This window comes from Gossypium hirsutum, chromosome D09, assembly GCF_007990345.1.
Source record: "Gossypium hirsutum isolate 1008001.06 chromosome D09, Gossypium_hirsutum_v2.1, whole genome shotgun sequence".
Lineage (NCBI taxonomy): Eukaryota > Viridiplantae > Streptophyta > Magnoliopsida > Malvales > Malvaceae > Gossypium > Gossypium hirsutum.
In genome coordinates, this window is record NC_053445.1 from 50,969,158 (window position 1) to 51,109,609 (window position 140,452).

General features: G+C 33.3%; 19 protein-coding genes, 1 long non-coding RNA gene and 1 pseudogene across 31 annotated transcripts; 10 read left to right on the forward strand and 11 right to left on the reverse strand.

The window, feature by feature from the left end:
• The first annotated feature begins 201 nt into the window (after positions 1-201).
• On the forward strand, positions 202-1,534 carry LOC107892440 (galactolipase DONGLE, chloroplastic). The gene has a single exon (XM_016817523.2). The coding sequence runs from the start codon at positions 202-204 to the stop codon at positions 1,498-1,500; it is 1,299 nt and encodes a 432-aa protein (XP_016673012.2). The 3' UTR covers positions 1,501-1,534.
• Positions 1,535-9,422: 7,888 nt separating this feature from the next.
• Positions 9,423-18,959, forward strand: LOC107892441 (importin beta-like SAD2). Of its 2 annotated transcripts, none has more exons than XM_041101281.1 (22): positions 9,423-9,763; positions 9,860-9,995; positions 10,117-10,204; positions 10,335-10,484; positions 10,810-10,972; positions 11,676-11,860; positions 11,948-12,121; positions 12,666-12,811; positions 12,892-13,015; positions 13,123-13,303; positions 13,446-13,605; positions 13,791-13,832; positions 14,003-14,121; positions 14,204-14,402; positions 15,176-15,307; positions 16,015-16,118; positions 16,285-16,464; positions 16,840-16,979; positions 17,110-17,249; positions 17,421-17,575; positions 17,825-17,951; positions 18,051-18,959. In XM_041101281.1, exons 1-22 carry the CDS (start codon positions 9,674-9,676, stop codon positions 18,209-18,211), a joined length of 3,096 nt encoding a protein of 1,031 aa, XP_040957215.1. In that variant the 5' UTR covers positions 9,423-9,673; the 3' UTR covers positions 18,212-18,959. The 2 variants fall into 2 exon arrangements, with proteins under 2 accessions (XP_040957215.1, XP_040957216.1); XM_041101282.1 differs by having other exon boundaries at positions 9,457-9,763; positions 17,424-17,575.
• Positions 18,960-19,302: 343 nt separating this feature from the next.
• Positions 19,303-31,743, reverse strand: LOC107890536 (protein SEMI-ROLLED LEAF 2). Of its 8 annotated transcripts, none has more exons than XM_016815016.2 (23): positions 31,627-31,743; positions 31,400-31,468; positions 30,965-31,025; positions 30,126-30,200; positions 29,538-29,640; positions 28,564-28,678; positions 27,889-28,017; positions 27,571-27,657; positions 26,888-26,935; positions 26,349-26,476; positions 26,054-26,250; positions 25,670-25,959; positions 25,390-25,539; positions 24,941-25,306; positions 24,708-24,857; positions 23,735-23,810; positions 22,813-22,940; positions 22,519-22,710; positions 21,739-21,867; positions 21,551-21,661; positions 20,838-21,038; positions 19,895-20,030; positions 19,303-19,799 (listed from the first exon to the last, which is right to left on the reverse strand). In XM_016815016.2, coding segments are annotated over exons 5-23 (2,655 nt in total). In that variant the 5' UTR covers positions 29,540-29,640; positions 30,126-30,200; positions 30,965-31,025; positions 31,400-31,468; positions 31,627-31,743; the 3' UTR covers positions 19,303-19,779. The 8 variants fall into 8 exon arrangements, with proteins under 8 accessions (XP_016670505.2, XP_016670504.2, XP_016670501.2 ...); XM_016815015.2 differs by having other exon boundaries at positions 29,525-29,640; XM_016815012.2 differs by having other exon boundaries at positions 29,525-29,640; positions 30,965-31,130.
• Positions 31,744-44,963: 13,220 nt separating this feature from the next.
• On the reverse strand, positions 44,964-46,063 carry LOC107890537 (tetrapyrrole-binding protein, chloroplastic). The gene has a single exon (XM_016815019.2). The coding sequence runs from the start codon at positions 45,903-45,905 to the stop codon at positions 45,144-45,146; it is 762 nt and encodes a 253-aa protein (XP_016670508.1). The 5' UTR covers positions 45,906-46,063; the 3' UTR covers positions 44,964-45,143.
• Positions 46,064-46,610: 547 nt separating this feature from the next.
• Positions 46,611-47,477, forward strand: LOC107892824 (calmodulin-like protein 7; annotated as a pseudogene).
• A 714-nt stretch (positions 47,478-48,191) lies between these two features.
• Positions 48,192-49,811, reverse strand: LOC107890539 (flavonol 7-O-rhamnosyltransferase). Its single transcript, XM_016815020.2, has 2 exons — positions 49,445-49,811; positions 48,192-49,342 (listed from the first exon to the last, which is right to left on the reverse strand). The coding sequence occupies exons 1-2, from the start codon at positions 49,734-49,736 to the stop codon at positions 48,417-48,419; spliced, it is 1,218 nt and encodes a 405-aa protein (XP_016670509.1). The 5' UTR covers positions 49,737-49,811; the 3' UTR covers positions 48,192-48,416.
• A 2,711-nt stretch (positions 49,812-52,522) lies between these two features.
• On the reverse strand, positions 52,523-59,243 carry LOC107892442 (flavonol 7-O-rhamnosyltransferase). Its single transcript, XM_016817526.2, has 2 exons — positions 57,894-59,243; positions 52,523-52,791 (listed from the first exon to the last, which is right to left on the reverse strand). Exons 1-2 carry the CDS (start codon positions 59,171-59,173, stop codon positions 52,698-52,700), a joined length of 1,374 nt encoding a protein of 457 aa, XP_016673015.2. The 5' UTR covers positions 59,174-59,243; the 3' UTR covers positions 52,523-52,697.
• Positions 59,244-63,907: 4,664 nt separating this feature from the next.
• LOC107890540 (flavonol 7-O-rhamnosyltransferase) lies at positions 63,908-69,270 on the forward strand. The gene is made up of 2 exons (XM_016815021.2): positions 63,908-64,938; positions 65,626-69,270. Exon 2 carries the CDS (start codon positions 67,750-67,752, stop codon positions 69,127-69,129), a length of 1,380 nt encoding a protein of 459 aa, XP_016670510.1. The 5' UTR covers positions 63,908-64,938; positions 65,626-67,749; the 3' UTR covers positions 69,130-69,270.
• On the forward strand, positions 65,930-66,957 carry LOC121220787 (uncharacterized). Its single transcript, XM_041100258.1, has 3 exons — positions 65,930-66,133; positions 66,330-66,450; positions 66,521-66,957. Exons 1-3 carry the CDS (start codon positions 65,930-65,932, stop codon positions 66,955-66,957), a joined length of 762 nt encoding a protein of 253 aa, XP_040956192.1.
• A 2,778-nt stretch (positions 69,271-72,048) lies between the features above and the next one.
• LOC107890541 (defensin-like protein 1) lies at positions 72,049-72,869 on the reverse strand. The gene is made up of 2 exons (XM_016815022.2): positions 72,549-72,869; positions 72,049-72,456 (listed from the first exon to the last, which is right to left on the reverse strand). The coding sequence occupies exons 1-2, from the start codon at positions 72,601-72,603 to the stop codon at positions 72,287-72,289; spliced, it is 225 nt and encodes a 74-aa protein (XP_016670511.1). The 5' UTR covers positions 72,604-72,869; the 3' UTR covers positions 72,049-72,286.
• A 5,369-nt stretch (positions 72,870-78,238) lies between these two features.
• LOC107890542 (uncharacterized CRM domain-containing protein At3g25440, chloroplastic) lies at positions 78,239-81,634 on the forward strand. The gene is made up of 3 exons (XM_016815024.2): positions 78,239-78,788; positions 79,560-79,961; positions 80,925-81,634. Exons 1-3 carry the CDS (start codon positions 78,387-78,389, stop codon positions 81,432-81,434), a joined length of 1,314 nt encoding a protein of 437 aa, XP_016670513.1. The 5' UTR covers positions 78,239-78,386; the 3' UTR covers positions 81,435-81,634.
• Positions 81,635-84,218: 2,584 nt separating this feature from the next.
• LOC107890543 (probable fructokinase-4) lies at positions 84,219-87,137 on the forward strand. Its single transcript, XM_016815025.2, has 4 exons — positions 84,219-84,863; positions 85,494-85,826; positions 86,578-86,694; positions 86,782-87,137. The coding sequence occupies exons 1-4, from the start codon at positions 84,456-84,458 to the stop codon at positions 86,908-86,910; spliced, it is 987 nt and encodes a 328-aa protein (XP_016670514.2). The 5' UTR covers positions 84,219-84,455; the 3' UTR covers positions 86,911-87,137.
• An 817-nt stretch (positions 87,138-87,954) lies between these two features.
• On the reverse strand, positions 87,955-95,217 carry LOC107890545 (B-box zinc finger protein 24). Its single transcript, XM_016815027.2, has 3 exons — positions 90,983-95,217; positions 90,156-90,458; positions 87,955-90,062 (listed from the first exon to the last, which is right to left on the reverse strand). Exons 1-3 carry the CDS (start codon positions 91,163-91,165, stop codon positions 89,832-89,834), a joined length of 717 nt encoding a protein of 238 aa, XP_016670516.1. The 5' UTR covers positions 91,166-95,217; the 3' UTR covers positions 87,955-89,831.
• LOC107890544 (receptor-like protein kinase HSL1) lies at positions 88,126-89,367 on the reverse strand. The gene has a single exon (XM_016815026.2). It carries the CDS (start codon positions 89,365-89,367, stop codon positions 88,126-88,128), a length of 1,242 nt encoding a protein of 413 aa, XP_016670515.1.
• A 2,015-nt stretch (positions 95,218-97,232) lies between the features above and the next one.
• On the forward strand, positions 97,233-99,229 carry LOC107890548 (protein STRICTOSIDINE SYNTHASE-LIKE 13). Its single transcript, XM_016815030.2, has 4 exons — positions 97,233-97,833; positions 98,004-98,288; positions 98,385-98,552; positions 98,730-99,229. Exons 1-4 carry the CDS (start codon positions 97,466-97,468, stop codon positions 99,127-99,129), a joined length of 1,221 nt encoding a protein of 406 aa, XP_016670519.2. The 5' UTR covers positions 97,233-97,465; the 3' UTR covers positions 99,130-99,229.
• Positions 99,230-99,354: 125 nt separating this feature from the next.
• Positions 99,355-103,490, reverse strand: LOC107890547 (probable transcription factor PosF21). 3 transcript variants are annotated; one of them, XM_016815028.2, is made up of 5 exons: positions 102,379-103,490; positions 101,117-101,249; positions 100,845-100,929; positions 99,835-100,223; positions 99,355-99,637 (listed from the first exon to the last, which is right to left on the reverse strand). In XM_016815028.2, exons 1-4 carry the CDS (start codon positions 103,035-103,037, stop codon positions 99,859-99,861), a joined length of 1,242 nt encoding a protein of 413 aa, XP_016670517.2. In that variant the 5' UTR covers positions 103,038-103,490; the 3' UTR covers positions 99,355-99,637; positions 99,835-99,858. The 3 variants fall into 3 exon arrangements, with proteins under 3 accessions (XP_016670517.2, XP_016670518.2, XP_040957219.1); XM_016815029.2 differs by having other exon boundaries at positions 99,849-100,223; positions 102,379-103,441; XM_041101285.1 differs by having other exon boundaries at positions 99,355-100,223; positions 102,379-103,441.
• A 3,404-nt stretch (positions 103,491-106,894) lies between these two features.
• On the forward strand, positions 106,895-108,473 carry LOC107892825 (uncharacterized). The gene is made up of 3 exons (XR_001682633.2): positions 106,895-106,980; positions 107,924-108,003; positions 108,190-108,473. It is a non-coding gene; the product is annotated as an uncharacterized lncRNA (long non-coding RNA).
• Positions 108,474-111,212: 2,739 nt separating this feature from the next.
• On the reverse strand, positions 111,213-115,915 carry LOC107890549 (probable hydroxyacylglutathione hydrolase 2, chloroplastic). Its single transcript, XM_016815032.2, has 8 exons — positions 115,723-115,915; positions 114,630-114,812; positions 113,572-113,775; positions 113,086-113,209; positions 112,770-112,870; positions 112,374-112,448; positions 112,182-112,280; positions 111,213-111,662 (listed from the first exon to the last, which is right to left on the reverse strand). The coding sequence occupies exons 1-8, from the start codon at positions 115,774-115,776 to the stop codon at positions 111,516-111,518; spliced, it is 987 nt and encodes a 328-aa protein (XP_016670521.2). The 5' UTR covers positions 115,777-115,915; the 3' UTR covers positions 111,213-111,515.
• A 6,656-nt stretch (positions 115,916-122,571) lies between these two features.
• LOC107890550 (probable dolichyl pyrophosphate Man9GlcNAc2 alpha-1,3-glucosyltransferase) lies at positions 122,572-126,378 on the forward strand. The gene is made up of 6 exons (XM_016815033.2): positions 122,572-123,227; positions 123,313-123,499; positions 123,588-123,695; positions 124,512-124,673; positions 125,414-125,666; positions 125,758-126,378. The coding sequence occupies exons 1-6, from the start codon at positions 122,812-122,814 to the stop codon at positions 126,252-126,254; spliced, it is 1,623 nt and encodes a 540-aa protein (XP_016670522.2). The 5' UTR covers positions 122,572-122,811; the 3' UTR covers positions 126,255-126,378.
• A 621-nt stretch (positions 126,379-126,999) lies between these two features.
• Positions 127,000-128,531, reverse strand: LOC107890551 (60S ribosomal protein L38). The gene is made up of 3 exons (XM_016815034.2): positions 128,343-128,531; positions 127,598-127,781; positions 127,000-127,233 (listed from the first exon to the last, which is right to left on the reverse strand). The coding sequence occupies exons 1-3, from the start codon at positions 128,343-128,345 to the stop codon at positions 127,211-127,213; spliced, it is 210 nt and encodes a 69-aa protein (XP_016670523.1). The 5' UTR covers positions 128,346-128,531; the 3' UTR covers positions 127,000-127,210.
• Positions 128,532-129,433: 902 nt separating this feature from the next.
• On the reverse strand, positions 129,434-135,783 carry LOC107890552 (uncharacterized). Of its 2 annotated transcripts, none has more exons than XM_016815036.2 (8): positions 135,390-135,783; positions 135,101-135,315; positions 132,952-133,051; positions 132,547-132,612; positions 131,737-131,848; positions 130,902-130,984; positions 130,336-130,397; positions 129,434-129,804 (listed from the first exon to the last, which is right to left on the reverse strand). In XM_016815036.2, the coding sequence occupies exons 2-8, from the start codon at positions 135,283-135,285 to the stop codon at positions 129,693-129,695; spliced, it is 720 nt and encodes a 239-aa protein (XP_016670525.1). In that variant the 5' UTR covers positions 135,286-135,315; positions 135,390-135,783; the 3' UTR covers positions 129,434-129,692. The 2 variants fall into 2 exon arrangements, with proteins under 2 accessions (XP_016670525.1, XP_016670524.1); XM_016815035.2 differs by having other exon boundaries at positions 135,101-135,294; positions 135,390-135,747.
• Between the last annotated feature and the right edge of the window lie 4,669 nt (positions 135,784-140,452).

Below are 140,452 nucleotides of genomic sequence, written 5' to 3' on the forward strand. Positions count from 1 at the left end.
ATACTCGTTACTTTCATTTCTTTTTATTTGCTGTTTCAAGTTTTCACCATGAGAGAAACACCATTTCCTGTTCTTTGTCTCTTTAAATATCCCACACCAAGCTTCCTTGTCTCCTTCCTTTATACATATATATACACACACACACAGGTGTGTGTGTTTATCCAATTCCAAACCTCTATCTCTCTCTTTCATGCTCTGAAAATGGCGTCAAAAGTTTTCAGACCAAGATTAAACCTGAACCATGTTACATTTCAAGGGAACAACAACCACGCTCAATCACATTCATTTGGGCAAGTCTTTTTGCATAAAAAAACTGGGGTTTCTTCATCAAGACGATCAGTTGTTGCTGCAGAAGCAGCAGCAATGGCAGAGGAGACTATTGCTAAAACTGGTAATTCAGCCTTATCTCATTTCTGGAGAGAGGTTCAAGGTTCAAACAACTGGGAAAATCTAGTAGAACCATTGCACCCTCTCCTCAGAAAAGAGATTATTCGATATGGAGAGTTCGTTGCAGCATGTTACAAGGCCTTCGACCTCGATCCCACTTCCAAAAGATACTTGCATTGCAAGTATGGCAAAAGTAGGATGTTAAATGAAGTTGGCATGGAGGATTGTGGTTATACAGTAACTAAATATATCTACGCTACACCCGATATCAACATCCCAATGCAAAACGAGGCCTCTCGTGGTCATTGGATCGGATATGTAGCCGTGTCATCGGATGAATCCGCCGTTAAAAGGCTCGGGAGACGAGATTTGCTGATAGCATTTCGTGGAACGGTTACGAATCATGAATGGGTTACTAATTTAATGAGCTCACTAACGCCTGCACGCCTCGACCCCAACAATCCAAATCCCGATGTGAAAGTGGAGTCTGGGTTTTTGAGCTTGTATACATCTGATGAAACTAAGAGCAAATTCGGGCTCGAAAGTTGTCGAGAGCAGCTTTTATCTGAGGTTTCCAGGCTGTTAAACAAGCACAAAGTTGAGGATTTGAGCATTACATTGGCTGGTCATAGTATGGGGAGTGCTTTGGCTCTTCTTCTTGCTTATGATATAGCTGAGCTTGGTTTAAATAAAACTGATCATGAAACAGTACCAATCACTGCGTTTTCCTTTGGGGGACCAAGAGTGGGGAACCCAAGTTTCAAGCAAAGGTGTGAGGAACTAGGGGTTAAAGTGATGAGAATAGTGAATGTAAATGACCCCATTACAAAGCTTCCAGGGATGTTTTTGAATGAGAATTTTAGGGTTTTGGGGGGGAGATATGAGTTGCCATGGATAAGTTGCTCTTGTTATGCTCATGTTGGGGTTGAGTTAGTGATGGATTTCTTCAATGTTCAAAACCCTTCATGTGTACACGATCTTGAAACCTATATCAGCTTACTCAAATGCCCCACCAAAACATTGTACACTCGAAAGGAGGGTTTTGATAATTTGTTGAATAGGGCAAGGGAGCTAATCTTCAGTGCACGAAGTTTGAAATCAATTTGCCTTTGAAAGACGGTGCATTCAACATGCAGGGTAACCATGGTTCAACTCCCAAGAACCTAATCCTTTTTTTTCCACATCTTTTTTTCACCATCATTTTGGTGATTTTTTTTTGGAAGGAAAAGGGAGTTCATTGTGAGTCGCATAAAGTTTTCTAAATTTTATGTTTAGGAAAATTTGTAATCTCTAAGGAAAAAAACTTTTTCGGAAATTTTCTTTTATGTTTGAAATATAAATTTAAAATTTTTAATCTGAATTTGAATTTGGTTGTGAGAATGCAAATAACATGTACAAATTAATTAGTGAGAAAATATGTATAAACTAATTAATACAATCAAGACTTAACGGTTTGCTATTAGTGTTTAGGTTTCGCATTAGAAATTAGTATTTACGTTTTAGCTTTTCATTGTTTAGTGTTTTTAATTAAATTTTAAGGTTTAAGTTTAATGGTTTATAATTTAAGATTTAAGATTTAGACTTTTAAAATAAAAGTTAAGGATTTAGGGTTATAATTAAAATATTAATATTTAGAGTTTAGGATTTAGGGTTTTATATTTTTTAGAGCATAAGATTTAAGATTATTTATAGCATTTTCAATTTAAAGTTTAAGGCTTTCTAGTTAATTGAGTTGTTTGCTTTTAAAAAATATTTGGTTAAGACCGGTGGAACTTCAACATGAAAACATAATTAAGTGAATTTTGATTCGTGTCTTGATGGATTTATTGTGTTGTGAGAATATTTTAAAAATTAAAATGTGCTTTAAGTTACAATCACAGACGATATATATCTAAACTAATTATGGCTAAATCAAGTATTATAGAGTATAATTGAACTATTATTCAAAAAAATTATCCAGAGTTAAATCAAAATAATTTTGGTGAAAATTCACATATAATATGATTTAAGTTGAAATAAATTTAAAAATAAGTTACACGTATTTTACTTAATGTGGGAGTTAACCATTAAAATCCCATAGCTCAACCTTTGTGGACCGTGCGAATTCCTTAGTGGTAAAGACGAAAACATTGAAATGTAAATGAGGGGATTGGGATTATAAATTAAAAGGAACGTGTTCAAAAAAACCTTGGGGCACATTTAAATGTGGAGTTGTTGTAACCTAAAAAAAAAAAGGAAAGAAAAGAGGAAAAAGATGTAATTTTAGTGGACCCTTAAAATGGAAAATTTTCTATTTAAGTCCTTTATAATTTGTAAAATTTTAAATTAGTAATGATACAGTTGCACTTTGGCCTCCTAAAATATAGACTATTAAAATGATGAAATTGTATTTTTACTATCGTAAAAATATACAATTTAATTCTACTCAAAAAAAATTGTTGAGTTTACCATTGGTGTAGTCATTATTAATCCGTTCAAGTTATTTAAGAGCCAGTAGCAGGATAAAAAAACCATTTAAAATAACGTTTTATACTAATGCTCCCTTTGAAATTGAAAAGTTATTGTTTAGGTGATTGCTAGATATATATATTGGTGTTGTTTTCATGATAATCCTCACACTAGATGAGGATAAGTATACCATATATGAAACAAGTTTGAATAAAATTAAATTTTAATTGGCGACGCGTCTATCTGTAATTAGTGTAAAAATAATGATGGTGGTGAGATTAGATGTTATAACGTGAGATAAAAAGAAAACACATCGTATTAAAAATAAACATCCATTTAAAGAGACCTTTATTAAAAGTAAACAATTTAATTTTAATTATTTTCAAATCGAGTTCAAAATGTTCAACTCTTTGTTTTGGAAAATGGGACATTAAAAAGAATTTGATGATTGAGAAGAAGAAAACCATTTGTCTAAACGTTGAATTACTGTTTCAATGAAAGCCGATTAAGAAATTTTTTAACAGTACAAGATATATACCTTTTGAAAAAAAAAATGATTAGGTTTTTTCTTTTCTTTCAAATTAAACAGCACATTTTGTTGACTGTTCGTAAGGGTAAGAATTTTTAATTGGATTGTTTTCACGATGGTCATGCGTGCATGTGTATAACATGCTTCTTGCAATGATGGTAATGGTTAATTATGATGTTTCGTTCTCTCGCGACGTGTGTATTGGATTTAGTAATAATACGATATTTATGACATAAAAATTAGACTAGGCACACAAAATTCAAGTGAAAGTAAGATTGAAAAATCGAAATAAAAATTTTTATTTATAAAATTATGAGTTACAAATTTTACATAAATCTTTTCATTTTTTTCTCTTCAATGGAGTTTTGCTTCAAAGATGGTTGAATTTATTTTAGGTCAATGTTGTTTGCTTCAAGACTTGTTGAAATTTAATTTTGAAAATGAATTTGGAGAGTGCATAGATTTAAGGTAGTATTTGGTGCTTTCCCATGTTATGATTTTAATGGGATGTGATTACTGAAAAAGTTACTTTACAATATTTGGTATGCATGAGAATGTATTAATTAAAAATTCGGAAAAGTTACATTATCACGTTTAATTCACTAAGTACTTTTCTAAAAAAGTAATGATAAATTATGAATACCCTTATTAAATAAAATATAATATTTGTATATTTTATTTTTATAATAAACTTTATTCTTAATAAACATTTGGATTAAATATTTAATGATAAAATTTTAATTGATATTTTAAAAAAATTAATTTATAATGTTAATTGAAAGCAAATTTGTTTCAAATTTATCCTACATATATTTTGTAAATATAATAATGCATATATAAAGCTTGTTTTTGAATAAATTTAAAAAAAATCATGTATATATAGCACTTGCAAATAATTCTTAAAGTAATAGAGAAAATCAAGTAGTAGGAAAAAAGAAGTTATAATAGTTTTTTTTTTGATAGACTAATACTCTAAACCAATAGAAAATAGGGTTAATTTTGTCTTAATATTTTTTTAACATTTCAATTTACATAGGAATCACATTGTCATGTTCATGAGACCAAAGGAAAGTTTGATTCCAAGGAAAGTAAATAAAATTGGATATATTTATTTAGACATTAGAATCACTTTCTAACTGATTAATTTCTCAGGAAAGTGACTACTTTTCATCATACCAAATGCTACCTAAAGGTCTTCGAAACTTGATATTGGACAAATGATTTTGCTTCAAGGTCTTCTAAACTTAATTTTGAAGAAAATTTTTATGTTCTTCGTGTTGATGCAACCAGATTGAAGAGAACTTTAATCCAAAAATCATTTAGACTTGATCTTGGAAGCATAATTCTACTTCAATGGTCTTCTAAGCTTGATATTGAATACCAGGTTTAGTCACATTTATATTGGTTGAATAAGATTGGAGAGTAGCTTTCTTTAGAAGCACTTCGAATTTTATTTAGAGATCTCTTGAAAGTTTGAAAAAAACTTTAGTCCCTAAAGTCTTCTCTTTAGGTTCTGATTTTTAAACTTTTAATTTGTGAAGTTATGAAGAATGATTTGGAAGTGATCCCCTTTTTTATAGTGTCAGTCGGTAGTAAAAGAGAAATCCTATAGAATATAACATCTTAGTCTACAATGATTAAACTTTATAATTTATTATTTATCTCATATTACTTTAAGTTAATTGCAATATATAAATACATCAAATTTTGGGTGCCTAGTAAAATTTTTAAAAACTTTAATAATTTAATGAGATTTTCTTTAAAAAAAATTTGAGGTCTAATTAAAATTTCTAAAATATTTGTGAGATTAATGAGAATTTTCAAATATTTTAAAAGAATATAATTAACTTTTTTTAATTAAAAAGTGCAATGAATTTTTTTTTAATTTAAGAAAGAAATCAAAATTTTCCAAGGGTCAAAACCCCTTTAAGCCACCATAACAATCCACCTCTAGATTAAATAGAAATTTCATAAATTGTAAAATAAATTTGAAAAAAAAAATTAATGATCTGTCTTTGTGGCATAACAAAAAGCTTATTGGCAGCAAACAATATCTCATATATTTTGACAATATCCTCGTTGCTAAGGCTAAGAAGAGATTAAAAAAAAAAAAGAACAAACAAAGTGCCGGTTTCATGCCAAGATTACTGACACAGAAAACGAAAAAATTGTGAACCAAAGAAAAACTAAAAAGAGAAGGTAGGGGAAGAAAGGAAATTTGAATAACATGATACTATATTTGGGCCTTTAAGTTTGAAATAAAATTTTGCTTCCTATTTGGATATTTGGGCTTTTCTTTCTCTTCTATGTTACACATTGTTGAACAATTTCATTATGTATCTTGGTTATGTATGCTTTTTTTTGACATCGTGCTTAAAATTATTTATAGTTCATTCTCAAATCATAAATACGAAGATAATACGTTTCATCGCGCTCAAACCTACTTCTTATTGCATTGGCAACAATACTCATACCAATCGAGTTAAGACTCAATCGGAGAGTTTTTTTTGTTGTTAGTTTAATTATTTAGTAATTAAATCTTAATACGAATGATGAGAATAATATTTAAATATGTTAGCCAATTTTTAAAGGATTAAGTTTTAGGTTAAAATATGTTTTAATTTTTTTGTATTTTTTAAATATGAAATTTAGTTTCTGTATTTTTTTTTATGATTTTAATCTCACTACTTTTTAAATTTTAAAATTCAGGTCAAACACTTTAATAGGTTAATTTTGAGATAATTACAATGTCATTTTTTAATTATGTGATTATCAAATGAGTTCTTTTTTTTTTATTTCAAAAGGTCACACCGACAAATTTAACAATGTTAATAGTTGAACTTGAATTTTGAAATCTAAAAAAGTAAAGGGGTTAATTTCTTAGAAATAGAAGTAGAGGGATTAAATTTCAATAAAGTACAGGGACTTGTGGCATATTTTAATCTAAATATTAAAACTAATGAGCTTTGATCCAATGTGTAATTTTATATATGAACTTTGAATTGGCGTAATTATGCACATGAAACTTTTATTGTAGTTTAAGGGTCTGTTTGATTGCCAGTAAAATATTTTCTGTAAAATGATTTCTGGAAAATGTTTTACTTTTCTGTAAAATGATTTACTGGAAAATATTTTCTGGTGTTTGATTGAATCTATGTAAAATATTTTTTGCTGCTTGGCAGATTTTTTGAAAATATTTTTCGGAAAAGTTATTTTTACATATATTAATATATATTAATAAATTTTTATATTTTAAATTATTTTTACATATATTGCAATGATTTATTTATAATAATACTCAATTATTAAGCTATAATATTAATCGTTATAAATTGAAAAAAACTAATATCAAATAAATTATTTGTAATTGTGTTAAAAAAACAAGTATTGAATAATTAAAAAAACAAGTTACTGGAAAATCGATAAACAGAAGCAGTTTTCTACCGGAAATGAAGGAAGGAATGAAGGAGGCGATAGACAGGAGAGCACGGAAAATGTCTTACGGAAATTGAAAGGGTAAGACATTTTCCCTAAAATGTAACCCATTTTCCCTTGTTTTGGAGTTCATTTTCCAAATGGAAAATGTTTTCCGCCAATCAAACGCTGGAAAAGTTGGAAATGATTTTCCGGAAAATCAATTCCGTCAATCAAACAGACCCTAAATGTATTAACGAAACTTTGATTTTAATTCAATTATACACATTTGAAAAGTAGATACGTCAATTTATTTTTATATTAGATAAATATAATTATTTGTATATGCAATATTTAAATGTAAAAATGTTTCATATTGATAATTGTGTTAGTACGTAGTTTGTGGAATTGAATCAAATCAAATTTGCCTGTATACAATTGCACAAAATCAAAGTTCAAGTATAACATTATACATTTACATTTGACTAAAGTCTATGTGTAGTTTTGAGATTTATCCTAATTTTAAACATTTTCATGCTTATTTATTCAAAAAAAAAACATTTTCATGCTTATTGAATGGACAACTTGGGTCAGGTGTATTGAAAAGAATGGTACTATTCAATTCTAATTAAACTATCTATTTTTTTAATACATCAATTTCAAATGATTTCCACGATAGATATATATAAGTTTAAATTTTGTATTATGTGTTTTAAGTATGCCGTGGTCAGATTTGAGTTGTCATATAATGCCCCAATTAACTTTATGCTGAAGAAGGATGTGATTGATGAGGCTAATATTTTAAAGCTTCAATTAGAATATTTAAAGGCTTAGGGATTAATTTAAAATATAAGCCATTGTTTTGAGGATTTATTGCAAATAACGTATAACATAATGTTTCAATACAATGAAAAAATCGAGTGATGTCAAGGTCCAACCTTTTGAACCGAAAACTAATGGTTCAACTGATTCAATTGGTGGTATAGACCATGATACAAACTACATCAATGTGAACTGATTAAAAAATCCAATATTAAGACATGAAATGAGGAGTCAATTGATTGAGTGATTTATAAATTTTATATATTTATTTAATTATTATTGAACTGACAATTCAACCGAAAATCAACGATCCGACCTACAATATTGAAAAAAAATCTATATTGTATTTAAATGAAATATAAGTAAACAATTCTTTGCTCCAGTGTTTTCCTTTATGATTAATAAAGTTATTTAAAAGCATTAAGGAGTAAATTGAAAGAATTTGCAACTTAAGGATTGAGATCAAATGTACGTTAATAATTTATAATCTATATTATATATAAAAGTACGAGGTTGGAAAAACTTTTGAATGAAAGAAACTACTCAATTTCCATGATATTACATTAACTTTAAAAATAATTATATTTTAATTTAAACTAATTAATTAAAAAAATCATGCTAATTTTAAAATAAACTTATTTATCAAATAAAATTCCATGCATAAAATATAGGAACAAATATGATAATTATAATTATTAATTATTGAGGTAAAAAAATTGTATTATTTTTAATTTTCAAAAAAATTGTGCTAAATTTATTGATGTGAAATAGTATTATTATTTGAATAGAACTCTAAATATTTTATTTATCACTTAATTATTATTAGAGTTATATCAAATAAAATTTAAGTGTACCTTTATAAATAGCATCTAAAAAATTACTGATAAAAGAACGAAAATTATTAGGAATAATAAAAAAGAATGAAGCATCAAAGAGGTAATATAGGATGGTAAGACAATATACTATTATGATATTTAAAAAAAGTGTTTACATTATGAAGCATGCATTCTTAAAATTGTTTCGATTTTAAGCGAAAAAAGTTTTGAGTTTATTTTGAAAGGAAAGTCATATTTTAACAATTATTTTTTAATCACCCTGATCAAATGTGTTTCTTAAATTAATATAATATATTTTGTATTTATCTTATGATAATTAAATGCTGTTTAACTTAATTTTTTTTATTTTTCAAATTAATTATATTATTTAAAAATTAAGAGGAAATTATTATTATGAACAATAGATAAAAAGTAATTAAAAATACACCATCTAAAAATTATACGTAAATTGCGGGATTAATTATTATTTTTGAATATCAAACAATTATTTTTCATAATAAAAAAAGGGAAAAAATTGATACTATCGAGTATCTAGGCACGAATAAAAAGGAGTTATGCTTTGAAAGCGATCGCTTACTATTTATTTATTTTATTTATTTTCTTTAAACAGAAAAAAAGAGCATATATCAGAAAAAAGCTTTTAAAACGAATAAAGTGAAGGCTAGGATAAAGTAAAAAAAAAAAAGAAAAAGAAAGAAAGAAGAAGAAGCAATTTTCGTTTACTTCCTTTAAACTAAGCTAATCCAACAACCCAATGGATCAAAAATCATATTTTATTTAGCTTTTAATTTTATTAATATTAATTTAATTAAAAAAATTAATCTTCATTTTTAATTATTGGGCATTAGTCTTTACATTTATATTGATACGTGAAAAACACGCTCGGAGGCATGCACGTGCGGTTGCTCTCCTCGATTAAAGAAAAGAGCCAACGGCATCGTTTATTACCAATTTTTTAGTGGACGGCGCGTGAGAGTAGAAGTGGTGGTTTAGTTTAGTTTAGTTAAACTACCGTAAACCCTAATCATTTTAAATATATTTTCTCTAGCTGTTTAGCTCCAGCTCTCACTCGCAATCTTCACGGTTTTTTTTTTTTAAATTTTAATTTTAAATTCCGATCTTTCTCCTTTTCGAAACCCTAAATTCTCATCTCATTGAGCTGAATTCAAGCTGCTTGGGCCAACAAATTTTTTTTTGGTTTTAAATTCCCACTTTTAATCATCGGATTTAAGAAAATATGGATCTTCCAAGTCTTGTTGTTGTTCTTCAAGCTGCACTTAATCCTAATCCTGCTGAACGCAAAGCTGCTGAGCAAAGCCTGAATCAGGTTTTTATTTTATTATTGGTTTTGATTATTATTTTTAGATAAATGGATTGATTATTATTACTGATTTTTAAAATTTTGTATTTTATTTGGTTTCAGTTTCAGTATACGCCTCAGCATTTGGTGAGACTGTTACAGATCATCGTTGACAATAATTGTGATATGGCAGTTCGTCAAGTTGCTTCTATTCATTTCAAGAACTTCATTGCTAAGAATTGGGCTCCTCTTGATCCAAGTATCAAAATTTCAGTCAAATCCTATTATTTCTTTTTTCTAAAAAATATTTCTCAATATTTATGTTTATGTTCGTGTTTATGAATATGAATATATATTTATTTTGTTCTTAATAAATGTAGATGAGCAACAAAAATTTTTGCAAAGTGATAAAGATATGGTTCGCGATCATATTCTTGTATTTGTTACTCAAGTTCCCCCTTTGTTGAGGTACAATTGTCTGTTGTCTCGATTGTTTGCTTAGAACTATTTACTGTTTCATTGGCAGTGCAGGCAGTTGTAGTCCGTGTGATTAAGTTGCTCTATGCATCAATAAATAATCAAATGGGTATTATTGCAGGGTGCAATTGGGTGAGTGCCTCAAAACCATTATACATGCTGATTACCCGGAGCAGTGGCCTCGGCTTCTGGACTGGGTGAAACATAACCTACAAGATCAGCAGGTTTATGGGGCTCTGTTTGTGTTACGCATTCTTGCTAGAAAATATGAGTAAGTATATACTATATTTTATCTATATTTAGCTGCATGATTTACTTTAATTTTTGTTGTCAGTTATTATCTTTGTATCAGTGCAATATTTATTTTGAATATAATTTGCTTGCTGAAGTGATGGGAAGTATTTGATTAATTCAATTCCATGGCTTTAATGCTTTATTGCAGTACATGTAGATGGAAGTGTCTACTAAGAAGTGTCTGATGTTTTAATTAAATAACAACTGTTCATTGTTTCTCTTAAGTTGGTGCATGCTATAATGTTGTTTCTCTTCAAATTTTCATTTCAATACTAATGTCATCAATTTCTTTACCATTCTAGGTTCAAGTCCGAGGAGGAGAGAACTCCAGTTCACCGCATTGTTGAGGAGACATTTCCTCATCTTCTCAATATATTCAACAGACTTGTCCAGATAGACAAACCAGCTCTGGAAGTAGCAGATCTCATCAAACTTATTTGTAAAATTTTCTGGTCATCTATCTATGTAAGTTTTTAAGCTGCTAGTTTCTGACATATATCTGACCTTTTTATACTCTTTATTTTTTATTTTCTGTTCTCTCTTTTCTTTTCTCTTTCTTTTTAGACGATCTTTTTGGCATATTCATGAAAGGAATTTTTTATTTGAAATTATGCATACTATTGTTTGTAATTGAAATGATCTTGACACAGATTTGTGATCTTATATAATGCTATTGTTACAATCTTTATGGTCAATAAAATAGTTGGAAGTCTTACTTTTCTTTTTAGGCTGTTGCAAAATGCTACTCAGTCTAATGATAAGCAACCTAACCAATCTATACTAGTGCGTTTCTTTTGGAGTTTTGAGGAAAAATCATTTACCAAATATATCAACAAAACTACTCATACTACAGTGTTTTTATGTCAACTACAACTAGTTTCATGTGACCTGTTTTTATAAGATTTGTCCTACTCATATGCCATCTTTGGCTTACTGTCTATATATTGCAGTTGGAGATTCCAAAACAGTTACTTGATCCAAATTTGTTCAATGCTTGGATGATGCTTTTCTTTTGGAGTTTCAAGGAAAAATCATTTACCAAATATATCGACAAAATTACTCATACTACAGTGTTTTTATGTCAACTGCAACTAGTTTCATGTGACCTGTTTTTATAAGATTTGTCCTACTCATATGCCATCTTTGGCTTACTGTCTATACTTTGCAGTTGGAGATTCCAAAACAATTACTTGATCCAAATTTGTTCAATGCTTGGATGATGCCTTTCTTAAATGTTTTGGAGAGGCCTGTGCCTCTGGAAGGCCAACCTGTAGATCCTGAGCTCAGGAAATCATGGGGGTGGTGGAAGGTGAAAAAATGGACAGTTCATATTTTAAATAGGCTATACACTCGGTAAGTTTTAGAATTGCAACATGTTTTCAGTAGTCTGATATGCCTCAAATTACTAATATTATTTGTGATTTTGGTGGCTTTTTATAGGTTTGGAGATTTAAAGCTTAGGAATCCAGAAAACAGGGCTTTTGCCCAAATGTTTCAAAAGAACTATGCTGGAAAAATTTTGGAATGCCACTTAAATTTATTGGGTGTGATTCGTGTTGGTGGCTATCTCCCTGACAGAGTTACCAACCTTATTCTTCAATATCTAGGCAGCAGGTTTGCTACTTTATCCTGCATAACTGGTGTTTTTAATTTTCATTGCTTGGTGTAAGATGGTCAGTTATGCTTTTGTCAAAGCTTGCCAGTCTTTTAAGTAACTGGATCATCCAAATTTTCAAGGCTAGAGGTTGCCCTTCATTTAACCGGAAAGATAGCATTATTTTAAATATACTCTTTAGAGTATTACCTGTTTTTATCTCTCTATTGTGGAGCTTCTTATCTGATTTATAATGATCACCCAAGAAATTCTGACCATATCGTGTTACCTTGATAACTATGAAAGTTGTGTAGCAGTATGAATTAGATAATTTATTTTTATATACTGTGTAATTTTATCCTGTTTGTTACCAAATAAAGCCCAACAAGCCTAATTATACATTTCTGCCTCGTGCTTTATTGATGTAGTATTGTTCATCTGTGGCCATTGTATTTGTGTCAAGACTATTGACGACGTTGCATCTTTTCTGATATTGCAAAGTATATTTATATTTGGAATCGTTAATAATGGATGTTGACTGGAAAAACATTTAATTATATGCAGCATCTCGAAAAATAGCATGTATACTTTGTTGCAGCCACAGATTGATGTTCTTCTTTTTGAGATAGTCTTTCCTCTCATGTGTTTCAATGACAATGATCAAAAGCTTTGGGAGGAAGATCCACATGAGTATGTAAGGAAGGGATATGGTAAGCTATCAAACCTGGTGTGCCTGTTGGAAACCTTGAATAAGCCACACTAATTCATGCATTTTATTGTTGTACTGCAGATATAATTGAAGATTTATATAGTCCAAGGACTGCTTCCATGGACTTTGTCTGTGAGTTAGTCAGGAAACGTGGAAAAGAGAATCTTCAGAAGTTTATTCAATTCATTGTGGAAATTTTTAAGAGGTATTCTGTTACTTTGAAGCCAAACGCAGACAGGCAATATTGGGATTATTTAATTTTGGTTTGCATTTATTGTGTTGTATTCATGGTACAATTCTTTATTGTTCCAGGTATGATGAAGCACCGGTAGAATATAAGCCTTACCGACAGAAGGACGGTGCTCTCCTTGCTGTTGGAGCACTTTGTGATAAGCTGAAACAAACTGAGCCCTATAAATCTGAGTTGGAACATATGTTAATGCAACATGTTTTCCCAGAGTTCCGCAGTCCTGTTGGTCATCTTAGAGCCAAGGTTTTATTTTTCTTTTCATTCTTTTTTTCTGGAGACATCTTAATGCTCCTACTTCATTGCTCTTTTTCTAGGTATCTAGCATACGTAGTCATTTCGATGTGAGAAATTTCTCATTTTTATGCTTTTGTGATTGTGGTATTAGGCTGCTTGGGTAGCAGGGCAGTATGCCCGTATAAACTTCTCCGACCAGAATAATTTCCGCCTAGCGTTGCATAGCGTTGTTTCTGGATTGTGTGATCCAGAACTTCCTGTTCGCGTTGATTCAGTTTTTGCATTGAGGTCGTTTGTTGAAGCTTGCAGAGGTATATAGCTCATGCGCTTGAATTTTGTTTTATAATTTGTACAAGTTGGATTTGGATTGAGCAAGCTTAGGACCAAAATTGCATATGTAGTTAGATTGCTATCACTGGTTTGACTATTCTCTCCTCATTTCTTCATTTATTGGAATATTGGCTGCTTAACAGAGAAGAAATTGTTTTATATGCAGATTTAAATGAGATTCGTCCAATTCTTCCTCAACTACTTGATGGTAAGTGGTATTCTAAAATGATGGTTGTCTCAAAATTAACTTCGCTGTGAAGACTGTTTCTGGCTTTCTCTTTTCTTCTTTTTCTGAAAATTGGGATCATGTTCACGATACATAGTTGCTCTTTATCATTCAGGCAACTTGGTCAATACATTCCAATTTCTTTCCTGCAGAGATTTTTAAACTTATGAATGAGGTTGAGAATGAGGACCTTGTCTTTACTCTGGAGACTATAGTTGACAAGTTTGGGGAGGAGATGGCACCATTTGCTCTTGGATTGTGTCAGAATTTGGTAATGCACGTTTATATAACTTTTTAAATACCAAGTTTGAAATTGTCTGTACCTGAAAGTATTTTCATGTATCTACTATCAGGCTGCTGCATTTTGGAGGTGTATGAACACATCAGAAGCTGATGATGAAGCTGATGATCCTGGTGCTCTGGCTGCAGTCGGCTGTTTGCGTGCCATAAGCACAATACTTGAGTCAGTTAGCAGGCTTCCGCAACTTTTTGTTCAGATTGAGCCAACTTTGCTTCCAATCATGCGAAGAATGTTGACAACTGATGGACAAGGTACATATGTTTTCTTCTTTTCCCCCCTCCTGTTTCAATGATTCTTTTTAATCATTTCATATGCTTAAATATAATACATAAGAGCCTGCTACAAATGAGAGTTGACAAGTAAAATGAGGCTGGACTGAGTATTAAGTTTAAGTTGAGTTTAGAATCTAAAGTTTAGATGTGAACATTGAAATGAGAAGCTGCCATGGTTAAGGTGCTTCTGCTTTTTCTTAAATTGTGCAAGTTATTAGGTCATTGATTTCACAGTATGCAACTTGAGGAGAAAGGGAAGCTTATCATTATCCCTAGATATTAATTACTCTTAATATACATTCATTTTAAAAATAAAATATGACTGTAGATCGAAGAGAATCCTTATAGGATTAGTCACTTCATACTGGTTTGGACTTTAGACTGTATCAAACTATCATGACAGTTAAGAATGTGTTTAGATCCAGTAGGGGTTTGTATAGAATTCAATATACTGATAAACACATTTGCTAAAATAACCAAAAAACAAAAAATGATAATGGCTAATTGAAGGCTTGCTCCAGGGAAGCCTATGCTCTGCTCAAATCATTCCCAGTATGGGGACTACTTGTGAAAAAGATTTTGAGTTTTAAATTTTTGCAGACTGAAATGTAAAAGTGAGTTGACAAATTTAGTAATCAAATAGTATATTTGCTTTTGGATTTCAATCATGCCAAATTTGTCTTGTATAAGACGATGCTCAGCCTATATCATTGTATGTCATTTATTTTATTATTCTCTCTGTTCTCCTGCAGAGGTTTTTGAAGAAGTCTTGGAGATTGTCTCGTATATGACCTTTTTTTCTCCGACTATATCCCTGGAAATGTGGAGCCTTTGGCCTTTGATGATTGAAGCATTAGCTGATTGGGCTATAGACTTCTTTCCAAGTATGAATCAATTTACATTTTCTGCTTTTCTTAGTTGCTGTTTTGTTTCAACACCCGAATGTTCTAGAATTGTTGACTTGACTTTTCCTTTCATGCTTTTTTTTTTGGCCAAATTTCCTTTCATGCTTTTAATCAGTTTAAATGTTTTCTTTGTTGTTTAGTTATTAACTGAAATTGTACTGGAGTGACTAATGGATTTTCTTCAAAGTCAACTGCATGATAATCTTCTGAGTGATACTATTGCCCTTTGAAAAAACAATATGCCATATGTTACCTGAACTTGTTGGTTTATGTATGTGTCTAAGATACACATGGCTAAATAAATTGACAATATTTTTGCATGTGTCTGAAAAAACAATAAATTGAACTTATGGTTTATGCATATGTTACTGTTACTGATCTGAACTTGTGGTTTATGCGTGTGTCTGAAAAAACAATAAATTGAACTGTTCTTAAGACGACAACTATCCCTAGTTTTGGGATCAGTTTGCCACTGCAATCTAGATGTCCGGATTACATTAGCATAGAATGCAGATATTTCATTTCTATTTCTGTTTTATCTATGAGTTCCATATAAATATTTTACATCACAGCAGAAAGTGTGGAGTTTCAATCTTCCTTTATCCAATTGCAATTTATTGTTATCTATTTTGAATTTGTCCGTACTTTTTTTGTGTTGTTTCTAAGTGGTATCTGTTTTCATGCAGATATTTTGGTTCCTTTGGACAACTATATATCCAGGGGAACTGCACATTTTCTTACTTGCAAGGAACCAGACTACCAGCAAAGTCTTTGGAATATGATTTCATCTGTGAGTTCTTTTCTACTAATAAAGTTGCATGTAGATGGTAAACTGTCAGGAAAATGAACATGAACAATATACTTTTCAGTTTGTGTTTTTTTTTTCAATATTTCTACCTTTATGTTGGTATCCATTTGGTTATAAGGACTATTCTCATTTTCTTTTTCTTTGGCAGGTTATGGCTGATAAAAATTTAGAAGACAATGATATTGAACCAGCCCCCAAGTTGATTGAAGTAGTGTTTCAAAACTGTAGAGGGCAGGTGGATCATTGGGTTGAGCCATATCTGAGAATCACACTTGACCGATTGCGTCGAACGGAGAAATCCAGGTTAAAATGTCTTCTTGTACAAGTGGTAAGGTGTCAGGACTGCCTTAGTTTTCTGCAAGATTATGTCGTACTTCATATGCATATTGTCTTGGCAAATATTACACATATGATGTTCCTCAATTATGCACCCACTCAAGCTAGTTATGCAATCTTTACAATGTATCAGAAAGCACTAGTTGAAGATTTTAATTTATTGCCAATTTAAGTTTAACATCTTTTTTATCTGTCTCAAATTTTCTTTGTTGGGTTCCTGTTACAATGTTGAGTTAATGGTCAATGTTACTTGGTGTGAAGTAGCTAGTAATAGCAACAACTTTTGCTTTTTTAAATGTTAATGTACTCTTCTGGGCATACACCTACCTGTGGTTTTCTAACAGAACACTGGTCATTTTTGTCCCAGATTGCCAATTCAGTTTATTACAACGCAGTATTGACACTCAGCATATTAAATAAGCTTTGTGTTACGACGGAAGTGTTCAACCTGTGGTTCCATTTGTTGCAACAAGTTAAAAAGAGTGGTCTACTGGCTAATTTTAAGCGGTAGGTAGTTTTTGTATTTGCTTTGATGCCTTCACTCTGCACAAATCTTAAGCATTATATCATTACTTCTATGATGAAATTTTTACCTTTAATATTGTCTGAGACTATACAAGTGATATGGATGCTACAGGGAACATGATAAGAAAGTGTGCTGCTTGGGCCTTACATCACTACTTGCACTTCCCGGTGAACAGTTTCCCGGGGAGGCTCTTGAGCGTGTCTTCAAGGCCACCCTCGATCTACTAGTTGCATACAAAGGTCAAATTACAGGTCTCTCTCTCTCTCTCTCTATATATATATATGTATATGTGTGTGTGTGAGTGTGTGGAGGTGTGCGCATGCATTTCATGCCTCGTGTGTGGATTTGCAACCACTTCCTACACTTTTGGCTTTGCCTTGCTGTCTTTTGGAGGTTTTATTCCCATATCTGGGTGTGAACAGTAGCTGCAAATGAGGAAGAGGTTGAAGATGATGATATGGATGGTTTCCAGACTGATGATGAAGATGATGCTGATGCTTCCGACAAGGAAATGGGAGTTGATGCAGAGGATGAGGATGAAGCTGATAACATCAGGCTTCAAAAATTAGCTGCCCAGGTATGCTTTGTTTTGATCCTTTTGGTTTCTTGTTACTTGGCTTTCTATCCTGAATATCACAATTTAGCAGGAAAGAAAAACCCTTCCTTTGGCTGGCTAGAAATCTTAAGTGCTGAGAATGAAAATCCTTTTTGCCCTTGGGAGAATGTCTGCACCCTTTAATGGGTCTTAATTTTATGACATGTACATGTAAATAACCCTGGACTTTCATATCTTCTCTTTGATTCCACCCAACATTGCTTTCTATAGGCTAAGGCTTTCCATCCAACTGATGATGACGACTCTGACTCTGACGATGACTTTAGTGACGATGAAGAGTCACTGTCACCAATTGATGAAGTAGACCCTTTTGTTTTCTTTGTTGATACCGTCAAAGGTAAAATGTTTTATTTGGCCTTTTCAGTTTGTTTCATGTTCATTTTCTACTTTTTGTTTTGCATGGCATTGTCTGAAAGAGCAACTTTTTCTTTACTAGCTTTGCAAGCATCGGATCCTATCAGGTTCCAGAACCTTACACAGACACTGGATTTCCATTTTCAAGCTCTTGCAAACAGTGTTGCTCAGCATGCTGAACAGAGGAGAGCAGAAATTGAAAAGGAGAAAATGGAGAAGGCATCCGCCACGGCTCCTTCTTGAGTTCAGATTGAATTTTTGGCTTGCCCTATGAGGTATTGATGATTTCCATTCAATTATGGTTTTTAATGAAAATCAAGAGTTGTTTCTGGTCCAGTCAAAGCATTCATAGGTCCATATGGTCCTTGAAGGGTATTGAACCTCAAAAAGGTTTTTGAGGTTCAACTGTTTGGAGCTTAGCGTGTGTACAGGTTCTCGATCATAAGCAAAACACTGGATTAGGGAACTCAAGAGTTCGCCACGTAGTCGGGGTTGTGAATTTTGGTCAAGTCTGGTGAGTCTGGCTATTCTTTTGGCAGAAAATGCCAAACTCTACCACTGTGTTGTAGTCAGTCGTGTCATTCAGTCTCACTCTTTTTCTTCCACCGTTTCTTTTTGCTTATTCACATGTTTGGTCACTCTATCAATTGTTTCCGGCTGGAGGAGTCTGATCTTTCCTCACTGCCGGTCGGGTTGAATCATAGTCTCTTATGCTGTCTTCCTATGTTAATCAGATAGGCAATATATATATATATAGGTTATATAGAGATTTAGTATTGATGATGATTTTGATGAAATGGTAGTCTTAAAAAAAAATTTCCAGGTACAGTAGTGAACCAATATCATGGAATACTATTTTTTTTTCTTTCTTTTTTGCTTTGGGTTATGGAGATTTTGTTTTTGGGTTTCAGAGGGTTCTTATTAGGTAACTTGGTTGCCTATTTGTAATAATGTAATAACTAAAAAAAATTATGACAGTATTCTTTTTATATAATGTTGGATTAATGAAAAATAAACTGCGGCTATTATTTTTATTATTTGTTGGGTATTAAGCTAAGAGTCTACCGGGTTTCGTGGTAGAATGTCATCAATTTTTTTACTACACTTGTTCAATTGAAAATTTTAACATAAATTTTTTTCTATTTATTATGAATTTGGCAATTTTGATTAAATTATAGATTAAAACCTGAGGAAAATTGCAAGACAAATCTATTTGTTTATTAATAAATATCTTCTGCAGCTAAAATTTTAGGTGTTCAAAATTACTCGCAAAAAAGAAGTTCCAATTCCACACTATATCGATCACACAATCGATATCATAAATTTCCCTTGCCTTCCTCATAAATGTTGTACGTTGTATAGAATCTAAAATTACACGATGATCCTTTCTGAAGAATATGTTGGAAAAAGGAAGAGAAAAACAAACATTGCTAAAACTACGAGTACTATTTCAATGCCCATCCTACAAGCCACGAAATCAGGTCTTCCATCTTGTCATGATGTGTAGAAATGCATAGAATGAGCTACCATAGTAACCAAAAACAAAAATTATATATACACATATACATACGTATGAAAATAATTGACAGTTGCCCAGGAATCGATAAAGAAAGCAAACTATAGATTCACTGATACGTAAATATACATATACATGTATACACATATTATTAGTGTATTTATTAGTATAAAACATATCGAACCTCTGTGGGATCCAGCTGCTTTCAAGCACTTGTTGTAAGGGCTCGACGGCGATCATCTGTATGCTTTTGAGCAGAAGGCAAACTGCTTCCTTAAATGAATTTGTTTCTTTGCTAATTGAAAACCCCACTATCTGAAATACAAGATGAGAACAATTCACCACAACTATTATTATTGGTTTCATAATATCATATAATAAAAAAAGCATACTATATATATATAATCAACCTGAGGATCCGGCTGCTTTCAGGAACTTGTCATAAGGGCTAGATGGCGGTAATCTGAAAGAATGTTGCATGTGTTCTTGTGAACAGAGGGCAATCTGTCCACTTATATGACCTTGAACGTTGTTAGACTCCGCTTTCTGAAATAGAGCAATTCCAAAGAAAACAACTATTACTGGTTTCATAATACCATTAAATTGATTAAAATCATGTTGTAATGCATGCCATTTTGTAACATATAATAACATTCACAAATATTCTCGTATCTGGAACTAGACTAGACAAGCACAACTGGAAAATGTCTATTTCAGGCACGTGGATCCTAATAAACAAACCCAATTCTAAATCAAGGATGTAAAAAATGTAATTAAAACATTTAAGTATTCTCTTTCTCGGGTTTAGGGTAAATATCAAATTACCACCAAAGTTTAATCAAGATACATATCACGTTAGTTGGTTCACATATAACTTTTTGGTGAAGGAACCACATTTAATGCAAGCATCATAGCAACAAAAAGAATATTGCTATTTTAAACTACAAAGGCACAGTTTGGCAGGTGCTTTTGCAATTTACATTTTTCCCCCAGAGGTAAGTGAAAAGCAAAAAACAGAAAATGAACTGAAAAACAAAGGACAAATAGCAAAAACCAAAAACACCATCCAAACAAAACCTAAGATATAAATGCTATATAGAAATTGGAAGACATTTTTGGAATTCAACTTTTAAAAGAAAATTGAACTTATAAAACAGTAGAAGAAGTTTACGGTTGTTATTGTTCTCTATTTTCTAATAATTAGTGCTGTTCTATTATGAAAGGCAATGATTACAGGTTATGGTTTTGCTTAGGAAAGAAAGTGAAAAGGATTAAATGATAATTAAAGGTTCCATTAAAAAAACTAGAGAGATTCTTACAGATGTTTATCATGCATATGCAGGCCAAACATACCTCACTTGGTAAATAGAGAATTTCATTTTCAATTTCCTCTGAGGTTGCACTGGCTTCCTGTTGATGCTTGAAGTGATGAAGTATTGACATCTTCTGCTGTTTACCCATTACACTAGCTTCACACTGACTCTTCATCTGGTCATAAGGAATCGGTGCTGGGGAAACCGAAAAGCTTACAACTTGCCGGGCTGTTTCCAGAGCCTATTGGTGCAACAAACAGTTATAGTGAGAAAAATTGAAAGCTAGATAAATCTCTGGAGACATAGGAAGGGGGAAGGGGGGTGGAGTAATGATGCATAAAGAATGTGAAAATAGAAAACTAGTTCTCCGAGTTGAACAGCCAGAAAGGCTTGAATAGTTCCTCGAACTTAATATCAATAATCTAATTCAGGTCATCTCCATTTACATTCCTAAACATCCACTGAAAACAGTTGGGGGGGGAGTCAATAGTGCATTCATACATTTATAGAATTTCAAGTTCCCAAGCAAATAGCATTAGGAAGGTTGGATAGAGTTTCAACAAAGCTAGACATATTGTCTGACAAACAGGTGCTTTTCCAAATATATTGCATGATAAGAGTTTCAAGCAGCACCAAGATCCAAATGGTCAATGGAAAAGAATAAACACATACCATCCTACTGTTTCCAACTTTGTTGAGAAATTCTAAATAAATAGAATAAATAAATATATTAAATAGAACCGCTCATCTTACTGAATCCAATAGCTCATTGGCACTTAAGACATCTAGTTTACTTATGGATAATGATGCTTTGCGACCTGACTGACTTCCATTGGCTTCATCTGTTACTGCAGCTAGAGGCATCTGAAAGTAAAACAATTAAGTTAACCACACAATATCGTAGTGTTGTAGAGAGTGAATGTGATCAGAACAAGATCTACCTCATCAAATGACTGAAACTCCATCTGCGCAAGAGGAGAACATGGTCTTGACAACGGAACACCTAATGAATATGCATCATCGGGTGAAAAGCCCTCAAGAAGCTGTTTCTTTATACTTGATAATTCATCCTGGAAGAACACAAGAGATAACAATAATCATTTTGCAAAAAAGCTCCCATAGATGCTAGTAATTCCTTTTGCATGAAAATGGAACAACTTAGTAACATGCAACAAATTATCATTTTATCATAGCTATTCAAGGGTGTTGATAATGTCATTATTACTCTTACAAGCAACATATCTAAAAATGGGGAGGGGAAGGAGCCGGGGCAATGATTCACTTATGACAAGCAAATTACTAGTTAAGAGTAGATTGACTCAATTTATCTGGTTCTTGTCTTTAGACCTTTTTTACTTATATTTCAACCAATGCAGTAGTTGCCACCACTCGAGTAACATTACTCCTGACTACGTTCTATACCATGATAATTGTTTCTAGTAGTTAACAGTAGCTCCTCAAGCAAAGATCTTTCACATGATATATTTTAAAGAAGAATCCCAATTTAATTAGTCTAAAGCACCTTTGGTTCAAAACTTCATTCCTTCAAGTAAAAAAAAGGCTCAACATTATTGCAACTGATAATGTTCTGAAAGCCAAAAGAACCACTCCTGCATTCAACCTCCAATTGTAAATACTAATCATTGTCAATAGAGCTAGGGAAGCTAGCACATCATAAACCTCAGAATAAAAGACTAATAATCAAGATACTGATGTATCACCTCTGATAATTTCTTAAATTTGGTCATGAAATGGGATATGACAGTCTCCTTCAAATGAAGGTCATCAAGCTTTATTGCCAATAGGGATTTTAATGCAGCATCTTCATCTTCTTTTGATCCATATTTTATATCAGATTCCACACATACAGCCAGAAGTCCAGCATCTTCAACTAATTTGAGATAAGGATCAATCTGTGAAAAGGGTGATAAACTCAAGTATAAGCTGAAGGCTCAGAAAACAATTGTGCCGTTACAATAAAAATGACCTCTATAGATCAAGGATAAGAAACTGACCGTTTTATCTGTCAGAGATGCTTTAACAACAGGAATTAGCTCTGGAAAATTGCCTGCCCTGGCTGAGAAAATAAGCATGTAGGATGCCAAGGTAAAGAGAGACCGTCTGCGAGATGGTTGCAAGCGTCCTTCAACATGCATGTAAGACACAAATGTTGGTAGAAGTTTTCACCAAATTTAACAACCCACAGAACTTGACCAATTCCTAACGTTAATTTGCATTTCAATTATTATTGTTTTTCCCTTGCTCCTAATATTGGAAAAAAAGGATATTCAGTGTAAATCACTGATGGTAGCGTTATTATGTGCATGATTTAATTATTCAGAAAAGGAGAGAAATTTTTTCAGAGGAACAGAAGGTAGCAAAGTTATGTAAATGTTATACCGCATGGCATGTTTGATGAAATAAGGCATAAAATTGGGGAAATGAAGTTTGACTTCAGTAAATTCTAAAAGATCGACTCAAATTAAATTCCTTATGAGGAGACCAGGTTGGTTTAGTGATACCATTTGAGCCAGTTGCATTAAATACCATTAAAGATATCAATTTCCCTTTATGTTGATTGTGAGAAACATTAAGAGAGCATTTGAGACCAAATCAGCTAGGATCTATAAGGTTAGGGACCTATAAGGAATATTCTTTGGCATGCGTTGCATGTGCATGCATGCTTGTATGAAAAGAAAAGGCATAAACTTTGCTTAGCCACAGTATCCTCTCCATTTGCAGCTTGAGATGGCTGAGCAAAATTAACATAGCATCTCTAAGAAAAAACAAGATCATGGAAATGTATGGTATAATCCAGTGCATGGAACTTCCAACTAACAAAATGGAGAGAAAGCATAGTCCTATTGCATGCATATGTGTCACACTATATTCACCCTGTAAGAAAAAAAAAATGACAAAATGATAGATGTAACATACCTTCTTGATCCAGAGAGATGCTCCGTAGGGAGAATGCCAACTGAAAACTCCGAGCTAGGGCCATGTGACCAGAGGTCTGTCATCAATTTATCAACACAGCAAGTTCAGAAAATAGCTACCAAAATTGGAAAAAGAGAAACTCTACTAGAGATCAAGATATGTCAAAAATTTTCCATAGACAAAAAGCAAATGATAAAGGAATCTTCTTTATTAGAAGATCTAGGACATCCTCTTAAAAACACAAGGTAAGACCCAAATTCCATCAAAGCTAGCCCAATGACAAATCAAAATTAGTGCTTGGAACAGAAAGGCAGACCCTAGCCACTTTGAGTTCCTAGATAATGGTACATGGTGCAGGTAAATAAAAAGAGGTGATGAAGGGGCAGTCAGCAATTTTCCACGTTCATGTAAAGCGTCATGGTGACAATTAAGAACTTCTAATAATAATTGTAAAGGATGTTTGGAATGTCAAATTAAGCAGAGACTCTCACTAAAATAAATAAGTTGTCCATTCTTCTATTTTGGGTTCTACCATAATTTTTTTTAGTACCAAAAGTACCAATCATTTGTCAATTTCACCATTCTACCCGTCATTAATACAGCATCACCAAAAACAAAATAAAATCAATCATTAGGTAACATCCTAAATGAATTTTCCCTTAGGCCACTTGTTAAAATTAGTTACACTTACAGTAATATTTTACAGGGTTTTGATAACAAGTGCCCTAAGGGCACTAATTAAGGTTACATATTAGGCAAGTTACAATCTTCAATCCAATGTAATTCATCACGTTAATTTAATGAAATCCTGTCATTGGAAATAGTAACTTACCCAATATGGTAACCTTAAAGAGTGCTCTTAGGTACTCAAGAGCAAAACCCTATCATAATAACCAACTATATTTCTTGAATCCTGTCCATTCACAAAGGAGACTAATATCTTGAAACAAAGGCATATAAAATCATGATTAACCTTGACTCGGGTAAACAATACTGCAATGCTATATGAACGAGCCATAGCCTCAAAATTTGCAGGGGTATTTTCAACAGAATTTGCCTGGACCCATATTGTTGAAAGCAGAAGACTCACTTGATGGCTACTTAATCGAAGGGAATTAAGCTCCTGAAAATTTAAAATATATAAGAATACTGAATAGCATCTCAATTGATAATAACACTAGAAATATATTGAAGGCTGTTTCACACCATTTTTCCATCACGCAGAAAATGCTCGAAGCTATATGAATGTCTATGAGACTGACGCATTATTGGATTTCTCACAGCCATATCTGATGCTTGGTTTCCATTTTCTTTTAATCTTTCATCAATGAATTCTACTTGGTCTTTACCTTTATCCTGGAAGGCAAAGCTCTGACTCCTTAGCTTCTTGGATGCACTAAGTGATAAGTCAGAACGAACAGCTTCAGGCGTTCTTTTATTTTGATCTGATGAAGATGAAAGCAAGGATGGCAAAAGCACAGCAGAAAAAATATCATGTGCCCCAACCCGTGTTTCATGGTCTGGATGGACCATTGTGAGGAGCAACTGGTGAAATAGAGCATCAGGGAAGGCCTGGAACATATTCTAATTTCAGAACTTAGATGCTCATACAAGATAAGAACAAATATAGCAGTATACTACACAAGAAAACTTGCCTTCTTGTGATATGATATGTTTGGGATAGAAGAGATAATATCTGCTGTTCGATGAACAGTAGAAATAGCCGATCTGGCAACAATACTGTTGCTCGAAATATTCTCTAGTACCACAGCCATTGCATCAAGAATTGGTCCCACCTCCCCAACCTGTTACATACATGCAGAAGAAGTTTCAACTAAATGGGTAAAATTTGAATAACAAGAAAAAGTAGCCTATGTAAGTATCTATAATCAGATTCGAGTAAAACTTGGATGTGAAAAAGAACATATTCCCAACCTTATTTGAGAGCTGTGAGATACACTTTTCTAGTCCCAACTGAAGATCAGTGTTATATTTATTATCACCCCCAGAACTTGATAATTCAGCTGAATTTTGTAGGCATCTTCTTAGATGCTTCATCAAGTCAGTTATTGTACCAATAGTTGCTACTGAGGGCAGAGATTTGGCATTTTGTGCAAGTTGAGTAATGACATCGACAATGTTAACTTGTATATGAGGTTGCTTGGCTACATTCTTATGCTCCAAGTGCTTCACCAAGATAGCCAATAATACGTGGGACTTCTCTCCTGGAATTAAGACATAATAACATTATATCTATAAAAGCGTCATTAGAAAAAGTATATATTTATGAAGGGTACCCATTGAAACTCCAAAAATAACCTGTTTCTTCCATTAGCAATTGCAAATACATTAGAACAGAAAAAACAATTCCATTCTCTTGAGACCAGTGATTTTCAGCATCAAAATTCTTAAGAACTGGTTCAAGAACACGTCGGATAGTTGTTGCTTCTTTTGCTAATCCGGCAATATTATGTAAGATAACCTTTGACCAGTAAGAAGGATTCTTGGAAGTATCCCTGTTAAATAGCCAATTGAAGTTAAGGATGATATTCGAACAAGAAATATATCCTAATGAATTGAATGCAGCGTGAAATATACTTGAAAAAAGCCTCACATGGTAGGATCAAAGTCAGAGGAATTCTCAATGATATCTGGGAAAGGCGAACCATTTTCATCCACTTTACTGCCATTGACAGGTGTCATTTTGGTATCCATGTAATTCTCCAAGGTAACTGATATGATCTATACAAGATGGAAAAAAAACAATTACAATGAAGAAAAGAGCCGGCTCCTACCGCACATCTGTTCTAATGTGTGCTTTAGTTTCAAATATGTTAAAGGAGATTCAAGAGGCTAAAAGCTGAAAGTACAAAATGGAGCTTTTATGAGGAGCTGACCCAGAGAAACCAATAGAGGTTAATCCAAAATTTGGATGGACAATGTATACTTAGTTATTTGTAACCATTCCAAAACTCTATTTCAATATTTTTAATGAAGCTCCAGCTAGGATAAAGAGACTTAAGAATTTCAGATTTTTAATGAAGTTATCTAGGACTACAGTATACTGCACAGTTAAACTGCATCAGATCAGAAATGAATCGAAATTTGAAAATAGAAATGTAGGAAAAGGCACAATAAGAAGTGAAAACTTACACTATCAAACTCCAATGATATATGAGACTGCTCGCCCATGAACCAGACCTAGGCACAAGAAGTGTATGAGTAGAAATTGAAGTGAAGGAAAACAAATACGGGTAGAAAAATAATAAGTGAGGAAAGAAGCATAGAAAACGAAACAATACTAATGAATAAAATATCTGAATAAAATGATCTTAAAAAGAAAAAAATCAACAAGAAAATTTCAGGAATTGGTCTCCTACTTTTCGGATTTGTAAAGACTTGTATGCAAATTGAACATATTAGAACATTAGGCTATTCATAGATTACTTAAAGCAGTAAGTTCAACCTAAAACACCTGATAACACTTTTGTAATGAATTTCAGATTTTCCCATCAGTTTATTCCTAAAACCCCAATATTCCCCTTCGCTCCACAAAAGCAAAGTGGCTTCTTTCAAATCTAGAAAGATCAGGGAAAAATAAGTTTAATTGTTAGAACTTTTGACTCATCGGAGTTTAATCTCAACCTAGTGTTACAAAACACAAACCCGCAAAAATCAAACCCATCAAAATATATTGTAGAAAGTTAGCCTCTCGGTTTGAAGGATGTCTTCTAACAAAGGGTTTTAACTTTTAATTGTTGCACAAAGTTAGAAGCAGAAGCTACTTGAAAATATTTAAACCAACCAGCTATATCATAATATTACTAGGCGCATACTGTTATAAATTGGTAGGCGGTAGTCACTGCCAATAACAAAACCAATAAATTCACTGGAAACAAGTCAAAATCAGCGGCGGAGGAAATCTGCAAAGAAGGAAAAGATTGGAAAGATATGCACACAACTCCAACAAGTATTACATACAAGAAATGGCGAGGAAAAAAGAAAACGAGTGACTGCTTGCACAAGCATCTCTTCCACAGAAGAAAAGCTATGGCTATTTATAAATGTTAGTTTGAGCTAATGTACCACAAGAATTTTTCTGGGAAGAAGAGTTTTTTTATCCAAAAATGATTCAAGATAAAAGAGAATAATACCATGGAAGCCAGCACTTTCAATCCAGCTGAACGTAAACGTAAAGCGCGGTCATCATCTCCATCCTCTTCAGCCAATTGACAAAGTTTAGGAATAAGGCCCTCTAATTGGAACATGTGTGTACTGTCCATCTAGTTTCAAATCCCATACAATTAGAATAACTCCACTTCTTACAAGCTAATACGTAAAAAGATTCTAGTTAGGTGGTGTTACTATTATCTCACATCTGTTAAGTATTGGGTTTCCTCTGGTCTTATATTAAAAGTTGAGCCTCTTCGCTTATTGCTAGTTGATTTTAGATTAGATCTCAACAATGCTGTCTATTGTCTGTCTGCAATTAAAGCCTACAACTGAATGGGTAGAGATCATGTCCATTACCTTTTTATTCATTATTTTCCAATAAACTAATCATCAAAACTTTCAAAAGTGTAGGACCCATCCATGAATTGTGGAATTATATATGTTAATGGTGATTAAACTTTTGTTGGATAGTAATGGATACAAAAGTAATGGAGGGGAGCCAGACTTCAACTAAATTGCTATGTAATAATTCTTCAAGAGGAGTTGTCTACTTCAACAACATAAAAGCAGAGACAGAAAGCATAAAGTTCAGAGGGCTACTTAATTACTATTACCCAGTGACACACATAATTGTACTACACCATACTACTACACACCTGACTATTTACAAACTCTGCAAGAGCATCACAACCTATAATTAGCATTTCATCCAGTCGGGTTTGCTCCAAAAGAGTCTGAATGATCCCTAATAAACTACTAGCAAAAAGTGCCCTGCAATAATAAAATACTCCTGAGTGTCATGTATGAAAATTATTGACACTAAAATACATTTACACTAAATGGAAAACTAGTAAACTAAAATAAATACGAAACAATGACTATAACCCTAAATACTAAAAACTTAAAAATTGAACATATGAAAATTGATCAAATTATTAGAATACTTCTCTAAATAATTTAATCCGTCAATAAGCATGATCTTTTCCTGCATCATGAACTTTTTCATTTCTTTTCTTTTTTCAAAACTTTAGTTAACTTTAAATAAATAACCCACAAAAGGTTTATTTAATATAACAAAGAAAAACCTTTTATGGAGGCATCTGCACAATAGTGCCATAACCTCACAACAAAAATATAAAAAGCATTAAATTATCAATTGTCGAGCAAATCTTACCTTTAAACATTAAAACCTGAAAACTAAAGGAGTAATTGTATACATCTTTACACTACCAAGGCTTACATAGATTTTATGGTACTTAAGAGATAATTGATCATTGTTAACTAATTCAATTTTCTTTCAATGCAACCAAACACAAAGGAAAACCTCAAATGATAACAGAGGAAGTTAATCAATTAGATTATAAATTGATAAGCAGCTATCTTATAATGTTTAATGCCTGCTAGAATTTGGTCCACCAACACAAGCCCCCCTTCATTAATGGTGAGACAATAACAAACAAAATATTATGCTCTAACATTATGTTATCTAAATTCAGTGGTGCATTCTTTGAAACTCCTCTACTAGATGCTCACACGAAAATGGAACTTGGCTAAAAAAATTGATTCTGCAAAATTTTTAAATCAATTCAATATATAAATTTCAACATACAAACTTACATCTGCTCCTTACATGTCGATAGCAGTTTTGTGTAAACGCACAATATGACTTTCACACAACCAAACTTCTCATTACGTAACCCCTTGAAACATCTTTGCTCTAGGTTACTTGTAATCTGTGCATACGGAAAGATATGAAAAACAAATCAAGGCGGTTCACTGAAGTTATATGTATTACAGGATAAGGTAAATTTACTCCAGGAAGCTTCTAAAAATTTGATTGCCTGAAGATTAATGCCAATCAATATCTTTAATCAGTTTTCAACATTTCTTGACAAAATTTACCAGCATTTCAGAAAATAATCATCTTAAAAACAAGATTTAAATCCTAAACTACAAGAAGACATCAAACCTAGTTAACTTTATTAAAAGTAGAAACTCCAATTATAGAAGAGAGTTAGACACCCACACTCTCATTAACAAGTTTCACATTTTCATTTAAATTAACAGAGTAAGCAGTTCCCAGAAGAACTGTGGAAATCAACACTGCAAACAGAAAATATGAAATATTTGAACACAGAGCCAACAAACTGGTGGAACCAAAAAGAAAATCCATATCAAATTCCACCAAAGGAAAAATGGAACAAAAGAAAAGCTATACCTTTGGTATTCGTAATGGATTCTTTCCAGCATATTCACAAAGCTTCCCAATTTTCCTATCATTCGGTACGGGTTCCTGTCAAAGGTAATTGAAAAAATGCTAAGCATTCCAAGCACAATTTTTTCTTCCTTTACTATTTCTCCCCCTTTTTTACCCAGGATCAGGGATAAGGTGGTACAGTAACCTTCAAAGAGGCCTAAAGACCTTGCAAGCATCATATGAATTCCCTAATTCCTAAATATCGGAAGAAACTAATAGCTATAAAGCCACTTCTTCGTCAACATTGGTTTCTTTAAATAAAATAAAATACCACAAACATTAGAAATTTATGCAGGCCAAACCAAAATAGCAGAAGCAGTAGCTCTGATAGACCTTACAGACAAGTTTATAGGTATCTAAACTTTCAAGATATGTTATCGATTACATGTATTGAAGTCGTCACTTGATACAAATAGGCATTATCATAACTGTATAACACTTGAATGAATTTAACACCATTTGTCATTAATCATTCAGTATAAGACAATGAACAGCTAAACTAAGACCCAAATTCGAAAACCAATTTTTACTCGAATAACCAAGCATTAACAAAAAACTAGTTGGAATTCCCAGAATTCAAGTAAAACCTTTCACCATCGGATATCGATTACATGTATTTAAGTCATTACTAGATACAAATAGACAATACCATAACCACAATGTACTTAACTGAATCTATCACCACTAATCACCAATCATTGAGTACAAATTTTCTCAAATAACCAAAGCATTACCAAACAACTAGTCAAAATTTCCAGAATTCAAGTAAAATATGACAGAATATGAGCTAAAAAGAATACCTGATTACGGGGGAAAATGTCAGATAGTAACTTCTTGTATCTTTTAACAGGCTGTCTTGACCTGGCACGCAACGAAGGGCAGAAGAAACAGAGGTTACCGCAGACAGGCAAAACCCGTCTTGACATTACCCCCATTTTCTCAACGGGGATTCAAATAAACACTTATCTGAAAAATCCAAATTGACAATAAAAATTAAACTAAAAATTCATACCAATAATTGAAAAACCTAAACAAAATTTGCCAATTTACTCATTTGATCATTAAGAGTCAAATTCAGAACAACACCAAAAGAAAATTAACTGAATTTCTACCACAATGTCCTTATATCCAAGGTAGAATTTATGGTTCATCAAACTTTTTAAAAAAATAAAATAAAAATAGAGATTAGAAGCAAGGAATGAAAGCAAAATTACAGAAAATTGAGAAAAACACACCAATTCAATTGGTCGAAACGCCTAATTACCAAGAGGAACTAGCCCGTGGGATCCGCATTAGCTTGAAAGCTGATGAGCAATTAAGAAACAGTTCAACTAAATAATTCCAGAAATTAAAAAAAAAAATCGAATTCATTCTACTTTTTAAAGAATAATAAAAACAATTAAATAAATTTGTCATCAAATTAAATTAAAATAATTTAAATTCGAATTGAAATTCATTTTACCTCAAGAAATTGCCAGTTGAGGGAAGAGAAGAGGCTTCTCAGGTTTCCCCACTAGGCCCAAACTATGATTTTTATTATTATAAAAATAATTTCATTTTAGATAATTTTAAAATTTTTGATTATCACTGTGTTAAATTAAAAGAACTATGAGGATAAAGTTACGGACCCCGTTGGTATTCGATAAGTAAGGACGTCCACGTGTAATTTTCTCATTCACTAGATCGTGTCTAGTATCTCTATAAGAACAATATAAACTGAATAATTAAACAAAATTGCACTACGGTTCCGAAAATTAAGAAATTGTTTTTTTCTTTGTTTTGAATTACCCCTAAAATCTTATTTAATATAATATGTTACTACAAAATAACAATAATTATAATATGGGATAAATCCCAAATTTATTCATAAACTTTGATTCAATATACAATTTGATACATAAACTTTAATTTGATGTAATTATACATATGAAATTTTGATTGTGGTTCAAATGTATACTTGAAACTTTAATTTTGATTTAATCATACACATTTAAATAAATAAACACATTAATTTATTTTTATATTAGATAAATATAATTATATGTGTATGCAATATATAAACATAAAATTATATTATATCAATAATTGTGTTAATAATTTATAAGAATGAAATCAAATCAAAATTTTAAGTATAAATTTGCACAAAATTAAAGTACTTATATAGAATTGCACATTAAAATAAATTTCATGTGTAATTTTAAAATTTATCCCTAAAATATAATTAACATAGTTTTATGGAAACAATAACAATAAACTTAATAAAAATAAATCTACCTCTCTTTTTTTAAATCAACCCAACTTATGAAAACGTTTAAATAATTCCCATTCTTGAATTAAAATGAATCGAATGTCCAAACTTGAGAAAATTTCAAGGATACAGTTAAAATAACTAAAATAATTAAAGTGACTAAAATTTTCAACACAAAATTTGTTTCATATATTTTATAGAATATGTCTCAATTATTAAGTAAAAAAATCAACAAATTTCGTTTTTTTATTTATTTAGTGTACGGTGGAGGTGTTCAAACTTCGATTAAAATCAAATTAACTAACCGAACCGATCTAATTTGGTTAATCAATCGATAGTCAAACTTAGTTTGATCGGAGGTCGATTAATGGTTTTTTAGAATTTCGATTTTCGGTTAATTGGGTTCGAAATTGAGTAATTAATCGAATTAACCGAACTTAATAATTAATATTGTGTGTTAATTTCAAGACTTATGTAGTATTTTTAATTAAGTAGTGTTTCAAGACATAAAATTCTGGTTATTTCAATTAACTTTCATGACAAAAACATATATTTCGGTTAATTTCAATGTATTTTTTTATATGTTTTATACTTATTTTAACCAAAAGACAAACACATATAAATTTCAGTTAATTCAGTTAACCGACCGAATTAATCAAAATATTTCGGTTCAATTAAATTTTTTTTTTAAATTCAATTCGATTGACTGTTAAATGATTATATAGTTCGATTCAGTTAATAATTGAACCGACTAGAGAAAATATTTTGTTTGATGATTTATCTTAATGAAGGTTAAACCAACAATTTTTTATCGTAAAATGTTTTGTTTTATTGCATTGGTTAGCTAATCTTGAGTCAATTTATTAAATCCTTTTATTTGTTAAAAATGGTAAAATTAAAAAACATTTTTATATTAATATTAATATATTTTATAACTAAATTAAATAAATAAGATATTTTATCATTAAAAGTAATGTAGAATGGATCAAACAGTACTAGAAGTATTCATGAATGGAAAAGTTTTTCATATTTTCTTTGCCTAAGTTTGTATTCTATCCATTGGCCGGAATTTACTATTTATCTAATATTAAAAATTTTAAGAATGTGTTTTACAATATTTAATTTTTAAATTTTTTTTATAAATAAATAATAATTCGAGCGGGATTGAAAATACCGAAATTCTCACCAACCCGGAATAAATAATAAAACCGGACCTCACCAGCCTGTATTGCCATCCCTAATTGTGGCCGGAACACGTTTGAGATATACAAAGAAAAGGGCCTTCAATTTTTGATACGATGTGGACCACTCTTTTTATTTTTTATTTTTGTAATTTTTACAATTTTAAGCAATTCACGAAATATATTAAGTTTAATGAATATGAAAACAATATAATAAATATGTTATTATGTGTTAACTAAAACTAATATGAAATATTTAATAAATTGACAAATATAATAATTTGTTTTCAATTTTTAGTATGAAATAAGTTACTTAATTGTTACAATTAGATCTGTTCATAGGTTGAATTATCCGTTTAAGTTTAAGATTAGTTTAAAAAATGGAAGGATTTAACATAATACAATGCTTGAAAAATGAGCTTGAGTATTAATTTAAGACTCATTTTTTTATATGGGTCGGGTATTGGATAAGATTTTTTGCTCGTGCCCACCTGACTCAGCCCGAATACTATGTTATAAAACAACAATATATTAGTTATATATATATTAAATAATTATTATATATTTATATTTATATTTATATTTATGTTAAATCACTAACAATAACAATTAAACCACCCAAAAATTAAAAAAAAAACTTATCCAAATAAATAACCCAACCTAAAATATAAAATTTTAAAATTTATATTTAATACAATAAATATTTATTTGTACTTTTTAATATAATAAAACATTTATTATATTTATGGTAATGTTTTTTAATATAAATATTTTTAATATATTTTTAATGTGTCAGAAAACTTTTATTTTAATTTTTTTTAGTACATTTAGTGTATTATATTTTTAAAAAATTAATTTTAAATAAAAATTATGTAATGGCCCAAATTTAAGATTATCGGAACAGTGGTTTCGGGACCACAAATCTGATGAGGAAATTTTATTTTTCTTATATTTTTATGGTCTATGATTTCACAAAATGATTTCGTGAAAATTTCGTTTGAAAATTTCGACGTTTGGGCACTCAATTTAGTGCAAAAGTTGAGTTTTACATGTTAGAAGTGCCCAATTATTATGAAATTTTTAAGTGGAGGTCCTTATCTGGTAATTAGACCATTGGTAACTTAGTAGACAAAAATGGACATGAGATAAGTAAAATAGAAAATTTTTAAGTTAGGGGGAATTTGGTAATCTAGTAATAAAAATAATTAAAAGGAAAAAAGATGGCAAAAATCATCATCATCTTCATTAGGACGAAATCAGCAAAGGGGGAAGCCATAGTTAGGGTTTTCAAGCTTCCAAGCTCCATAATTAAGAAGAACGAAACTCGAGGTTAGACAAAGGAAAGAATAAAGTTGAAGACTAAGTTGGTGAATTGGGCTATATTGGTACTGAGGTAAGTTTACGGTAAATAAATACAATATTTTAATAATTATTATTAATTTTGTTAATTTTCAGCAATTATATATTTATTTCATGAATTTATTTGATGATTATCCAAGCATGAAATGATAGAGAATTAAAATTAAAAAGTCCCGTTGATACATAAGGATAGTATTGGATACAAATGTCATGACATTTGGGTAAAGAGATCCCATGTAAGACCATGTCTGGGACATGGCATTGGCATCCTTGAGGTCATGAGAGGTCCCATGTAAGACCATGTCTGGGACATGGCGTTGGCACCTAGATGAGAGGTCCCATGTAAGACCATGTCTGGGACATGGCGTTGGCACCGAGATGAGAGGTCCCCTATAAGACCATGTCTGGGACATGGCATGGGCACCGAGATGAGAACATCCCATGTAGGACCATGTCTGGGACATGGCTTTGGCATGTTATGATCAGAAGATACCCGAGTATCCTTATTATTCCAATGTGGTTCAACGGGGCTAGTAAACGAATCAGGTACATGAAAGTTCAGTTAAAGATAAGAAATGGCAAGCTCAGGTGAGTTATAGGAGTTAAAAATTTATTATATTAACATTTGATATTCAATGATGCAGCAAGAGAAGAGTAAGTTATGAACACAAGTATATTAAGTAATCAAGCAAGAGAACTAGTATGAAATTAACTAAAGAGTAAACTAAAGATATAGACACTTGAGTTTAATTATTTGTGTTAAATATTGTTATTTATTTGCTAGTAAACTTACTAAGCTTTATGCTTACGTCTTTTATTTCTCTTTCTCTTATAGTATTGCAAGGCTACTTCAAGGATCCTAAAGAAGTCGGAGATCGTCCACACTATCAAGAAAAACTACTCGGTATTTTATGATGAAACATGTTTAAGTTATGGCATGTATAGGGATTTAGTTATTTTGTATGTTTGTAATTATGATTTTTCTATAGAAAGATGTGTAAGTATTTGATGATGAATGGTTGTTTAAATGGTCAAGGATGGAGATATTTGTGGTTATAAGAGTTTAAGTGATATATTATGCATGGAAACCATGAAAGAGGTAAAATTTTGCAAAGAAACAGAATTCAGGCTGCACAGTGACGTGACTTTGAAAAATCACCTAAGATAGTATAAAATGAATTAGAGGGTGAATGATATATGGAATTAAATATTGTTGAGTATATTTTCATGGAAAAATAACGGTTTAGCAAAAGGAATTTTATATTTTGAGATATATGAATTTTAGTGAGACAGTGTCAGAACTGTTTTTGGAGTCCCATGTTCTGAGTTTAGAAAATCACTAAAAATGGTAAAAAAATAGTTATGAGTTTTATTTTATATGTATGGAATCCATATTGAGTCTATTTTCTTGTCACTAAAAATAAAATTTCTCACTCTGGAATTTTTATATAATGCTATTTTTTTAACTAATAAACTGTACTAATTGGCTAAGAAAAAAATTATAAAAATTTTATGGTAGGAAGATATATGAGTCTAGTTTCAGGGAAAATTTACAGAGTTAAATTTTGAGTTCCATATCTCGAGTTATAATTAATTTAGTAACTGCTGCGCGATTGGACAGATTGCTGTAAATAGTGAAATTAATTTTCAAAACAAGTTTTTTATGCTTCAAATTAGTAAGATAAGATAAGTAATGCCTCGTGCTCGACTCCGGCAACGGCCTCGGGTAAGGGGTGTTACAATTTTGGTATCAGAGCAAGTTTAGTCGGTTCTCGGAAATATGCATTATGAATAAAAGTCTACCTAGACATGCCATACTTATATATTTTGATAGTGTGACGACTCCTGACGATTTTAAAATGTTTTCTTTTATAGTTATGAATCCTGAACGAGCTAGTGCTGATGAAGTAGAGAGTAATGTGCATGCTTCCGCAGAAGGGACGACGCCACTAGATGTTAATGTTAGTGAAAGACCTACATCAGTTAGACAGTGAGGAGGAGCTAGAGAAGCCTTCTTCCAAGCCATGAATGATTGGTTTGCCGAGTTCGTTCGTACGAATCCGGCTGTAAGACCTCCACCCCCTCAAGATTCACAGGTTCCCCATGTAGCTTCCCGAGCTGCAGGTATAGTCATCAGGGAGAGACCACCTGTTGATAAGATTAGGAAGCAAGGGGCTGAAGAATTTCGGGCTACGAAAGATGATGATGCAGAAAAAGCAGAATTCTGGCTTGAGAATACTATCAGGGTTTTTGAAAAATTATCTTGTACACCGGAAGAATGTATGAAGTGTGTGGTCTCACTTCTCGGAGATTCAACTTACCATTGGTGGAAGACCCTCGTGTCAGTAGTACAGAGTGAGAGGGTGACCTGGGATTTCTTTCAAGAGAAGTTTCGAAAGAAGTACATCAGCCAGAGATTTATAGATCAGAAAAGGAAGGAGTTCCTTGAGCTAAAACAAGGTAAGATGTCCGTGGCTGAGTATGAACGTGAATTTGTCAGACTTAGTAAGTATGTCCGGGAATTTGTATCCACCGAAGCCAACATGTGCAAGAGATTTGAAGATGGGCTTAATGATGATATCCGAGTATCAGTGGGTGTATTGGAAATCAGAGAGTTTGTTGTTCTGGTAGAAAGAGCTTGTAAAGTAGAAGACTTGTTAAAAGAAAAAGAGAATAGCAAAGCTGAAGCCGGAACGCAGGATACAAAGAAGAGGCAAATGAGTAAATCATTTCAGTCTACGTCTAAGAGATCTAGGGAGCTCTCTAGCGGATCACATTTTCCAGATAGATATTTTGGCCGAAGCAGAAGTAGAAGATTCGAGGGTTTTAGAGCTCAAACCACTACAGTTGCAAGTACAGGCAGTACTCGACCTCTTAGGCCGAAATGTCCTCAATGTGGGAGACGCCACCCCGGAGAGTGTAGAGCAGGTGAAAATGTTTGTTTTAGATGTGGAGCACCAGATCACTTTATTCGGGATTGTCCTGAAACAACAAAAAGGGAAGAAATAATGAGTGCAAGATCAGGAAATGCTCCTACTAGAGGTAGACCGCAGAGAAACCCAGGACTGGGAATGAGTAGCAGGGGTGCATCCAGACTAGACCCGATGTTAGAGCACCCACGAGAACATATGCTATTCGATCTTGTGAAGAGGCGTCCTCTCCTGATGTAATTGCGGGTACATTTTCTCTCTATAATACTACTATTATTGCATTAATTGATCTTGGCTCTACACATTCATACATATGCATAAAATTAGCATTTGTTAAAAATTTATCCGTTGAACCTACTGAATTTGTTGTTAACGTCTCGAACCCCCTGGGCCAGTTTGTGATGGTGGATAAAGTTTGTAAAAATTGTCCACTGATGGTAAAAGATATTTGCTTCCCGGTTGACTTGATGTTATTACCTTTTGATAAGTTTGATGTAATATTGGGCATGGATTGGTTAACTCAGCATGATGCAGTAGTAAATTGTAAACAGAAATATGTTGTGTTGAAGTGCCAGAATGGAGAATTACTTCGGGTTAAATCTAATCAGACAGAGGGATTATCCGATATGATTTCAGTTATGACTGCCCAGAGGTGTGTCAGAAAAGGGTATGGTGTTTATTTGGCGTATGTGTTGAATACTAAGGTATCTGAGTCAAAGATACAGGCAGTGTCAGTTGTATGTGAATTTTCTGATGTGTTTCCAGAGGAGTTACCAGGATTGCCACCGGAAAGAGAAGTGGAATTTTCCATAGATCTAATTTCGAGAACTGCCCCAATTTCCATAGCTCCGTATAGTATGGCTCCTACAGAATTAAAAGAGTTAAAGGCACAGTTACAGGAACTTGTTGACAGAGGTTTTGTTCGTCCGAGTCATTCACCTTGGGGTGCTCCGGTTCTGTTTGTGAAAAAGAAAGACGGGTCTTTGAGATTGTGTATTGACTATCGGCAGCTCAATAAGGTAACTATAAAGAATAAGTATCCGTTGCCTCGAATTGATGACTTATTTGATCAGCTGAAAGGTGCCACAGTATTTTCGAAGATTGATCTCCGATCGGGTTATTATCAGTTACGGGTAAAAGAGTCAGATGCCAAAAATAGCTTTCAGAACCAGGTATGGGCATTATGAGTTTCTGGTTATGCCGTTTGGGTTGACTAATGCACCTGCAGTATTCATGGATTTGATGAACCAGATATTCAGACCGTATCTGGATAGGTTTGTAGTAGTTTTCATTGATGATATTTTAGTCTATTCTCGAGATGAAAATGAGCATGCAGAACATTTGAGAATAGTGTTGCAAATTCTGCGTGAAAAGAAGCTTTATGCTAAATTCAGTAAATGTGAATTTTGGCTTCGAGAGGTAGGTTTTCTTGGACATATTGTATCTGCAGAAGGCATCAGGGTAGATCCGAGTAAAATTTCAGCCATTGTCAATTGGAGTACACCGAATAATGTATCTGAAGTTAGAAGTTTCTTGGGATTAGCTGGATATTATCGGAGATTTGTACAGGGGTTTCTATAGCTTCTCCGATTACCCGTTTATTACAAAAAGATGTTAAATTTGAATGGACAGAAAAATGCCAGCAAAGTTTTAACTGATTGAAGAAATTGTTGACGGAAGCACCTGTGTTGGTACAGCCTGAATCGAGTAAGGAATTTATTATTTATAGTGATGCATCATTAAATGGTTTGGGTTGTGTCTTGATGTAAGAAGATAAAGTAATAGCCTATGCTTCAAGACAACTTAAGCCACATGAAAGAAATTACCCGATACATGATCTCGAATTAGCTGCTATTGTATTCGCATTGAAAATATGGCGGCATTATTTATATGGTGAGAAATTTCATATTTATACTGATCATAAAAGTTTGAAGTATTTGATGACTCAGAAGGATTTGAATCTAAGACAACGCAGATGACTTGAATTTATAAAGGATTATGATTTGATTATTGATTACCATCCGGGTAAGGCTAATGTTGTTGCTGATGCTTTGAGCCGAAAATCTCTATTTGCTTTATGAGCTATGAATACCCGGTTGTCACTGGCTGATGATGGTTCAATCATAGTTGAAATGAGAGCGAAATCGATATTTCGTCAACAAATTTATGAAGCTCAGAGAAATTATGAGAAGTTACAGGCTAAACGGGGACATTGTGAATCCGGTAATGATTCAGAATTTCAGACTGGGACTGATGGTTGTTTATTATTCAAAGGCAGAGTATGTGTACCGAAGAATTCCGAGCTTATACAGAAGATTCTACACGAGGCCCACAGCGGTACTATGTCTGTACATCCGGGGAGTAATAAAATGTATAATGACTTGAAAAAGATGTATTGGTGGCCAGGTATGAAACGTGATATCTCTGAATTTGTATCAAAGTGTTTGGTATGTCAACAGGTTAAAGCTGAACATCAAGTGCCTTCGGGGTTACTTCAACCAATCACTATACCGGAATGGAAATGGGAAAGAGTCACTATGGATTTTGTATCTGGGTTACCGATGTCTCCAAAGAAGAAAGATGCCATTTGGGTAATTGTCGATCGATTGACAAAGTCCGCGCACTTTATTCCGGTATGTATGGATTATTCTTTAGATAAATTGGCTGAATTGTATATATCTGAGATTGTCAGACTACATGGAGTGCCAGTCTCCATTATATCAGATAGAGATCCCCGATTTACGTCTCGTTTCTGGGACAAATTGCAAGAAGCTTTGGGTACTCAGTTGCATTTCAGTACTGCATTTCATCCTCAGACAGATGGTCAATCTGAGCGTGTAATTCAGGTATTGGAAGATATGCTCCGATGTTGTGTATTAGAGTTTCAAGGTAATTGGGAAAGGTATCTACCTTTGATTGAATTTGCTTACAATAACAGTTATCAGTCCAATATTAAAATGGCTTCATATGAAGCTTTGTATGGTAGAAAATGTAGAACACCATTATATTGGACAGAGCTAAGTGAAAAGAAGATATACGGGGTTGATTTGATTCGAGAAGCAGAAGAAAAAGTAAGGTTGATTCAGGATAGTCTAAAAGCAGCTTCCGATCGTCAGAAGTCATATGTCGATCTTAAACGAAAAGAGATTGAATTTCAGGTGAGTGATAAAGTATTCTTAAAAGTGTCTCATTGGTAGAAAGTTCTTCGGTTCGGTCGAAAGGGTAAATTGAATCCAAGATTTATCGGACCATATGAAATCATAGAAAGAATTGGACCGGTTGCTTATCGATTGGCTTTACCACCGGAACTCGATAGAATTCATAATGTTTTTCATGTATCTATGCTTCGGCGGTATCGATCAGATCCTTCACATGTTATTACTCCAACAAAAATAGAAATTCAGCCGGATATGACTTATAGTGAAGAGCCGGTTAAAATCTTAGCACGAGAAACAAAGGAGCTTAGAAACAAAAAGGTAAATCTAGTGAAAGTGTTATGGCAAAAGCATGAGATTGAGGAAGCAACATGGAAACCGGAAGAGACAATAAGGAAAAAATACCCGAATCTCTTTACTGGTAAGATTTTTGAGGACGAAAATCCAAAAAGGGGGGAGAGTTGTAATGGCCCAAATTTAAGATTATCGGAACAATGGTTTCGGGACCACAAATCCGATGAGGAAATTTTATTTTTCTTATATTTTTATGGTCTATGATTTCACAAAATGATTTCGTGAAAATTTCGTTTGAAAATTTCGACGTTTGGGCACTCAATTTAGTCCAAAGGACTAAATTGTAAAAAATGCAAAAGTTGAGTTCTACATGTTAGAAGTGCCCAATTATTATGAAATTTTTAAGTGGAGGTCCTTATATGGTAATTAGACCATTGGTAACTTAGTAGACAAAAATGAACATGAGATAAGTAAAATAGAAAATTTTTAAGTTAGGGGCAATTTGGTAATCTAGTAATAAAAATAATTAAAAGGGAAAAAGATGGCAAAAATCATCATCTTCTTCATTAGGACGAAATCAGCAAAGGGGGAAGCCATAGTTAGGGTTTTCAAGCTTCCAAGCTCCATAATCAAGAAGAACGAAACTCGAGGTTAGACAAAGGAAAGAATAAAGTTGAAGACTAAGTTGGTGAATTGGGCTATATTGGTACCGAGGTAAGTTTACGGTAAATAAATACAATATTTTAATAATTATTATTAATTTTGTTAATTTTCAGCAATTATATATTTATTTCATGAATTTATTTGATGATTATCCAAGCATGAAATGATAGAGAATTAAAATTAAAAAGTCCCGTTGGTACATAAGGATAGTATTGGATACAAATGTCATGACATTTGGGTAAAGAGATCCCATGTAAGACCATGTCTGGGACATGGCATTGGCATCCTTGAGGTCATGAGAGGTCCCATGTAAGACCATGTCTGGGACATGGCATTGGCATTCTTGAGATCATGAGAGGTCCATGTAAGACCATGTCTGGGACATGGCGTTGGCACCTTGATGAGAGGTCCCCTATAAGACCATGTCTGGGACATGGCATGGGCACCGATATGAGAACATCCCATGTAAGACCATGTCTGGGACATGGCTTTGGCATGTTATGATCAGAAGATACCCGAGTATCCTTATTATTCCAATGTGGTTCAACGGGGCTATTAAACGAATCAGGTACATGAAAGTTCAGTTAAAGATAAGAAATGGCAAGCTCAGGTGAGTTATAGGAGTTAAGAATTTATTATATTAACATTTGATATTCAATGATGCAGCAAGAGAAGAGTAAGTTATGAACACAAGTATATTAAGTAATCAAGCAAGAGAACTAGTATGAAATTAACTAAAGAGTAAACTAGAGATATAGACACTTGAGTTTAATTATTTGTGTTAAATATTGTTATTTATTTGCTAGTAAACTTACTAAGCTTTATGCTTACGTCTTTTATTTCTCTTTCTCTTATAGCATTGCAAGACTACTTCAAGGATCCTAAAGAAGTCGGAGATCGTCCACACTATCAAGAAAAACTACTCGGTATTTTATGATGAAACATGTTTAAGTTATGGCATGTATAGGGATTTAGTTATTTTGTATGTTTGTAATTATGATTTTGCTATAGAAAGATGTGTAAGTATTTGATGATGAATGGTTGTTTAAATGGTCAAGGATGGAGACATTTGTGGTTATAAGAGTTTAAGTGATATATTATGCATGGAAACCATGAAAGAGGTAAAATTTTGCAAAGAAATAGAATTCAGGCTGCACAGTGACGCGACTTTGAAAAATCACCTAAGATAGTATAAAATGAATTAGAGGGTGAATGATATATGGAATTAAATCTTGTTGAGTACATTTTCATGGAAAAATAACGGTTTAGCAAAAAGAATTTTATATTTTGAGATATATGAATTTTAGTGAGACAGTGTCAGAACTGTTTTTGGAGTCCCCTGTTCTGAGTTTAGAAAATCACTAAAAATGGTAAAAAAATAGTTATGAGTTGTATTTTATATGTATGGAATCCTTATTGAGTCTATTTTCTGTAGAAATAAGTGGTAGCATTATATAAAAATCCCAGAATGAGAAATTTTATTTTTAGTGACAAGAGGTCAGAGTAGTCAATTGGGGAAACAGAGGAGACTTTAACTAATAAACTGTACTAATTGGCTAAGCCAAAAATTCTAAAGATTTTATGGTAGGAAGATATATGAGTCTAGTTTCAGGGAAAATTTACAGAGTTAAATTTCGAGTTCCGTATCTCGAGTTATAATTAATTTAGTAACTACTGCGCGATTGGATAGATTGCTGTAAATAGTGAAATTAATTTTCAAAACAAGTTTTTTATGCTTCAAATTAGTAAGATAAGATAAGTAATGCCTCGTGCTCGACTCCGGCAACGGTCTCGGGTAAGGGGTGTTACAAATTAATGTAAAAAGTTAAATATGAAGCGGTTAGATTCAGGTTTAGTTTTCTTAAATTGAGACAGACTTGGGAAAAAAATAAACTTATTGTTCAGGCCGGGTTGGGTCCAAACTTAAAATTTTTTGTCTAAGTGCAATAGTGTGTACTTAATTTGTTGCTTTATTTATTGTTATAAATTAATTTTATCATTAATTTTTCTAGACATGTGTAACTTTTTTACACTTTTTTTTTTGTTAAAATGTTTACATATATTATCAATTAATACATTTAATCCAATATTATTATTAAAAATAATATATCTATTAATCTTAATTTGAAAACTCTACATGTCTTTTGTTGGAAGCTTTTTTTGTTACTTATCCTTTATCTTATTTATCCAAGTTTATTTTATAAGCAGTTGAAAAAAAATTTAGTTGATTTATTTTTTATGTAAATTTTATAATTCATGATAAAATTTATTTGATAAAAAATTATAAAAATGTGAAAAATAATAAGTAAATAAGTTAGAATGTACTTCAAATCTTTGTACTAATTCTACATTTGAAATTTAGTTTTCGGATATTAATTTTCTTTAAAGCTCTACTTTTCATATTTAAAAATTTGTATTCAATTTGTTAACACTATTAAAATTATTATATTAAATTTAATTTTATTGTAACATTATTTTTTTGTCATGTAGGGGTGTAGTTAGGGTGCTGGCAGGGGACTCGACTTCCTCTAAAATGATTTTTTTTATTTAAGTCTTTTAAAATTTTAAATTAATAAAGATAAAATTACAATTTGACCTATCCTATCAATAGTAAAAATTTATTTTAATCTTTTAAAAATAATAAAGACATAAACTATTAAAAGTATAAAATTACATTTTTATTATTACAAAAATTATAATTTAATTTCAGTCTTCTAAAAAATTTTCCAACTTCACTCTTGTTGATAAGCAATTATCACATTAACATTTTTATTTTAAAATATCACATTAACAAATTTAACTTACATAATTTAAAAAAAAAAACACTTTCATTCGATATCCCGCTATTTTGTTCGGGAATAGCATTAAAGAACTTCAACGCCCACATTTAATATTTGAAGAGTACCAATATGTCACTCTACCATTTGGAAAATCATGCGAGAAAACCAATAGTTTACAATGAAAGAAACTGAAGAAATCACAGTAAAAAGTAGCATTAATTTCAACCACTTAGTGATGAATATTACAGACATTGATTAAATAACCAAAAGGTTTATGACCCAATTCAGATTTTACAGTGTATTTTGCTAAATAACCATTGAAAATCCCGATTTAAAAAAAAAACTTATAATCGGCCATTGGAAACCTGATCAAAAGCTATAATCTGGTTTTGGAAATAAGCTGGTAAGAGGCTTCGGACCATTATCTCTTAAACTCCCTTTAACTTCAGCTTCTTTTTCGTCTTCTTCACCCTCAAAAGCTGGGTGGCTAAGAATACTGTTAAGCAACTGCGTTCCTCTCAAAGCATTGGTTAATGGCAGATGACCCTCGGGTGTTTCATCGTTGAGTTCCCATGTAAACTCATTAGGGAAAGCTCTGTAATTGTATTGTTCAATTTCAGTGTCGAGCTTCTTCATCCACCCCACTTTGATGAAGAATTTGGTGAAGTCCTTGTTGGCTTTTTGCCACAACCTTTTCTGCACACTGTAACCGAACTTGTTGTTGCTGTACTGTTTCCAGAGCTCGTCAATAGCTTTGAGGTCAGCTTCGGAGATGAACTGGACCTCGGAGAAGAAGACATATCGGCGCTTCTGAGCTGCTTCACCGGCTAGAACTATGAGCAAGCGGCGTGTCTCTTCGTCGGCTTGGAAGAAGTTCTGAGTGGAAAGGTGGTGTTTGAGGGTGTCAAAAGAGATAGGGTTGGTAGTGGTGGGGGTGGAGGAGGAAGTTGTAGGAGAAAGAGAGAAAGTGGTGGTCGTGGAAGAGGTTGTGGTGGTGGTGGAGGATGAGGAGGAGGAGGGGGAGGGGTGGAGGAAAAGGGAGGAAGGTGGAAGGTGGAAGGATTCTGAGTTGGAGAGGCGTTTGAGGAAAGAATATTGGTGGTGAAGGGATGCTAGAGAGTGGGTGGTCATGGTTTGGGTTTGTGGTGGGAATAGTGTGACAATGGCGAAAGGTAAAGAGAGAAAAGGCAGGTGTGATTGGGCTTAGATAAGATACGAGTGAGGGAGGGAAAGACAAGACAAGACCAATATCGGGAGGATTTGGGAGTATTTCAATGCTGGATTCTGATTGGCCACCTTTGGCTCAGATTATATCTTTTTATCTCTCTCCTTCCAAATGAATCTACTTTCTGCCTTTTTTTTACGTGTCAAAAGAGATACCTTTCTATTTTTATTCTGTATCCGTAGGTGAAAGATAAATAATATAAAAATTTTGTATTAAAGAATAAGATTGTGTTTTATTTTTATTTTTTAAAATAAATTAATTTTTTTTAAAAACTACATATCCAGTCCCAACTTCTTAAATTTCATTCCCTAATATCTGTTTTGAACGGTCCAATTATTCAATATAAAAAACATTGTGTTATATTAGTATGGTTAATTGTTATATATGCTTAATTTTGAGTCCTAAAAAAAAGGGGGCCGGTTTCATTTTTATATTTTGCAGCTAATTTTTCTCCAAATTTTGCTCCCAAATGATGTCATCACCTTAGAAATAGTTTTAGTTGTTGGCGTGTTTTTCTGTTGTCCTTTCAATGCCAACTGATTTTCTTAATAATTTTGTTGCTATACAATATTTGTTATTTGGTCCCTAAGGAACTTAAATAATTCTTTGCTCACTCATGGATTGATCCGACTTTCCCGGCCACCCTCGTTTTCAGTCGGTTGTGAAACTCAAACGTATATTTTAGTTTTACCGGCATAGCTATTATCGTAATGGACAGAGTAGAGATAAACACGGTTTTCGAAATGTTTGACAAGAATGGAGATGGACAAATTTCAAGGAAAGAGATGAGCGAGTGCAGAACTTTGGTATCTATATCCCCGAAGAAGATTTATCTCAAATGATTGAAAAGGTTGATCTCAACGGTGATAATTGTGTTGATATTGATGAGTTTAGTGAATTATATCGATCCCTTATGGGTGATAAGGATGAAGAGGAAGATATGAAGGAAGCATTCAATGTTTTTGACCAGAATGGAGATGGGTATATTTCTGTTGATGAATTGAGATTTGTTTTGGTTTCACTTGGACAACAAAAGCGAACTGTTGATGATTGCAAGAGGATGATAACGAAAGTGGATGTGGATGTTGACGGTAGGGTCAATTTTATGGAATTCATGCAAATGATGAAAGGAGGTGGCGGTTTCAGTGCTTTGGTTTATAGACATTCTTCCACAAATCAATATTGATGTGGGCAATCAAAATAATCTTTTAATTTTGCCTCTTAGTTGCATTGCATTGATTCAACCTAAAGTGTGCAAATATACATCCAATGAGTTACTCTCAGTTGTCAAATGGTAGCATCACAAACATGGAGAAAGTATGGGGAAAAAGTGTCCCATGGAGAGGTGGAAAATCTTTTCACCAAGTATATGAAATGGTAGTATGAATTTCTCTTCTTTTTTTTTTTGGTTTTTTTTCTTTTCTTTTAAGGTATTTGGTATGGAAAATAGTGGTATCATTGTTTGTTTGTCTAATACTTTCATGGTTGATATCACTTTGGTTCGGTTTTAAAAAGAAACGGTTATAAATATTTTATTATTTTAACTTATAATTTTTATAGAAATTAATTGTTATTAATTAGAGGTGATAAGACGATATTAAAGGTGACAATACAAATATCAAGTTGTGGTATATTTACCAAGTGTTAACCTTTCTCAAAATTATTCTAGATTTAAATAATCATTGTAATAAAAAAAAAGGTGATAATACAAATTAAAATAGACAAAGCCTTATCATATTAACTAATATATAATTTATAGTTAAGCTATTTTTTAACTAGTTGGTGCCATTTGGTTCACTTACGTCAAATTCATTCAAATAACGTAAATTTTTATTTATGCTACACTTAAAATTTTAGTTGAGTTGGTGTCTCGAATCAATTAGATATCAACTCAGTTAAAAAACAAATAAAAAGTCCTTCTTTTACAAAGCAAATTATATTATTATGAATTTTTTTTATCTTTTTGTCTTTTTATATAAAATCAATAAAAATTTTGTAAAATGTAATTAAGACCTTATGGTTTTTTCTTATATCAATTTTTATTAAGTATATTTTTTACTTAAATTTTTGGACTCGCTTAGTAGATGTGTCATAGTCTAGTTTTTAATATGCAATGTATGGTAATTTAGACAATTTATTTTAACATTAATTTTGTTTTTATTATATCTGTTTTTTTTATACAATGCCTAAAATTATCCATAGCCCCTCCCAACCCTTGAATAGAAGCATAATGCGCTTCAGCACACTCGACCCTACGATCTCCTGCATTGACAAAAATGCTGACATCAATCGAATTAATACTCAATCAACAATTTAGATTTTTTTTTCAATATAAAAACTAGTTTTCACACATAAAACAATATATATGGTGGAAATTTTTTATTTAATTAAAGTTCACAGTTCCTGGGTTCATCTTATTACTTTTCCTCCCTATTACTGAGAGAAGATAGTTGTTCCACAAAGCCATCTAAAGCCTTATAAGAACTTCCACCTTCTGTAATGGAGTCCAGTGCAGTCTTCCTTAACTTCTTGGTCCGAATCCTCTCAGGCATGTTCATGGTCAAGGAACCAGACAAGGTTCGAGCCAGTTTGGATGCATTAGGGACAGACTCTAAACCCTCACAAACTCGAACCGCAACTCCTAATTCATCAACCAACAGCGCGGTATTATGGAAATGATCAGCTTGCATGGGCCATGCAAGCAATAGAACCCCGGCAAAGATGCCTTCGAGTGCAGAATTCCACCCACAATGAGTCAAATACGAACCAACCGCAGGGTGGCCAAGGATAGCCAATTGGGGTGCCCAGCCTTTGATCACAACACCCCTCTCTGCAACACGATCTTCGAACCCTGGTGGAACCACGTTTCGATCATCATCATCAACAATTCCCAGTCCTTTCATTGGTTCCTTTACAACCCAAATGAAACGAACCATACTTTCTTCTAACGCTGAAGCGACTGCCTCCATTTGTTGCTTCGTCAATGTTATCTGTGTTCCAAATGCGACATATACCACTGATTTGTCAACTTTCTTACAAGAATCAAGCCACGACATAACTTGATATTGTTCTTCCCCAATGGAACTTAGTCTACCTTTAATGGGGAGCAAAGGACCAACAGCCCATAAACGGTCGTGTTCGGTTAATTCTTCTTTTATGAGCTTCAGCTTTTGATTGTCTATCTCATTAAACGAGTTGAAGACCAAACCCCAGCTCTGAATACAACCGAGATGCAGTTTCCTATAACAATCAGGCATGGAATCAAGATCATTCACCCACCAAGAAGACACTGCATGAGCATTGGTGACGACGAAACATACATTCGGGACCCCAAGACGGGAAGCTAACAAAAGAGTCCAAGAACAAAGCAACATGTCGGAAACAATGGCGGTAGGAGGCAAAACATGATTTTCAAACCAGTTAACTAAAGGATCTTGGAGCTTACTCAAGGCAGCAGCAAAATCTGGGACAAAAGATATGTCAACGTCTTGCATGTTTTCGACACCATGAGGGATTGAAGAGTGGGAAGGGAAAGGAAGGACCAAGGTTTGAAGATTGGAAGAAGAATGTAAAGAGAGGAGCGAGTTGAGATAATGAAGGTTTTTGGGTGTGACCATGATCGTCACTGTTAAGCCACGAAGGAGGATTTGGTGGGCTAAATCCATAAGGGGAAAAATATGTCCCGATGCTGGGAATGGGATCATTAGAACGTGGACTCCATTGCTGAAGTTTGTCATTGCTTCTTTTCTTTTTCTTTCACTTCCTTTCTTGCTTTTCTTGCTCTCGTAGTCGTAGTCTGATTTGTGCCATAATTTATATGCAAACTTTTCTTTTTATTAATATATAATAGGTTTGTATTTGATATAAAAGTTATACATACTGATTTAAATTTGTTTTTAAAATTTAATACAATGTGTATTTTTATTTATAATCTTTTTAATCTTTAAATAAAACTCGATTGAGTTTTAGCTCAATTAGCATCGACATTGTTGCTAGTAGAGGAGGACATGGGTTTGAGTGCGTATTATCCTCCTATTTAAGAGTTGAGAAAGGGTTATGGGTAGTTTTAAAATGTTTAGCAAATGTTAGTTTCGTATTTGAAAATAACTTTTATGAAATATTTTTAAAAAATCTGTCAAATAACAGAAAATATTTTACACAGATTCATCAAACACCAAAAAAATATTAAATTTTTTAGAAAAATAAGTCATTTTCTAGAATTCATTTCCAATAAAACAAACGACGCTAATATTAATACTAATACTTAAATCATGTATATAAATAACTGGGGAATATTCCAAATCTGTTAAAATTGTTAGTAGATGAAGATGCTTCTCAATAAATTCCAAACTTCGTAAACAGAGGAAAGACAACTTCAATTGATTTGTTCAAGTGTTTCGTCATTTTCACCAAAGCCAAATTAATTAGCAATAGCATTGATTTATTTTGTTCTTAATTAGTATTTGTTAGTCAACGAGTGTTTTGCTTTTATTATTATATTATTTAAAAAATATTAGTTATATATGGTATTATTTTCATTTAAAATATTAAACATGTTGAATAAATTTGTCAACTAATATGTTTAATATATCAACTAAATTTCAGAAATGTCTTGAAAACAACCATTGGCTCTTAATTTCTTGGCGTAGCTGTTTAATGGAATAAATTTTTATTGTTTAATTAATATATTTATCTAACTCGATTAACAATTTGTCCTAGTCTCATGCACACACACGTACTAATTTTTGACTTTGCACACGATATATACATTAAAAAAGTTAAGTTGGAATCTTTAGTTTTTACATTATTAAAAAAGAACCAAAGATAAAGACCACAAAAAAAATTGGGCACGAAAAATAATCGAATGAAAAGACTCAATTTAAATGTAAAATCACAAATATTAATTTAAATTCACTGAAGCTATGGAAGGGGTGTGAAGTGTGATTAGAATGAAACAGTTTAAATTGTACATGGTGCAATCCATCTATAGAAATGATGATTTGAGGGATTTGAAGCTCTACTTTAGTAGAGTTTAGATTCTGTATGTTGTGTGGAGGTTTTTATATAGGGAGATTAATTATACGTGGATCTCAGTAATTGAATTTTTTTTTATGAGTGTAATGTTGGTTGATTATCAGGTCAACATATATTATTCGAGGATCATGTGAGCTCACTTGATATGATAATGTGTTTAGGTGTTTAGATGAAGTGTAATATTTCCTAGGTGAAGTGGAGAAATTGAATTTCGCTACATTTTTTATAATTGTTAAATGATTAGACAAGTGAGTTTCAGACAATAATATACCAATATGCGTTAATTAGAAATTTTATAAATTAGATTAAATTGTCTAGTGATCTAAATTAAGTCAACCAAAATTATTAGACCTCTTTCCGAGTATGAACCCCAAAATAATCCAATCCTCATAAAATATTAATCAGATAAGAGCATATTTCTTTAAAAACAAAAAGAAAACATTAAAGCATCTTCATCCCCATTTCCCTTGTTTCTTCTGATTTTCTTAGCTCCCACACCGAAAAATATTCCTAAATTTTTAAAACCAGATAAGAACAACAGGATCCAACTATGTTAGAATTTGTCTCTTTAAGTCTTAATCATATTTTCAACGCCAACTTTTTTTTCTAAAAATATCTATTGTACTTATGAAATTAAAAAATCATGATAAATATCATACACTTATTTCAAATATGAAATTAGACCTATTAAAAGGTGAATTCTTGGCTTAACTCAGATTTTCAGTGATAAAATAAACTTGATGTTCAGAGTTTTTTATTTAAATAATACAAAAATTACCAAAGTAATATTTTTTTAAAATTATTTATTAAAATAATAACAAATAAATAGTGCCATTTAGTGGCTGGCACTAGATCACTATTGCTAAAGGCCATTTACCTTCGTTTTTTTTATCTGGTTAGAGGGGGACTCAGGGTGGGACTTGTTGGCCTATGTGGGTCATGATGACAATTTAGGCTCCCGAGGCAGCAACGATTCTCTACCGCTCACAGGCCAACAACACCCTTCGATGGACGGGCCACAACATGCCTCCCTCGACCGTCGGTCTGTTCCTCACCTCGTGACCTTTTCTTTTTTAAAATACATATCCATCCCTTCTATAAAGTCCTACAATTTTTATTTTATATAACTAATGTATTATAAAAAATGAATTTTTAAATTCAATAAATATTTATAATATTTAATATTCTAATTATATATTTTTAATGTGTATATTTCATGTAATATTTTCTAACTTTTATATAATTTATATTTTTAAAACTTTAATAAAGGTCACTTCATGAATTATCACTATGTGATACTTTTTTTAATTGGTTAATTAGACATACCATATATTTAATAACTTATAAGAATATATCATCTTAACTTTACAGAGCGAGACTATTTGACATGAATTCCAACCATCTCTCACGTATAACAAAAAATACATCCAAAGGCCTCATCCTTGTATATGTTTAGCATTCCATAGTATTTCATACCAACTATTTATAATTGTAATGAGTGAATTTTCCTTTTATTTTGTATAAATTTTGTTCTGTTCTTGGGCAGTTATGCCTTATATCGATTGAATTCCTAGTTTACATTATTCTAAACCCAATGATTAAAGCTTATTTTATCAATTAAAAATCCAGAGCTAAGCCAAGGCAACAACAATGGCCAATCTTTTTTACAGAGACGATCTTATTGTCTTCATCATCTCAGTTCTATTGCAACCAAAGCTAGTCAATTCTTCCGCCACTTTATCAAGAGCCTGGTAAGAACTTCTGTTGCGGAAAGGATCGTTTCGAGAACTCCGATATGACTACAAGTAAATTGACCGGAACGAAAAATAAAGTGAACACAAGGATTTACGTGGTTCGGCTTTAATGCCTACGTCCACGGGCAGAGGCGAAAAGAAATTTCACTATAACAAGATGAAGATTACAAGTGTTTTACACTCAAGACACAACCCGAGAACCTCACAACTCTCAACCCCTATAGAAAACCCGAAAGCTAAAATCCTAGCTTTCAAAGAACAAGCTTTGCTCTCTCTTGGTTTGGGATGATTAATATGGCTAATGAACCTCTCTATTTATAAGAGAGTTCAAGGACATAATTGTCCAAAACTTTGGCAAAGATTTGTGGTTGAAAATGGACACCAACAACCATCCACTAATCCACTACCACCAACAACCCACTACCAACAACAACAATCCACTACCAATTTTAAGCCATTTCTTAACAAATCTCCACCTTGGCTTGAAATTTACCAAGCTGAACATCATAGTGAATTCCTCGAACTGGATCACCTCTTCCAAACGCCTCTCTGGCGCTAATCAATCCCGAATACCTATCAAGTCCAAGCAATGCTTGAACTTATATGCAGGGATCACCTTAGTTAACATATCTGCAGGATTCTTCTCGGTAGCAACCTTGCTGATAACAATGTCACCTTGCGTAACATGTTCCCGAACAAAATGATATCTGACATCAATGTGTTTGGTCCGTTCATGAAACATCTGATTTTTAGTCAGATGTATGGCACTCTGGCTATCGCAAAATACAACAGTGAAATCCTGTTGTAAACCCAAACTGCTTACTAGACCTTTCATCCACAATGCTTCTTTCACTGCTTCTGCTAACGCCATATATTCCGCCTCAGTCGTAGATAAGGCTACGGTAGACTGTAACACAGCTTTCCAACTAATGGCTCCTCCAGAATAAGTGAAAACATAACCCGTCAGAGATCTTCTTTTGTCCAGATCTCCAGCATAATCAGAGTCCACATAGCCCGTGACACTGCTAGTGCAGTCACTCTGATCATATACCAAGCATAAATCTGCAGAACCTCTCAAGTACCTGAGAATCCATTTCACGGCCTGCCAGTGTTCCTTGCCAGGACAACTCATGTATCTGCTGACCACACTAACTGCATGTGAAATGTCTGGACGAGTGCAAACCATTGCATACATCACGCTTCCAACTGCACTCGAGTATGGAATGTGAGACATTTGCTGCTTTTCTTCATCAGATTGTGGTGACAACTCTGCAGAGAGTTTGAAATGTGGTGCCAACGGAGTACTCACAGTTTTCGCTTTATCCATGCCGAAGCGTTGAAGAACCTTTTCAATGTAGTTCTTCTGCGACACACGAAGCTTGCCCGCCTTGCGATCTCTGTGAATATCCATGCCCAAAATTTTCTTGGCAGCACCCAGATCCTTCATCTCGAACTCACCACTCAACTGCGACTTTAACTTGTTGATTTCCGACATGTTTTTGGAAGCAATTAACATGTCATCAACATACAGCAACAAATAAATGTGCGAACCATCTGAGAGCTTCCGATGATAGACACAAGCATCATAGTCACATCTTGTGTAACCATGCTGAATCATGAAGCTATCAAACCGCTTGTACCACTGCCTTGGGGATTGTTTCAATCCATATAAAGACTTCTTTAATAGACAGACATGGTCTTCTTTACCAGGAACTGTAAAACCCTCTGGTTGACGCATGTAGATTGTTTCCTCGAGCTCACCATGCAAGAACGCCGTTTTTACGTCAAGCTGCTCAAGTTCTAGATCAGACTTGGCCACCATGGCAAGTAATACACGAATGGAAGAATGCTTTACGACTGGGGAGAAAACTTCATTGTAGTCAATCCCCTCTTTCTGAGTGAAGCCTTTAGCAACCAATCGTGCCTTGAATCTAGTTGCTTCAACCCCTAGGATGCCTTCCTTTTTCTTGAAGACCCATTTGCAACCAACTATCTTCTGGTTACTTGGCGGCTTAACCAACTCCCAAGTATGGTTCTTGTGAAGAGATTCTATCTCCTCACTCATAGCAATTGCCCACTGTGCCGACTCATCACACGTGACAGCCTCATTATAACTGGAAGGTTCTATACCAATGGACTCCGCCACACTGAGCGCGAAAGACACCAGATTAGCGTAACGCGGATTTGGTTTGATTTGTCTCTTCGTTCTTCCAGTGGCAATGCTATATGGTTTTTCTTGAGGTGACTCATCTTCATCGGAATCTTGCACCTCAACTTGATCATCCTGGACTGAAGTACCTTCCGTAGGAATTGGAGCGTCCACCTGACACTCCACCTGCTTCTCAACACCGTGATCTCCCATTCTATCTGACACCTCCTTTTCCCGGGAATTTGTGGTGGATCGAAGCATGGATGACTCATCAAAAGTCACATCTCTGCTGATGATGAACTTGGACGAAACCGGATCAGGACACCACAACCTGTATCCTTTCACCCCTTGGCCGTATCCAAGAAATATGCATTTCTTCGCCCTCGGTTTGAGTTTTCCCTCATTTACATGAGCATACGCAGGGCAGCCAAACACTCTTAAACCAGAGTAATCAGCAGGAGAACCAGACCATACTTCCTCAGGAGTCTTCAGCTCAATAGCTGTTGATGGAGATCTGTTAACCAAATAACAAGCAGTATTAACAGCTTCAGCCCAAAATTCTTCACCGAGCCCAGCATTTGATCGCATGCAACGAGCTCGCTCCAAGAGAGTTCTATTCATGCGTTCTGCAACTCCATTTTGTTGTGGTGTTCGACGAACAGTGCGGTGTCTCACTATTCCTTCATTTTTGCAGAACTCATTGAATTCACCTGAGCAAAACTCCAAGCCATTATCCGTCCGGAATCGCTTGATCTTCTTTCCTGTTTGATTTTCGATCAAAGCTTTAAATTGCTTGAAGTTGATGAGAACCTCATACTTGCTCTTCAGAAAATACACCCAAACCTTTCTCGAGTAATCATCGATAAAGGTAAGCAGATATCTGTAACCACCTTTAGAAATTGTCTGAGAAGGCCCCCAAAGGTCAGAATGGAAGTAATCCACTGTGCCTTTTGTCTTGTGAATCCCAGTGCTGAACTTTACCCGAGTCTGCTTACCGAAGACGCAGTGCTCACAGAAATTCAACTTTCCTGTACACTGCCCAGACAATAATCCTCGTTTGCTTAGCACCGATAAGCCTCTCTCGCTCATATGCCCGAGCCGCATATGCCATAACTTCGTGGTGTCAGAATCTAGATCATCTGATGATGACACTCCCGCAACACCTGTAACCGAGGAACCATCGAGGAAGTAAAGGCCCCGCTCCAATTACCACGTATCACAGTCAAAGCACCCGAGAATACCTTGAGAACTCCACCTTCAGCAGAGTACCGAAAGCCTTTCTTGTCCAACGTACTCAAAGAGATCAAATTTTTCTTCATTTCTGGAATGTGCCGAACATCAGTTAGAGTTCTAACAATACCGTCAAACATCTTTATACGAACTGTGCCAATCCCCATGACTTGACATGCGTGGTCATTTCCCATTAGTACTGAACCAGAATGCTTCTCGTATGTTGAGAATGCATCTTTCGAAGTACTTATATGAAATGTAGCTCCCGTATCAAGAATCCATCTCCCACCAGCGTAAGAGTCGGATACTGCAAGAACGATCTCGGCATCACTTGAAGAATCTGCATCAGCTACATTCGCACGATCATTTTGTTGCTCCTGTGATTCTGATTTCTCCTTCCTTTTCGGACAATCTACCTTCATGTGCCCGTACTTCTTACAGTAGTAGCACTGTATTCTCTTCTTGGACTGCGATCTAGGATGGCTTTTACTTGAACTTCCACCCTTTGCCTTGGATCTTCCTCGAGCAACCAAGCCTTCGCCTTCATTGTTTTCGACCACCTTACCAGTGATTTTCTTCCTCAACTCACTGGAACTTAAGGCATTTTTCACCTCCTCTAGAGTCAGGTCATCACGACCGTACATCATTGTATCAACAAAATTCTCATACGAGGGAGGCAAAGAACACAAAACAATTATTGCTTGGTCCTCATCATCGATTTTGTTATCGATATTATTCAAATCCATGATAATGGAATTGAATTTATCCAGGTGCTGGGAAACAGGTGTACCTTCCTCCATCTTCAGGGCATAGAGTCTTTGCTTGAGGTAGAGCCGGTTCGTCAATGACTTCGTCATGTACTTGCTCTCTAACCGGAGCCACAAACCGGACGCGGTTTTCTCATCCGCTACTTCTCGTAGCACTTCATCTCCTAGACATAGCAGAATAGCACTATGTGCTCTTTCTAGCATGTCATCCTTTTGCTCTTCCGAAAGCGTGCTTGGTAATTTATCTTTACCAGACAATGCTTTTAGCAATCCTTGTTGAACCAGCACTGCCCGCATCTTGATGCGCCATAAACTGAAACTATTTTTCCCGGTAAATTTCTCGACATCATACTTAGTCGATGAAACACTTGTAGCCATAATTTGGAACCTTTGAATGAATGATAATATTTTCTTCCTGATGTGAAAGATCAGACAAGGCTGCAGTCACAGGGCAATTCAGAAAATATTATCACTCCTTCAACTACGCTCTGATACCAATTTGTTGCGGAAAGGATCGTTTCGAGAACTCCGATATGACTACAAGTAAATTGACCGGAACGAAAAATAAAGTGAACACAAGGATTTACGTGGTTCGGCTTTAATGCCTACGTCCACGGGCAGAGGCGAAAAGAAATTTCACTATAACAAGATGAAGATTACAAGTGTTTTACACTCAAGACACAACCCGAGAACCTCACAACTCTCAACCCCTATAGAAAACCCGAAAGCTAAAATCCTAGCTTTCAAAGAACAAGCTTTGCTCTCTCTTGGTTTGGGATGATTAATATGGCTAATGAACCTCTCTATTTATAAGAGAGTTCAAGGACATAATTGTCCAAAACTTTGGCAAAGATTTGTGGTTGAAAATGGACACCAACAACCATCCACTAATCCACTACCACCAACAACCCACTACCAACAACAACAATCCACTACCAATTTTAAGCCATTTCTTAACAACTTCCACCTTCTTTAATGGCATTCAATGCCGTTTTCTGCAACTCCATGGCTCGAACTCTTTGTGGTTGTCCCACTGTCGTGGACTCGACAAAGATCCGAGCCAGTTTGGTCGCATCGGGTACACTTCTTAACCCATTGCAAACTCTGATCGCCGCACCAACTTCATCTGCCAACAGCCTCGTTATCTGAAAATGGTCGGCCTGCATCGGCCAAGCAAGAAGCAATACTCCGGCAACAATGGCTTCCAGTGCCGAGTTCCACCCACAATGAGTAAAGTAAGACCCAACTGCTCGGTGCTTAAGAATCGTCAATTGGGGTACCCACCCTTTGATCACTAAGCCTTGTCCCTTAACTCGATCTTCAAACCCGTGAGGGATCAAGCTTTGATCATCGTCACCATCTTCAGCTCTTTTCATTGGTTCCTTCACCGCCCAAATGAAACGAACTCCACTCTCTTCCAACGCCGACGCCACCGCTTTCATTTGATGTTTCGTCAATGTAATCTGAGTCCCAAACCCGATGTAAACCACTGATTTATCAACCTTACAAGAATCAAGCCATGAAATGACTTGATCTGGTGGTATTGAAGTTGCCCCACCTCTCTCATTTAACCCTTCGTCACCAACTTTCACCGGCGGTAAAGGGCCGACACCCCAAACCCTACAATGTTTAGCGAATTTCTCCTTGATTAAACCCAATTTTGTACTTTCCAACTCTTTAAACGAGTTGAAAACAAGCCCCTCGCTTTGCATACTCATCGTAAAAGCTTCCCTATAAAAGGGTAACAGGAAGCTCGGTGTACTAATCCAGAAATAAACTGCAGCAACATTGAAAGGAACGAAGCAGATATTTGGGATATTGAGATGTGAAGCGAGGTTAACAGTCCAAGAACTGAGCACTATATCAGATAGAATCGCGACGGGTGGTGATTGTTGGGCTCGAAACCATTGAACCAAAGGGTGGTAGAGTTTTCCCAAGGCGTTAACAATGTCGGGAAGAAAGGAAATGGGGAGATCTTGCATTTGTTCGACTCCATGAGGGAGGGAAGGGTGAGAAGGGAAAGGGAAGACGAGGGGTTTAACGTTGGGAGAGTGTAAAGCAAGAAGAGGATTTAGATAGCTAAGGTTTTTGGGTGTCACCATGATTGTCACTGTTAGACCTCGAAGAAGAAGCTGGTGCGTTAAGTCCATGAGAGGAAGAATATGACCGCATGCTGGGAATGGGATGATACAAATGTGTCCGCCGCCGGCACCTGTGCCGGAATATTTCACCTCACTCATCTCCTTCTTTGAGTTCTATGCTTGTTTTGATTGCTGCTTTTTTGTTTCTTTTATAACGAATTTGAATAGACTGATTGTGAGAAAAAGCCAACGTTAACCTAATCTTTTCATTATTTTAACCAGAATTATTTCCTTACTTTGCATAGAAGTTTTTAACTAAAAATTATTTATTTTCTTCAAAGATATATTTACATTAATATAGGTCTAAAATTAAATCTATACAACTATAAATTAAAAATAATTCTTTTGTCTCTTTTGTTGACACCTAGCTTCCATCTATGAGCAAGGATTAAATCTTGTTTTTGGTCGAGATGAGGAAGGATTTTTTTTTTCATGAGGCAAGGTGAATTTCTATACAATTGATGCAGTACGTGACTTGCTGCCTTGATATGCGTCCTGTGTTGTTCATTAAGTTGCCATTTGTGTGAACATGTGGCAAAAAGCTTTGGCGAGGGTCAATTTTTTATGATAATTGTGAGGGTTAAATTCTCTTTACGATTTATTCTAATTTAGTTTTAGCCTTGTATTTTTTAATTTAGTTAATTATAATTTTTATACTTTTTAAATTTTATCAAAGTAGTAGTAAATTTATTTGTTTATTAAATTCAACTATTAATTATGTAGTATATATATATACAGTTGTAAATTTTATATATATTTTTAATTGAATTATTTTATATCTTAAAATTTAAAATTTTAATCTTCACACAATAACAATTATTAATCCAATTAAAAATTTTAATAAATAATACTTGGAAATAATAAACTAAATATTATTTTAAAATTTGAAATGCGAATATAATAGCGAGCTACCAAACAACCTCAAGCTTCGGTTCAATTTCCAATTTCCAATTTCCAATTTCCAATCACATTGTATTGTCTTTTAGCTTTGCTTTAAGTTCTTACATACCAAAAAAAAAACAACACTAAATGATTTAAAAAAAATGTAAGTATAAAAAAGTGCGAAATGAATTTATTAATGTCCCAATATTAGTTGCAATTGATTTTGTAATTGAATGTTGTGCAATTTAATTTTTTTTAAGTTTAATTGTCGTATCATAATTATTTATTATTATTTTCACACAATTTAATTTGAATAATAATTTTTAAGATTATAATTCAAGAAGAGATTGGACCAAGCAAAAAAATTAAAAGTCGTAACGTGATTTACTTTATTTAAAAAAATAAAGTAAAAAAAATTATTTTATTATATTTCATAATAAGTGATTTAATTGGGGTGAAATTTTAAATATTCATCCAAATTACATTTACTCTTTTTACAAAATATTACAATGTTTTGTGTTTTTAGCTTTTGAAAAAGAAAAAGAAAAAGAAAGAGCATTTATTTTGTTCATCGTTTGGAAGTGATTTTTAGTGCAAAATTCATTGTAAACAATTTGATTAATGTTAAATTTGAAGCTAAGTTTTCTAGGAGTCAGTCTTAATAAATAGAGTGATCTTAGATTGATGTAAAGAAGTGATATTGCAACTTGATGAGTAAGTTAACTTAAATCATATATCGCAATGTTGATTTATAGTGGTTTACTCTCTAGGTAAGATTCCACAAAAATATGAAGAAGTTTCGAACTACATAATAAACTTCTATATCTATTTCAAATTCTTACACTTTCAACTAGTACAACTCGTTATAATTGAATGTGCAACCGGAAGACAATTTCAATGAAATTTTAGAATTATGCAATTATGACTCAATTAAAACAAAAACTTTAAAACCATACTTGCCTCTCCATAAGTGTACGAGTTATAGTCCTCATGTGAATTTTCTTTAAGGTTATTTTATAACTAAAAGTTCCGGGTAACTCTTGCACTCAGTAAAGTCTAGTACCAAGCACAAATTGGGCGTTGTTAATTAAATTCATTAAGTTTTGCTATCTCCAAATCTTATAAGGCAAATATATTATCATATGTGTAATGTCATCTTATTTTGCTTTTTCCAAATATTACTCACAAAAAAAAGTTAATGGATTAAAGGTTTTCATTTGCATCAAGATTGAAATTTCAAAAATTAAAAAATATAAAAACTAAAAATGATCAAATTGGAGAATAAGGACCACATCTACAATTTTACACCTAATATATGAATAATAATAAGATTTAACCAAATAAATTTAACTGCAATCGTTTGAGTCAGAGTTGATTAACCAATTTTAAAAATATAAAAACTAAAATTAACCAAATTAAATATCTTTACATTATTATACATACCACGCCCTTTAATTAACCAACTTCAAAATTTTGTTTATAATTAGTTTATTTATATAATGAATAAACATGACTCAAAACTATTTACCGAATATTCCTAATTGGTTAGGTACGAAGTACCATCTTTTGAACAACTTGGTTGACAGGCATTTATTTTTATTTTATACATACTTAAAGTGATATAATTGCTGTCGCATTAGAAGAAATTATTACATCAATTATATTATTGTATTTTTATTTTTTAATTTCATAAATAAATTAAGTATATATTACATTAAAATGTATTTTTAAAAAATTTATAATCATTAATTATATCCGTAAAATTTAAACTTTTAATATTTATATATGCATTAGAAATAAATTAGTATTTTATTCCCTGGGATGCACAGGTTAAATTACATATATATCAATTTTAGTATTATTTATTTATTTATTAATCGAGAAGATAAAAATAAAATAGTATAAATGTTTAATTTTTAAAATTACGATAGTTTATATTATTATGAATATAAATTAAGAAAAAAAAACAAAACTTAAAATAAACTTGAATTAAGTAGTGATATTTATCAAAATAATAAAAAAATAAAAATTTAAAGCAGAACTTATGGTATGAATATTCCTTATCTTCAATCTCTGCCTTCAATAATTGTTTCAAAATTCTAATATGATGAATACAATTTTAGAAAGAAAGAAAAGCTAATAATTAATCACATGTAATTAAAATGAACCTAAATTTATTAAATTAATTACCAAATGTAATTAAATTGAATTTTTTTGTTAAATAGTGTTTCGATAATATTTTATAATTTTTAAAAGTGTTGAATTTATAGCTTTGCATCTTAATTATTGCTTCACTTATTAGTTTTAAAAATATTTTTCAATAATCAACTTTTATTTTTTATATCATTCCTAAAAATATTTAATATATTTAATTTATACATATAACGGGATAAGAAAATTAGTATATATATGATTTTATTAATAAAACTTTAAAATTGTTGACAAAGGTTGAAGTTTAAGAAATTGATATCAAAATTCGACTTTCACTTTGCATAAATCATATATATGATCCTACTTTATATATATTAACTAATAAGCATATGTCAATTTTAGAATCACAAGGGAGACAAAAACTACATATACAAAATAACACAACAATCAATAATAAATTGTTCTCTTATTGTCCATAATATTTCAGAAAAGGATGAATTACTTGAATAAAAAAACCAATCTAAAGGGGAAATTATTTAAGGTCGTTTTTGAAAAAATAATAATCAAATGACATCATTTTATTTTGTTTGAACTTGACCCCCTTCCATCATATGCCTATATATAAAAATAATGTTGATGATTCATCAGCTGAGACGTCGTTAACTTACTGATCTTATCACACAACTTTTATTTTTTTGTAGGGTTAATATATTGGTACTTAAATCTAAAAATAGAAAGTTAATTTAGTATTTTTTTAGGTATATGATTAATACTGTTAAAATACGTTAATGTGGCATTAATAATGACAACCAATAGTATGGCGACACATAGAAAAAAAACATAAAAATTGAAAAATATATATATTTTTAAACTCATAGAGAATGAACCTATGAATGATTGTCCAAATTCATTTTAATCTAAACAACCATTTATTCAAATTCATTCTAGACATATGTTTTTTAGTTTTTTTTATAACAAATAATTTTTTTAATTTTTTTAAAACAAATCAAATTTATAAAAAATATTAAAATATTATTTGAGACTAGAATGAATCTGAACAACCAGTTGTCTAATTCATTCGAGACGTGTTTTTGAATAATTTTATATATATTTATTTTTCATAAAATACTGTATTTTTATATTATTATTATGAAGTTAAAAATATATAAAATCTTATAAAACCATCTCTCTCATATTTAACATGAAGTTTTTATCAAATTCCTTACAATCTTACAAAGCCATCTCTCTCGTAGAGATCCCATAAGCATTTTATTTGTGACTTTCATAATTCTAAAAGCGAAGAGCAACTCTATTTATAGAACCTATTATTTGATTATTAAGAAATCCCCATTGCAAGAGACTTCCTATTTAATACAAATATCTACTTACTAAATAATCGTTAACCAATAGAATTATACTAGAATTTAAATTAAACTATGATTAAAATTTAAGCGAGAGGAGTGGGAAATCCCAATGAAGTGTTAGAAGCTGATGGAGTTGGTGTGTTGGAATATATGGAGTATTCGAAACAAGTTTTAGCAGAGCAATGAGGATGTGGAGTTTTCTAAAGTTCCTACAACCATTGTCCAACATTGGTTTTGGTACCTGTTGCCACATTGAAAAATAAATGTTGATGCTGGTTTGGCAGGTGGGAGTGATAAGGACCATAATATTCATGCTAGTTCCATGATGTATCTGTACGTTACTAACTGAGATACAGGTGGCCATATTCTTCCCCACATGGATTTCATCCACCAGCTCCTCCTTCGTGGCTTAAAAGTCACCTCCAAGAACCTTCACTTTCTCAATCCCATCCTTTCTTTTCACTCTTCTTCAAACAATGGTCAAACTCTAGTCCTTCCCTTCTCTTCTCACCCTTCAATCCCTTTCGGAGTTGAGAATTTGCAAGATGTCCCTATATCTTTCGTACCCTACTTCGTGGAAGCCATGGCTCAACTTTATGATCTTTTGTTTCAATGGTTTCAAACCAACCCGTCTCCTCCTGTTGCCATTAGCTTTCGAGGTTATCCATGCCCATTCAACATTGTCAATGACGCGTAAGGGCCTCAACAAATTGTCTGTCCCGCTCCAGAATTTCGCTGCAAGATCTCTTTTACCTAGTCTTAGAAGTTGGGGGCATCATTTTCAATACGTTTTTGGAGAAGATAGTGATAAAATGGAGATCATTAAGGAAGAATTTACTAACCATGACCGAATCTGGGCTGTAGGACCATTGCTGCCCATTAAAGCTACCAACAACGAGAGAGGTACACCGAGTTCTATACCAAGAGATCAAGTCATTGAATGGCTAGATTCTTGTAATCGAGACAACTCGGTAATGTTAATTAGTTTATTGCAACCCAGATTTCCTTGACCAAACAGCAAATGGAAGCAATAGCATCGTCATTGGAAGAGAAGGTTTCATTTCATTTGGGGTATCGAGGGTGACTCTCAAAATCTGGTTCCCTTGGGTTTCGAAAAGCGTTTGGCAGGGAAGGGACTAATGATCAGAGGGTGGGTTCCTCAACAGGCTATTATGGGGCATCGAGCCGTCGGTTCATACTTGACTCATTGTGGCTGGAACTCGGCAGTCGAGGGACTCCTTGGTGGAGCATTATTGCAGGCATGGCCCATGCAAGTAGACCACTTCGATAACACCAATCTATTAATTGACGAATTGGGAGTGGCCATTCGAGCTTCCGAGGGTTTAATCACTGTACCTGACTCAAACAAACTGGCTCAGGTCTTGTCTGAGCCGGTGAGTGCGGATAGGCCCGAAAGGGTTCGAGCCATGAAGCTTCGGCAGGTCGGACTTGATGCCATCCCAAAAGGTGGGAGTTAGTACAAGGCTTTGAATAGCTTAGTTAAAACTTTATCTTGCATTAGAAAGTAAATCGTGAAAGTTTGAACCTATTATTTTAAATATTTAATTTAAAATTAAAATAATTATTAAAATAATTATGTGTTTGAGGATCATATTGATAGAATTTATAAACTTGAAGGGCTAAATTTTTTGAATTATTTAGAATTAAGATCAAATTGATAGAACATATAAATATTGAGAATTAAATGTGTTATTATACTAGTTAAAGAAAAATCACATCATTACTCCCATTAACCCTTTTAAGGAAGAGTGATCAAAATAGAGATGATCTAAAATATTAATAACTAAATTAAAAAATATATAATTGAGTAACCAAAACAGAAACACACTAATAATTGGGTGACTAATTCTATAGTTTACCTTAATATATATTTATGTATAGGATAATATCAACCCTAAAATTCCAAAATTAGAAACAATGTGTTTATACAAATATATATCATTTATAAAAAGTATAACTCACTAGAAAAAGTCCAAGTGTTATTTGATTGTGAAGGTAATAAGTTGGATTCGTTTGAAAAAATTTCAGCTGAGTTTGTTGATTATTTTAACAGAACTCTAGGGACAATTGACACAAATGTTCATGAAGTTTCTGATGAATTGATTAGAGTTGTAGTTGATGTTGAACTAACAGAGAGCATGGGAAAGTCCCTGGTTTCTCCTATAACTCATGAGGAGGAGATTGAAGCTACAATTTTTTTGATGAATGGTAGTAGGGCTCCTGGGCCAGACGGGTTTTCGGCAAAAAAATTTCAAGCTGCCTAAAATATGGTAAGTCAAGATGTAGTGGATGCTGTAAATTTCTTCTTTACCACTGGATTTATGTTGGATTCACTCTTGTGCCTAAGTCCCTTAATCCCAGCAAAGTCTTGGACTTTAGGCCTATCTCTTGCTGCACTACTATATATAAATGTATTTTAGAGATCCTCACTAATAAGATGAAGCAGTCATTGCCTTCACTCATTTCTTCAAATCAAAGTGCTTTCTTGATTGGACGTGACTTAGCTGATAATGTTTTGCTTGCTCAGGAAATTGTTAATGGCTATAGTAGGAAAAATATCTCTCCCAGATTTGCATTGAAAGTTAATCTCAAGAAAGCATTTGACTCTTTACATTGGAGTTTTATTTTTCAAGTCTTAAGGGTATTGGGTTATCCGAAAGAATTTATAGCATGGACTGAAGCTTGTATATCCTAATTCTAGGTTTTTTGTGTGTCTTAATGGAGGTTTAGTTGGCTATTTTTCAGGGTCAAAAGGGGTTAGGCAAGGGGACCCATTGTCCCCTTACCTTTTTATTTTGGTGATGAATGTATATTATTTGGATTATTGAATATGGCAGGTCTACATGGAGTGTTTGGCCATCCTTCTAGGTGTCAGAAACCTACGTTTAACTCATCTTTGTTTTGCTGATGACCTTCTGATCTTCACTAAGGGCAACCTGGAATCTATCTTAGTAGTTGGTAATGTATTGGATTTATTTTATAAAATGTCAGGGCTTCATGTGAATTTTTCCATAAGTGAGTTATATAGGGGTTGTCTCAATTGAGTTGCTTTCAATTGTGGAAACTACTGGGCTGAAGATTGGAACACTCCCAGTACGTTATATTGGGATTCCACTTGTTACACGAAGCTTGGAGAATGGGAACTGTGATTCTTTAGAGGAAAAGATTACTAAATGCATTCAAAGTTGGGCTTCTCGATGCTTATCTTATGCTGGCAGACTCCAACTTATTCAATTTGTTTTGTTTAGTATGCAAAACGTTTGGTGTCGTATTTTTCTTCTTCCCTCTAAAGTTGTTAAAAAGGTGAATAAGCTGTGCAGTTCCTTTCTTTGGAAAGGACATGAGCTTTCTGCTAAGGGTGTCAAAGTTGGTTGGGATAAGGTATGCTATCCTAAGGTGGAAGGTGGTCTTGGTCTCAAGAACCTTTCGGTTTGGAAGAAAGCTTATGATGGTACCTTATCCTAATCAAGGCTTGGTCTGAGCCATAAGTTCTCAAGGGTGCAAATATTTGGCAAGTGCAGTATCTACCTAAGCATAGTTGAGCTTGGAAGAACCTTTTAAAGCTTAGGGATGTTATGTTGAAAGTAGGGGATCTACAAGAGCCATTTAAAGCTAACAGAATCTTGGAAAGAATTAGACAAAAACTTGACAAAACTTCTTGGTACAGAGTGGTATGGGGGAGCCCTACAATTCTAGGACATGCAATCATCACATGGTTGGCTGTCCAAGACAGGTTGCCTACAGAAACCGGAATTTTGAATTGGGGTGGTCAAATTGATACTTTATGTTGTTTGTGTGGCATTGAGGATGAGTTTAGAGATCATTTATTTGCTTCTTGTTCGTTTTCTAACTTGCTTTGGGTGAGAATTTTGCTGGCGTGTAGGGGGTTTCTGTAGCATGAATCTTGGGCTGATATGTTGAACTGGATTTTGAAGTTTGGGAAAGAGATACTACAAGCCATTGTTATGAGAGTTTCTTTGAATGCTTTCATTTACTATGTTTAGGAGGAGAGGAATGGAAGATTGCATGGGAAGTCATCAAGGCAAATTCAGACTTTGCTGTTTTTTCATGGTTGAATTGAAATGTTCAATTATCCAAAAAAATATTTTAATTTAAATATGTACAAACTTAATTCTGTACTTAGAGCCAAAATCAAATATCAGTTTCGCCTAGGTAAGCGAATCACATAAAAAAAATAGACATTAAAATATCAAAAGCTTCACCTACTCTTACATTTATTTAACGGCCTTCACAAAAATGGTGACAAATGCCATAATGGAAGCAAAAACCCACATGAAACCGCAAGGTGATATTGGAAACATGCAAGCTGCAGCTGGTGATCTAGGCAATGGTGCCGTTCACATCTTGACCATCCCATTCCCAGCTGCTGGTCATATTCTTCCTCACATAGATTTCATCCACCAACTACTCCTCCGTGGCTTAAAAGTCACCATCTTGGTCACCCCCAAAAACCTTCACTTCCTTAATCCCATCCTTTCTTTGTACTCTTCTTCAAACAATGTTGAAACCCTAGTCCTTCCTTTCCCTTCTCACCCTTCAATCCCTCCTGGAGTTGAAAACATGGTGGGTTTCCCTATTTCTTTTGGACCCATCTTCATGGAAGCCATGGCTGAGCTTTACAATCCTCTCTTTCAATGGTTTCAAACTCACCCATCCCCTCCTGTTGCTATTATCTCTGACATGTTACTCAGTTCTTGGGTCAATACCTTATCTTCTAATCTGAATATTCACCATTTAACTTTCATGGTTACCAATGCAAATTCAACGTTGCCATTGGTGCGAAAGGGGATGAAAAAATTGTCTCCCTCGATAGAACAATTCGCTAAGAATGCAGTTGTGCCGAGTCTCAAAAGTTGGGGGATCATTTTCAACACGTTTTTGGAGTTAGATGGTGATAAAATGGAGATCATCAAGGAGGAATTCACTGAACATGACCGATTGTCGGCTATAGGACCGTTGCTACCCATTAAAGCTGCTAACAACGAGAGAGGTGGACCGAGTTCTATACCAAGAGATGAAGTCGTTGCATGGCTAGATTCTTGTAACCGAGTCAACTCAGTAGTGTTCATTGGGTTTGGATCCCAGATTTCCTTGACCAAACTACAAATGGAAGCAATAGCATCGGCATTGGAGGAGAGTAGGGTTCGTTTCATTTGGGGTATCAAGGGTGACTCTCAAAATATGGTTCCATTGGGTTTCGAAGACCGTTTGGCAGGGAAGGGAGTAGTGATCAAAGGGTGGGTTCCTCAACAAGCAATTCTAGACCATCAAGCCGTGGGTTCGTACTTGACTCATTGTGGCTGGAACTCGGCACTCGAGGGACTCCTTGGTGGCGCTTTGTTGCTGGCATGGCCCATGCAAGTCGACCACTTCGATAACACTAATCTATTAGTTGATGAATTGGGAGTGGCTATTCGAGCTTGCGAGGGTTTAACCACTGTACCTGACCCAAACAAGCTGGCTCGAGTCTTGTCCAAGTCAGTCAGTGCAGATCAACCTGAAAGGGCTCGAGCCATGAAGCTTCGGCAGGCCGCACTAGATGCCATACAAATGCATGGAAGTTCGTACACGGCTTTGAATAGCTTAGTTGAAACTTTATCTTGCATTAGAAAGTAAATGAGCGTGAAATATGCAACGAATTTTATTTAATAGTAATAAATTAAGATAAAAGAAGATCATCAATCATGCATGTTTTTTCTTTATAAATATTATAATTAAATAAAATCATCATCAATAATGTATGTTTTTCGGTTGTAATCGTTCTGTTAGGCTTCTACTAAAATTAATTAAATTATATTTTATAATGCCATTTTATACTAAATATATAATTGGTATTTAATTTATTTGTGTTGTTTTAAATTTTAAATTACTTATTTTACTAGCTTCTAATCTCATATGATTTTACATTAATATTTAATTAGCTTTTTAAATATTATATTTTTAAATGCAATAGTTAGCGTAAAATAATATTTTTTATTTGAATTATTGAATATAATAAAAATATATTAGCTTATCAATTTAAATATTATAATAAAATTTTTAAAATAATAATTAAAGCATTTTTAATATATTCAACATATGATATAGTTTTACAATTTTACTTTATGTAATTAATTCAAAGTAACATTAATCAAAATAATAACTAATTAACTTTAATATTAATTAATTGATAATTAAGATGCATAGAATTCTATTCAAATAATAACTATATTTTACATCTGTAAAACTAACACAACTTTTATTTAAGGCCTTGTTTGACTGGCCGTTGAAAAAATTAAATCAATTGAAAATTAATATTTTCAACAATTTTTTTAACACATGTTTGATAATCCAAAATAAAAATAGTTTGATAGAATTTTCTATAAAAAGTGTGGAAAATAATAAGTAGATAAGAGCTACTTATCACTTAATTGAGAATATTTTTAATTAATTTAATTTAATATTATATTATATTATCGTATAAGAACGGTCTAAAATTTGATTTTTTTAGAATAAGGTGAAATGCTCAAAAATTAAGGATGAAATGTAAATTTTATTTTTATATAATTTAAATTGTATATTTATCAAATAATAGAATTATATATTATGTAATTAATTTTAAGTAATATATCAAATAATTTTAGAACTTAAAATTATGTACTTAAATTTTCAGTACTTAATTTTTCAATTTATCAAACAACACCTAAGTCAAAAAAGTTTAAACTAATAATTGTAGATTATAATTATAATTATAATTATCACAACTTTTTTCCCTATATTCTATGTAATAACTCTATTTTAAAATTAGCAAAATTCTTTTTAACTAATAATTTTAATTCTAATTCTAATTATTTTTAAATGTGTAATTATAATAACTTCTATTAAATTATATTTATTTTTAAACGTATAGTTATCTCAACTTTTATTTTATTCAAACTTTTCAAATTAATAATTCTAAATTAAATATTTTAAATATTTTTAAAAATGAGTTTAATAATATAATAAAAATATTTTTATCACTCCAAAATTTTTTCAAAATATTATAGATTTTGCTGAATCAAATCCTTTTTATTTTGATTTTATGCAAACAAGATTTTGCCCATAGTATGAAATAAATATTAATAATTTATTTAAATGTAAATTAAATGTTAGAGTTGTGTGAATCAAATTCTAAGATATTGCTTGCAAGTCAAGTTAAACAAAAATATATTTTCTTTCTAGAAGATTTAGTATTTATTAGTATAATATATTTAGCATTTATTAGTATAGTTTATTTGATTTATTAATTTAGCCTATAAATAGACTTTTTTACAATCTTAGAAACACACACCCATTAAATTAGAACTCATAACACATTCAGAGAATTTTGTGTTTACGTTTTGAGGGTTCTTTGTTTTTCGGGTTTTCGGGATTTAGTTTTTATCTCCATCTTTTGTACTTTTCGTTCTTTTGCCATTATAGTAAAATTATCTTTGCTCGAAGTTTTTTATCGTCTTTGGAGGGGTTTTTCCACGTTAAATTTGTGTGTTCATCTTCTCAATTTTTTCTGCTATTTTTACTTGTTTGTTGCTTAATCGGAATGATCTGAACATTAAAAGGTACGAAATGATGAACTAGAAATACTTATTATTAGATTTATCAAGATCAAGAACTGCATACACTGAAATTTATGCTTGGATTGAGGTAATGAAAGAGAAAATTGCAGCTCACAAAAATCTTAATATTTATTTATGATATTATTTATTAACAGATTACAAAGTACTTTAATACATCTTGAAGTTTAGATATAAAAACCCTAGGTCACTTGAGTAAAAAACTATATTATAAAATATTGTCACGTGATTTATTACTAGTTTATAATAGTATAAAAATAAAAGTAATTTAAAATTTTATGATGTAAAGTTATTTAACCTTTATAGGTATAGAAACACTTGTACCAAATCTTTATATGCAAAAAGAAGAAACAAAATTGTACGGAATTAAAATAAAAAAAGTTATTATTTAAGAATTAATTTTAGATTTTTTATTTTATAAATAATTTTAAAGAATTGTAAACACCTAATCTTTTAATTTAATTAAAAATTAAAATTTTAACTACTACCATCTATATTTCTTTTATTCTACTACTATTTATTTAATTTTTTTCCCTTAAACCCAATCTTTGTATATTATTTGTCTAAGTTATGTTAAAGAAGAGGGGTGAGATAATTGAATTTGTGTACATTTTATTATTCATAAATTAATGTATTTTTTATATTCATTTTACAGAATATTTAAATGTGAGTCTTTTTTTAAATATAACATGTCGTATCATTATATCAAATCGACTTTCTTTAATATTACACTCAACTTATGTTAACGATATTTGTATTGTGATTATTATTTTTTTAATAATTTCATATCAAAAGTTTAAACATATGTCCTTACCATGACATAATTTACACTATGCTGATGCTAGTTGGTAAAAAAATATTTATATCTAAATATTTGGAAATAGTTAATAGTACTTAAAATATTTCTGTAAAAATCAGATAATAATAAAAAATAAAGAAGCAATGATAAACAGATTTTGGTGGAGCTCATAGATGAAAAAGTAGCTGCAAATGCAGTTCGAGTACAGCAAAGAACACAAAGAGAACCCCCTTAAAGGCATGAAAAAGAGACGAAAATGATCTCCCAAAACAGAAGTAATTAGGAGATACCTTATTGAAACATTGACATGCATGCACGAAAAACATAAAGGTCTTTTACTCATGAAATGATCCTTAAAATATGAGCTAAGGGCAAGCTTGCATTAGCAAAGCTTAGTGCAGAAGCAGCGGCGACGGAATCCTCGACATCTGCCGCCGGAGAAACCTTCGTTCCTGCACACCATCGCACAGTTGTGGCTACTCAAACATGCACCGTGGAACTTATGGCTCTGTGACTGGCAAACCCTTGCCTCAGTTGGCTGCACCCCCCATTCTGCATTGCATGCACACACCCAAACATTACTTATGCATACATATTAAGATGACAAGTGAATCACTATTAATGAGAACATGAAATATACTTACGCGAGGCTAAGACAATGAGGAGAAGAAAGAAAAAGCCCAACGATCTTTTCACCATTTTTATAGCTTAAGCTAATAAGCTTAGATCTCTGGATGAACAATCTATAATACTGATTAAACCTTGTTAACTAAGCTTTGGAGTGAAAAGCTCTTGTTCTACACCCCATATATATATACACAAAGAGAGAGGGGGGAATGCATGTATTCTAGTGGGTTCAGTGATGGAGTAGGATTAGTTTAGCATCTCATCAAAAAGTAATAATTTAGATTATAAATTTAAGTGGGGGAAATGAGAGAAAAAAAGTCAGTGGTGGGAAAGCTGAAAGTCCAGACTGAAAGCAAAGTGATGGAGCTTAAGTAGAGAATCTGATCACGTGGTTTGTGCAGATCACAGATGTAATTATGTTCCGTCCATATCGTCCACGTAAAATCTTTGTCGTCCTGTCCATTTGCTCTGTCCTATTTGGCGATTGCTTCCAAGTTCCAACTGGTAGCTCTTATATATTGTTCTGGGTTGTTCATCATATACATGTATCACCACACATTTGTCATGTTGAAACTGGTACATTGGTTCGATAGAAAAATGGTTGATTCGTAAATTTATACCAACGGTTTGGATCAGATTTTACAATCTTTTTATATTTTTAATAATTTATTAATTTAAATTAATTAAATTAACCACCTATAATTGATTCAATCATCCATTTAATTTCAAAAACATTCATCTTACGTGTACATAGCTAGGGTTAAATCTTGCAAGATGACAGTAGCTTGCAACATAGGTTAAACTTTAGTTTAATATTACTTTAGAAAAATGTTTTGAGATGTGTTTCTAAAAAGTTTGATTTATCTAATAAAAAAGTTTGATTTAAAATTAAATTTTAAATTTAAAAATATTTGTAAATTTTAATTTATTCTAGTTGTAGGAGTGGTTTTAAAAAATATAATATTTATTTTAGACATGGTATTATAAAATAAAACAAATGTATATGTATTTGAAGATTTTTAATTCCATTAACATTATGATATTTTAATTAAAAATATAAAAAAAATTATTACTTGTTATTAATATTTTGATGTAAGAAATATAAATTTGAATATTAAAAATATAATAATTACAAAATTTAAAATATATAATGTTATATATTTAAAATAAATTTCGATAAGAAAATAATTATATATCCAACATAAATATTATATAAAATCCATCTGATTATAAAAAAGAATTAAAAATATTATTTGATTTTCAAAAGTCTTTTCCAAACATGAAAATTAAAAATTAAACTTTTTTACGTTTGGATTCAAAAACACTTTTAACTTCAAAATCAATGTATTAGACATTGTTTATAGCTTAAAAGAAAGGTACTTTTAAAAAGTAATAAAAAACAAAATCTTAATAGATATGATAGTATGCTCTGCACATTTAATCTTGACTTGTGGTAGTTGCTTATCTTATTTCTTAATTATGAGGTTGAAGGTTTGATTCTTATTCATGGGAATGGAACATATTTCATGATCAACGTTTACCTTTTTAGAGAGCTTTTATGATCAGTCGTTTAATTTTAGAATTTTTTTAATATCATTTAAATAGAATTCACGCACTCTCGTTATTAAACTACCGCACAATGGTAGTTTATGAATCCATCCCATATTGTAGATGAGACAAACACTGTTAGAATTATGTGACCCAAATTCTAAGAGATTGCTTGCAAGTCAAGTTAAACAAAAATATATTTTCTTTCTAGAAGATTTAGTATTTATTAGTATAATATATTTAGCATTTATTAGTATAGTTTATTTGACTTACTAATTTAGCCTATAAATAGGCTCCTTTACAATCTTAGAATTAAGAGACACCCATTAAATTAGAACTCATAACACATTCAGAGAATTTTGTGTTTACGTTTGAGGGTTCTTTGTTTTTCGGGTTTTCGGGGTTTAGTTTTTATCTCCATCTTTTGTACTCTTCATTCTTTTGCCATTATAGTAAAATTATCTTTGCCCGTGGTTTTTTATCCTCTTTGGAGGGGTTTTTCCACGTTAAATTTGTGTGTTCATCTTCTCAATTTCTTCTACTATTTTTACTTGTTTGTTGCTTATTCGGGACGATCCTAACAAGTGGTATCAGAGCTAGTTTAACTTTCATAGATCAGCCGGTTCAGAGATGGCAGCAACAAGGTTTGAAATTGAGAAGTTCGATGGTGAGACAAATTTCAATCTGTGGCAAGTTCGGATGATGGCAATTCTAGTTCAAAATGGCTTGAAAAAGGTTGTTACAGGGAAAAAGCCTGAGAATCTAAATCAAACAGAATGGGAAGAGCTTGATGAAAAGGCCTTGTCTGCAATCCAGTTGTGCCTCGCGAATACAGTATTGCAGGAGGTATTGATGGAGAAGACCTCATTCGCCTTGTGGAAAAGGTTAGAAACTCTTTATACGACTAAGTCTCTGGCTAACCGTTTAGTGTTGAAACAACGTCTATTTACGTTTCGCATGAACGAAGTTGAGCTTCTTAAAGATCACATCAGTCAATTCATCACTCTTTTAAATGATTTAAAGAACGTTGAGGTTCATATTGACGATGAAGATCAAGCTATGCTGTTATTATGCTCTTTACCCTCTTCATACAAGTCTTTCAATGAAACCCTGATTTATGGCAGAGACAAACTCTTGTTCGAAGATGTGAAGTCATTTGTTGAGTAGAGACAAACTCGACAATGAGTTTGGTTTGAATAGCAAAGCAGATAGGCAAGCTTCCGTTTTGGTAGCATCAAAGAAACGAGACAAAAGGTGTCGCTATTGTAAAAAGTTAGGTCATGTCAAAGCAGATTGTTATAAACTGCGAAATAAAAAAGCTGCTGAGAGTAACGAGGAAGATGTAGCTGGTGCTAATTTGGTCGATGAAGGCGATGATGATTTCTTGTTAGTGTCAACGAGCGATAATTCCAAGCTTACGTCTGAGTGGATCCTAGATTCAGGATGTTCTTTCCACATGTGTCCTAATAGAGAATGGTTCTCCACATACAGTTCAGTTGAAGGTGGAGTTGTGCACATGGGAAACGATTCATATAGTAAAATAATCGGTATTGGTACTGTTAAAATTAGGATACACGATGGGACGATTAGGACACTCTCAGATGTCAGGTATGTACCTCATTTACGAAAGAATCTCATCTCCTTGAGTATTTTAGACTTGAAAGGATGCAGAATCAACATCGAGTCGAGCGACATTAAAGTATCTCGTGGAGCTCTCGTTTTGTTAAAAGGTAAAAGAACCGGCAGTCTTTATATTCTAGAAGGTTCTACAGTGACCGGTGAAATCAGACGTCCCTCGTCCGTTACGGAGTCAAAGTCAACTCATTTGAAGCGGAGGCAACTTGGTCATAGGAGGGAAAAAGGTATGACTGTTTCGTTGAAGAGAGGTTCTCTTTTGGATGCAGGTTTTGAAAAGTTAGGGCACTGTATTCGTGAAAATCAGACTCGGGTTAGTTTTGATTTGGCAGTGTACAAGTCGAAGGCTAGAAATCTTCCAGCTTCTAAGCATAGATTCGACTCAGTTAATTCCTTGCATAGTTCAAGATAGGCCCGTGGCGGGTTTTGGCAAAGATGGCATTGAAAGAATTCGTGTCAAGGTGGAGATTGTTAGAATTATGTGACCCAAATTCTAAGAGATTGCTTGCAAGTCAAGTTAAACAAAAATATATTTTCTTTCTAGAAGATTTAGTATTTATTAGGATAATATATTTAGCATTTATTAGTATAGTTTATTTGACTTACTAATTTAGCCTATAAATAGGCTCCTTTACAATCTTAGAATTAAGAGACACCCATTAGATTAGAACTCATAACACATTCAGAGAATTTTGTGTTTACGTTTGAGGGTTCTTTGTTTTTCGGGTTTTCGGGGTTTAGTTTTTATCTCCATCTTTTGTACTCTTCATTCTTTTGCCATTATAGTAAAATTATCTTTGCCCGTGGTTTTTTATCCTCTTTTGAAGGGTTTTTCCACGTTAAATTTGTGTGTTCATCTTCTCAATTTCTTCTACTATTTTTACTTGTTCGTTGTTTATTCGGGACGACCCTAACAAACACCCTTAACTGATGAAACCAATACTAAGGTTTGATTTTAGGATTTAAATATTATAAATTTGGATATTTATATATTTGCTACCAATTGAAAAATGAATGCTTTTTTATGAATGGAGTGAAATGTATATATAACGTTATGAGGATTTTCTTTTTCTTTTTCTTTTTCTTTTTCTTACAATGCGTGAGATTTCATGTTTTAGTCGAGAGAATCAATCGATAACAACAATGAAAACTGGTTTTATGTTACCCAGATATGGAAATGTGGAGCCTGTCCTGTAAGAAGAGCAACATGCATGACTCATATCTTACAATGCCAAAATAACTGAGGCTATCTAAAAAGTTACAGTGCTTTTTAACACAAAGTTGAATGTGAAAATAGGGAAGCATACAGCATTTATTTCCACTGAGGCAGTCCCAAATGCTGTAATTTACGAGGTTTAACTTAAAAAGACTTTACAAATTTATCTTATAAAAGAATAATTTGTAAATAATTGTTTAAATTGCTGCACAACAGAGGCTGTCTGGGGTAGGCGCCTTGTGAATAATTAGCTACCGATAGTGTTAGTGGGTAAAGTCGGGTCTAATAGAGACCCCATTATTTAAAAGATAAGAAAAAATTACATAGATTAATTTAATTATATTTTTTATTTTTATTTTTTATAAATCGGACTGAATTAACCGATCCACCTCTTCTTTTTTCTGATTTCTCAAAATATTTATTATAAAAAAATCAATAATTAATCATCCACGTTGTACCAACAAGTTAGTCCACCGACACTTTCAGTTATGGACAGATGTGATTTCTTTGAAGGACGTCTTGGGCTTTTCTGTAAAATGAAAAAAAAGCCCGAGCTGTCCCTTACGACAAAATTTTTATCAAACTTTGAATTAATTTTTTTAAAGTTAAATCAATCCATGGGCTAAGTTCTTCGGCTCGAGGCAACATCATTATTTCATTAAAAAATTTAAATTTTAAAAATAATAATAAAATATAACTAATTGCAACATTAGTATTTCCATAAATTATATAACATTTTAATTGATATAAAAATATGTTTAGTCTTTAAAAAATTATATATTATATTAATTTAGTTCCGATTTAATCAATAGAGTCTACAATATTGAGCTAATTTTATTGATTTTAAAAAAAATCAATATTACATTGACAAAATATATAAATATTATACTAATCAAAATTATAATGTTATTAATAGTTCACTTTTAAAATTGACAGGATTATTTTGAGAGAATCAATTTCAATTTGCTTAATATTGAAATAGAGTAGATAAACCATAAAAAAGTGATAAATCTTAAAATTATACATGAATTATGATTTAATATGCAATTGTATATATTAACTTTGATTTTATGCTATTTTATACATAAAATTTTGATTTGATTTAATTCTCATAAATTATTAACATAATTATTAATATAAAATCATTTTATATTTATATGTTGCATGCAAAAATATTTATATTTATTAAATATAAAAATAATTAATATCTTTATATCTTTAAATAAATATGATTAAATCAAATTTAAAATTTAAAATTTCAATAGCAATAAAAATCTATGAATAATTTTGAAGCCGGGCGCACCATTTATGTTTAGCCGGGTCGGGTTGTACTGCCAAATGCATAATCCCAATCCGCCATACGCTTTCTGGGGTTTAAGCACTTTGATTTGGGGTTTATGATTTATCAAGAAATTATCGATCTTTGCCTCTCTCTGTTTTCCATGTAATTGCTGTAATGGCGACAGCGCTATTTCGTAGCCTACGCAGAGCTTCTCGACTTTCCGATTCAATTCTTCACCATTCCTTCTCCCTCAGCTCCCAAGCAACAATTTTTAGTCCATCGAAACTCTTAGTTCTACCGAACCCGACAACTCTTCCGTGGGTTTCGAGGCATTTGAGCCATGGAACCGTGAACCTGGTGATATCACAAGGGAAACCCAAGCTTGAAACCCATCAATTTGACCCTCCAAAGAAGGAGAAATGGAAGACTAAGAAGAGGTTCAAGTTGCTGAAGAAAAGAGAGAAAGAGAAGAGAAAAGCTGCCAATAGGAGAGACCCACGTCGTCTTGGTCTCACTAGGAAGCCGAAGAAGAAGTTTGCTAATGCAGAGGAGAGAATTAAGTACAAGCTTGACAAGGTAAATCAATAGTTTCCATTGTTTTCTTTTCCTTGATTTTGTATCTTAATTTTATAGCAACTGGTTAAGCTTATGATAATAGTAGATTAATGATAACATGTATAGATGGCATTGGTATAATGGATGTTTCAGTTAGTTTGTGATGGTTCATCTTTATGTTTTCAAGTAATGCACAATTTGATAATAATTTGCAAAAGGAGGTTTATATCATGAATGCTTGATATTAAAGCATGCATTTTTTGCTGTTAATGTAAGGTATAAACCTTATTTAGTATGATTTGTTGCATTGGAATGTTGGCATTATCTTTGTTGTTGGATCCATTTTTTATTGAAGTCTTCGTGTTTGACACCCTTTCCCGGTTCATATTCAAACACGGGTATAGGGTTATAATCATTTAAGATCCTCCTAAAATATTGAGAACTTATTTAATATAATTGTACTCAGTACCGAACTGGCGGATGTACCGTTCCTTTTACCGGCACTGAAGGTATTAGTACCATTCTGTTTGATTTAACCTTTTAAGATCTTCCAAAAATTAGAAAATTTTGAACATACCCATGTCTAATATATACCCGTATCTAACACACATTCCCGAACTTCATTGATGTCATTCTGCTGCATTTGTTAGAATCTGTTATGTGAAAACTGGTTAACTCAGTTTATGTTTCAGGATTTGCTCTTTATTATTTATTGTCTTCTTTCTTTTCTTAGTTTCCCATGCTTATAAACCTTTAATTTATGGTTTTCGGTCTCTATGATATTTTGTCAAGGCCAAAATAAAGGAAGGGTTACTTCTTGAAAGACTTAAGCGCTATGAAGTTTCCAAAGTTCAGGGACCTGTGGTGAAACCACATGAGCTGACAGGTGAAGAACGGTTCTATATGAAAAAAATGGCTCAGAAGAGGTCCAACTATGTGCCAATTGGGAGAAGAGGAATATTTGGTGGGGTTATTCTAAATATGCATATGCATTGGAAGAAACATGAAACTGTTAAGGTCATTTGTAAACCTTGTAAGCCTGGCCAAGTACACGACTATGCAGACGAAATTGCCAGACTGAGTGGTGGAATCCCAGTTCAGATTATTGGTGACGATACTATAGTATTCTATCGAGGGAAAAACTATGTGCAGCCTGAAGTTATGTCTCCAGTAGATACATTGTCCAAGAAAAGGGTGAGTTTTGCTTCTCAAGTACCTACCTATATCTTCTTTTGGAGATGCACACATATCTAAACAATTTGCGAATTTGTAAGTTCTGATTAATTTAACAAGGAACCTTCCACTTGTCCAATACTTCGTATCCTCATAGACAAAGGTCATTATTTGGTTATAGTTCCAGCAAATTGGACTCTTGGTAAGGGCAAACTGGAAATAGTCCTCTTTAGCAGTATTTAAAGTGAATAGACTTTTCGATTTCTGATTTAATCATGTTTCCCTCCCATGTTCACATGCACAACCATCATTTTGGTTTGGTGTCTGGCATAGCATCATTTTTATAATCACATTTATGGTGATGTAGGTTTCAACGAAATGATAGCATTGCCATTATGTGTGTGTGTATGTTTTGTTCTAATTCCCATTTCCTTTTTATGGTTATGGGGATATGATCCTCCATAAACCCTCCAAGTGCATGAAAGCCTTGGAAAAAAATTAAAATACCAGTATCGGAATCTTACATTCATACTCGAATCTGAGTAAGATAGGAAACTGGTCCACAATTTGTTCTGTTTGCACAGTGGTCATGGTGCTTAAGATTAAAATATGGAACAATCTTCATTCATTTTCAAGATTTTTTCTTCTCTTTAGCCCTTTGAATTCACAGTATTTTCCAATCGTTTGTAAGATGCAATGACAGGTTTCAATCATCTTAAAGATGTCAGTGGCTTTCATCTTCTTGATAGGTTGCTGATACTGTTTACCATTCGTTTTATTTATTTCTCAGTCGTATCATATTATTGTCATTTGTCTAATCTTTTTCTTGCTTTGTTTGAGAATGGGAGGGAGGGGGAAGATTTCATTTGGTAGTTCGTCCTCTGGCAGCTAATAATGATCATCTCGTTTTCGGGTTTCATGAATATTCTTATTGAGGTGTATATAACAGTTGTCAACTAAATCATTGTTGTCTCTTCTTTGCAGGCGCTTGAAAAATCAAAATACGAGCAATCACTCGATTCAGTGAGACGCTTCATCGCTATTGCAGAGAAGGAACTGGAGTTGTATTACAGACATGTCGCACTCTATGGTGATCCAAATAACCGTAATCCGATCTCAATCTTGGATAGTCCAACAAGGGAAGACAAGGAAACAGAAACACTTGAAAAAGATAGTCATGATTTGAGTCCGACGCGCTTTTCTTCAGGTATTTCAGCGAAAAAAGTAGATCCCATAGATGAAGAACTATCAGAAACTGAAGATGACTTAAAAGGTGAGGACTTGCCGATGAGAGGATCAGATTCCGAAAAGGAAGTTTCATGTTTTGATGAAGAAAGTGAGGGAATCACATCTGGGTTGCATGAGAGTGACGAGGAGGAGGACTGGTCTTTAAGTGATTCTTGTTGTGATGAAGATGGTGAAGGAAGTTCGTATACAGAATTGGGTTCATTCAATGTTTCCCAAAGATATGATTCTAAACAATTGAATTCTTAACCTGAGTAAATAACTTTTTTTTTAGTATAAAGGTGATCTAACCAAGGTCTTTATCCATTCTATTCATGTTATTTTGATGGTTTGAGTTTATGTTTAATTTACAATGTTCGATTTGTAAGAATTAACAATATGTGAGATGTTACATGCTAACAGGAAAGAACAAGAATTTTTTGAACATTAATCTCATTAAAGTTTTTATCTTTGATATAATATCTAAAACTACTTATAGTTTCTTTCCAACTCTTAAATATCAAGCTTACGTTTTCTGCACTTATGAGTTATGTCAATCAAGCTAAAACTCAATCAACGTAAATAATTTAATTTTTAAACAAATTTACATGAGATAATATTATACTTTGAAAAGTAAAAAATTTAATTATCACCGGAGTAAAATAATCAATAATGACAAAGAAAACTATTCACAGGAATATATATAACACAAAAAGAGAGAATATGATTAGTTGGACCTCATAAGAGAAAAGTGGATGAATTAAAGTGTATACCTAAAACCAATCTTTCCCTTAAAGGTAGGATAAGGAGTCCCAATCCCCAACTTAAATGAAACTTAACTCACAATTTATACCTTTCATTATCCAAAATCCTTTTATTTTTTTCGACCTTTCTTTCTAATTTCATAATTAAATTAAAATATTATCATATGATTTTAGGATAGATTTAAAATAAAAACAAATTATCTTCAATTAGGTAGAACCCTAATTTATATTATCTGTACATATTATTATATTTTTGAGAAATCTTGCATAATTTAATATTATAATTGATTTGTTTTGAAATATCTTACATATTTTAATGTTGTAATTGATTTATTAAAAGTAGAGATTATAATTGATTAATAGTAATTTGGTAACTGTAAAAAAGATATATCTCAACAGAAATGTATGGATTGAATTGAGTTAGGCATAGATTTAAGAAAAAAATTTAAAATTTTATTTTTCTATGTTATTTTAATAAAATATTTAATATTCTAAATCGAATTCAATCTATTTGAACTAAAAATAATTCATTTTAAACTCAATATATTTCAAATAGAAAAACAAATAATCATAGAAATAATTTATATTAACCTAAGCAAATGGTTGTTGCTTGCTGGTAGGAGACATTGAAACTTCAACTATTGCAAATGAATGTAACAAAATTAAAATTTACAAAGAAAATTAGGGTTTTTATCAATCAGGTTATAAAATGAAAAAAATTCTACCGAAAAAATTTATAATTCCATAAAAAAATAAATTTTCCTTTTTTATCTCTTCGGTAATTTTCTAATAAAGTTTTAGTCTTTTTATATATATCTATATATGAGATGACTTTATGTCTCATTCAAAACTTTACAAAATATCCCCTTGTTATATGGGTACATATCTTGCCTTTTCAATAATTATCTTTTTCAATTTTTTCCATGTATTTTAGTTGATATCTAAATTAATTTGCATTACAATTTTCATTAAATTCATGATTTTCTTACATCATTTTCACTATATATTTTTATATTTCCTCTATTTTTTTCTCATTTTTCACAATAATTTAAAAAAAAAGGTGAGAATGAACAAATATACAAATTCTAATTCAGTACAGTTTAATCAACATAAAATATTTTTATGTACTGCTTTTTTATTACTTTGGTTTGACTAAAATAAAAATATATGTATTATTATATATTTTTATCAAATAATTGGCTCTACGCATGAGATCTCGCGAAATGGCCCTAAACAAGGCATGAGTTTCAACTATGTTTTATTTTTAATTTTTAAAATATAAAAAGGTAGTATAACATAAAAATCTAAATAAGGAATAAAAATTTTAGATATTATAAAGTTGTTTTCAAGATTTCATATACTAGTACAGTATTCCTATAAAATAAAAGGAAAGCATCCCATGTGAATCACATGATGTGATTATTATTAATATTTCTTCCTTCTCACTCAAAATTAGGAAAAAGAAAATTATGGGCTGGAATTGAGGTTTTTCACGTTTCAATTCAGTGCTTCATGTTACTAAGTAACTTATTTATCACTCTCTTAATGTTAATTGATGAAAAGATCAACATTTTAGAGAAGAGAAAAAAAACAATGTTGCTCCATAAAAATAAATATATATTTGACATTATTATTAATTCTTTGTAAAAATGGATCAATATTCAAATAAAGTCCGTGAAAAGTTCTAGAGAATTTCGATTCTAGTAAGCATAATGTCTACACAAGTTCAGACTCCTTAAGCCTAAAAAGCTTATGTGGCACGGAAATGATTTGTTTCATTACAAGGAAAATTTCTACATAACTTAACCAGCATGTCGTCCTTCTCCATTATTGAGTAGCCAATAGACATGGACGATAACGAGCATTCCGAATCAACTATGAATACTAAACATTAATTTTATCCCCAAATAGGACCTCTCACTCTTTTATTTTGCCATTACCATCTTCAATCTTTCATCAAATTTCCCTTGCAAATGATGTAATTATATTGTTTAGATCTGTGTATGGATGGAATTACTGCCCATTATAAGCGCAATCAGATAATTTTTATATAAATGATCACTAAAATTTTGATTAAGCCTAAATTAAAATGATTCACCTAAACAATTCTAATAATATGTTGAATCTAGCAAAACAAATATTATTTTTGTATACACAAATTGTATTATGAATTTGAATGTCAAACTCCAATCACCATTTTATAATATTTTTACCTAAATTTATATTTTTAAAAAAATTAAAAAGGATATGGAGTTTTGGATAAATTTGAAAAACAGACATAAAAAAAACAATTTAAATGATCCCACCTTTCCTATTAGATCGGTCTGAAAAACCGGAATTAAAACATATGCAAACAAAATCTTAAATTTAATTGTAAAATTAATAAAAAATCAAAATTCCGGTTTTTTTCTCTATTATTTTCCCTTTATAAGCACCCCTTTCTCGCCTTCTGTTACTCCCTCTCTTATACTATTTTCTCCTTCTTCACTCCTCTGTTTCAGAATCAAAATCTCTCTTTCTCGTCAATATGGCAGCAAATGGCGTTGTTTCTGACAAGAGCTTGATCGTCAGCTTCGGTGAGATGCTGATCGATTTTGTCCCCACTGTCTCCGGTGTTTCTCTAGCCGAAGCTCCCGGCTTCCTCAAAGCCCCTGGCGGTGCTCCGGCTAACGTGGCCATTGCTGTTGCTAGACTCGGAGGCAAAGCGTCATTTGTCGGAAAACTTGGGGACGACGAGTTCGGTCATATGCTGGCCGATATTCTCAAGCAAAACAGTGTCTCCGGTGACGGGATCTTGTTTGACCAAGGCGCTAGAACTGCTCTTGCCTTCGTTACGTTACGCGCCGACGGAGAGCGTGAGTTCATGTTCTATAGGAATCCTAGCGCCGACATGCTGTTGAAGCCGGAGGAGTTGAACGTTGATCTTATCAGATCTGTAAGTGATCTTATTATAGTCTTCCTTCAACTTAACAAATCTGTTAATTGCTTTTCTTTGATCTCTTTTATTTTGTTGTTTCTGCGTTTTCTCTTCTTTCTTTAATGTTGACTTGAAAGCAATAGCTTGAATGAAAAGGAGCGGTGGTTCTCACGCGCCAGAGCGTGAGCGTTGCCTTTCAGTATTAAAAGATCCATCTGTTCTTTAGAGGACCCACGCACAGTATCTAAGCTCTGAAATATTTGTCTGTTTTTTTCTCGATCAATTTTCTCAAAATTCTGGCTTTGATATCGTCACCTGCCGTTGATGGAATGGCCGAATGTGGGAAATAAAAAACAAACAATTATTCTAGTTTGACTATCGACTTCGGCGTGTGAAGTGTTGTAATTATAGTGTAGATTTAGTTGTTCCTTAATTTGTAATTCCAATTTTTTTATTTTATTTTGCATATCTTTCTAATTATTTGTGTTGCAGATTTTATTTTTCATATCTTTTTTATTCTCTATGTCAGAGATTTCTGTCTAAGTTTTAAATCTGTCTTATTCTTTTAAGAGTTTAATGTATTTTACTGCTTGGTGGGATATTATTTAGGGAAATTTTAAATTAATTTTAATTTTTTTTTGCTTGCAGTCCAAGGTATTTCACTATGGATCAATAAGTTTGATCGTGGAGCCATGCAGATCAGCTCATTTAAAGGCAATGGAAGTAGCCAAAGGAGCTGGTGCATTGCTCTCATATGATCCAAACCTTCGCTTGCCACTTTGGCCTTCAGCTGATGAGGCTAGGAAACAGATTTTGTCCATTTGGGATAAGGCAGATATTGTCAAGGTTAGTGATGTCGAGCTCGAGTTCCTCACCGGTAGCAACAAAGTCGACGACGAAACTGCCATGAAACTTTGGCGACCCAACTTTACACTGCTCTTGGTCACCCTTGGTGAAAAGGGTAGCCGATACTACACCAAGGTATGCTTAAATTCAGCCCATCAGTCTCTGGGTATTCTTATTGGACAATCTTTATCTTATCTAACTCAGATAAAAGATTATATGAAAAAACTTATAAAAATTATCAGATACATTTATTAGATGCGTTTTATATCTGAGTATAGTAACTTAAAATTTGACTTTTAGTTGTCAGTGTGGGTGATGCATTTAATTTTTGCTGGTTGATAATTGGCTTTTTGGTTGAGATTTTTTTAGGTTTGAATTGCTTGTGCTGGAATTGCTGATTATATATATATGCTTAAAGAGTTCTAATTGGTAAAAGTTAAAAATACTAAATTAGCACATATTAATTGATAGAATTATGTAATCTTATATTGTAAAAACTATATATTTTTGCTCCACTCCATTGGAATTGATGTCCATTGAGTAATGCCAAAGGCTAAAAACAATTCATAAACTAAAGCTTTGGGTCCCTATTCTGCAACTTGGAGGGTTTTTCTTTGGTTAATTATTATTATACAGGGTTGGTGGTAGGTGGTTTCTTCAACCTGAACTAAAATTCTGTGTGCATTTGGGTATATCTAATTCAGAAAAAAATGGGTCCACCAATGTCATATTTCGATATTTTTTAGGTATGAAAATATAATAAACAAAAACAATGTTTTATATTTTAAACTTTGGGCACGATTAAATGACATTTAGTGTATATATCAGATCTTGATAGAATCGATAATGATTAATGCGACATTTCTTGTTTCTTTCAAAATGTCAGAATTTCCGTGGGGCAGTCGATGCTTTCCATGTCAATACCGTGGACACAACTGGCGCCGGTGACTCCTTTGTTGGTGCATTGCTATGCAAGATTGTTGAAAACCCAACCATTCTTGAGGTAAACCACATCTACATCTTCGTCTATATATGCAATTTTGATTAAAATTTGTTCTAAAAATGGGTGGTTTTTCCTGAAATACTACAGGATGAAGCAAAATTAAGGGAAGTGTTGAAATTTGCAAATGCATGTGGAGCCATCACGACGACCAAAAAGGGAGCAATCCCTGCACTACCAACCGTGGCCGATGCCCTTGCCTTAATCAATGGAGCTTAGATTTTAAGCAACTTGAATAATTTGCACGTTGTTTTGCCTCCCGTGATTATCCTTTCATTTCAAAGAATTCTCAATTTATTCCCCTTTGATATGCGACCTTTGTTCCCCCCACACCCGATTGCTTGTGTTGTAATGATGGAAAAGGCTTTGTGGTTTTAAGCGTGTAGGAAATTCTTTTCCCTCTTTTATAATTTTGCAATGTGATTATCGAGCTTGTTCTGTCATCATTTAAAGTTTAAACTGAACATCGAAGTAAATTTGAACATTGTGCGTATTTTGATAAACGAATTTTGATTTTAAAATAGGTTGATGAAATTTTATTCAAATATTACAAAAGCAAATGCAAATATTTGATACATAACGGCTTTACCATCACCACATCTCAAAATCTAAACTCTGATTCTTTTTATGTCATTTCAACCGTTGTTATATTCGCAACATATTTTTTTACACTAAAACATGTAAAATTTGTAAAACTAAATTCAACTTCTCCCTTAAAATAAATTTAATTTTATGTGGGAAACAAAATATTCTCTCCAGTCCCTTTCTTAATTTTGAAAATAAAAAATCACGATATTAATATTTTTAATTTGTTGTGCATAATTTTGGTTGGTATAATAATAATTTTAGCCCTCTATATTTACCTATTTTATTAATTTAGTTTTAATTCTAAAAAATTCAACAAAATTAATTTTAATTTGTAAAAATATTGTGGGTTAAATTTATTAAATCATGATGAAGTTGATAAAATTTATAAATTAAATAATTAAATTTATTAATATATCAATCAAATTTATGTAAAATTGATAAAAAAATAAAATTAAACCCCTTTAGTTATTCAATTTCAAAACTAAAAGGAATTAAATGGTTTAGGTTTTTTTGGAAATGTATTTTTTTCTGAAACAATGCGAGTGCACGTAGGTTTAACCGTCTATATACCATGAGGCATGAAGCACAGACAAACATAATTCTGGCCTGCAAAGTACATTTCTGACATTCTTGGATGATCCTATTATTAATTTCAAGTGATTTTCATGTTTATCATTTCATTTAAAAAAACGAATTTTATTGACTGAAAAAGTTCAACAATAGTTTTTTTTTCTTTGAATGATTGCAGTGTAAACAAATTGTAAGATCTAAAACTATAGAGAAAGAGAAATTAAATTTACGTTCTTTTTGCCCAATTTATTTCAAATCCTTTGGTCACCGTTTTAATCAGTGGTTACCAATCTCACCAATGCAAGCTGAAGCCGGCCTCTGCCCACCGCCGCAAATCGGGATCGTCACCGGGCAACTCAAGCAATTATTCGCAAGGCTACCGCTTATCCTAAGGGCACTACTATTGAACTGCCGTGGAATCCGACCCGACAAGAAGTTATCATCCAAAAACAAGCTTTTCCACGGTCTCCCCAATCGCTGTCCGTACGCCACCGGTACCCGACCCGTCAATCCATTGTATGCTAAATTGATCTCCTGCAAGTTCTCAAAGTTCACCAAACTCACCGGCAAATGACCTTGCAAACGGTTCCTTTGTGCATTCAACACTTGGAGCGGCGAACCGCTCCCGAGATGAGTGTTCACCTCGATGGAAGCGAGTTGATTGAAGGAAACATTGAGTTGATTCAACTCGGGCAATGACAGAATCGATCTAGTAATAGAACCTGTAAACTTGTTATCACTTAAATCAATGTATCTTAACTCTTTAAGTGACCCCAGCGATGTAATATGTCCTGAAAGTTGATTATGCGACAATGTTAATGATCTTAGTTTTGTAGGAAGCTTTGGTAAGTTCCCAACAAACATGTTGGATCCAAGGTCTAATGTCTGCAATTTCCATAATCCATTAATGTCGGGAATTCTCCCTGAGAATTCATTGTTGGAGAAACTTATGTCCGTTAACCTTCTTAACTCGGAAATCCTCGGTGGTATCGGACCAGAAAGGAGGTTTTCCGATAAGTCAATCGATTCAACGTTCCTCAATCCATTGATCCATCCAGCAATGCCACCTGTGAAGAAATTCCCTGAAAGAGAAATCTGGGTTAGTTTCTTGAGATTTTTTAAGGTATCTGGTAATGGCCCTCTAAACTGGTTCCTACTAAGATCAAGCGAGGTTAACTCAGTAAGGTTCCCTATATTGTGTGTCAAAAAACCATCATATCCAGCACTATCGAGCTCAATCGATATGATCCGGTTTGTCGAATTATCCCCAGGGTTTGAACACAAAATCCCCAGAAATTTAGCACCAGTACTATCACATGGATCAGCTGAGAAATCCCATGAACTGATATATGATGATGGTGGAATCATGTTGGGATCAATGGAACGCCTAAGTGCTTGAAGAGCTTCAGTATCTGATCTCAATGTTAGTGAATGAACAAATGTGAGAGTTAAAGCTAAAACCATTGCTAAAACAATGGAGGTTGAAGATGATGGTGAAAACCAGATATGGGAGTCCATGTCTTGTCTTTGGGGGAAAACTGGGTTTGAGGAATTGAATGGTGTATGCGTGGGGATAAGGTATATAAATAGTTAATATTAGAAGAAGATGATAAACAAAGGGACCCTTAACATCAGGTAGAAAGATAGTGAACTGGTTTTTTAAAGTTAGGCAGAGAACTCCATCTTTGTTCCTTTCAATCTACTTTCTATCAGTTATTACAAAAATTTTATAAACGGGACATGCGAAACTAGTGTGAAAATCGAAAATGGGTTAACGCAATACTTTTTTTTATAGGTTTTTAAGTATTTGAAAAGTATATAAAAGATTATATCAACATATCAATGTTTGAACATATGTCGGATACTTAAAAACAAAGGCAACATAGTAAAGCGTGATAAGATGAGTACGTGCATAAGTGTACTCAACATATGAAACACTATAGTTTGGTCGAACTACTGACACACGAGTCTCGTTATCCAACTCAACCTAGATCAGGGACTGTGAAGAACTCGTCATCTTCATCCGGGGTTTCGATTCTAGGCTTTTTAAGAGCCATGGAATATTTGGTAGGTCGGTATAAGTTTGTACTGCTTGATTGCGATATCGGAAGTTGAGGAACTTCAGCTGCTGCTAAAGCCTCCTGTGGCAATTGATCACCAAAAAGACCGATGTCTGCTAGCCATTCAAGCTCTCCAAGCTCAGAGTGCTCTTTCTGCAACCAGAGAATCGGACATGGTATGATTGTTAGGTACGGATATATATCTAACTTGAGTACATCTTTGAATCACTCATTTATGTTTCTCACCTTGTTTAGAGATTGAATATCTGAAAGTTCTAACAGATCATCAACAGCCCATGGAGATGAAAAGCTCGAGTGTTGTTGATGCGCAGGCATTTTCATTGAAGTCTGAGGTGCACTCTTGTTGGGTGGCTCCAACACATTGTTTTCAGTGTTTTTATTGCAACTCGAACTTAAGGCAACTCGGATTCCGGTGGCGAGGAACCTTTGATGGTTTGCAGCAAGGCTGCCGGCTGGATGGATCGGTTCGTCGCAATCCCGGCAGAAAAGAGCTCTGTCTTCAACACAAAAGATGAAAGCTGCTTTTTCCTGTACATCATATACATGTATAAGAGCATATGTTAAAATCTTAATGAGAAAATGTTTAAGCTTCGGACCAAATTTGGCCAAATGAACTCAAGCAAGACACTTGTTAATTAATTGCCTTACATTCCTATGTTAATTTCACTCAAGTGGTATGAATATGTATTTGATACGAATATATTTAGTTTTTTCTAAGTATTTTTCATATACTTTTAAGGATCATGCCTAACATAGTGTTGAATACAGATATATCTCGTACTAATATAATCATTTTTTTTTAAAAACTTCTTCAAAACCAGTGATTATAAGATTACATGATATAAGCCAATTGATGATAAAATATTGTCAATATGTAAACAAAGCAGATCAATTGCAGAACATGTAAATAGACAACTGACTTAGATCAATAAGATTATAGTACACAAACCATGAAAAAACAACATTAAAGAAAAAAGCCAATAAGATCTATACAATTGTAAGGAAACTTAATAAACTAAACCAGAAAAGTGAAGGTTTAAAAGGGGAGGTACCTGACATATATCACAAGGAGGAAGCTTGTTAGAAAGGCATTGAAGGAGAAGCCTTTGGTGTTTGCTAGCAAGCTTGTTAGCTGCATGAACTTCGATATCACATTTAGCACAAAGTGCAGCCTCATCTGCACAACATATCACTGTTGCTGGAGCTCTCTCACAAACATCACACTGGATTTTCATCTTTCTTTTTAACTTCTTTTTTTGTAAAACTTGATTCAATACACTGCTACTAGTTTTTAACCAATATTTCTCCCTTTGCTTCACAAATTCAAGAGATACCCATAGTTTAAAACCTCGAGAAAACGATGACAACCTAAAGCTTGGAACTAAACAAGATCTGGGTATACCGGAAAAAAAGTCTTTTTTTCCCGAGAAAAAAAATAGGGAGGAAAAAAAGGAAAGAGAAAATAATCTTGGGAAAATATAGAAGAGAGAAACAGTGGAGGGAAATGTAGATGATGTGATGAACAGACACACAAGTAAGCAAACAAAGCTTAGAATCAAAACAAGATACACGAGAGAAGCAAGTGATTGGAGGAGAATCCAGGAAACTGAAGATAAGGTATGGGAGATTTTGTGGATCAAAAAGGAGGAGAATCCAGGAAACTGAAGATAAGGTATGGGAGATTTTGTGGATCAAAAACAAGAAATTTAGTGAATACAACAAGGCAAAGAGTAGGGTCAATGAAACAATAGTAGCATGTGGCTATGGGGAATGTGTGGTGAAGGATAGCGCAATGTGTTCATACGAACAACTAAAAACGCGTTTTGTGGTCACCCATTATTGTTGGATATTTTTAATTGGGGGTATGATTTTGTGGTATGGTTTTATTTTATGTTTCAATAAAGGTGTACAAGTTGTTTCACGGACCATGGATTAGGTGGGTTTGAGATCTTAATGATCATCATGATTACGTAAATTGATTAAAATCTAGTGGTGTGTGTGTGCACGGTGAGAATGTGAAATGAATCGAATTTGGTTTGTTTTTAGAGTGAATTTGTTATTAAATTATTAATAAATTTATATTTTGATTACTTATTTTTAAAAAGTTACAAAATAGTTATTGAATTATTTGAAAGTTTTCACTTAACTCATTAGGACGTTAAAATTGTTATTGTATAACATTTTCTATTCGCAACGTCTGCACCAATCGAAATTTCTCATTCTCTTTCTCTTCTCCAGTTCAGTTTTCTTTTCATAATAGAACTTTGAACGTCATGAATTTGCAAACTAAAATCCAAACAACTTTCTTCTTCGATCTCCAACACTCGCCAAATCAAATTGGATCTAAGATATACTTTTCTACTTGTTGATGGGGTATTATTCAGTGTACCGATTTCAAATAGTCGCTTGAGACTCACTAGTAGAATTTTTTGAAAAAAACTTAATAGCTCAATAACTTAAAAAAAAACACCCAAATAGTTTGATGACTTAAATAAAATTTATTAATAATTTAATGCCATTTAATGTAATTTACCCTTCTTTCTATCAAATTGTTCGATTAGTGAAACCATGTTTTAATCACCTCTAATGGAATAGGAAAGAGGACATTAAATTAGTCTTGAAAGACAAGCCTCTATACTGCCTTGGGTTTTCGGTAGATTAATGTTTAAGTTGTATATTTAATTTTTATTTTTAAATTTGATTATCTATTTTTATATATTTAAGGTTTTGAAAATTAAATTTTAACTCAATAACGAGAATTTCTTTTAAATATTATCTCAAAGGTATAAATATTAATAAAAACCAAATTAGAGCATAAGAATTAAATATAAATTTTACATATAATACAGAAATTAATGGCATATTTAATAATATATTAATGATAATGATGTTTTTTTATTTTATAAAATAAGATAATATTTCAATAATATTATTAAATTTACTAAAATGTTTTTATTTTTTAAAAATGGAAACCATATTCATGAAGTGAATTGATACACTTAGCGCCATATTCATGCCCGGTTGGGTTAGGTTTGGATCGAGTCAATGTAAAATTTTAAGTTCAATCTGAAATATAATTTTAAAATTTTGTTTAAGCTCGACTCAGATAAAAAATGCTAAACTCGAGCTCGATTCAGTCTGCCCGTGTTAAAATTTTTTATATTACTTTTTATATAAAAAAATATAATACATCAAATACACTTAAAACATTAAAATAAATATATTCTAACAAATTGAAAATATATCAAAAAAATATTTATACTTAAATAACACTATGATAGTCATAACTTATCAAGGAAATATCTCTAAACTATTAACAAAAATAACAATAAAACAAGATTTATACAATATCCAAATAATAATGAAAAAATAGTGGCAACATGACAGCCCAAGTGTTTAACCATTCACCTTATACTAGCCTTACTATAATATACACCTTATACTAGCCCAACATGACAGCCCAAGTGTTTAACCATTCACCTTATACTAGCCTTGGTTAACTTCATTACCAACTAACCTTACTAAATATACACCTTATACTAGCCCAAGTGTTTAACCATTCACCCATGACATAAATATATTTTATCTATTATTGCGGAATATAGATGTGCTACCCAAATCATAATTCACCTCGCATAGTAACCGAGTTAATTTTTATCATGTGTCAAATAAATTACAAAACAAGTTATATAACAAAATATAGATACATTTGAAACCTCACCAATAAACAAATTCTCATGGCATTAAATAATCATCACGTATTAAAGACAAAAGTACTTTACATTTCCATCACATAAACCGAATTAATCAGTGCAACCTCAGTGATGTAATCATTCTTTTAACTTACTTAACCAAGCCAAATTATACCATCATCTCACACATAGAATGACCCACCTATCATACTTCTCAATTATGTCACTTAATAGACCAAGTATACCTAACATTTATCATCATGATCAATCCACAACCAAAATACATCCATATATCAAAATTACTACACACACACATATATATACCATGACTAAATTTCTTAAACATTTGATCAATTGCTTTTCAATACCGCAATAATTCTTTCAATACCAATACGTATTTACCATTCAATTTACCATTGACCGATTATAATCGGGCATATAACCATTTATACACAATTCATTCATATATTTTATTGTCATCCTCCTCTCCATTTCACATCCTTAATGTATATAACACGCTTAATAACATTATACATAATTTCATTACTCACTTATATGTAAATTTAAAGCTGCCCATCTGAGTCAGAGTCACTAAATTATTTTATTCTGGAGCTACGGAGCTCCAAATTAAAATCCGTGAATTTTACCTAAAACTAGATTCATATATATTTTTACCATAAAAATTTCAGAATATTTAACTTAGCCAATAAGTACAGTTTATTCTTTAAAGTTTCCCTTGTTGCACTGCTCGACAGTTCTGACCTCTCTTCACTAAAAATTAATTATCTCATTGTACAGAATTCGGATGGTATTCCTGTTTATTTCTCATGAAAATAGACTCGTTCAGAATTCTAAAAATATAAAGTTTAACCCATAATTAATTTTCTACAATTTTTAATGATTTTCCAAAGTCAGAACAGGAGATTCTGAAATTATTCTAACTCTGCCTCACAAAATTTATTATATTTCATGACTTACAATTCCATTGCTTACACCGTTTCTCTATGAGAAACTAGACTCAATAAGCTTTAATTTCATATTTTACTCATCTTCTAATTCGATTCCCACGATTTTTGGTGATTTTTCAAAGTTGGTACACTGCTGCTGCCTAAAACTATTTTAGTGCAATATATTGATTACCATTTTGACCCTAAACTTTTAACACATGACAATTTCATCCCTAGGCTCGGAAAATGAAATTCTTGTAATTTAATCATTGATCCAAGCATAATAATTCTCATAAATATCAATAACAGCCCATGGATTCCATGAAATTTTAGAATTTTTCCACAATTTCAATACTTTTCAACTTAATCCCTAAAACATGTTTTCATCCAAAATTCTTTAATAAAACACCTTTAAACATCCATTAACATATCAATTTCATCATCAAATAACAAAAATAATATGAAGTTATCAATGGTATCTTCCTAAACTTTCAAAAAAATGAGAAACTAGTAGAATACTAAGTTGGACCTACTTGTAAAAGTTTAAAATATAAAAATTTCAAGGAAAAAGTAAGAATTACACTTACTTGAAGCTAAAATATGGAAGACCAGCTCTAAACCCTCTTCCATGACTGTTTCTCACCGAAATTTCAAGAAGAAATGGTCTTAAAATCCTTAAAATAAATTTTGGCCACATAAACTTTATTGTAATTCCAATTTTGTCCTTAAATACATAAAAATCTTTGATTTTTTTAACGGTATGCCGTCTCTGCCACTTAAGTTGGTCCATTTACTCTTTTAGTCATTTCTTATTTAATTGTTAAGTTATTTAATCACTTTAGCAAGTTTTGCATTTTTTCAATTTAGTTCTTTTTAATTAATTGACTGCCGAAACGTTAAAATTTTCTGACTAAACTTTAACACTACCATATTGACACTCCGTAAATATTTATAAAAATATTTACAGCTCGATTTATAACATCAAGGTCTCGATACCTCTTTTCCTCAATTCCTTGACTTAATAAATTTTTATAAAACACAAATTACTAATTCAAAAAATCTCTTAAAAATCATATTTGACTCGTAATTATTAAATAATAAAATTTACTAGCTTATTTTCTGAATTTGGTGGTCTCGTACCACTATTTTCAACATTTCTAAAAATCGGGCTATTACAACAAGATTTTCAATATTTACAATAACAACAAGATTTCTAAATTGCAATGCGAAATTTTTAATGAATATTTAAGAAATTCAAGATTTTAAAAATAAAAATTCTAATTTCTTCAAGGATTTGTATTAATCAACCCCTAAATATTATTTCTCAATCAAGATGCTAGAAATCTCATACAAAATCAATATAATTAAAGCACTAAAAAATATAATCTTACATAAAAATCCTAATCAAACACAAGCAAGGTCATAATCTTAAATTTTTAGAGATTAATCAATAAATTTTTAGAGATCAACCTAAGAGTATTTGAAAGATTAATCACCTATGGATAGCGTTTGTTATGATGGAAAGTGATAACTTTGCTGGGAATTTAATTAGTTGAAAAGTAATTCTAACATTGGTATGTCAAGGTTTTTTTTACTTTGTTTAGAATCTAACTTTCCCATTAACATGACAATGTGGTTCCCATGATAAAAAGCAAAAAAATAAAAAAAAATGCTAAAGATGATATTAACTTCTTCTTTTTTTGGGTCTAGGGTGTTAATCTATTAAATGTAAACTTTCCCATTAACATGACAATGTGGTTCCCATGATAAAAAGCAAAAAAATAAAAAAAATGCTAAAGATGATATTAACTTCTTCTTTTTTTGGGTCTAGGGTGTTAATCTATTAAATGTAAAAAAAAAATATCTCTTTTCCGCTACCAACTCTATTGTCATTTCAACCGATTCGTACAAAGTAAGTTTTTTTTTCCTAATTTTATTTTCAATAGGCATATTTAGGGTGGGTTTGGATGGGCGGTGAGTTTACCTGCGGTCAGTGTAAAAACAGCGGTGGCGGTAAGATTAGATACTGTAGCGATACTGTAGCGTGAGACAAAAAGTAAACTAAACGTACCGCACCGTACCCAATCGCCCATCCAAACCCACCCTTAATCCTCTACTAGTATATTGTTTGCATATTATATTTATTTTCTATTATTTTCCTCTTTTTTCTTTTCGTATTTTGATTGAAGTTTCAATTTTATCATAGTATTTATTCTAAAAATTTTTTTATATATGTAGGATTTTGTATAAGCTTTGTTATATTTAGAAAATACATGCAAGATAAATTTGAAATAGGTTTTTTTAATTAAAATTATAAATTAAAACAATAATATTAAAAACTATCATTTAAAATATTATTATTAAATATTTAATCTAAGATTTATTACTAATAAAGTTTATTGTAAGATATTAAAATATTAAATACATGAATATAATTTTTTATTTAATAAGATTAAATTTATAAATTTTCATTTCAGTCCCAAGAAAATATTTAGTGAACTAAAGGAGATAATGTGATTTTTCAAATATTTTAATGAATACTTCAAATAGAATTTTCAATAAAGGGAATTGAAAGATTGAATTGTTTTGGTATTTCCCAGAATTAATTAGGTTTCAATTTCAGGTGTAAATAATAATCAAAGTGTAAAAAAAATGAATGAGTAAAAGCTCCATTGATGAATCTTTCTCATAAAACAAACATGACCAACAATAAGCAACCTGCTTTCATCATAATATCAAAATATAGTTGAATTATCATATCAATTGCATGTTCTCTAACTTCTTAACCAATGAATTCCTACCCATGTCTAATGAAAAAAAATAGCACTAAATTAACCACTAATTTCATCATACCAGAGATTTGATTGATCTTTCGCAGAAAAAAAAATAGACATCAATGGAGCAAAAAGGCAAACATAAAGAAGAAACATTTTTGCAGCACCCAGTTTTGTTCATCGTTGTGTTGGTTTTCGGTTTCGTTTTGATGGATCCTTTCGAAATCGGTCCGGTCGGTGGGATCGAGTTTAGGCCTGTGAAACATGACATTGCACCATACAAGGAAGTGATGGCAAGTTGGCCAAGAGACAATAAAAGCCGGTTGGGAAATGGGAAACTCGAGTTTGTCGACGAAGTTTTCGGTCCCGAATCGTTGGAGTTTGATGGATTCGGTCGTGGACCTTACACTGGATTAGCCGATGGGCGTATTGTTCGATGGATGGGTGAGGATATCGGATGGGAGACATTTGCCATTGTTACATCAAACTGGTGAGCTTCTTTCAATCATTTTGTTTAGAACTTTGATGGAAATGAAAATCTACGGATCTTTGTTGCTCGGATTCTTCATTTTTCGAGTCTGAGCAACATATGGTCGGATAGATGATAAGATATAACCTTAATGCTAATTTGTGGTGAACATGTACATAAAAAAAATAAAGGTCAGAGAAGTTATGTGCTAGAGGTGTGGACTCAACAACATCAAAGCAATGGAAACATGAGAAATGGTGTGGTAGACCATTAGGCCTAAGGTTCAACAAAGACGGTGGAGATTTGTACATTGCTGATGCCTATTACGGATTGCTCGTGGTTGGACCGGGAGGCGGACTCGCCACACCATTAGCGACTCATGTCGAAGGGAAGCAAATACTGTTTGCTAATGATCTGGATATCCATAAAAATGGTTCAATCTTTTTTACTGACACTAGTAGAAAGTACAATAGAGTGTAAGTGAACCAAATTCTTAAACATATATATACACACATGCATACATATTATATATATATACAATGAAGGGTTACTTACAGAAGATTATTGAGCAGGTATCATTTCTTCATATTGTTAGAAGGCGAAACGACCGGAAGGATTCTCAGATATGATCCTCCAACAAAGACAACTCATGTAGTTTTGGATGGTTTAGCTTTTCCAAATGGAATTCAGTTATCTAAGGACCAGAGTTTCCTTTTATTCACTGAGACTAGCAATTGCAGGCATTTCCCATTTTCATTTTTCCGCTCTTTCAAGTTTTTATTTCTTTTCTTTTTTGGATACAAATGAGACCATAATCTTAAAATAAAGAAAAGATTGCAAATGTTAAGATTTGAATCTTAAAACTACTTGCATACCCATTGAATGCATTTTGATACTGATTTTTGCCATGGTGACAGGCTAATGAAATACTGGGTTGAAGGTCCAAGAGCAGGGACAACGGAACTGGTTGCACATTTGCCTGGTTTTCCAGACAACGTAAGAATAAACGACAGAGGTCAATTCTGGGTAGCCATAGATTGTTGTAGAACACAAGCACAAGAGATCCTGGTTCATAACCCATGGATGAGGAGTTTATACTTCAGATTACCCATTAAAATGAAGATTTTAGCAAGAATTATGGGGATGAAGATGTACACCGTAATCTCGCTTTTCGACGAAAATGGAGAAATTGTCGAAGTCCTTGAAGATCGAAAAGGTGTGGTGATGAAGTTGGTGAGTGAAGTTAGAGAAGTTGAAGGGAAACTGTGGATTGGAACTGTGGCTCATAATCACATTGCGACTTTGTCTTACCCTTAAAATCTCTTTCATCTCATTTTACATGCCATTTCTCTTATATATTATGTTTGTCTTAAACTCTTATAACTATGTGTTCTATAGCCATCTTTTCCTTCGATTATGAACTTTTTAATCCCTGTTTTTCTCTAGTTTTATCAATGAATTTCCAGCAATACTAAGAAAACCGGATTAAAGATCAATGAATTTCAATCAATTGGTTTAATGTTAGAGATGCACATTATCAACTTTGATTCAAAAAAATATGAATTGGGTTCAATGTAATTTGTTCAAAGTTCAAACTAGCCCGTTTTCTTTACTCCGGTAAGGCAGATGGGCAACTAAACAATGTTGTCAAACACTTACAAGACAAGCTTAAACAATACTACAATAGTCATAAAAACTAGACATAAACAAAAGCATTGTGCCCTGCAAAATTCATATAGGAACTTTGTAAGCATCATAAGCGAATAAAGCTCGCACGACAAGTTCTTCCCTATCTAACGCCTCAACAGCAGCTCGGCCCTTCAAACTAGCGATGAAAGCAAATGTAACAGATCAAAATCGGATAATTCCAGAAAAAGATATATTGGATGATTATATATACCTAGAAATAAATGTTATATAGAAATACCTAGAGAGATAAAAGAGATGTGAAAGAAGAAATGTCCTATCTAACAATGGACTGTTAACCAAAATTTGGAACCAATTGTGAAGAGCCATGAATACCTGGCCCTACGGACCTTTAACTCCTCAATCATTTGATGCCGTTGAGCTGACATCTGATGAAGATGGACCATCTCTTCGGTTGGGGGAAGGCATGGATCCTCTAACTCTCATCTCCCCTGCTTGCTGTTGGAGCTCTTGTTGCAGCTGAAGTTGCTGCTGAAGTTGATGCAGTTGATGCGGTGGGAACTGATGCTGATGCTTTTGCAATTGAATCTGTAGTTGCTGGAACTGCTGGGCCGTTAGAAGAGCCTGCATAGCATGATTATTTGGGATGTATTGCTGACTAGCTCCAAAAGATGCAAAGTTCATCATTGGTCCACCATTTGGCATAGGTTGGGCAGTCAGCACCTTCAGATGTTGGATTTCTTCTTTCAGTGCATCGTTCAATGCTATCAGATAACAGAAGACAAAAAAATCATCATAATATGGACAACAATAAGAGCAGCTCAAAACATTAACAAGGTGCTCATAGTAGAACAAATGGCGTTATATTCCCAACTAATATGCAACCCAAAAGTAGAAAACCTACTTTAAGAACCATTCCATTACATGGACAGTCTGAGGTACTGTAAGTGTAAAATGGATATTAACAAGCAGTCCGCAAAAGGTGTAACCTACCATAACATCAGTTATAATATGAATATCCAAGGGAAATAATGTATTGGGGTATTTGCAATAAATACTCTTTATACGTCATCACTGCACTTGAATTGATTCATCAAGAAAGACTAACAAGCAGACCTCTCAGCCCCTCTCTTCCCTCATACATATGGCTTCATTACTATTAAATATCTATGATGGTAAGTATATGTAAAGAACACACATCCAATGTATTGTGGATTCAGTCTATTTTTTCTCTCTTTGACTGCCCATCTGCTAAATTCTCACGCGCAAAACCTTTCAAATCCCTTTCCCTTATAAGGAGGATCATAGACAAAAACAATAAGGAAAGAAAAGGCAGTAAGACAAAGATTTAGGTATTTGAACAAAATATTTTGAGAGGTGCTCACAATCTTGCAAGTAAACCTGTTGCTCCATTGTTTGTAACCGCAGTTTCAACTCACTATTTTCAGCACTCATACCACTGGAGTCTCTCTGCTCATAAGTTACCATGAGAAGAGTCAAATGAACCATTAGATAAAAAGACATAAAAGTAAAAAAGAAAAGAAAATGAAGGTCCAATGGAATATATATATATACATATTTATAACCAATGGAACCCTTGAATGTGGAAAACATTTAGCAAAGACACGAAGAGAGGGGCCAGAGCTGATGCAAATACCTGTAGTAGAGTCAGCTGAGCAGCAAGCGACGTTGCTTCTGTTTGCAATGTCTGTATTTTCCGTTCAAGCTCAGCTATATACCGCATCTTTCTTTCCTTTGACCTCGCAGCAGACTGCCTATTCGCCCAGATCCTATTGCATAGCAAAGACAAAAAAACATATCAGGATAACAACATACATTTCAGTTCTGGAAGAGATGAAATCTATAGAAAGGTAGAGGTTCCTTAAACCAGAGGGGAAGAAAAGTAACGGAAGGGGAACAGGAGGAGAATTATCAAGAAACACGAACACAGGAAGATAAAAGATATCAACTATAACATATGAAACTACACTAGTTTCAAGTTAAAACATTGTCTCATAGTGATCTCCGCCACACATCTTTATAGAAACGGTTTCGAGTTAAATCATAGTCTCATAGTGATCTCCGCCACCATATCTTTATCGAAACGGTTCCAATTTAAAACATAATCTCATAGTGATCTCCGCCACCACATCTTTATTGAAACGGTTTCAAGTTAAAACACATCTTTATCGAAACGGTTTCAATTTAAAACATAGTCTCATAGTGATCTCCGCCACCACATCTTTATCGAAATGGTTTCAAGTTAAAACATGGTCTCATAGTGATATCCGCCACCACATCTTTAGCGAAACGGTTTCAATTTAAAACATACTCATAGTGATCTCCGGCTCCGCCACCGCATCTTTAAAGAAACGGTTCCAAGTTAAAACATGGTTTCAATTTAAAACACATATTTATCGAAACGGTTTCAATTTAAAACATAGTCTCATAGTGATCTCCGCCACCACATCTTTATCAAAACAGTTTCAATTTAAAACATAGTCTCATAGTGATCTCCGCCACCACATCTTTATCGAAACGGTTTCAGTTTAAAATATAGTCTCATTGTGATCTCTGCCACCACATCTTTATCAAAATGGTTTCAACCAGACGACAAAGCACTTAATGCCAAACTTTAATAACAACTACGAAGTTAATGACATTATATGAAGCACAATTGCTTCAATAACAGGTAATACATTCATATTAATTCTACATTCAGTCATGAGTTACATTACGCTTTCGTTCCAAAATATAGTGACCAAACTCATTGTCATCATTAAAACTTATTGCCAAAACCCCACAAACTTTCCTTATAAACGCGAATTTTTAAGTGAATTCATAACAAAAGAAACCGGTATGGCAGTAAAATTCCATTCACTTAGCAAATATAAGAAATTGAAATGAAAAACAAGATACCTCTTAGCACGCTTGGGATCAATAAGAGCAAGCTCAGCAAGCTTAGCAGCGGACATTGCTTTCTTAGAATCAGCAGGCGTAACCTCATCCGAACCAGAGAGGAGCATTTCGGGCTTAATACTTGTCGACCCATCCATCGACTGGCTATGTTGGTGCCTAATTCTAGGCTTCTCAGAAGACCCAACACCAACACTCGCATTTTCCTCACCGGACGTTGCCGTCCCTGCTCCCATACTCACCGCAGCCGATGGACCAGAATTTGGAGCAGTCGTTGTCAACGACTTGCCAACCTGAAACATTGAGGTGACGGAAGAAGAATTGAACTTATCGATATCGAGATACATAGACAACATATCGTCCTCCGTTTCATCGGAATAGGAAGGCCCGTCGGCTGCCCCAACGACGCCGAGATCACCGTCGAAGTTAATATCATCAGGAAGAGTTATGATTTCGGAATGGGCACGGCGGTGACCTAAATTCTTCGGTGGATTATCAGGCATTTTGCTTATATCGTGACTAAAACTATTCGAATCCGAAGTTTGACCAAAATTTCCCGTTTCAGATATCGCATTTGAAGTGCTTGCAGCATTTCCGGAAGATGAAAACCCCGGAACTCGACCTGACATTGGCGGTAAACATGGAGATTTATCCTTTTCCATTTTAGGAAAAATATGAACTTGAAATTCCGAAAAGGAATAAAGAAAACCCAATGGAGACGACTTTCACAAAGTAATTACGTAGAAAGGAAAACCAAACTGGGAATTCGGTGAAGAAAATGGAAAACAACAGCAAAGAAAGAAGATTTTCCGGGAAAATGGAATGGATTTTCAGGGACAAGGAAATCTAACAGTAGATCTTCAAATTAAAAAAAAAAAGAGAAAGATGGAAACAACCCACTAAGGAAAATAGGAAATGGGAAGGAAAGGAAAAGAGGAATCGGGGAAAGCCATTGTCATCATGAATGAGGAGAACAGAATCGAATCAAGGAAATCACATGGTGGGAAATGTTTTTCCAGAGAAAAGAGAATGAGAAATCTGAGACAGTGCTATTTTATATAAAATGAACATAAAAGGGAGATTTTTTTTTTATATATATAGAATAAGGGAATTATTATATGGATTTTGACTAAATTACAAAATAATACCTATAGGCAGATTTTTTGAAAATTTATTGTAATGGGCCGTTTTTGCTAAAACACTTTCAGTTGATGTTGTTTTCACGGAAAGCTGAGAAAAACGCTTCTAGCGGGAAGTGATTTTCTTCACTAACCAGTAAAGCGCTTCTAGCTCAACGCACTAAGTAAAAACGCGTCCGGTTCAACATGTTCCCCTAACAATCACTTCCAACGGCTATTTAATTAGTCGTTGCCCCTCAACGGTAAAAAAAGAAAAAAACTATAAACCCCGACATTTCTCACATTCTCTCTTAATTTTTTTACTAAAATTTTATTTCTATCTAAATTCTATTTTCTATTAATATTTTCAAGAAATATTTTTTATTAAAAATTATTTCGTGTTCTATATAATTTAGTAATGGTCAGGTCTCTAATCTGTCTTGATAACAAGCACATCTCCATCAACCAATTGAAAATGATAAGAATAAATTTTAATCTTGTTTAGTTCTTTTATTTCATTGTTATATTTTAACTTAATATTTTTTATAATTTTTACGTAAATAGGCAGAAGATCGAATTTTACAATGCCATATTCGTAATTTACCCGGTCCTCCATCACCGTTGGCCGAACCATACTTGAAGGAAACTGATTTTTGGCACGTGGCCCTTGTAGGCAAGGGGTGTAAGTTGGACCCGAAACTCATAAGCGCGTTGGTGGAGAGGTGGAGACCCGAGACGCACACATTCCATCTTCCATGTGGCGAGTGTACTATCACTCTAGAAGACATTCATTTACAGTTGGGGTTACCCGTGGAAGGGTCGGTAGTCACCGGGTTTGTTCAGTCTGCTGATTGGGGAGCCATATGTGGTGAACTTTTGGGTACGGCTCCAAAGACGATTTATAGAGGTTGGATCGAAATGGCTTGGATACGAAAAATTTCCATGGAGCTGGTTGAGGATTCGATTAAAGTCCAAATAGAACGATATGCTCGGGCGTACATCCTTCAGATCATCGGGGGTATCCTGATGCCGGATGAGTCACGAAATCTCGCCCATCTCAGGTGGCTGTTGAAACTCGTCGATTTTAGAGCAATAGGTGAACTCAGTTGGGGGTTCGCTGTGTTGGCGACATTGTACCAAGAGATGTGTCGGGCGACGCAACCAGGAAAAATAAAAATTGGTGGTTGCCTTTTACTACTACAATCATGGGTTTGATTCCGATTTCCATTTTTACATCTTCGAGTGAACTACTCGTATATATTTTCACTCGTAATAAGGTAAAATTTAGTAGATATTACCATGATTAAATTGATTTAAATTAAAATTATTATGCTAATAAGTTATTTAAATAGGTGGAACCATGGGCTAAGTCACGTGGGATTACCTACTGAGCTTCAAGATATACGGCTTCTATTAGACCAACGATCGGAAGCGGAGGTATGTATTTATTTAATTTTGAACTATATACAAATAACGTAGTCGATTTCGTATTTAGTAGTGTATATATATAACTAATGTTTTTATCACGTTTATATAGTTTGAATGGACACCATACGAGGATCCAATAATTCGAGGAGTAATCCCCGAGGAATTCTTAGTGAATACCAAAGTTTGGCACATAAAGGTTCCATTGGTAGTGCACGCTACCGTCGAGATGCACGAGACCGATAGAGTGTTGCGACAGTTCGAATTTCGACAGTCGATTCCCGTGGCACCTTAAGACCTTGATGATTTGCATCCTATCAACTTATGGTGGCCAGATGAGAATTGGTCAGTGTTCCACTCCCCACATATCAACATTTGGAATAATCGATATGATTTTTTACCTACTCGCCAACCTATTATCGTTCCTGAGTTAGCATGCGATCCAGAGTACATGCTATGGTTTAGGATCCATGGCAAGCCATATTTGTACGGAGAAGAGGAGAGGCGACAACATCCCCATACAAGTAGGCCACGACGGTCCCTTTTAAATCCAAAGGCTAGTGAGGTGAGTCCATCATCAACGCTCATATAAGAACCGACACCGATGGCCTCAACATCAATGCCCACACCACCCTCCGTTCAGTATGTACCGTCTTGTTCTAGTGCATATTCTAACCCTATCATCTTCACACAAGCACCATATGTTGCACATTTTTCTGCTTCTAGTCCTATGCCAGGTTGGACTGTTGGACATCCATCCCCGATGTTTTACACGCCAGGGCCATCTATTTTCCCAATGATGTCAACACCGACGATGATGTATAAGCCATTTATGTATGAGAGTCCACTCGTTATCCCATCGATGTATGAGACTCAACATAGTTATGCTCATTCGTCGTTTGCGACGCAAACACCTCCTGAATCTTTGTTATACCAAGGTGAGTCATCTTCTCAACCACATATTCCTAGATTTAAGGATGTACGATGGCAACTGAGAAAACAAGGATTGCAATTGATCGAAGGCGAAGAAGAGGAGCAACCGATACCACAACCCTGCCCAGAGGCAGAACCAAGAAGAAATCCAACGCGTAACCATTGACCACCCCGATGTGGCACAGATTCTAATCGGTGTATGCACTGATTAATTTTATCATTGTATCAAACATTTATATTGTATCGATGATATTTATTATTATGTTTTTAGAGGAATATTGTTTTCATTTAACAAAATGCTAGTTGATATTTGTTATCATTTTACAAAATTAACGTTGTAATTTGTTATAATTTCACAAAATGAAAAGCTAATATTTGTTATCATTTCACAGAACCGCATGTTTACATACTATAATGGAATTGATATTTGTTTTCTACTTTGCATAGTCCTTTTGATGTGGACATGATGACATTGTATGGCTCGAGTTTCTACATTACCTGCATAATCTCGTTGGTTTGACCTGTCTCGAATATCTATTTTGTCGCGTATTCAAGTCGACGTCAGTAAAACATAAAACTTAACCATAAAACCCTAAAACCCTAATAGTAAACCTTAAAACCCCTAAATTTTATACAAAGCCCTAATAAAAACTATAACGGCCCGATTTAGACCCTAGTTGGACAGTGGTTTCTGGATCAAAAATTCGAGTCAGAAAAATATTTTAATATTATTTTTGGTGTCTACAGCATGTTAATTTATATGTGTGAAAATTTCGTGTGAAAATTTTATCGTTTGTGTGCTCGATTTTAAAAAAAAATACTTAATTGCGTAAAATACAAAAGTGGCTAGCTATTTGTTAAAGTGTTATATTGCTATGGCTGTTATAATGTGGGACCCTTATGTTGATATTATACCATTGAAATTATAAGTGGACTTTTATGGACATGGTTAGTTAATTATTTAAGTAATTACAATAAGGTTAAAATGGTAAATGGCTTATTAATATGTATTAAATAAAAACAAAACCTGAATTTAATGTTTCGTTCATATTTCTTTCACCGAAATAAGAAAAGAAAAAGGGGTTTTAAAGCTTTTGTACATTCGGCCATGGTCCAAGCTTGATTCAAGGTTCGTTTTTTGCTCGGTTTTTGATAATTTTTACATTTTTGAGATCGTTGCTTTGTGTTTTAGCTAGCCCATGCATTAATTTTATGAATGGATTATGAATTTGAGATTTTCCATTGTTGATAGCTTGATGATTTTTGTGTTTGATGATGAAAAATAAATATATGTTGTTAGATTGTCAAGTTTAATTAAGTGATTTTTAGTAAAAATGCCTATTTAGGATTAAATAGAGAATTTTGTAAATTTAAGGGTCAAAATGTGAAATAAATGAAAGGTATGGACTTATATGAACTATTTGTATATTCGGACAAGCATGGGAAATATGAAATTTTGTGTATTTTGTGATTTTATGAAATAGGGACTAAAATGTCAAAAATGTGAATTTTAAGGGCTAAAGTGTAAAATGCCCTAATTATGTGTTTGTGGTTTGAATTGAATGAAATGTGTTATTAAATAGCCAAATTTGAATTTATATAGATCAAGAATAAAAGAAATTGGAATTAGATCGGGGAAAGTCGAAAGTGGTCGAGTTGTCGATTCCATCCGTTCGTTTCCATACGAGATAAGTTTGAAAGTGAATAAATGATGTTAAATTGTATGTATTTATTTTGTACATAGTCGAATAGAATTGTAAGTATATATAACTACATTGCCAAATTGAATTTAGCATGGAATGATTTATTATGAGCTTGAATCAATCGAATTACGATGTCCGAAAGTCCCGAACGAACCATAGGAATAGTTAGGATACATATGTCATGACATAGGATTCCGATATGTGATTTCGTGTAAGACCACGTCTGGGACGTTGGCATTGATTTGAGATTTATGTGTAAGACCTTGTTTGGGACAGTGGTATAGATATTTGATTTCGTCTAGGACATTGGCATTGTATGAGCTTTTTGAGCTATCCGAGTATCCTTATTGATTCCGAATGGTTTAGCAGGCAATGTTGAGTTAAGATCGAATGTGAAATCGAGCTAAATGGTTCAGGTACATGTGAAGTTAAGTGTTCATGAAAATAAGGTAAGTATAGTACTTGAGATAATGATATAATTATGCATGTTAAAAGAGTGATTTATGTGTATATGAGATAGTTTATATTCGGCCAAGTTAAAATTATAACGCTAATGTTTATTTGATGATTTATTTGCTTATGACTTACTAAGCTATCCAAGCTTATTGTGTGTTTGTATGTTCGTTGTTTTATAGATTTTGAAAGTTAGTTACAAGCTCGAGAATCGTCAAGGAAGTCCGTCACACTATCGATCACTATTTTGGTATTTTAAAAGCTTGAATTATGAACCAATGGCATGTATAGGCTAATATTTGTTTTGGTTGATTTTGAAATTGTTTATAAAGCCATGCGAAAATGGCTAGAGATGATGCTTATGTTTATGCATTTTCGGTCATGGTATATGTGTGGTGTGTTTGGTATTTGAGTTCGGTATGAAGTAATTATATATATATGGCTTATGATCAGTTCACTTTGGTAAGCTTGATATATGATTGATGGATGAGTTTTGGTTGTGGTTTGTTATTGGCTTATTATTGGAATGTATGATTTGTAATTTGAATCGGTATGAAAGTGGTAAAAGATGTGCTTATGTATTCAGCTAATGATGAGTTAAATAAATACTTATGCTTATGACATGGTTTAATTATTAAGTTGATGGTTTCATGCTTGGTACGAAATGTGTTGAGTATATAGATGGTGGTATATTCGGCCATCATATGTAATTCAATATGATAAATATGCAATATAGTATTTGGTTCGGCTAATTATAGACTTATAGATTGATGTATAATTGACTTATAAATAGGGTTAGGTTTAGTAAATGATGCACATTCATGTTCGGCTAAAGATAGGTAAATTGAATATATATACATATATGCATATGTCATGTTAGCTAATAAATGTATATGTCTGTGATAAGATCAATTTTGGTTTGGATATTTTGATTCGGTTTGTAGTGACAAGTATACACACATATTATGCTTGAATGTTTGGTCATATAAGTTCGGTTTTATATGGCTCTTTGGATGATTGAAAGAGTAATGTTTAGACATGATATGCTTTACTATTGGTGATTGAAATTGGTTCAAATTGAAACGGTGTTTATGCACATGAGGATATATACATAAATGGTATTAAAAGTATACTTGACTATAATGTAAGTTACTAATGTCGTATATGTGTATAAATTTTAAGTAGTGTAATATGGCTCGTTTGGTGTATAATAGGCACATGTGCAGGAGTTACTAAACGATATGTTGGATATTTAGTTAATGATATGGTTAGTCGTGGCTTAGATATAAAATGGTCATATACAACTTATTATGATGGTATATGCGTTTGGTATATGAAATGATACATATCTAGTTGTAAAATAGAAAATCAAATGTCATATATTTGATAGCTATGTGGTTTAAATCTTGTAAATATGAAACTTGTGTAAATTGGTTTGTTGTATAACAACTTAGTTCGAATATTTGGAATAGACCAATAATATTGATGTGATTGAATTGATGAAGCATGGTTCATATATGTATTATAAGTAGTAAAACTTTGAATGATTTTATTATTTATGTGTTTCATATGTGATAAATTGACTTTTATATATGAATGAATGATTGCTATTTAATTTCACAGTTTATTTATGATAATTGATTATGAGATGAATTTCATGACTGTGTTAAACTGTGTTTTATCCAGTAATGCCTCGTAATCCTATTCCGGCGATGGATACGGGTTAGGGGTGTTATAAAAACACAGGGTAAAACACTTTCAGGTGGAAGCGTTTTTCTGAGTTTTTCCTGAAAACGACATCAGTTGGAAGTGTTTTATAAAAAACGGCCCATTCCCATAATTCTTCAAAAATTCAGCCTATTTTCATAATTAAAAAAAAAGGCTTTGGTAATTTAGTCCTAGATTTTAGATGCATGTTATTTACATTCCCCAATTTTGGAATAGATATAAATATTAATTAAAAAATACTATATTTGAAAAAAATATTCCTAATAAATATCTTTATTGAAAGTTAAATAAATATTTTATTGAGATAATGGAGGGTTTTTTTGATTGATTGAAAATAAATTCGAATTTGGTTAAAATATATTATAATTTTTGTATTTTTTGAAAAATTAAAATTTAGTTCATGTATTTTTATTTTTAAAATTTTTATTTTTTATTTTTTAAATTTCAAAATTTAGGTTTAATAGTTGATATTGTTTTTTTTTTTGTTAAATTTATTTGTCACATTTTAAAATAAAAAAAATACTCACTTAGTTATCATGTAATTAAAAATATAAAGTTAACAGTTGGACTTGAATTTTGAATTCTAAAAAAAACTAAATTCTTAAAGATAAAGGTGTAGTGGCTGAATTCCAAAATTTTGAAAAGTATAAGGACAGCCTTAAAAATTTATTGTGAGTTCAAATTCAATGTTTCATATAAAAATATAAAAAAGAAATAAAACTATTTTAATAATAGACAAAAATGTATTTTATATATAAAAAGATATTTGTATAATTTCACAATTGAATTAATTCCTAATTGATATTTATATAAAATAAATGATATTATTTTTTATATTTTGCAACAGTGTGAAAGAAATACACTACCCATCACCATTTGTAGGTTATATAAAAGACTTCATTTATTTTTCTTTCTTGGATGTTGTAGGGGTTATTTTTCAACTCGTCCAAAATATATTGCATTACACAATTCTTAAAGATGGTATAGATTCAAGGTTTTTATTCATCAAAATCTATTTATTTTTTAAAAAAATGTTTTCCATTACATGTACTACAATCTTCTAATCTAATTATATTTTGATCCAATTTTCTCTCATTTATTTTTTTAACCTCTCTGATTCTATTTAAAATCCATTTTATTGGTGCTTTTATTATTTTAATTTAATTATTTCAATCTTTAAGAAGTTTAAAAGATCAATGAAAAATACAAAAAGAACAACTCGAGAATTCAATTTCAGAACTTTAAAAAGAAACAAGAAAGGGTTAATTCCCGAAGAGTCCCCAAAATACCAGACCCTTCCATTAAACTCAACCAATTTGAATCTACCATGAAGTATATTTAAATATGTATGAGAGTTATTTTCTTTTCTTCTAACACATTTGTGCAATAAGCAAGCATGCATTTGCAATTTGATCCATTTAACATCCAAGCTAATGATACGATAGTAAAGAATGAATTTGGGTTTTAAGAAAGTGTATTGACATGCTAAACATTCAAAGATTTTTATTACATAACCTATACACAAAGAGGAACCGAGTATAACTAAAGGGTATTCCGTAAATTGATCCCTAAACTATACACTTAAAAAACAAAACATAAAATACTAACGTGACATGATCAACTAATACTAAAATCACAATTTAATATTGATCAATTATGTCACATCAGTATTTTATGTAACAGAACTAACTCATTCGTAGCTAAAATAATATATGTTGAGGGATCGGATTTACCGGATTGCATTCGGGGACCAATTTTTGTATTAACCCCAAAAGTAATCCTAGAAATTGTCCTTTGCTCGACGGATGACACCCAAGGCTTCTGCTTCATTCATGGTGGCTGGAATATCTAATGCCTGCCGGATTTCTGTACTTGACGTCCGAAGGAAGGGATTGCATGCCTTCTCTGTCTTTAACGTAGTCGGAATCTGAAACAGCAAGTTGATAATCAACTTATCATACAAAATTTAGATTGAATATGCAGCAACAGCATCGACAAAATGGGTGCTTGCTGCCAAGCTCGTACAGATGGAGTCGAACTACGGCGCAGTACAGTTCCATAATATGTTAAATCAAGAAAAATGTATACGACACGGACAAATCAAATAGGGAAATATTGCTCATATCAAAATAACCAAACTGTGGTCAAACCAACAAACTGTCCTACGTCAAAGACAACAAGAAAAAACATGATTCACGACGTGTTCTCAGTCAAATATGGTGTAAAGTATGTACAACATGCATCCAAATGTATAGATAGCAAGTGCAAAAGCCGTTTATGTCTGTGCATGGAAGAAAAAGTACAACAAAAGAATGGCCCCAAGCTCAGTCAAACAAAATAATGGTCATTTATTGACAAATTTCATGATCTAATCCTTGGATGAATCATAACAAGAACATAAAATTAACAGTTGGACCATAAATTTGATGTTAAACCCAGAAATTACCGTAGGCAATCCTTTATTGCGAAGTTGAGCTACATGGGCCGCATACGACCTAAGTGCCTCGTTCTTGGGTTCTATAGATAATGCAAATTTTGAATTACTCTGCCAAAATGGGTACATATATTGGTTAGTGCTTTTCAGAATGCCAATTTGGGGGAAATTAAGTGGTTGGTCCCAAAAATTAAATAGACTGACCAAAGTATATTCATGACCACAATATACATTTGTAACATCAGGCAAAGACATGATCCTCTGAAGGGAAGAATGCATCTGTGGAACAGAATTCAGCCATCACGATACTATCAAGAACAATGAAGAAGATTTGCGCTAATATAAAGATCACAATATGTTACTCAAATTTTACATTAATTTGGAAATAATTTTAACTTCATGAACCTTCAATAGTAAAGGAACTAATGTTCAAAAGTTATTTTGCTCCAACTATTCATTTTTCTTGAATACATGGAAAAACTTTAAAAAGCTGAATATACTATGTCGGACACATACGCATATCCGAAGCTCAAACCCGAGTCTGAGTAGCAATAGCATAGTTGTCAACTAAGAGATAATACATGATAGAAGCTAAATTACCTGCTCTGGAGTTCCTTCAAAAAGCTTGCCACATGATAAGCTGAATAAAGTGTCTCCAGTAAATATTGCTCCAGAACCCGTAAAATAGAAGCTAATATGGCCTGTATGACACTTTTTCAGTTTAACAACAACAACAACAATAATAATAATAGTAATAATTACGAAAGGGGGTTCAAAGGAATAAACAACCACAAAGCTTGCACAACCAAGACTGACTTTTCTTAATTCTAAATTCAAGTGTTATTGCATTGAATTTTGAAATAATGAAAAATATTGAATTCAACAATTTTCGATGGAAAAGACTAATGAATCAAACCTCGGGTATGGCCAGGAGTTTCAATAACGCGCACCTCATGACCTGCAAACATCCACTTGTCCCCATCTTTTAGAACAATATCGATTCCAGGAATCCTATCTTTGTCTATTCCTGAACCAATCACCTACAAGAAGAAGAACATTATTATAGGTCATTATCTATTCCCAGAAATGGGTGTGATGTTAGATACAGGTAAGTGTTTGACACTAGAATGTAATTTTAAAAAAAAAAAAAGTTTTCTTAATGTATTTGGAGGGTCCTTCGAGGGTCATATATACCTATACCCTATTTGAATATGTGTCGGGGACAATTGCCAGTGCTTGAAAGATAATCAGAGCAACATACCCATCATTACGAGAAAGATACAAAAACCCTATTAGACTACACATGGTTATTCCATTTAAATGTTCCTTTGAAAGGAAATTACTCATCTGACATGAGCTGAAAAGGTGATAGAAAAGTTACAAGGAGATGACATTTTCATACCTTTGCACCATATCTTGCTTTTAACACCGCGTTCCCACCAGTGTGATCATGATGGTGGTGGGTATTCAATATATAAGTCAAATTCCAGTTTTTCCGACTCAAAGCATCAATAATTGGCACAGCTTCTGAAGGATCAACAACTCCAACAGTGCCTGTGTCCGCATCATGTAAAAGATATGCATAATTGTCTCTGAGACATGGTACCTAACAAAAATAACCGTAAGCTAAAGGTTCGTATCTAATATATGGGTAATGTATATGAAATCAGTTATTATAACCTTCAACAACAACAAATTGAAGAACTTCCATTTCAAGTTATAAGCATAAACAAAGTTACTCCAACAGCAGAATCTAGGAAATCGAGCATGAGATTCAGTATCACTCTATCAGCTCAAACCCAGGAGTAATACACTACACAGTTTAAGTCCCTTAAAGAAACAAACTCTAATACCTGGCAGCTTGGTTTAACAAATTATAGGCCTCGGTTGGTAAAGGTATCAAGCTACTTCAGCAGGGGCCCATTGATACCACCTATCTGATGCTCCCACTTCTCATTTTTGGCACCCATATCCAAACATGGATATAAGAGATTAAGTACCTCTGAATTTCATTTGGCAAATTCCTTTTTTTCCACTATTCCAACTGAAACGGTCTTAAGAATTTGAAAATAATTAATAAGAGAATGGATGTACCTTAAATTTCATATTTTACACATTGTCATTTCACCATTTGAACTCTGATGTCATCTTAATCATTTGAATGATGATGACCAACTAAATACCTTAAATTTGATGTTTCGCTATTCAAATGAATATCTAAGTATTCAAAACAATCAGCGAGAATGAAGACACTGAACCTAATAGATCAAGGAGCGGGGTCCTAAGAAAATGTGAACTGAACTATTTTGCTCATAAAAGCTAAGTTTGAAGGCATCCTTGTTAACAATGGCAGAAGATCTAAAAAAATAACACAAGGATGGCACCAGAAAGGGAGAAAAAGGTGAAAATGATTAAAACTGCACATTCAAAACTGAGAAAGATGGAAAGCAGTGCACTCACCAGTTCAATTTGTAAAGAGGAAGACATGTTTGAAACACTGCAAAATTCTGCAACCCTAAGAGACCGACTTGCTCCACGCAAGGTTTTGAAGGGTGTTGATAAAAACCGCATAAAGCCATACACAAGACCCTTCCTAAGGCAAAGCTGTCTCATGCCTGGCCACAAACACTGTCCACTCCTCACCTAAAACATCACAAAACAGGCTTTCAAACTTAAATACCATAAACCAACATATATGTAAGAAAAAGTTCCCACAATAAAAATCAATGGATTTCAGAGAAGCTCTGCAGAAAATAGTAATAAAATATCACAAAAAAGCGATTTGGAACTATTAACCAGATTGTAAACCACCAATCATTTCTCATTAATACATAGTACTACTCTGCAGTAAATGATTTCAAATAGTTCATATCAGCATACACTACTTAAATATATATATGGACAAAGCAACAAGTTCAACTGTTCGAGTTCATCTCGAAGTCGATGCTTTACTTTTATGAGTTGTTGGAAACAATTCATACCATATAATCCAGAAAACCAAAACTCCAAAACAAGCCAAATAAACTATACTGAAAATAACACCCATTTGCATACACCATTTCAAGACAAGCAAGACAAGATTCATATAAAAATGTGGTGATAAAATAATTTGCTATCTTTTTCAAAAACAAGTTTAAATCGTTCTTATTAAGGTAAAACTATAGGAAAACATGTCTAAATTTTGGAAGATGAAATGAAACAAAGAAAAGATAGTTAAAATTGTAATATAATTACATAATACAAAGCCAAAACTCAGACTTCCTATTAAGCAAAACTAAGACTAACTCTAGGCCATATGAAGACGGAAAATAAAGAAAAATGAAAAAAAAAAAACAAAAACAAATATACCCATTTCCTGAATTAGCCACAGCAAGAATTGTCATTTTCCTAGATGGGCTAGAAGCAAAAATCAGATCTTTACCACTATATTTTCATTTCTCTCGCCAAAAACAAAGAAATAATTTACAAATTGAACATAATAAAACGCAAACTTGCCTCATAAAAAAGCAGAGGAAAAAGAAAATCCAAGAAAAAGGAAGGAGAGAAAGCAAACCCTGGAACAAGGAAAGGAGGCGACAGCAGAAGAAGCTTTACAGAGCATTTGCATATCAGTTTCTCTCTCTAAAATGGGTTCTCCTTTTCCAGAAAGTTTACTCAGTAGTGAGAGAAAGTACGTGTATTTATGGGCTGTCACTCAATAATGCGCGAGTTTTATTTTGGGTGACTGGGTGGTTAGATTTGCCTTTGAATATTGATATTGTATGGGTTTTATTATTATTATTATTATTATGGAAATTCTATAAAAATAAATAAAACTTTTTTTTTGTCAAAAAAATAAGCTGATATTTATTAATTAGGCTCAAGAAAATGGAACTGAAAAGTAACCAACAAACAGCAAAGTAAACGACAAACTAAATAGACCAGTTGTCCAGCAGAAAAATAAATGAGACCTAGAAATTAACAAACAAAATTAAAGCAAAAGAAACCCCATGAGCCTGCAGAAGCACCGTTTCAACATCCAATATCAGCCAACCAGCTCTCCTCAACACCTGCCACTGTAACATGCAACCAAGAGCAAACGTCACTTTGCAATCTAAAAAATGGAGATTCAATGAACCTTCTCCATCCTCAAAGCGAACAAACAAAACTCAGTTCCTCTGAATCCAACACAACCAGTCATTCTCCACCACCAACTTCACAGAATCCGGAATACCTGCAATCCAGTTCCCGCATATTCCTCTTCTCCGTCCTTCCATCGCCAAAATGTGAGCCGCCCTATTAATCGTCCGAGGCACATAAATGTAAGTGACTTCTTCAAACAATTGTTGTAAACACTGAATATGAAAAGTAATCGGCCTAAGAACCGATCTGTCTTCCTCTTTTTTCATAATAGATTTAATGACTGTTAAAGAGTCACCTTCCACGATCAGACGCCGAAAGCCCATCATACGCGCGAATAGCAACGCCCTTTCGCAAGCTCGTGCTTCTGCCACAAAAGCATCACCAACCTCCTCAAACAGATAAGTATCAGTCCCTGCAACCTTTCCTCTACTATCTCTGGCTAATACTGCTGTTATAGCAATCTTCTTCTCCGGTAAATAAGACGCATCAAAATTAAGCTTGATAATATCAGATTCAGGAGGCCTCCAAATATCCTTGCCCCGACAACCAGAAGATAAAAGAGGATTCTTGTTAACTAACCAAGTATCATGGTCATACCCCTAATGAATCCCAATACCTTTGACATTGAGAACTTAACCCCTTCATGGACCAACTTGTTTCTATGATACCAAAGACACCATAAAGAGATTGAAATGAGTCTTCTTTGTCGACCATCTTCTGCAAGAAATGTACTAACAAAACAATTTTTATAATCCAGCGAAGCATCAAAATGAGGGAGTTTGATTTGCAACGAAGTCCACACACTCCGCAGAACCCCACAGGACCACAGCAAATGCTCAGTGTCCTCCAACACCTCCTTACACAGCGGGCACGCAGTCTCCACACACAAAGTTCGACGATTCAGATTCCCATAATGAGGCACCAGATTATTAAACACCCTCCAAACATGTATTTTAATTTTACTAGGGATGTTCAAAGCCCATAAATTAGTATAAAAACATTTGTAGTCCTCATTGCTATTGGACAAAACATTCTGTAACCTTTCTGTAAAGAGAACCCGGTAACCACTCCTAACAGTAAACTCACCTGAACCTTCATGCTTCCAAACCAGTACATCCTCCGGTCTCTGTTCAGAAATTGGAATAGAAAAAATACGATTTGCTGTATCGACATCCACTAACTTATGGACCAACTCTCTGTTCCAGGTACTGTTCCCAATACTAAAAAGTTGATTAACCGTTGTCCAGGCAGGCCAAATTTTTTGAATCGGAATTCTGTTATTTTCTCTTCCAGGTAACCAAGGATCATTCCAGATGTTGACACGATCACCATTACCCACTCGCCATAAAATCCCCTCTCCAATCAGCTCCCGAGCACTGCAGATACTCCTCCAGGTAAAGGAAGGGTAAGAACCAACCTTTGCAGTTAAAATATCAGAAAAAGGAAAATAACGGGCTTTTAAAACCTTAGCTAACAGACACTGAGACTGGGATAAAATGCGCCACACCTGCTTTGCCAATAAGGCCTTATTAAATAAAAATAGATTTTTAAACCCCAAACCTCCTAAATATTTTGGTTTACACAACACATCCCAAGTACTCCAATGGATACCCTTTGATTTTTTATTATTCGACCACCAAAAACGATTCATAATACCTTCAAGTTTACAACATAACGTCTTTGGCAGCTGAAAACATTGCATGGCATAGATTGACATTGCCTGTAAAACTGATTTTATAAAAACCTCCTTACCCCCCATTGACAAATAGCGCATACTCCATCCTTCGACACGCTTCCTAAAACGATCCATAAAATGAGCAAAAGCCCATTTTTTCCGTCTCCCCACCATCATAGGCAAACCAAGGTACTTTTCAAGATTAGAAGCCAAGCGGGCCCCTAACAGATCAATAATCTCCTCCTGAAGGTCAGAAGCAACATTAGCACCAAAATATGTGAGAGATTTGTCAAAATTCACTCTCTGGCCTGAAACCACTTCATACTCTTGGATAATGTCCCGAACCAACTCAGCACCCTCACGAGTTGCATCACCAAACAGAATACAATCATCGGCAAAGAATAAATGGTTAACCGAAAACTTCTCTCTACCTATAGGTGCCCTCATCATCTTTCCTTTGACTTTCGCATCTTGAAGAAGCAGAGAAAACCCTTCTGTACAAATTAAGAATAGGTAAGGACTAAGAGGATCCCCTTGCCGAAGTCCTCTAGAAGGTGAAAACCAATCACTAACAGTTCCATTAAGGCTAACAGAATATGTAACAGAACAGACACACCGCATAATGAGGGTAATCCAATTCAATGAAAACCCAAATGTTTCATCATTCCCGCCAAATAATCCCATTCCTCTCTATCATAAGCTTTGCTCATATCGAGCTTAAGCGCAAAATTACCTTTCTTGCCTCTCCTCTTCATTTTTAAAGAATGAAGTATCTCATATGCAACCAATACATTATCAGAAATAAGCCTACCTGGGATAAAAGCCCCTTGGCTTTCATGAATACAGGGCCCCAGCAAATCACTCATACGTAAAACCAATACCTTCGCAATGATTTTATAAATAATAGTACAAAGGCTTATAGGTCTGAAATGCGACATATTCTTCGGCTTATCAACCTTAGGAATCAAAATTATGCGCGTTTTGTTGATATCACCTATATTAGAATGACCGTGCAGAACAGATAAACAAAATTGGGAAACTTCAGAACCAATAATATGCCAATACCGCTGGAAGAAAAGAGCCGGAAAACCATCCACTCCAGGAGCTTTTAAATGTGCCAATGATTTGATAGCATTTACAATCTCCTCCTCCGTAAATTGTTTAAGTAACCTTTCATTCATTCGATCAGTAACCTTTCTTTCAACTAAGCCAAATAAGTGCTCATCCGAACCACCTTCAGATGCAGAAAAAAGCTTACCAAAATAGTCAGTTGCAATCTGTAAAAATTCCTTAGAGGAAGTAGTCCTCCTACCAGCAGCATCTTCCAATTCTGAAATCTTACCACGAAAATGTCGTTGTACGGCAACTTTGTGAAAAAAGCTAGTATTTCGATCCCCATTTTGCAGCCAATTAACACGGGCACGTTGTGCCCAGTATAATTCTTCCTTATCAGCTTCCAGATTGAGTCCTAATTGGACCTCCATAATCTCTGCTAGAATCTCATCAGAAGGGTCTTGATTATAAAGATTAGATAATCTATCTTCAAACACAAATCGGTTTCTCCTCTTATTACTACTATTGAGCTTGCTCCACTTCACCATTTGACGACCCATTTTCTCCAATTTATTCAACACACCATCAGAATCTTCTTCCCACCATCTTCTAACCAATCCTTCAAACGAACTATCTAAACACCACTTAGCCTCAAATCTAAACTGCTTCATACGACTGCTTTGATGATTCCATACCACCCCATCGTATCCAAAAGAAGAGGACAATGATCTGAGAAAGAGTGACTCAAATGTTCAAGGCGATATCCCAGAAAAAGATTTACCCAATTAAGAGATGCAACCCCACGATCCAGACGTTCCCTTATATTTGATGAAGCAAACCGTCCTCGTTCCCATGTAAACCATCGACCAACGAAACCTAAATCATTAAGACTACAGTCATCAAGGGCTCTACGAAAATCCCCCATTTGTCGGTTCGATCTGAGTCGACCTCCCTTTTTTTCAAAAGAACTTGTAATTTCATTGAAATCCCCTAAGACCACCCAAGGCATGGTCGAATCATAATTCAATTGACGAAGCAAATCCCACGAACCTTCTCTATGCCTTACATCCGGATGTCCATAAAACCCCGTTAACCGCCAATTAACACCACAATCAGTATCTTGGACCTCAACATCAATGTGAAAACAGGAAAACCTTTTAAGTTGAATCAAAGTATTCCCTTTCCAGCCCAATGACAACCCACCTCTTGTACCAAATGCGCCAACATCAATTCCATTCTCAAACCCAAACTTTAATCTAACTAACTCCATTTTTTTTAACTCAATTTTGTCTCCATAAGAAACAAAATACGGGGATTAATGGCTCTTAGCTTGTTTTTGAGCCTAGCAACTGTTCGTGGTCTCCCCAAACCACGAACATTCCAGCTTAAGATTCTCATTGAGCCCGGCTGCTCTGACCCGTAGAGCTAGCCGAAACATCCATTGATCCTGCTCCCACATTCGCATCCACAAGGACACATGAATTCTCCACTGTTCTCTGTCTCTTTTTACCATCAGTCAACATAATTGAAACATTTTCCTCCATTGAAACCAACTCCATAGGCCCACAAGCGACTTCTACTGAATTTACAGCATCAATACACCCATCACTTCCTTTATTTAAATTATCCACACCCCGACTATGTACAGATCCCAAATTACCCTGAGTAAAGCCTGCCCAATTTTCATCATTGCTCGGTGACCCATCCGCTGCTCGAAGCCACCTGCTCGCCACCCTACTCCGATTTCTAGCCACCGCACGTATCGATAGGTCCCAACCAAAAACAATTTTTGAAGGATCAATAGATAGCCGAAGAGGACAGTAGCTCTCCCCATGCCCCAACTTTCCACAAATAAAACAGAACAAACTTAACTTCTCATATTTAAACCGGGCATAAACAACCATAAATTTACCAATCAAAACTTTCTTTTTACGCTTCAAAGGGGCGGCAACATTTAAACAAACACGTATGCGTAAATAATTCTGAATCCCCAAAGTCGGAATGGACGTGTCATACTCAAGAAATTTTCCACAAAAATCACCAAATTGTTTTGCCATCGACACACTCATCAACCCCGGAGGCAAATCATGAACCTGTAACCAAAATTCCGTATGGTTTAACTCCATCACCACAGGGTTTACCCCAATTGGAACCCTTTGTAAAATTATTAAATGGTTATTAAAAAACCATGGAATTCCCACAACAACTCTTTCAATATCCACCTCATGAAAAAACTGAAAAAGGTATCGTTTTTCCCCAATCTCCGTTATGCAAATCCCTCCTATGGGATGCCAAAGATCCGCCATTGTGTTGCGCAATGACAGAAAATGAACGACACTATCAGTTAGGCAACGACCCACCAAACAAAGTTGATGAACACAAACCAACGCTCCATCATGCTCTTGAAGTGCTTCCTCCTCATCGTCCAATAACCTCAAATTTTCCAACGCATCCTCCATCCCTACCACCATACGCCGACAAAACGAACAGAGAAATGAAATTGGATGTAAAGCCCCCAGTGAAATCTGACCAAAACACCGAAGAAGAAACCTGAACCAGAAAAACAAAGAAACGTGCCAAAATACGGCAGACAAAGAAACGTGCCAATACGGCAGACTTACTTAATACCAAATATTTAAAAAAAACTCATGTCAAAATTATAAAATTATTTATAAAATAAAAAAATTTATATTATCAATATACCAAATATTCGCACATTTATTATATTTAAATAGATTATCATCTTATAAAAACTTCGCAACATGTTTATAATAATAAATAGTAATAAAATAATTAAAAAAGATTTTACTTCATGTTAAACTTGAGAGAATTTTTATTTTATTTTATTGACAATAGAAGTGTCCATAAACTTAGAAGAGTATGCCCACGAAAAATATTTGTACACTTTATGTTTGATTAAACTTGGCTTGATCCCATATTCTAAAGTTTTACTTAAGTTCACTCATATTTTTAATCCATTTGTACTAATTTGTTTTTTATCTAAATATATTATATTTTAATTTTGTATTTTAAATGTTTTTATTAAATATTTAAATATACAACTTAATATATTTATTAGTGTTTACCTAGTATTATATTATTATATATTTTATTTTATGTGTAATACTTTGTATAATTTAAATTATATTTTGAATATTAAATTTTAAAAAAGTTATGATATGATTTCTAAGTAGGTGACGATATAGTCACTAATATTATCAATTTATTGCATTTAAATAGTTGGGCTATTAATCGTAATTAACAATATAACAACAAGTTAAAGTGACACGTTATATCATTATTTTAGACAAAAATTTTAGTGCAAACTACACTAGTCCCTTTTTTTTTTTTACTTTTTGAGCTATTTTATATTTTTAATTTCTTGAATTTAATATATGCTCCCAAATTGGTACTGAGTACTTAGAAAATTAAGAAAAAAATTAAGTCTCAACATTTTAAAACTTTTTGAATTAATCCAAGAAAAACCCCAAATTGCCCTTTCCGTTACCAACCGTTTAAGTAAAAAATTTGGGTTTTTTTTTGGATTAAGCCAAATTATTTATAGGTCCCAACAATTTAGTTTACGCATTTTTATTTTTTACAATTCATTTCATTCGTATCAATATTCAAATGGATTTCATACTTGTAAACGAGGCTTAAAATTTAAATGTGTATTGTAAAAATATAGACCCTTAAAGGGCTAACCTCGCTCGAGTCCAGATCCATACTCGCCACCGCCAGCGGCAGCTCCCGACGAAGTTTTCCTGACGGAATGAACTTTACGGCACAAGAATGAAGAAAAAAGGAGAAATGAAAAAAGTCAAAAAGGTTAAAGATAAGGTCAACGATGGTCAAGATGATGATCCTTGGTGGTGGTTAGTTCAAGAAGGGATCAGACCCTCCTTCCTTTGTATATCCCTTTTCGCGCTATTGGTACGCGTCGCCGTTGGTCTTCACCCATATTCCGGTGCCCGTACTCCGCCCAAGTTCGGTGATTATGAGGCGCAGAGGCATTGGATGGAGATCACTCTTAATCTTCCACCAAAAGATTGGTATCGCAACAGTAGTGTTAACGATCTTTCTTATTGGGGTCTTGATTATCCGCCATTAACTGCTTACCAGAGTTACGTTCATGGGGTTTTCCTTAAAACCTTCGATCCCGACTCCGTTGCACTCTTCACTTCACGAGGCTATGAATCTTATCTTGGGTGGGTTTTCATTGTTTCTACGTTTAGGTTTGTAGATTTTCAATTTGTAGGCATTTGACTGTGGTGTTTGGGCACGTATTTGCAGGAAATTGCTAATGAGATGGACTGTTTTATCTTCTGATGTGCTGATATTCTTCCCGGCAGTTCTTTATTTTGTGTTGGTGTATCGTTCGATGCGGTTTGGCATGGGCCAAAACAGCGATGTAGCTTGGCACATTGCAATGATTCTACTGAACCCATGCCTGATCTTAATCGATCACGGTCATTTTCAGGTACTTTCAAGCCCTTTTTTCCAGTCTACTTCCACTAAATTATGAACAATTATATTGGGTCTTGATATTTGCTTGGTTCCTTTTGCAGTACAATTGTATCAGCTTGGGTCTTACCATAGCTGCCATTGCTGCAGCACTCTCTCAAAAGGATCTTGTGGCTTCCGTGCTATATTGTCTTGCTCTCAACCATAAACAGGTAATTTATGGTTTAGCTATTGTTTTGCAAAATTTTAAGTTTTCAGGTTTTCTTCGGATTTGAGAACTGTTTGATCAGATGTGTGATTTACTGCATTCGTGGACTGTTTATTGTTGTAGGACAAGCTAGTACTAGAGTCCAACACTTTTTTCAAACATGGATAGGGGGATATGACCTATAAAGACATCCAAATATGTGGAAAAATCTAAAAGAATGAACATAGCTGTATTGGACACATACTCGTATCTGGCACTCACATGAGTCTCAGTACCATAGAGAACAAGTAACTCAAAACTCAATTTTCAGAAATATCAATCTTTCATTCGTCAAAAGCCCTTAAAACTATTAGAACTTGGCATATTTATAACTCAACTGAACCTTAATAGAAACATCAAGTATCAATTATAGCCCTAAAGTCCTAATTTGTAGAAAAGAAGAAAATAGTATACATGAGATTTTGATTTATTTCAAATTGTAGCCCTAAAGTCCAATATGCAATGTGATACGTGAACGTTGATCTTGTGTAATTGTATAGAAGAGATTTTGATTTTCAAATTTCTCAAAGCATTAACATTGTTGTGGACATAGCACAGCCACAGTTACATATTGCTTTACAAACACTTATTTTTATCTAACATGAAAATAATGTGTACAATTGACTCAAAATAAAAGTTTTATGTGTACCATTGAACCAAAATCAGATGACAAAAAAATCTGAAATTTATTTGTTATTTGTGCTATGTAAGATGTTTATTTGTTGATATATTCAGGATTAGAATTTTAATATGGGTCTTCCTATGTTTTTATGTTTTCCAGATGAGTGCATATTTTGCACCCGCCTTTTTTGGCTATCTATTGGGTAAATGCCTGAGGAAAAAGAATCCACTGCTCGAGGTGACAAAACTGGGATTGATGGTTATAGGAACATTTGCTGTCGTCTGGTGGCCATATCTTCAGTCGAAAGATGCTGCTTTGGCTGTAAGTGGCCGAATAAAATCCTTTTATCTTTTTCCTTCTTGTTCTCTCTCTAAATTTCTTTACTCCCTAGTTAGCTTTCTGTTCTTTTATAGCTTGCTTTTATTATTATTTTTAATAGAGCTTCTCTTTTCCAGTTCTCTTCTTATATATGAAGAATTCATGCTTGCTAGAGAAATAGACAGCCCTATGTTAATTACCTTTTATATTTTTTTTATTGAATATACATTTACTTATGGGATTTATTTACGATTAGTAACTATATCAGTTGTTAATCTTTTTGTCAAACAAGAGGCCAGATGCTTCTGAATATTTAATCATATTGCATCTAGTTGGTGTGGAGCTATCTTTTAAATGATATTGGAACTCAAGACAAAAAGCAGCCAAGGGCATTATCCTCTCCTTGAGATTCACCCATGAAAGTATCTCATATGCTAATAATCTTGTCTGGAGAGTATAATTGCTTGAGGACTAAATGAAACTCATGAATAATTCCCATCACGATGGATAGAAAAATTTCCAACACCCAATAATTTGTTATATTCCATTTTACCAGAGTTGACACATCATATTTATAGGATTGAATACCGAGTTACTGACACGCCACTGCTGCTAAGCTGGTGCCTGCAAGTAGCTTCCATTTTGTTGAAAGAAAATTTTCTCACTGGTTCTTAAGAAATTGAGGTATTTTAGTCGTTTAAGAATGCCACTGTGACTTCCTCTAATATGTTTGCCTGTTGCAGGTTCTATCTCGTCTTGCACCATTTGAGAGAGGGATATACGAGGATTACGTGGCTAATTTTTGGTGCACCAGTTCAGTGCTTGTGAAATGGAAAAAGTTATATTCTACACAATCATTGAGGATTTTTAGCCTTGCTGCAACCCTTATAACATGTCTACCCTCAATGGTTCAACAAATCCTTGCTCCGAGCAGTAAGGGTTTTCTCTATGCGTTGCTTAATACTTCTTTCTCGTTCTACTTGTTCTCATTTCAAGGTATGTATTTCCTTTCGATTTTCATCCTTCTAGCCTTGTTTTTTTTTTTGTACCAGTTCTCAGAATCACTACTTGTCCTTGAAATATGCAGTGCATGAGAAATCTATTCTACTTCCGCTTCTGCCTCTTACCCTATTAGCCCTGGAAGAAAGTCGCTCGATATTGTGGTTAACACACTTCGCCATGTTCTCTATGTTTCCTCTTCTACACCGGGACAAACTGGTTCTAGCGTATATGGCTCTTTATGCTCTCTTTATCCTTGTGTATTTTGCACCCTGTGGGCCAAGTGGAAGATGCCACGGCTCCAAGACTCTCGACAATACCCAAAAGACCAAGAGAAGTGTGGATTTCATTACTTCCATTACTTTCCACCCGCTTCTAATGGGCTTTCTTGGTTTGTGCTCTCTGATTCTGCATGTTATTTACCTAACCATGCATCCTCCAAATAAGTATCCTTTCCTTTTCGAAGCAGTGATCATGCTTATCTGCTTCTCTCAGTTTGTCTTGTTTACTTTTTACTTCAATTCAAAGCAATGGATGTTATCGAAACACCTAACATCAAAAGATAAACAAAAGAAGCTTATTTGATTGTGCACTAACATTAACTTCATGAGACTGATTTTTACTGGGATGTATCAGCAGATTGATTTGTTAGTTCTTGGTTGATGATCACGATTTACATACATGCATGTATGTATGCTTTCTTGATGAATTTCTTTCGAGTATACAGAACTTATGTTTGTCTCTTACTAGATGTTCTCTGGCTAAACTTGCGCCGTCATAATGTTATTTTTATTTGGTACCAAGTCGGAATTACAGTAACAGTCTCAATTTTTGGTCATTGGGGTGTCAACAAGGTTCCTTAAACTCTTGTTGTTGACACCGGCATAATGTTATTTGCCCTCATGTCTAAATGAGTCTAGGTAACGCTGCTTCATAGTTTGATTTCTTCAACAATTCTAGTCTTAGTTCTTTGTTATTTGCCCTCTTTGTTATTTGCCCTCTTATGCCTAAATGTGTATTTTTAAACTGGAATTTTGAGCTCCAATGATTTAGTTAGAGATTTCAACAAATTGTATGCTAATAGAAAGGCTGAAAACTAATTGAAGTGTTGTTTTGATCCAAAGTATAACTCTGTAGAGAAGGGTTGGAGCGGTTAACAGTCATTATATTAGATTTATAGAAATCATGCAAAACCTCGATACAGTTCGTTTAACCATTCGATTTGATGAATTCATTGATCTAAACATGTCTAGATGTAGTGCTTAATCTATAAACAAAATTAACATTAAAAAATAAACTATACTTGCAGCATCCGCAACGTACACAAAGATGATGGCAAATTTTGAAAATTATTGAATTCAACAGATAATCACTTTTGTTCAATCTCCCAATCAATTAATTCAAAGAGTGCCAAGGTTTAATTGAACATCAAAAAGTACATCCTCCAAACACCAAATGGCGTGAAATACAATAAAACCATAAATCAAAATCCAGATTTCTTGGCCTAGTAATTGAATAACAGACTTGGAGAAGCACTATTTTCACAGATCTTGGACACTCAAACCTGCAAACATGAAAAAGAATGAGAGGTAATGGTCAACACCAATGACCCAGAACATCGAGATGTTACTAGAATAGAAACAACACTAAGAATGAAAGATATAGTCAAGGGCAAGAACGATAAGAAAGAACACTGGGACAACTTGTAATGTTGCAAGTATGACAGCAATGGCAACTTCATTTCAACTACGTATGTATCTACAATTTTCTAACATGCTTGTTCAATCAAGAAAAGAACAAAGGGAATGGTCAGGACCAAGAATGTTGAGATGGAAACAGTAAGTCGTTCCATTTTCAATTCTATAACATGCTGGTTCAATCGAAACAAGAAAACAAGAGACTACTTCCAATAATGCATATCTATCTACCTGGAGGAAGGGACTGCTTCAACTTGTCGGCTTTCTCAGCATCAGACACACAAAGTGTGTACAAGTACTTGGAGCAACGGACCTTAAACTTCACTACATCTTTGCTCTTCTTGATCTTTACCGAGCGAGCATCTTTCCTTCTAGCAGTGAGAAGGAAGTCCTTGATCTCATGAATTTGCTTAGGCTGTCCATCATAACATCTGAATCAGAGATCATAACCACACACAAGCATAAAATGCTTCACCTCTACTCCGACTTCATTTTTCATTCAAGAATTTATGTTCGATGTAATAAGACCCTCCAAATGAACAAACACAAAGGTGACAATGTAGCAAATAAACAACTCAAAAGAACAAGTCCTAAAAACACAAATTGTTATTTTTACAGATGAATCAAAGTTATAAAACCAGAGCTCAAAAATCAAAACCCTAAACCCAATCAATATTTTAAGCAACCCCGTCAATGGAAACTACTAGTTATCATAGTTCTACAATCCCTAGAACTATTAGGGCATAAACCCTAAACCCAATCAATATTTTAAGCAACACCATTCATAAGTTGTAAAGGTTCAATCCCACTTCAATTAGGGGGAAAAAAACACAGCAGTAGGAAAGCTATAAACATAAACAAGAAAAAGGATCCGAAGTAATAATCAGCAATTAACGTAAAATGGGGGAAATGAGCATCAACTGAAGAACAAATTCAGAAATATAAAGAGAGAATTGAAGTGAGAAATGAAATTAACCATCTTGGATTGAAGGTTTTGGAGACTTTTTTCAGTTTGAAACCCAGCAGGCGCCGAACCTTTAGATTCTTTGGTAGTCAACAAAATATAGGATCTCCTGACAAAACCCTAGAAGATATTTCCCCTCGCATTGCCCGTTTTGGCCTTGGATATATAATTTTACTACAATACGTGTCCGAGGGCATAACACGACTCAAATTATTATTTAACAATAAATCTGTTTTAATTTAAATTTACTTATAAAAATTCATTTATATTAGTATAAACTTCGATTTTATTCTACCTTTTAATGGAATTCGTTTAATTAAAATAAATGTTTGATTCATTGAAATAAAATAGAAAGATAAAAATAAATGTTTGATTCATTGAAATAAAATAGAAAGATAAATATACTTATTTATATCGAACTTACAGAGATAATAGGCTAAAGAGTTGTGGTGATGGATAAAAATATTTATGAATTAGGTAATTCAATTTGTTTGGGATTAGATTTAGATTTATATTTTTCAATCTCAAACCGGCCGGGTTTAACTCATTTTACTGTTTATAAATAATAAAAATTATAAAAATAAGTTTATATAATTAAATTTAAATAAACAAAATTTTGGTATTATTTTCTATACAATAAAATGAGCTTAGGTTAAGTTCAGAGCTTAAAAAAAATTTTTAAACCAAACTTTAACCTAACTTGAATAAAGATTTTTATTAGTCAAGCGAATATGACCAGATTAAATTATACTTACCTAACTTCAAAATATGAGCTTAAATTTTTACCTAAATTGTCCATATTTTTTAATAGCTGATTGAAGCTCATTTTGACCCAATTATATTTTTATTTTAAAAATATTTATATTAATTTCAATTTAACATTTAATAATTCTAAGTATAGGTAACCTAACATTTTAAAAAAAATATTTATATGATTTAGTTTTTATGTGAATATTAAATAATGTATATTACTAACAAATATTAAAAATATAATTTTTTTTAATGATAATAATTCAAGGGTCGACGTCGGAGTTGGAGAGGAAAATAAGAAAAACAGGAGAAGAAACAGAGAAAGATTTCAAAACTATACCAACACAAAGAAATAAAATAAAAATGTTACTAATTCATTGTATATGCATAATATCCCCTATACAAGCCCTAAATCACCTTCTACTGCATCAACCAACAATCAAACTATTAAGTTCAGAAGCCAAATAGAACACAATCCTAAGTCTTCTAATTTCCTAAACGCTAAAACTGAGCTAACCTCATCGATGGACTAATTTTCTCGTTCAGCAAGGCCACACCGTGCCATGTTTTAAGGGAAACTATGTCAAGAAACTTAACGAGTCAAAAGGTGGATCACAACTGCATAGGATGGGGTGAAGGAGAAAGGAGGAAGTTGAACATCTTGTCCCTTATTCTCTCCCGAAGTTGTGGCATCTGCCTCATTGCGTCCGGCATGTCATTCAATCTGCAAATGTAAATTAGTAGAAGCATATAAGAATCGTCTCCTCATACCCATATTCATATGGGCTGGAAATGGATGGCAAACAAGGGTATTTTTAGAAAAATAAAATGTCAGAGCAACATAACCCGAAATCCCAAATAATATTTATGCTTACAATATAATTTAATGGTTAAGAATATATTTGCCATTCGTAAAAACAGAAGCAAACCTGCATACTATCCAATCGTATGACAATAAGGTGAAGAAAAACGGTCATAAATACACAAAGTATTGCGTAAAATAAACTAACATGCATGAAGATAAACCTGCATCCCAATTCTACCATACACCTATATGTGCCCAAAACCTATGCATCAGAATACTTGACAGTTGCAAAAAGAATGTATTAAATGATATGATCATATATCATCACCATCAAGAAGGAAAATGTGCATAAACTCGACGATTGTTAAAAGAACTCTATTCTTTTTTGTGACACATAACAAAGATTTCAATTATTATAGAAAGGAATGCTTAGCGGAAACTGGAACTTACACGTTTATGATTTTGAGAATATTTTCACGAGTTTGACAGAAGAGACCGATATTTTCCTGTAACTGGAAAAGGGTAAAAGAGACAAGTTCTGTTAGGGATCCACCAAGGCTGAACAGAACAGAACTTTGGGTTAATCAACACAAATGAACAGAAATTCTATCCACTTTTACATGTTCCGCATTGCAACTACAATTCCTCTGATACTAACTCCAAAACATTACCGTCCTGGTAGAGGGAGATATTAGAAGAAGAGACTCTTCGAATATTTATTACTATAGGTAATGGGACTGGTAATAGTATGTACAAGCTATGTTACTTGGACTTGGGTATGTCAAAAGTTTTCAAATTTTTCCATGTATTTCAAGGATCCTTGAAAGGTCACGTCCTCATACCTATGTCCACATATGGGTTGGATATAGGTGGGGACACAGGCATTTTAAGAAAAAAAATGAAGAGTCAGGGTATGAAAAAAATGAAGAGTCAGGGTATGTAGCATTGAAGAACCAAAAATCAAATAAATAGAAGAATAAAGGGAAACTGATATACTCATGACATGAGTACTTCACCTGGAGAGCCGCAATATTTTCAGATATCCGATTTAAGGCTTGAGCATTCTGCTCCAGAAGTTCTCCTGTCACCCCGCCAATGGCTGTGAAACAGCATAATGTAGCTTTTCAATTAAATTTTCTGATAATAACAGCACAGAAGACAAGGGACTTTTCATGCTCACAGAACTTCAGGAACCATAGAACTAGACTTAATCTTCGTTGTTTGCAAAACCAATGATATAGAACAGAAACTATATTCGATAAATATTTTCAGCTACTTCTTTGCACTATTTTAGTTGCTTGCATTGTGCAAAGAATTGACATTCATCCACACAACAAAGTTTCCAAGAAAAGAATAGATACTTTTAGCTTATTAAGTAAACAATGAGACAAAAAAGGGCAAAGGGATCGAGTCAGGACAACGCCAGTGACACAGGCTAAACGAAGGAAAGAAATTATGTTTCACCACCCACAGTTCGAATCCTCCAAAAGTAACTTGTTTTCTAGACCTGAAAGTTTCAACAGCTTTGACGGATAGCTACAAACATTTAATACCACCCAAACATCATCCAGAGAAAATGCCAAAAATTGAATGCAACTATAGAAGCAAACAATTTATTACAATTGTATATAAGACTCAATCTCTCTACAACAAGACTATGTATATAAAACTTCTTCTAGTATGACACTAAGTCTTGATGAAAAAGAAAACATTTGATTACAGTAAAATTAATTAAAAATTCGGGGTAACAGATGGGACTTTTAAGGAAGTAAAGAACGAACTTGCACATAAAAGCAAACAAAAACTGAGCCATTATTAGTTACTTAAAAGTCTTCAAAGATAAAATCCAACCTGTGTATGAAATACCATCATTAAAGTCCACAGGAATCATTGGGGTTGGACATGCTGGAAGATTAGGTTGAGCAGCAAAATGAGTATGATTTCCAGAAAGATAAACTCTTTCCTGAAAAGGAAAAGCAAAAGATATTCCTAAGTATCATTGGTCCAAAAATGGTCATGAAATATAAATATTGCCTTGTTGCTTAGCACGCAACAAAATATTATTATGAACAGGAAATTGTGAAAGAACTTGGTTAAGTTTAAATTCCAAGTCTAAATGTTAGCTAAAGTAGGGGACTTTTGATCAACAGACAAAGCACCAGTGCAATGCAAAGTTCCCCACAGAGAGGCCTCAAAGAAAAGATGATGAAAAGACAACAATGTATGATAATGCATCCCTTAGTCAAGCATATGCAATACCCATGAACCTAAGGTAATCAAGCAAAATTCCACCAAAAAACAGCTGCATAGCAGCAGGAACTAATTAATCTCCATCTAACATCTTACCAAGGAAAACAAAAATCACTATCAAAAATGGTCCCAAGGTCTGAGGAGCTTTCCTCCACTACCTTGTGTGTAGAAGAGAGTTTCGAGTGTGAATGAAAGCAGTAATTCACATCTCTTCTAATGTGAATGTTTAGAAGGGAAGTAGATAAACAGAGAACTGTCTGCATGTCAAGCGTCAAAAAGAGAGAATTTACTTTTAGCTTATGTCTAATTGTATTAATTCTAAAAGTACCCAACTAATAAGGCTCATAGGAGCAACCAAAACACAAATTAGTGCAACTTTGCACAGAGAAAGAGAGAACCAGTAAAACATACCCTCTTGTCTTTAATTTTTCTGGCTAAATTGAGTCCTTCCTTTCTTCTCTTGCTATTTTCCTTTTTCTGCATAAAGTATAAACCAGATGGTGCTTGTATGATACACGCATAAAAAACATTATTCTCTGCAAATACAGAATAAAATCCTTTTGACAAGCATAAATGCTTCATCTTCTAAAGAAGATTTAAGATGAAACCATCAAAATATAGCAGCATGCTAAAGCCACATGCAAAATATGTTCCTCGTGTGGTTATATATATGAGTCTAAATTCTACAGTTCTGGCAAACAATAACTGACGGGTTTAAACTCAGGTGTGACCATAGTATACAAGTACTTCAAAATAAATGAAGAATCCAAGCAACATAGGGTTTAAATAGAGACAAATGAGAACAGTAAGGCTTACAGTCATCCATTTGCAACGCAAAGCCACATCCCGTACTGTCTTATTCTGTAACTCCAGGGCTATCTTTGCGTAACGAGTTACACTCAGTTCTAATGCATGTCTGCAAGAAATACCAAGATACCACCACAAAAATTAAATTGGTGGACTCAATTCAAGGAAAAAACACAAAAAATTCAAAGCAAAGTAGCTCAATTAATTGGCACACAAGAAAAAGAATAGAAGACCAATCGAATAACATAAGTAAAAATTATGGGCTGGATAAGTACGTTTGAGTGCATCCTCAAAAGAGATCATCTGGTATTAGTTAATAAAAACAAAATATAAAACAATGAAGGAGAGGAAAGGGACTATTGTCTCCCTATCTATTTTTCTCCCTCCAGAAACTTAGATACCCATCTCACCAGTAATACCTTCACTGGGCATGGTTGATTAAAAACTTGGTAAATTTGTCTCTATACCAGTATGCACTTATAACTAATAATGGTTCTATAATTAACCACAGATGAGGAACATAATCAACCCTTTCATGAAAATAAACAGAAAAGGGAAATGATTAAATTATAATGAACACATATTGTAAAATGAATAAAATCAGCAACATTTAAATATATAAAATCACTCACCAATTTTGTCTAATAATTGACTGAAAGAAATCCTACCATATATCATATTTCTACTAATCCTAATGTCACCAATTAGCAAAACAATTGAGACTCCAAGTATGGAATAGAACAAACTACACACATAAAAATAAGGAACCCATTACAATATTCACTAGCAAATATCCGGGTTTATAGTGCCAACAAAAGGTTGAAGGTAGAATGGGTTCAAACACGAGCAGCACTAGTAAACTCCACTCTCAAACCTTAAGATCCAATGTCAAACTTTTGTATATCTCCAGGAAACCAATGGTAAGCATCAGTAAAATATAAGATCACAAACTACTTTTATTTTCTTTTCCTTCCTCCCCGTCCTTATAGGTAAAGATAGGAGATCCCAAGAAGGAAAAAAAGGTGGGTCATGAGAATGGTGTTGTAAAGAAGATAAGGGGTATTGAAAAGGCAGGATTGCGGATGCGATGTGGGAAACCATTGCAAAGTGGAAGAAGCAAGTGAAAAATAAAGGAGAAGTAAGAAGCAAAATAAATGAAAATTGAAAAAGATGGCGAATCACAAGAGAAAACTTCATTTTTTATAACATTTATATTAAAAAATCTAAATTATTGTAGTAAAGTTATCGGCCTTACTAACTGTAACTCAAATTCCATAACTTCAAAGAAAAATCCCAATTTCAGCTTTCAACCGTAACTAAATTTAGTCTACCTGTTAAGAAAAGAAATGCAACAAAAGAAAATAAAAGTTTAAGAGAACAACATTCTTATGTGATCAGGTAAAGTTTGAATACCATGAGTATGAAATACAAGAGCGATACTTAGGAAGAAGTAAGATGCTTAAGACATGTAAGCCATTTGATTATACATCCGGACACTAAGAAAGATGCAAAAAATACAGAAAAGATTTTATCTTTTCATTTATGGGACCGATGCATTGCAAGTTTCGAAGAAAGGCGATTCTCTAAGTTTCAGTATAATTGAAGTCAAACGCTATCCCAAACATTAGAGAATAAGACAACTCAAATGCAGCGATTTTGGCTTCGAAGCATAACATTTCATTTTAGCTTTGGTATCTTGGCACAACAAAAGAACTACATTAAGAAGCATAAGATTTCTAAACAGCATTTAAAACCCCTCTCTTACAACCATTTGAATACTCAGATTGCAACTATAATTAGTAAGTTTAGAATAGAGAAAACAACTCAAACCATTGAAGTGAAATCTCTGAAATGGTATTTAGTCAAGGAACAATGATGGATATATAAATAAGTTGCTCCCATTCATATTGGCTACTAACTTTTTTCCTAGCCTATATAAAATTTAAGCACTGCAATATTGGCAGACTGTTGCCGAACATATCATTTGCAATCAGTTCTAAGAAACCACCATTCAAAACAACAAAATTTGCATTTCTATCATTTAAAAATTCAAAATCTATATTAAAGACTTCATACATTTATAAAAAGACAATTTCATCAAACACCCAAAATTCTATGCAACCAAAAAAATAAAGAAAAAGCAAAAAAGAGTACTCACTTTTGTAACCCATTTTCGAGTATTGCTTGCTCTTCTAATGTCCAATCCATGGAAATACCAGGGTTATGCTTCAAACCGGGACACCAAGTCTCGGGTATAGGTTTCCCGTTATTCAAGTGAACTCCATTGAAAGAAGACGGCGCGTGATTCGCTTCTTGTTGATGGTTCCCCGGTGGGTACGCCATCAATTTTAGCTTCAAAAAAAGAATTTCACACTATTTTTTTTATTTTTTAAGTTTTAAAGAAACTACAATGGAATCAAACAAACAAGAAGGGAAAAAAAACCCACAATTGTCAGACATGAGAAAATTGATTCCTTCCCGCCAGATGAAGAGTTCCCGCCATTAAAGAAACAAAACTCAGATTAAAAAGAAAAAAGAAAAAGAAACCCGAAAAGAGTATCAAACATCGTGAAAAATGGAAGAGAATTCAAAGATCAAAAGAGTAAGGGGATGTTATTAGACTGAAGGGAGCTCTTCTATTTTGAAATTTTTATATCAGCAGATAAAGATGAGAACAAAGCAATTGAGAGAGAAAAAGGTTCAGCAGAGAATAATGTACTGAACATAGGAGAAATCAAATCAAAATCAATTTGATTTGAAAGGTGAAATAGAAGGTTTGTTTTTTATTTTAAGTTTCCATAGTTTAAAGTACATCTAAATTCTTTAATTTCATTATTATCTTTTTCTTGAATTTTATTTGTTTATTATTTTATATTCTTTTTGCCAGTATTTTTATATTAGCCGACTTCTTCACTTAAATGACTATTTTTATCCTTTAGAAAATATATTATATATATAATATTTGATCTAGTCTCTGGATGTAAATCCCATACATTATCGATTAATAATAATATATATCATCATTAGATAAAATAAAAAATAATTTATAAATATTAATAATATTATTTAAATCTAATTAAATAATAATTAATTATAAATAAATATTAAAATATTAAATTTTAAATTTTAAACCCTTAAATTTAAGATTTGAAATTTGAGAATTATCCATGTTTAAATAAAATTATTAATTTTTTTTATATAGAAAAGAGAAGAAAAAAACCATTAGGCAGTCACTATTTTGGGTACTGCTCAACCAACAAACTTGAATAATTGGTGAGCTAAAATGATGAAGTCCAATGTTAATTCTAAATATAAATATTCATACAAAAATAGAAAGAAAAAAAACCTCTCATATATATATACATATCAGAAACTCTATCATATACATATGCATTTGGAAATATAAATTTAGGATACAAATTCGTGTTTAAAATTAACAATGAATAATAAAATGTGTTGAAAATTCGATAAGCTCAACACACCCATTACAAAGGACCTAGGATCTACAACTAATGTTACACCAACTCTCTGAAGTCGGTTAACCTTTTACTTCCTAGCCTCTAAGTGCACTATAATACTCAGGTAGCATGGCCGACCATATATCATTCAGGCAGTAGAATCGACCATATATAAAAGCTAACCCAAGTGCATTAAGTATTTAAAAACTTAAGGTTTAACTGAGACTTGCAATTACAATAGAAGAGAACACTTTTATTAATACACAATACAATTACAACATGACACATACTTCCCTCTTTTTCATCATCAGATGAATGAAAGCTCCTACCCCTATTTACAGAGTTTAGTGATCATTGGATTGTTGACACATGTCTAGAGATGTTCATGGGCCTAGTGGCCCGGCCCGACGGCCCATCCGAAATATGGGAGGGTTCGAGTAAAAATATAGTCCCAAAATATGGGTTTGGGCAAAAAATTTGGGCCTCGGGCACCACTTTTTTGGCCCAGGCCCGAATATAATAAATATATTTTTTTATTTTAAAATATTTTTAAAATACTTTTTTTAATTTTTTTATTTTTAAAATAAATTTTTGGTGTTTATTAAAGAAATGGGCAGGGTCGAGCCAGGCTTAGGCTTAGGAATTTTTTTCCCGGGTCAGGCCTGGACAAAATTTCAGGCCCATATTTCGGGCCTGGGCCTAGGACGCAGGCCAAATTTTTTTCTGGGCCCGGCCCGGCCCATAAACACCTCTACACATGTCAACATCCTTACCATTAATTTCATAAATATCTAATAACTAGAATGTTAATGTATAATATCTAGTCTTCTAGAGAATATCCTATTTCTTTATTTTATATATATTCTAGAATCTTCAAAATAAAAGTTCTCTTAAAGGATAAATTTAGTTTTTATCTAGAAGTTGCATTGGCTTTCAACATTCCCCCTCAATGCAAACTTCTTTCTATAGATGATTTACAGATCATACCAAATACTTCTCTGAACTTCTCAAACTTTGGTCTACTTAGACTTTTCATGAATATGCCTACAACTTGTTCATCTGTCTTTGTTGGCACCATATTGATCTCCCCTTCAATGACCTTCTTGCGAATATAATGATAGCGCACTTCTATATGTTTTGTCCTAACATAAAAGATCGGATTCTCTGCTTGACATATGGCTGATAAATTATCGCAATGAAGCCTTACTTGACAGTTTATTGGCTAATGAAGATATTCCATCAGTTGTTTCAGCTAAGTACTCTCTTGTGTCGTTGATGTTGTCGACCGATATTTCACTTCGGTACTTGATAATGACACTATTGCTTGTCTCTTGTTGCACCATGATATTGCTCATGAGCCAAGGTTGAAGATGTACCCAGTTGTCGATCACAACGTATCATAGTATCCAACATAGTCGGCATCACAATATCTAGCCACTAGACATTCTTTTTTTTTTCTTGTATAAAATTCTAAAATTAATGGTGCCTTTAACATACCTCAGGATGCATCGTACTGCCTCAAGATGAGGCTTCTTAAGATTGCTCATGCATCGACTAGCCCCTCAAATTGCATAAGTTATGTCTGGTCGACTTGGAGTGAGATAGATAAGACTTCCGACCAACTGTCGATACATAGTTACATCTTCTAAATGTTTTCCTTCATCTGCTCGTAGTTTTATATTGAGATCCATGGGAGTGGAGATAGGCTTGCAATCAAGCATCTCATACCTCTGTAGAAGATCATTTGCATATTTTTATTAGCCCAAAAATAATCCTTCTTTCGTGCGCTCTACTTCAAGTTTAAGAAAGTGTTTGAGTTCTCCTAGTTCCTTCATATGAAATCTAATAGAAATATTTTCCTTTGTTTGCTAGATTTCCTCACAATAATCTCCCATGACGATTTGGTCATCCACATATACTAGCACTATGCCTAGTTTTCCTTAATTTACTTTCACAAATAAACTAGGATCTAAACAAGAAATCGTAAAACCACTTTGTATTAAGAACTCATTGATCTTTCCGTACCATGCTCTTGGACCCTGCTCCAAGTCGTAGAGCGTCTTCTTCAGTTTGTGAACATACTCGGGATGGATCTTATTCTTGAAACCTCTTGGTTGTTCCATGTAGATGTCCTTGTCAAGTTCTCCATGTGGGAAAGCATTCTTGACATCCATCTTGTAACACCTCTAACCCGTCTCCGTTGTCAGATTAAGGTTACGGAGCATTACCTTATAAATCAAAACATTTAACTTCACAACAAAAATAATTATGCAAATTAAACGTTAACATTTAATACCTCAATTTAATTATAACAAAAAAAATATTCTTACAAACCTTAAACTAAACCTCAGGGCCCTAAAAAAGTTTAGGAACATTTAGGAATCAATTTGAAACAAAACAGGAAGTTTTGGAAAAACTTGAAAATTTTGAAAACAGAGGTCACACGGCCGTGTGATGTAGCCCAGACCGTGTGAACATTCGAAGTCTGGACACACGGTTGTGTCTCAGCCCATTTTTTTGGCCGTATGGGTATTCAAAATAGAGTCACACGACCGTGTCACAGACCGTGTGTACATTTGATGTTAGGTCACATGGTTGTGTCGCCATGCTGTGTAACTCTCTGAACTCGTGTGTACAAATCTACACCTTAAAAATCAAAAGACACACAACTGTGTGAATTGACCGTGTACGACACACGACTGTGTGGCAGCTCGTGTCTCAGGCCATGTGTCCCAAAGTGTACCTTAAAATTCAAGTTTACCAAATGTGTTTACTTGTGCCGCAAGCATATTAATTGTCTCCAAATGTACTAACGTCTAGAGTGTGAATACTACAATAAAATATATATCAATGAGGCGACATCTGCAAGTATACAGGTCTAGTTGTTATATAGTTTTTAAAAGAGTATGTGAGTACTCTGATAATCGTACCCAAGGGAGGCGAGTGCTAGATTAATTTTAACATAAACACTGAAAGATATAATTAGTACTTTAAATTAGTTATAGTACGAGAGTAAAGGGAAAAAAAGTTTTTATGATTTTTATGAATAATAAAATAACATAGAGAAATAAAATTCGAGAGATTGAAAAATAGAAATAGTTAAAGCTGATTATGGGTGATTAGCTCGCTTCAGTAACCCTCGTCAACTATCGCTTTAGGTTCGTCATCAATCAACTAGTCGCTATCTTAATAGGATTTTCCAATCTTCCACTCGAATAACTAGTCGACAGAGACTACTTATCTTCTGACCTCACAATCCAAACCGATTTGGGGTGAAGGTGTTCACAGATGGGCCATACCAATTTTTGGTTAATTCCCACCTTGATGACTTCCCAGAGTTGTCAGGCTTGGGGTTTGTTTTACGTTCTTCATTTCTCAAATAGCTGATCCATTGAGTTATCCTTACAAAATAGTTAACAGATCATACCTTCACTCACTAATCCCTTATAAAGGGATTAGTTCTTCATGGTCTCCATAGACAATATGAAATCGATATAAAGAGAAAACATGTTAAATAAATCGATAATATAGAGCTTATGAAAGAGCCTGATTGTATTAAGATTGATTGCAAATCCACAATGTTTGATTGTCTCCACAATTCAGATATCTCAAAATATAATAAAAAACAATTGGAAATAAATCTAACCTAAGAGAAAAAAAAACTAAATTAAAATTAAAAGACTAATTCTAGGCTAAGTGAATGGTGTCCATAACATGTGACAAATGAGTTTATTTATAGCTTTCAGGTGGTTGTCGTCTTTAACCCTAGGTTAGCTGACATTCCCGATATTTAAGTTTGATTGTGTGGACCAAAATGCCCCTACCTCGTGTTTAATTTCCGTCCAAAGTTGATGTCGCGACACACCAGGTCTTGTGTCTCGACATAGTAGTCAAATGTACTCCTCTTAGGATATATTCAAGGGTGTGTCATGACATCGAAGGCAGTCTTGAGATTTCTCCATTCTGCTCCCTATGTTACGACATTGAACATCTCGTGTTGCGGCATAGCGACCAATATCAGTTTAGTACGCCTTTAATGGTCTCCTGCACAC

Coding starts and splice junctions, on each gene's coding strand:
- LOC107892440 (XM_016817523.2), top strand. CDS start 202: ATGGCGTCAAAAGTTTTCAGACCAAGATTAAACCTGAACCATGTTACA.
- LOC107892441 (XM_041101281.1), top strand. CDS start 9,674: ATGGATCTTCCAAGTCTTGTTGTTGTTCTTCAAGCTGCACTTAATCCT. Junction 13,016..13,122: donor ATTGTGGAAATTTTTAAGAG/GTATTCTGTTAC, acceptor TTATTGTTCCAG/GTATGATGAAGCACCGGTAG. Junction 13,304..13,445: donor TTGGTCATCTTAGAGCCAAG/GTTTTATTTTTC, acceptor TTGTGGTATTAG/GCTGCTTGGGTAGCAGGGCA.
- LOC107890536 (XM_016815012.2), bottom strand. CDS start 31,099: ATGGGGGTAATGTCAAGACGGGTTTTGCCTGTCTGCGGTAACCTCTGT. Junction 23,811..24,707: donor TATTGTTTACCCGAGTCAAG/GTTAATCATGAT, acceptor AATTGATGACAG/ACCTCTGGTCACATGGCCCT. Junction 21,868..22,518: donor AATTTAAGAAATTATCAGAG/GTGATACATCAG, acceptor GTGTTCTTCCAG/GATGAATTATCAAGTATAAA.
- LOC107890537 (XM_016815019.2), bottom strand. CDS start 45,905: ATGACCACCCACTCTCTAGCATCCCTTCACCACCAATATTCTTTCCTC.
- LOC107890539 (XM_016815020.2), bottom strand. CDS start 49,736: ATGACAAACTTCAGCAATGGAGTCCACGTTCTAATGATCCCATTCCCA. Junction 49,343..49,444: donor AGATTTTGCTGCTGCCTTGA/GTAAGCTCCAAG, acceptor CTCTTTTGTTAG/CTTCCCGTCTTGGGGTCCCG.
- LOC107892442 (XM_016817526.2), bottom strand. CDS start 59,173: ATGAGTGAGGTGAAATATTCCGGCACAGGTGCCGGCGGCGGACACATT. Junction 52,792..57,893: donor GCCATTAAAGAAGGTGGAAG/TTGTTAAGAAAT, acceptor CCGCAACAGAAG/TTCTTACCAGGCTCTTGATA.
- LOC121220787 (XM_041100258.1), top strand. CDS start 65,930: ATGAAGCAGTCATTGCCTTCACTCATTTCTTCAAATCAAAGTGCTTTC. Junction 66,134..66,329: donor TTATTTTTCAAGTCTTAAGG/GTATTGGGTTAT, acceptor TGAATATGGCAG/GTCTACATGGAGTGTTTGGC. Junction 66,451..66,520: donor GGAATCTATCTTAGTAGTTG/GTAATGTATTGG, acceptor TGAGTTATATAG/GGGTTGTCTCAATTGAGTTG.
- LOC107890540 (XM_016815021.2), top strand. CDS start 67,750: ATGGTGACAAATGCCATAATGGAAGCAAAAACCCACATGAAACCGCAA.
- LOC107890541 (XM_016815022.2), bottom strand. CDS start 72,603: ATGGTGAAAAGATCGTTGGGCTTTTTCTTTCTTCTCCTCATTGTCTTA. Junction 72,457..72,548: donor CCTCATTGTCTTAGCCTCGC/GTAAGTATATTT, acceptor CATGCAATGCAG/AATGGGGGGTGCAGCCAACT.
- LOC107890542 (XM_016815024.2), top strand. CDS start 78,387: ATGGCGACAGCGCTATTTCGTAGCCTACGCAGAGCTTCTCGACTTTCC. Junction 78,789..79,559: donor TTAAGTACAAGCTTGACAAG/GTAAATCAATAG, acceptor TATTTTGTCAAG/GCCAAAATAAAGGAAGGGTT. Junction 79,962..80,924: donor ATACATTGTCCAAGAAAAGG/GTGAGTTTTGCT, acceptor TCTTCTTTGCAG/GCGCTTGAAAAATCAAAATA.
- LOC107890543 (XM_016815025.2), top strand. CDS start 84,456: ATGGCAGCAAATGGCGTTGTTTCTGACAAGAGCTTGATCGTCAGCTTC. Junction 84,864..85,493: donor ACGTTGATCTTATCAGATCT/GTAAGTGATCTT, acceptor TTTTGCTTGCAG/TCCAAGGTATTTCACTATGG. Junction 86,695..86,781: donor AAAACCCAACCATTCTTGAG/GTAAACCACATC, acceptor GAAATACTACAG/GATGAAGCAAAATTAAGGGA.
- LOC107890544 (XM_016815026.2), bottom strand. CDS start 89,367: ATGGACTCCCATATCTGGTTTTCACCATCATCTTCAACCTCCATTGTT.
- LOC107890545 (XM_016815027.2), bottom strand. CDS start 91,165: ATGAAAATCCAGTGTGATGTTTGTGAGAGAGCTCCAGCAACAGTGATA. Junction 90,459..90,982: donor CTCCTTGTGATATATGTCAG/GTACCTCCCCTT, acceptor TATGATGTACAG/GAAAAAGCAGCTTTCATCTT. Junction 90,063..90,155: donor ATATTCAATCTCTAAACAAG/GTGAGAAACATA, acceptor CTCTGGTTGCAG/AAAGAGCACTCTGAGCTTGG.
- LOC107890548 (XM_016815030.2), top strand. CDS start 97,466: ATGGAGCAAAAAGGCAAACATAAAGAAGAAACATTTTTGCAGCACCCA. Junction 98,289..98,384: donor AGTAGAAAGTACAATAGAGT/GTAAGTGAACCA, acceptor ATTATTGAGCAG/GTATCATTTCTTCATATTGT. Junction 98,553..98,729: donor ACTGAGACTAGCAATTGCAG/GCATTTCCCATT, acceptor CCATGGTGACAG/GCTAATGAAATACTGGGTTG.
- LOC107890547 (XM_016815028.2), bottom strand. CDS start 103,037: ATGGAAAAGGATAAATCTCCATGTTTACCGCCAATGTCAGGTCGAGTT. Junction 101,250..102,378: donor GATCCCAAGCGTGCTAAGAG/GTATCTTGTTTT, acceptor GCTATGCAATAG/GATCTGGGCGAATAGGCAGT. Junction 100,224..100,844: donor ACAGGTTTACTTGCAAGATT/GTGAGCACCTCT, acceptor GTTATCTGATAG/CATTGAACGATGCACTGAAA.
- LOC107890549 (XM_016815032.2), bottom strand. CDS start 115,776: ATGCAAATGCTCTGTAAAGCTTCTTCTGCTGTCGCCTCCTTTCCTTGT. Junction 112,281..112,373: donor GTGGTCATGAATATACTTTG/GTCAGTCTATTT, acceptor CCATTTTGGCAG/AGTAATTCAAAATTTGCATT. Junction 111,663..112,181: donor GCAATAAAGGATTGCCTACG/GTAATTTCTGGG, acceptor TTGCTGTTTCAG/ATTCCGACTACGTTAAAGAC.
- LOC107890550 (XM_016815033.2), top strand. CDS start 122,812: ATGAAGAAAAAAGGAGAAATGAAAAAAGTCAAAAAGGTTAAAGATAAG. Junction 123,696..124,511: donor TTGCTCTCAACCATAAACAG/GTAATTTATGGT, acceptor TATGTTTTCCAG/ATGAGTGCATATTTTGCACC. Junction 124,674..125,413: donor CGAAAGATGCTGCTTTGGCT/GTAAGTGGCCGA, acceptor TGCCTGTTGCAG/GTTCTATCTCGTCTTGCACC.
- LOC107890551 (XM_016815034.2), bottom strand. Junction 127,234..127,597: donor GAAGCAGTCCCTTCCTCCAG/GTAGATAGATAT, acceptor TCATGTTTGCAG/GTTTGAGTGTCCAAGATCTG.
- LOC107890552 (XM_016815036.2), bottom strand. CDS start 135,285: ATGGCGTACCCACCGGGGAACCATCAACAAGAAGCGAATCACGCGCCG. Junction 133,052..135,100: donor CTCGAAAATGGGTTACAAAA/GTGAGTACTCTT, acceptor TATTTCTTGCAG/ACATGCATTAGAACTGAGTG. Junction 130,985..131,736: donor TGATGGTATTTCATACACAG/GTTGGATTTTAT, acceptor GCTGTTTCACAG/CCATTGGCGGGGTGACAGGA.